Genomic DNA, 144179 nt, shown 5'->3' on the forward strand with positions numbered 1-144179 from the left:
TTGTGGGGCAGATTGGAGCATAACCAATTGTTTTGGATTGGAATGGGGTTGGTTTTAGTAGACCGGATTAGCGTGGGTGAATTGGGGTGGAGTAGGGTTGATTGGATTGGGGTGTGGTGGATTGGATTGGAGTGGAGTAGGCTGGGCTGGATTGGGGTGGACTGGATTGATGTGGGTGGATTGGATTGGAGTGGGGGTATTGTGGCCAATTGCAGTGGGGTGAATTGGGATGGAGTGTGGTAGATTTGATTGGGGTTAGGTGGCTCTGAGTGGATTGGATCGGAGTTAGGCAGATTGGAGTGGCACAGACTGTTTTGGGTTGGAGTTGGGAGGATTCAAGTGGGGCAGATTCGACTGGGGCAGAACGTTTTTGATTACAGTGGGGGAGATTGTTTTGGATGGGAGCGGGAAGATTGGCTTGGACTGGACTTTCATATTGGAGTGGGTGGATTGCAGTGGGTATATTGGAGTGGGGCGGATTGCAGTGAGGTAGATTGTTTTTAATTGGAGTGAGGCAGATTGGAGTGGGGCAGCTTGTTTCAATTGGAGTAGAGCAGGTTGGAATTGGGTGGATTGGAGAGTGGCAGATTGTTTTACACTGCAGGGGAGCAGATTGGCATGGGGCATATTGGAGTGCAGCAGATTGTTTTGGATTGGAGTGGTGCAGATTGCTTTGGTTTGAAGTGGGATAGATTGCTTTGGATTGGAGTGGGTAGATTGTTTTGGATTGCAGTGGGGCCTATTGGAGTGGGGGTGGATTGGAGTAGGGCAGATTGGAGTGGGGCGGATTGGGGTGGATTTGAGTGGTACAGGTTGGAGTCGGGTAGATTGTTTTAAATCAGAGTGGGGCAGACTGTTTTTGACTGGAGTGGGACAGACTGGAGTAGGGCAGCCTGTTTTGGATGGAGTGGGGCAGATTATTTGAGTCAGAGTGGGGTGTATTGCTGTGAATTGGAGTGGGGTACATTGTTTTGGACTGGAGTGGGGAAGATTGGAGTGGGGCAGCTTGTTTCGATTGGAGTAGAGCAGGTTGGAATGGGGTGGATTGGAGAGTGCCAGATTGTTTTACACTGGAGGGGAGCAGATTGGCATGGGGCATATTGGAGTGTAGCAGATTGTTTTGGATTGGAGTGGAGCAGATTGTTTTGGATTGAAGTGGGATAGATTGCTTTGGATTGGAATGGGCAAATTGTTTTGGATTGGAGTGGGGCCTATTGGAGTGGGGTGGATTGGAGTAGGGCAAATTGGAGTGGGGCAGATTGGGGTGGATTTGAGTGGTACAGGTTGGAGTCGGGTAGATTGTTTTAAATCAGAGTGGGGAAGACTGTTTTTGACTGGAGTGGGACAGACTGGAGTAGGGCAGCCTGTTTTGGATGGAGTGGGCAGATTATTTGAGTTAGAGTGGGGTGTATTGCTGTGAATTGGAGTGGGGTACATTGTTTTGGACTGGAGTGGGGAAGATTGGACTGGTGCCGATTGTTGTGGGGCAGATTGGAGCATACCCAATTGTTTTGGATTGGAATGGGGTTGGTTGTGGTAGACCGGATTAGCGTGGGTGAATTGGGGTGGAGTAGGGTTGATTGGATTGGGGTGTGGTGAATTGGATTGGAGTGGAGTAGACTGGGCTGGGCTGGATTGGGGTGGACTGGATTGATGTGGGTGGATTGGATTGGAGTGGGGGTATTGTGGCCAATTGCAGTGGGGTGAATTGGGATGGAGTGTGGTAGATTTGATTGGGGTTAGGTGGCTCTGAGTGGATTGGATCGGAGTTAGGCAGATTGGAGTGGCACAGACTGTTTTGGGTTGGAGTTGGGAGGATTCAAGTGGGGCAGATTCGACTGGGGCAGAACGTTTTTGATTACAGTGGGGGAGATTGTTTTGGATGGGAGCGGGTAGATTGGCTTGGACTGGACTTTCATATTGGAGTGGGTGGATTGCAGTGGGTATATTGGAGTGGGGCGGATTGCAGTGAGGTAGATTGTTTTTAATTGGAGTGAGGCAGATTGGAGTGGGGCAGCTTGTTTCAATTGGAGTAGAGCAGGTTGGAATTGGGTGGATTGGAGAGTGGCAGATTGTTTTACACTGGAGGGGAGCAGATTGGCATGGGGCATATTGGAGTGCAGCAGATTGTTTTGGATTGGAGTGGAGCAGATTGCTTTGGTTTGAAGTGGGATAGATTGCTTTGGATTGGAGTGGGTAGATTGTTTTGGATTGCAGTGGGGCCTATTGGAGTGGGGGTGGATTGGAGTAGGGCAGATTGGAGTGGGGCGGATTGGGGTGGATTTGAGTGGTACAGGTTGGAGTCGGGTAGATTGTTTTAAATCAGAGTGGGGCAGACTGTTTTTGACTGGAGTGGGACAGACTGGAGTAGGGCAGCCTGTTTTGGATGGAGTGGGGCAGATTATTTGAGTTAGAGTGGGGTGTATTGCTGTGAATTGGAGTGGGGTACATTGTTTTGGACTGGAGTGGGGAAGATTGGAGTGGGGCAGCTTGTTTCGATTGGAGTAGAGCAGGTTGGAATGGGGTGGATTGGAGAGTGCCAGATTGTTTTACACTGGAGGGGAGCAGATTGGCATGGGGTATATTGGAGTGTAGCAGATTGTTTTGGATTGGAGTGGAGCAGATTGTTTTGGATTGAAGTGGGATAGATTGCTTTGGATTGGAATGGGCAGATTGTTTTGGATTGCAGTGGGGCCTATTGGAGTGGGGTGGACTGGAGTAGGGCAAATTGGAGTGGGGCAGATTGGGGTGGATTTGAGTGGTACAGGTTGGAGTCGGGTAGATTGTTTTAAATCAGAGTGGGGAAGACTGTTTTTGACTGGAGTGGGACAGACTGGAGTAGGGCAGCCTGTTTTGGATGGAGTGGGGCAGATTATTTTGAGTTAGAGTGGGGTGTATTGCTGTGAATTGGAGTGGGGTACATTGTTTTGGACTGGAGTGGGGAAGATTGGACTGGTACCGATTGTTGTGGGGCAGATTGGAGCATAACCAAATGTTTTGGATTGGAATGGGGTTGGTTGTGGTAGACCGGATTAGCGTGGGTGAATTGGGGTGGAGTAGGGTTGATTGGATTGGGGTGTGGTGGATTGGATTGGAGTGGAGTAGACTGGGCTGGGCTGGATTGGGGTGGACTGGATTGATGTGGGTGGATTGGATTGGATTGGAGTGGGGGTATTGTGGCCAATTGCAGTGGGGTGAATTGGGATGGATTTGAGTGGTACAGGTTGGAGTCGGGTAGATTGTTTTAAATCACAGTGGGGCAGACTGTTTTTGACTGGAGTGGGACAGACTGGAGTGGGTCAGACTGTTTTGGATGGAGTGGGGCAGATTATTTGAGTTAGAGTGTGGTGTATTGCTGTGAATTGGAGTGGGGTACATTGTTTTGGACTGGAGTGGGGAAGATTGGAGTGGGGCAGCTTGTTTCGATTGGAGTAGAGCAGGTTGGAATGGGGTGGATTGGAGAGTGGCAGATTGTTTTACACTGGAGGGGAGCAGATTGGCATGGGGCATATTGGAGTGTAGCAGATTGTTTTGGATTGGAGTGGAGCAGATTGTTTTGGATTGAAGTGGGATAGATTGCTTTGGATTGGAATGCGCAGATTGTTTTGGATTGGAGTGGGGCCTATTGGAGTGGGGTGGATTGGAGTAGGGCAAATTGGAGTGGGGCAGATTGGGGTGGATTTGAGTGGTACAGGTTGGAGTCGGGTAGATTGTTTTAAATCAGAGTGGGGAAGACTGTTTTTGACTGGAGTGGGACAGACTGGAGTAGGGCAGCCTGTTTTGGATGGAGTGGGGCAGATTATTTGAGTTAGAGTGGGGTGTATTGCTGTGAATTGGAGTGGGGTACATTGTTTTGGACTGGAGTGGGGAAGATTGGACTGGTGCCGATTGTTGTGGGGCAGATTGGAGCATACCCAATTGTTTTGGATTGGAATGGGGTTGGTTGTGGTAGACCGGATTAGCGTGGGTGAATTGGGGTGGAGTAGGGTTGATTGGATTGGGGTGTGGTGGATTGGATTGGAGTGGAGTAGACTGGGCTGGGCTGGATTGGGGTGGACTGGATTGATGTGGGTGGATTGGATTGGAGTGGGGGTATTGTGGCCAATTGCAGTGGGGTGAATTGGGATGGAGTGTGGTAGATTTGATTGGGGTTAGGTGGCTCTGAGTGGATTGGATCGGAGTTAGGCAGATTGGAGTGGCGCAGACTGTTTTGGGTTGGAGTTGGGAGGATTCAAGTGGGGCAGATTCGACTGGGGCAGAACGTTTTTGATTACAGTGGGGGAGATTGTTTTGGATGGGAGCGGGTAGATTGGCTTGGACTGGACTGTCATATTGGAGTGGGTGGATTGCAGTGGGTATATTGGAGTGGGGCAGATTGCAGTGAGGTAGATTGTTTTTAATTGGAGTGAGGCAGATTGGAGTGGGGCAGCTTGTTTCAATTGGAGAAGAGCAGGTTGGAATTGGGTGGATTGGAGAGTGGCAAATTGTTTTAAACTGGAGGGGAGCAGATTGGCATGGGGCAAATTGGAGTGTAGCAGATTGTTTTGGATTGGAGTGGAGCAGATTGTTTTGGTTTGAAGTGGGATAGATTGCTTTGGATTGGAGTGGGTAGATTTTTTTGGATTGCAGTGGGGCCTATTGGAGTGGGGGTGGATTGGAGTAGGGCAGATTGGAGTAGGGCGGATTGGGGTGGATTTGAGTGGTACAGGTTGGAGTCGGGTAGATTGTTTTAAATCAGAGTGGGGCAGACTGTTTTTGACTGGAGTGGGACAGACTGGAGTGGGGCAGACTGTTTTGGATGGAGTGGGGCAGATTTTTTGAGTTAGAGTGGGGTGTATTGCTGTGAATTGGAGTGGGGTACATTGTTTTGGACTGGAGTGGGGAAGATTGGACTGGTGCCGATTGTTGTGGGGCAGATTGGAGCATAACCAATTGTTTTGGATTGGAATGGGGTTGGCTTTAGTAGACCGGATTAGCGTGGGTGAATTGGGGTGGAGTAGGGTTGATTGGATTGGGGTGTGGTGGATTGGATTGGAGTGGAGTAGACTGGGCTGGGCTGGATTGGGGTGGACTGGATTGATGTGGGTGGATTGGATTGGAGTGGGGGTATTGTGGCCAATTGCAGTGGGGTGAATTGGGATGGAGTGTGGAAGATTTGATTGGGGTTAGGTGGCTCTGAGTGGATTGGATCGGAGTTAGGCAGATTGGAGTGGCACAGACTGTTTTGGGTTGGAGTTGGGAGGATTCAAGTGGGGCAGATTCGACTGGGGCAGAACGTTTTTGATTACAGTGGGGGAGATTGTTTTGGATGGGAGTGGGTAGATTGGCTTGCACTGGACTTTCATATTGGAGTGGGTGGATTGCAGTGGGTATATTGGAGTGGGGCGGATTGCAGTGAGGTAGATTGTTTTTAATTGGAGTGAGGCAGATTGGAGTGGGGCAGCTTGTTTCAATTGGAGTAGAGCAGGTTGGAATTGGGTGGATTGGAGAGTGGCAGATTGTTTTACACTGGAGGGGAGCAGATTGGCATGGGGCATATTGGAGTGTAGCAGATTGTTTTGGATTGGAGTGGAGCAGATTGCTTTGGTTTGAAGTGGGATAGATTGCTTTGGATTGGAGTGGGTAGATTGTTTTGGATTGCAGTGGGGCCTATTGGAGTAGGGGTGGATTGGAGTAGGGCAGATTGGAGTGGGGCGGATTGGGGTGGATTTGAGTGGTACAGGTTGGAGTCGGGTAGATTGTTTTAAATCAGAGTGGGGCAGACTGTTTTTGACTGGAGTGGGACAGACTGGAGTGGGGCAGACTGTTTTGGATGGAGTGGGGCAGATTATTTGAGTTAGAGTGGGGTGTATTGCTGTGAATTGGAGTGGGGTACATTGTTTTGGACTGGAGTGGGGAAGATTGGACTGGTGCGATTGTTGTGGGGCAGATTGGAGCATAACCAATTGTTTTGGATTGGAATGGGGTTGGTTGTGGTAGACCGGATTAGCGTGGGTGAATTGGGGTGGAGTAGGGTTGATTGGATTGGGGTGTGGTCGATTGGATTGGAGTGGAGTAGACTGGGCTGGATTGGGGTGGACTAGATTGATGTGGGTGGATTGGATTGGAGTGGGGGTATTGTGGCCAATTGCAGTGGGGTGAATTGGGATGGAGTGTGGTAGATTTGATTGGGGTTCGGTGGCTCTGAGTGGATTGGATCGGAGTTAGGAAGATTGGAGTGGCACAGACTGTTTTGGGTTGGAGTTGGGAGGATTCAAGTGGGGCAGATTCGACTGGGGCAGAACGTTTTTGATTACAGTGGGGGAGATTGTTTTGGATGGGAGCGGGTAGATTGGCTTGGACTGGACTGTCATATTGGAGTGGGTGGATTGCAGTGGGTATATTGGAGTGGGGCGGATTGCAGTGAGGTAGATTGTTTTTAATTGGAGTGAGGCAGATTGGAGTGGGGCAGCTTGTTTCAATTGGAGTAGAGCAGGTTGGAATTGGGTGGATTGGAGAGTGGCAGATTGTTTTACACTGGAGGGGAGCAGATTGGCATGGGGCATATTGGAGTGTAGCAGATTGTTTTGGATTGGAGTGGAGCAGATTGCTTTGGTTTGAAGTCGGATAGATTGCTTTGGATTGGAGTGGGTAGATTGTTTTGGATTGCAGTGGGGCCTATTGGAGTGGGGGTGGATTGGAGTAGGGCAGATTGGAGTGGGGCGGATTGGGGTGGATTTGAGTGGTACAGGTTGGAGTCGGGTAGATTGTTTTAAATCAGAGTGGGGCAGACTGTTTTTGACTGGAGTGGGACAGACTGGAGTGGGGCAGACTGTTTTGGATGGATTGGGGCAGATTATTTGAGTTATAGTGGGGTGTATTGCTGTGAATTGGAGTGGGGTACATTGTTTTGGACTGGAGTGGGGAAGATTGGACTGGTGCCCATTGTTGTGGGGCAGATTGGAGCATAACCAATTGTTTTGGCTTGGAATGGGGTTGGTTGTGGTAGACCGGATTAGCGTGGGTGAATTGGGGTGGAGTAGGGTTGATTGGATTGGGGTGTGGTGGATTGGATTGGAGTGGAGTAGACTGGGCTGGATTGGGGTGGACTAGATTGATGTGGGTGGATTGGATTGGAGTGGGGGTATTGTGGCCAATTGCAGTGGGGTGAATTGGGATGGAGTGTGGTAGATTTGATTGGGGTTAGGTGGCTCTGAGTGGATTGGATCGGAGTTAGGCAGATTGGAGTGGCACAGACTGTTTTGGGTTGGAGTTGGGAGGATTCAAGTGGGGCAGATTCGACTGGGGCAGAACGTTTTTGATTACAGTGGGGGAGATTGTTTTGGATGGGAGTGGGTAGATTGGCTTGGACTGGACTGTCATATTGGAGTGGATGGATTGCAGTGGGTATATTGGAGTGGGGTGGATTGCAGTGAGGTAGATTGTTTTTAATTGGAGTGAGGCAGATTGGAGTGGGGCAGCTTGTTTCAATTGGAGTAGAGCAAGTTGGAATTGGGTGGATTGGAGAGTGGCAGATTGTTTTACACTGAGGGGAGCAGATTGGCATGGGGCATATTGGAGTGTAGCAGATTGTTTTGGATTGGAGTGGAGCAGATTGCTTTGGTTTGAAGTGGGATAGATTGCTTTGGATTGGAGTGGGTAGATTGTTTTGGATTGCAGTGGGGCCTATTGGAGTGGGGGTGGATTGGAGTAGGGCAGATTGGAGTGGGGCGGATTGGGGTGGATTTGAGTGGTACAGGTTGGAGTCGGGTAGATTGTTTTAAATCAGAGTGGGGCAGACTGTTTTTGACTGGAGTGGGACAGACTGGAGTGGGGCAGACTGTTTTGGATGGAGTGGGGCAGATTATTTGAGTTATAGTGGGGTGTATTGCTGTGAATTGGAGTGGGGTACATTGTTTTGGACTGGAGTGGGGAAGATTGGACTGGTGCCGATTGTTGTGGGGCAGATTGGAGCATAACCAATTGTTTTGGATTGGAATGGGGTTGGTTGTGGTAGACCGGATTAGCGTGGGTGAATTGGGGTGGAGTAGGGTTGATTGGATTGGGGTGTGGTGGATTGGATTGGAGTGGAGTAGACTGGGCTGGATTGGGGTGGAATAGATTGATGTGGGTGAATTGGATTGGAGTGGGGGTATTGTGGCCAATTGCAGTGGGGTGAATTGGGATGGAGTGTGGTAGATTTGATTGGGGTTAGGTGGCTCTGAGTGGATTGGATCGGAGTTAGGAAGATTGGAGTGGCACAGACTGTTTTGGGTTGGAGTTGGGAGGATTCAAGTGGGGCAGATTCGACTGGGGCAGAACGTTTTTGATTACAGTGGGGGAGATTGTTTTGGATGGAAGCGGGTAGATTGGCTTGGACTGGACTGTCATATTGGAGTGGGTGGATTGCAGTGGGTATATTGGAGTGGGGCGGATTGCAGTGAGGTAGATTGTTTTTAATTGGAGTGAGGCAGATTGGAGTGGGGCAGCTTGTTTCAATTGGAGTAGAGCAGGTTGGAATTGGGTGGATTGGAGAGTGGCAGATTGTTTTACACTGGAGGGGAGCAGATTGGCATGGGGCATATTGGAGTGTAGCAGATTGTTTTGGATTGGAGTGGAGCAGATTGCTTTGGTTTGAAGTGGGATAGATTGCTTTGGATTGGAGTGGGTAGATTGTTTTGGATTGCAGTGGGGCCTATTGGAGTGGGGGTGGATTGGAGTAGGGCAGATTGGAGTGGGGCGGATTGGGGTGGATTTGAGTGGTACAGGTTGGAGTCGGGTAGATTGTTTTAAATCAGAGTGGGGCAGACTGTTTTTGACTGGAGTGGGACAGACTGGAGTGGGGCAGACTGTTTTGGATGGAGTGGGGCAGATTTTTTTAGTTAGAGTGGGGTGTATTGCTGTGAATTGGAGTGGGGTACATTGTTTTGGACTGGAGTGGGGAAGATTGGACTGGTGCCGATTGTTGTGGGGCAGATTGGAGCATAACCAATTGTTTTGGATTGGAATGGGGTTGGTTTTAGTAGACCGGATTAGCGTGGGTGAATTGGGGTGGAGTAGGGTTGATTGGATTGGGGTGTGGTGGATTGGATTGGAGTGGAGTAGACCGGGCTGGGCTGGATTGGGGTGGACTAGATTGATGTGGGTGCATTGGATTGGAGTGGGGGTATTGTGGCCAATTGCAGTGGGGTGAATTGGGATGGAGTGTGGTAGATTTGATTGGGGTTAGGTGGCTCTGAGTGGATTGGATCGGAGTTAGGCAGATTGGAGTGGCACAGACTGTTTTGGGTTGGAGTTGGGAGGATTCAAGTGGGGCAGATTCGACTGGGGCAGAACATTTTTGATTACAGTGGGGGAGATTGTTTTGGATGGGAGCGGGTAGATTGGCTTGGACTGGACTGTCATATTGGAGTGGGTGGATTGCAGTGGGTATATTGGAGTGGGGCGGATTGCAGTGAGGTAGATTGTTTTTAATTGGAGTGAGGCAGATTGGAGTGGGGCAGCTTGTTTCAATTGGAGTAGAGCAGGTTGGAATTGGGTGGATTGGAGAGTGGCAGATTGTTTTACACTGGAGGGGAGCAGATTGGCATGGGGCATATTGGAGTGTAGCAGATTGTTTTGGATTGGAGTGGAGCAGATTGCTTTGGTTTGAAGTGGGATAGATTGCTTTGGATTGGAGTGGGTAGATTGTTTTAGATTGCAGTGGGGCCTATTGGAGTGGGGGTGGATTGGAGTAGGGCAGATTGGAGTGGGGCGGATTGGGGTGGATTTGAGTGGTACAGGTTGGAGTCGGGTAGATTGTTTTAAATCAGAGTGGGGCAGACTGTTTTTGACTGGAGTGGGACAGACTGGAGTGGGGAAGACTGTTTTGGATGGAGTGGGGCAGATTATTTGAGTTAGAGTGGGGTGTATTGCTGTGAATTGGAGTGGGGTACATTGTTTTGGACTGGAGTGGGGAAGATTGGACTGGTGCTGATTGTTGTGGGGCAGATTGGAGCATAACCAATTGTTTTGGATTGGAATGGGGTTGGTTGTGGTAGACCGGATTAGCGTGGGTGAATTGGGGTGGAGTAGGGTTGATTGGATTGGGGTGTGGTGGATTGGATTGGAGTGGAGTAGACTGGGCTGGATTGGGGTGGACTAGATTGATGTGGGTGGATTGGATTGGAGTGGGGGTATTGTGGCCAATTGCAGTGGGGTGAATTGGGATGGAGTGTGGTAGATTTGATTGGGGTTAGGTGGCTCTGAGTGGATTGGATCGGAGTTAGGCAGATTGGAGTGGCACAGACTGTTTTGGGTTGCAGTTGGGAGGATTCAAGTGGGGCAGATTCGACTGGGGCAGAACGTTTTTGATTACAGTGGGGGAGATTGTTTTGGATGGGAGCGGGTAGATTGGCTTGGACTGGACTGTCATATTGGAGTGGGTGGATTGCAGTGGGTATATTGGAGTTTGGCGGATTGCAGTGAGGTAGATTGTTTTTAATTGGAGTGAGGCAGTTTGGAGTGGGGCAGCTTGTTTCGATTGGAGTAGAGCAGGTTGGAATGGGGTGGATTGGAGAGTGGCAGATTGTTTTACACTGGAGGGGAGCAGATTGACATGGGGCATATTGGAGTGTAGCAGATTGTTTTGGATTGGAGTGGAGCAGATTGTTTTAGTTTGAAGTGGGATAGATTGCTTTAGATTGGAGTGGGTAGATTGTTTTGGATTGGAGTGGGGCCTATTGGAGTGGGGTGGATTGTAGTAGGGCAGATTGGAGTGGGGCGGATCGGGGTGGATTTGAGTGGTACAGGTTGGAGTCGGATAGATTGTTTTAAATCAGAGTGGGGCAGACTGTTTTTGACTGGAGTGGGACAGACTAGAGTGGGGCAGACTGTTTGGGATGGAGTGGGGCAGATTATTTTGAGTTAGAGTGGGGTGTATTGCTGTGAATTGGAGTGGGGTACATTGTTTTGGACTGGAGTGGGGAAGATTGGACTGGTGCCGATTGTTGTGGGGCAGATTGGAGCATAACCAATTTTTGGGGATTGGAATGGGGTTGGTTGTGGTAGACCGGATTAGCGTGGTTGAATTGGGGTGGAGTAGAGTTGATTGGATTGGGGTGTGGTGGATTGGAGTGGAGTAGACTGGGCTGGGCTGGATTGGGGTGGACTGGATTGATATGGGTGGATTGGATTGGAGTGGGGGTATTGTGGCCAATTGCAGTGGGGTGAATTGGGATGGAGTGTGGTAGATTTGATTGGGATTAGGTGGATCTGAGTGGATTGGATCGGAGTTAGGCAGATTGGAGTGGTGCAGACTGTTTTGGGTTGGAGTTGGGAGGATTCAAGTGGGGCAGATTCGACTGGGGCAGAACTTTTTTGATTACAGTGGGGGAGATTGTTTTGGATGGGAGTGGGTAGATTGGCTTGGACTGGACTGTCATATTGGAGTGGGTGGATTGCAGTGGGTATATTGGAGTGGGGCGGATTGCAGTGAGGTAGATTGTTTTTAATTGGAGTGAGGCAGATTGGAGTGGAGCAGCTTGTTTTGATTGGAGTAGAGCAGGTTGGAATGGGGTGGATTGGAGAGTGGCAGATTGTTTTACACTGGAGGGGAGCAGATTGGCATGGGGCATATTGGAGTGTAGCAGATTGTTTTGGATTGGAGTGGAGCAGATTGTTTTGGTTTGAAGTGGGATAGATTGCTTTGGATTGGAGTGGGTAGATTGTTTTGGATTTGAGTGGGCCCTATTGGAGTGGGGTGGATTGGAGTAGGCCAGATTGGAGTGGGGCGGATTGGGGTGGATTTGAGTGGTACAGGTTGGAGTCAGGTAGATTGTTTTAAATCAGAGTGGGGCAGACTGTTTTTGACTGGAGTGGGACAGACTGGAGTGGGGCAGACTGTTTTGGATGGAGTGGGGCAGATTATTTTGTGTTAGAGTGGGGTGTATTGCTGTGAATTTGAGTGGGGTACATTGTTTTGGACTGGAGTGGGGAAGATTGGACTGGTGGTGATTGGTGTGGGGCAGATTGGAGCATTACCAATTGTTTTGGATTGGAATGGGATGGGTTGTGGTGGATTGAATAGGGGTGAGGTGGATTGGATTGGGGCAGGGTAGACTGGATTGGGCTGGATTGGGGTGGACTGGAGTGGGGAAGATTGGACTGGCACTGCTTGGTGTGGGACAGACTGTTTTGGATTGTAACGGGTGGGTTATGGTTGATTGGATTGGAGTGGGGTGAATTGGGGTAGAGTAGGATGGAATGTTTTGGGGTGCGGTTGATTGGATTGGAGCAGGGTAGACTGGACTGGGGTGGATTGGACTGGTGTGGATTGGATTGGAGTTGGGGATAATGGTGGATTGTAGTGAGGTGAATTGCGATAGAGTGGGGTAGATGAGATTGGGGTGAGGTGGATTGGATTGGAGTCAGGCAGATTGGAGTGGCGCATACTGTTTTGGATTGGAGTGGGGAGGACTGGAGTGGGGAAGATTGGAGTGGGCAGAAAGTGTCAGATATGGGTGGGGCTGTATGATGTAGGGCAGAGGTTTTTGATTGGAGTGGGACAGGTTTGCGTGGAGTGGAATGGAGAGGAGCAGATTGTTTCATACTAGAGAGGAGCATATTGGAGTGGGGCATATTGGAGTGCAGCAGATTATCTTCGATTGGAGTGCAGAAGATTATTTTAGATTGAAATAGAACTAATTGCTTTGTATTGAAGTTGGTAGATGGTGTTGGATTAGAGTTGGGCATATTGGAGTGGGGTGGAATGGAGTGGGTGTATTAGAGTGGGGCAGATTGGAGTAGGCAAGATTGGAGTGGGGCAGATTGGGGTGAATTGAAGTGATACAGGTTGAAGTGAGGCAGATTGGAGTGGGGCAGATTGTTTTTGACTAGAGTGGGACAGACTACAGTGGAAACACTGTTTTGGATTGGAGTGGGCAGATTGTTTTGGATTGGAATAGGGCAGTTTAATTTATATTGGAGTGGGGCAAATTGGTGTGGAGCAGATCATTTTGGATTGGAGTGGGGCAGATTGTTGTGGATTGGAGCGGAGGAGATTATTTTGGATTGGAGTGGTGCAGATCAGAGTGGTGTGGGTTGGAAGGATTGGAGTGTGGTGGATTGGATTGGTTTGAATGGTTTGGATGGTTTGGATTTGAGTGGGGTGGATTGGATTGATTGAGGTGGATTGGATTGAAAGGGTGGATTGGTGTGGGGTGTGATGAGGTGGATTGGAGTGGCGCGGATTGGATTGGAGCAGGGTGGATATGGGGGTTCTGCACTGTCATGTGTTAAAGCATAATTTTGTAAATTACACGTAAGAAAGAAACAATGTCACTTTGCAATATTTAGAACAAGATAATCATCATCTTTTGAGAACAGCGCCCCAAGCAAATACAAAAGAATACATGAGTGCAAACTGAGAAAAGGAAACTTGTCAAACTATAGAAAATAAAACTGTACAATTTTGTTTGTCCTGCTTGGCATGTTTTTGCCAGTCACCTGCCTTCTGTTTGCTGGGCACTAGAAGTTATTAAGAACAAAATAGTACCTCAGCACATTGGGAGCAGCGGACAGGCACTGATTAACTTGAATCAATCAGTGCTTTGCCCCTGCTCCACAGACAGGAATGGAAATTATGATATGCTTGCAGTGACCAATTACAAGGCTGTAAAGAAGAGTGCAACACAAGCCAACATATGGTAAGCAACAGGCGGGCTCCAAGCCCTTTATGTTTACAAGAGTGTCTCACAAGTGAAATGCACATGCTAGCACATGCTATCGTTGGCTCGACCCTAAAAAGGACTACCGCGTTTCACAGTCCCTGTAACATGTTATACCAAAAGTCCACACATATTATCGTAACCATTATATAAAAGTGTACGACTTATTGACTTTGACAACATTTCATGATTGATAAAACAAACATTTCAACACAAATGCATACCTTGACATTAGGCTTTCAAGCAAGCACTCAGGAGCCACCACAAACTGTTCAAAACTCAGATGGAAGCACACAAGTTCAGCCCTGGCAGTGACTCAATTTGAAGCCAAACACTTTGAGAGTGGCACTTTCCTCAATGTGTGAGATTTCTTATAGGGGCACTCAGTGGCTCAAGGTAGCTCCAAGAACACAAAAAGTAATGTGTGTGCTCCCTGCTTCCTGGAAGCACCAATACCATGCCAGCACATTCCATGAACTTACACTTGGGCTTAAGAAACACTCTAACACCCTGAGAAAAAACTGGTTCCCTGGATTTGATAGGGATGTGCCAACACAGGAAATATTTAATTTTAGAGCTTGCATGTTTTCTTTTCATGCAGGTGTCTCACACTCCCTGAGCTCCTCCTAATCTTTTGTGAGCACCCAACAACCTTTTACCTCACCTTCCACATTTACTGTCAGTCTGAGAGGAGGTGCAAGTAGTGGTAGTTGTCTCCTGCCTGTGGTGGCTGCTACATTACTGCCAAGGAAGTCCATGCTGTTTGAGCAAGATCTCCATTACAAGCCCTAAATGAAACAAGAGAGTGTCTCCACATCTCAATATGTTTCTGTGCCACAGCAGTAACTGGATTAGGTCTGAGATTGCTCTGTGGTCCTTGGGAATGATCCACCTACTCTTAAGTAAACAGAAAAGTGCACAATCATGCATAAACTATGCTTCTCTTTGATCCACTTTATAGGATCCTCATGGCAAGGCACATGATTGCACTATGGGTGTTGTGGTGCTAGTGAGTGCCCCCAAGCCCTAGTTTGACTGCTGCAGCTGAAAGATGTATTCTCAAGAGCATTAAGGTTAAAACCAAATATCTTCAGCTCCAGTGAGCCAATTCAATGGGGTTTGCTGCATGGTTTTCCTGGTTAGGGATGGGCAAAACACACAACAATATCACTCTGAAGAATTCTGTGGAGTTACCAAAAAACTCTGTAAGATTCTGCTGAGTTCCGTGAACAGGCACAGGGCACTGCCATGTAGCACCTGTAGTGCATTCTGCACTGACAAATCAGTGCAAATGACACCATGCGGTGCGTAAGCACACAGACATTTTGTTTCATCTCCTTCTGCTCAGCTTTCTCCTGCCTGCTCTTTCCCAACTTTTCAATCCTAAGTAACCCTCCCACATTTTATCTCCTACTTTCAAATCCCACTTTTTATTTGCTTATTTGTATTACTGTCTGTCTTTCTGCGTGAGTATTTATGTTTCTGTATGTGTTTTTGTTTTTCTTTCCTGACCTGTCCTCTTCCTGTGTTTATATCTCCTTCCAAAGTTTCCCATCCCAGTCTGACTCCCTCCTGTACCAACCACTCCAGTCCACTCCTCTCCACTTACCCAGTGGCATAAGCAGACAGTACCACTGCTACCTCTACCCCCTGTGGTCGATGCAGACGGGCAGGGGTGTAGCAACGTTGCGGGGCTCAGTAAATAAAAGTTTAATTTTCTAAAAATTATAATTATTTTTCAAGTAGCATGATCACACTCACACATAAGTTAGTTTACAAAATGATTAATATATATATATATATATATGTACATATGTTAATCGGGATGTTATAGTTAGGAAATAAAATTAAAAAACCTTAGAAATTCACTGAAAAAATATATGTACATATGTTAATCGGGATGTTATAGTTAGGAAATAAAATTTAAAAACCTTAGAAATTCACTGAAAAAAACAAAGATTCAGGGATGTTACAGTTAGGCTCACATTTCACACGTATAAAATCTTAGAAATTCAGCAGTTATAGCTCCCTGAGCTAACTATAACTTGCGCACTTATAATGCACTGCTTATGACCTCATATATTACATCACTCATGACATGATCAGTATCATCCACAGAACCACTCACACTCTTGTACATCCACACACACACCGCTACTTACATAACACAGACCCATAAAACTACTAACTACACAGACCTTTGTTTTTTGGTAGTAGGGGGGCCGCGTGGGAACGCAGTTTTGCACCAAAAAGTATACATTTTACAATGCCAGCCGGGCACCATATTAATAGAATGGTGCAAGCTAGCACTAAACTTGGGCTAGCATCTTAAAAAAAGACAATAGCCAGTTGGGGGAGGTGGTAGGGAAGGAGGGGGTTGTGCGTCAAAAAATTATGCTAGCCTGGTTAGAGGCAAAACAATGCCTCTAACCATGCTAGCGCCATTTCCTGGCACACAACCACCAAAAACATGACTCCTGTCTTAGGGAAAGCAGGAGTAATGTCCACCACCCGAATGGCCAGCACAGGGGACAAGTGTCTCCTGGGCATGGCTATGGCACCCTGTGCCATACAGGGGGCCCCAAGTTAGGGCCCCGATCAAAAAATAATAATTAAAAAATACTACCTGGACATACCGGGGATGGGTCCCCGATCCTCCGATGTCTCTCTGGTGGGGGTGGTGGTGTTCTTGGACCTTGGGGAGGGCTTGGTCTGACCTGGCGTTAAATAATGGTGCTAAGCAAACAACTTTGTCAAACAAAGTCTGAATTCTTTCTACTTTCCTGATTTTCTCCGTAGCTTTTTTGATTACCCAATCCGGGTAACCCCTTTGTTTGAACCTTATAACCATATCTTTCTGTTCTAGTTCAAAAACCTCATCTGTATTGCTGATTCTTTTAGCCCTTAATAGTTCTCCATATGGAATACTCCATTTAAGTCTATCAGGATGTCCACTGGTAACATGCAATAGACTATTCCCTGCTGTAGTTTTATGAAAAAGTTCAGTATTAATCATCTTATCCTTGATCTTAATTCTTGTATCCAGAAAATCAATAGACAATCGGCTAATATTGTATGTCAATCTGATATTACGATCGTTATCATTGAGTTTATCGATGAATCGTATAGCCACATCCTCAGATCCTTTCCAGATTATAAACAGATCATCGATATATCTAAGCCACAGAGTGGCCTGGTTTATTTCTGGATACTTATCTTCATCCTTGAAAATCTCTCCTTCCCAAAAACCCAAACATAAACAGGCAAAACTGGGAGCAAAACAAGTTCCCATTGCAGTCCCAAGGATTTGTTTATAAAGCAATCCATTAAATAGAAAAATATTGTTAGTCTAGCAATATTTTATCATCTCAATAATCATATCTGTATGTGCCAAATACCTCAAGGACCTAGTATGTAGAAAATGTCTGCATGCCTGTATGCCTTTCTCATGATCAATGATGGTGCACAAGGTATTGACATCTACAGATATTAGCAGGAAATCATCTTCCCAAATGATACCTTCCAATTTACCTAGAAAGTCTTTAGTATCCTGAACATAGGAGGGAAAGCTTATAACAAATTCCCTCAAAAAGAAATCCACATATTTTGACACATTTTCCAATACATTCCCGCATGAGGAAACTATTGGTCTCCCAGGAGGGTTATTTCTGTCTTTATGAACTTTAGGAAGAATATATAGTATAGGTAACTTGGGAAAATCCTTTTTCAGGAAACAATATTCTTTTTTTTTTTTTCTTTTTCTGTAGTTTTGTAATAATTGTATATGGAGAATGTGTTTTCCTGTAAAAGAATAATATTTGCATTATCTAGTAAATTAGGTGTTACATATAAATAATATATTTACTAGGTGAAGTCTATTAGTATAAATGGGAGGGAATGTAATTTTGATATTGGCTTTTTGAGTATTTAAAAAACTTTTTAGGCATATGTATATATAAGCCGTACTCTTATTCATTCATTTTTATAATTATATTTATATTTATGTTTCTATTTATATCAATATTGTCATTATATATTATTAACAATTTTGTAATTTATCAGAACAGTTTATGCAGTGAGATATATATAGATATATATATATATATATATATATATATATATAGATATAAATATATGTATTCCTATTTAATTAGACAATGTATTCTTTACCTATGTATACTTACCAGAGAAAGAGAAAAAATACTCCTGTTTCTATGTTTATGTTTGGAGGATATTTAAGCTATGTGTATTAGTTGAATTATACACGTGATCAAGGCTGCTTGACAGCCGAAACGCGTTGTGTGTGGTAATAAATACTACCAGCTTTTGATTTCCCGAGTGTGCGGTACTGTGAAAGTTTTGAATTTTAAACGGAACTTAACCGGAGTGCTCTGCCGGTTTCGACGCGCCACCCCTTGAGGGCCGCTGTGAGCCATTGTGTGAGCAGTTTCTGTTAATATATATATATATATATATATATATATATATATATATACACATATTTATATACATATATATTTTTATGTACATATATATATTTGTTCGTTTTGTACAGTGAAGATTCGTCAAACATAGTCAAATTTACCGCCAGTACGTGATTGATATATCTGACTTCCAAGAAAGGAGCAGTACTAAAAAATCAGTGCAAAATTGTTTGTTCTTCAGACTGAGACAAGCACATAAACACATTTTGGCTGCAAAAAGCCTTGGTCATGCCATCTTGCGAGTACCTAAATACCACCAAAATCAAAATGCATATAAACATGAAGAATATAATAGCAACGCAGCGTGCAATATACATATACCAAATTATTGTAGCACCATCACAATTTTAGCTTTAAGTGAACAAATAATAAAGATCATTTTGAAATAATACAGTCACTGTCTCTTTCCACAGTCTAAACAGACACTATATTCCAGATTACATAAACACAATAGTAATTTTTCATCTATCGCCCATTCCTCAACTCCCAAAGAAAGATGAACATGAGAAAAACTTACTCTTTTGGTTCATTGTTTTGTTAAATTACATCCAATGAGCTATTCTATTCGCATAAGGGCTGTGTACCCTATCTGGCATGAGAAAAATGACAACAATCATAAAACAATCAAAAACAAAATTATACAATACACATTGAAATTTGTCAGATAAATACTGCCCCAGTGGGATTAAGTTAAGATTAGGGCTCCTGGTTTTATGGTATTTAATTATTAAACATTGCCATCTGTATTTATCCATATTTATTTTTTGGTCATTTTATCTGTATTTATCCACATTTTCTTTTTTCCCAAGAAAAAAACCCGCTGCAGCTAGTACTTCTTCAAATTTCTTTAAATTGGCAATACATGCTTTTTTGTTATAGGTTTAGATAGATTTATGTAGATGTGTAAATGGGTTATTGCTTTTAACAAAGAGATCCTTTTGTTACTTGCGGTTAATACATTACAACCCTTCTAATATAGCATAGTGAGCTGTGAAGGACATTGTAACCCTCACTGTCTTATGTAACATATCCTACACATTGATTTACACACATATGATTTATTGACAGTATAACGTGTGATGTAAGCACTCTGACACCCTAAATTGGGATGAACAGTGCTATGGTGGTATTTAAATTGCTATTTGTGTAAAGACTGGAACAGACCAACACATCTAACATTCCTAGAGTGCATCCATATCTCTTGGATCCAGGGACTCTGTATCTGTATCTGTGAAGTGATAAGCTGTGTACATTTGTTTTGCCGTAATTGCTTTTAGTTGTGTGTCTCCCCCCACCCTCAGCATAGCTCCCAGCAAGGATACTTAAACAAAAGGAGGCCTGATGGCCCCTTAATATTGACCTTTGTTGGCTCAGCTGAAATCCAATAAGCTCTCTCCCTACCTGCACTCGGAAAGGCTCGTCTTCTCCTTGCAAACAGCAACAAAGTTGAACATATTTATTGGCATTTTTCTGCTTCTATTTATAAATACAGACAAAGCTAAATTATTTTTCTGTCTGTATTTATATGCAAAAATCAGTTTAAACAGAACACCGGAAGCCTTAGTTAAGATATATCAGCTCTTTCGGCTTCCTCATGCCAGAAGATTCACAGTCCAAATCAACATGTTCTGAAAAGTACACATACAAGGAAGAGAACCTAAAAAAACCAAATAAAAGTACAAATTAAAACACAATTTAGCTATCACAATAATAAAGCAAGACAGACATCATGGTAGGAAAAAATATATATAACCATATATTTTTTCATAACCCACATGGTCATCAAAATAATTAAGCGTTATATAATTACAAATGTATATCTAATTCTTCATCAAATTTCAAACTATTAGGTTATTTGCTCCTCTCATCTAGTACATATCTTAATTCAAGTCTCCTGAGTTCTTTCTCCCTATCACTTCCTTTCCTTTTCTTGGGAACTCCATCAATCACACTGTGAATTAATTTGGTTTGGTCTCCTTTATGTTTACTGTGAAAATGTCTAGCAACAGGGTACTTTGTGTCAAAAAATTTAATAGCGCTCAAATGTTGTAGGATATCTTATGAGCTGGTAACATAGTACACCACAGACATACTTCAGGACATGGACGTTTCAATATATGCACTATAAGATCGCTCTTATGATTAAAATAACCTCTAATCTCATTCCTTCCTCTTCCCGGAATACTAATCTCTTTTAGACTTTTGCCATTCTTATATGCTTTGCATTTACTACATCTCATGAAATCTTCCTTAGGTTTCAACCAAGAGAGTTTGTCTGTTCTCACATCACTTCCACCAATTCATTTCTACTTCTAAGTAAATGCCAGTGTTTCCTTAGGATACTTCTCACTTTATTCTTTTCAGTATGAAGCACAGTGATAAAATCATTTTGCTTGTCTGAGAGGTTTCTTGGTTTTAGATGTAAAAAGAACTTCCTCTATATTACACTTCATTCTTTTATTTTTTGCTACATCCAAAATGTCCTTGTGGTATCCTCTAGCTTCAAACTTCCTAATAATTTCTGTTTCAGTTTTCTTGTATTATTCATTTTTTTTTTTTTTTTTTTTCTTTTTTTTTGGTTTGAAAAATGGATTTAGGAGCAATCATCCCCCACAATGAGACCAGTGAACTAAGACGCAAGCCAGTTGTTACATGCACTCTTTGGGTGGCCTGGGTTCTTTTTTTTTTTTTTTTTTTTTTTTTTTTATTGGTGGAAGAAAACATATTACATAAACATCTTTAAATCATTATAAACTGAAAACTTACAGTAAGATAATCTATGGGGGTAAAGAGAAAAGATAAACGAAAAAGGGGGATAAAAGATAAGGTACAGAATAATAAAGAAAAAAAATAAATAAATAATAATAAATAAAAACAAAAAAGGGGGGAAAAACCATCACCAAATTAAATCATTCATATCAAATACAGAGCCTAACCACCCCACAAATACTAGCTTGGGAATGGTACCCCTTAATTCGAAGATGGGTGACCCCAGCCGGTATGGGCCTGTACCCAGGCCTGAAACAGACCCCATATTGTCTTCCCCTTCCTCCTGGCCTGTTTCCCCTTCCGTTCATACAATGATTTTTCCAAGTAGTAAGAGGAAAGCAACCTAGCCAACCATTGTTGCCAGGACGGGGGTCGTGGATCCAGCCATGCCGATGCTATACAAATTCGAGCCACCGCCATGGCTATGAATATAAATGCCCTACAAGGTCCAGCGATTTCGCCATCTGTCCCAAAGACCATAATTTCAGGTGTAAGGTCTATATCATAGCCCACTACTTCCTTCAAAACAGATTGGATCCCTTCCCTTAAAGCTTTTAATTCCCCACAGGTAGCCATCATATGGATAATATCTGTTCCGTACATCCCACATCTCGGACAGCTTGTTCCTGTTGTACATCCCCATTTGACAAGATGGGCTGGTGAATAATACAGATCAAATATAGTCTTATAATGCTGCGCTTGTAGGGAAGATGATAATAAAGTAGTGCATCCCAACTCCAATGAACTCAGGAAATTGCTACTACCCTCTGCCATTTTCTTACTCCACCTCTCCTTATGTTTTTCTAAATCGTCAGCTTGTTCTACTAAAAAGATAGGGTAGGTTGACCTAATGGCTAAGCTGGGTTTTGCCAACATGTCGTCCAGCAATTGGATACTTTTGAATCCCTGAGCCCCCCCTGTTTTTTTCCCTAAAAAATCCCTTATCTGTAAGTATTTGAAAAAATCCCTTTTCTGTAGTCCATACTGTTCCTGTAGGTCTCGAAATGTCTTGACCCCCGAGTTATCAAAAAAATTTCCTAACCGAGTTACACCTAATGTACACCACTTCGCCATATATTTATCGTGAAATATTTCTGGGAGTAATGGATTCTTCTTGATCATAGTATAATAATTATATCTACCTAGTCCTTTTTTTTTACACCAAAATCGCCACCACTTGTGAGCGGCTTCTAACACTTTATACCTAGTTTTTTTGTAATATCCAGGCTCATGGTATGTTACTAGACACCCATTGGCAGCTTCTCCTATCTGCAGCTCATATATGTTGGGGCTGTCAACAATTGTAGTACCTTCCATATCAAATCCGAATAGTGGGCGCATGTATTGAAAGGCTGCTGCCAATTGATACAATTTTATATTCGGTAAGGACCATCCACCCCTTTCCCGTGGAAGAGACATATATTTACTCGCTCTCCTGCACTTTCCATATGCCCATATAAACCTCATGATCATTCTGTCAATCTCTTTAAATTTTAGATTGGAGAAATACAATGGGATAGTACGAAATTAATACAACCGCTTCGGAAGGAAAATCATCTTTATCATATTGCATCGTCCTACAATAGTTAAATGTAGATTATCCCATCTACGTGCATCTTCTCTAAATTTAGCAAGTATAGGATCTATATTTAAATTTACTACTTTATCTATATTCGGTGTGATATTAATACCTAGGTATACTGCATGATCCACCCTCCGTGTATCTTTAATATTTGTATATTGATTAGCCAACAGTTGTGTCTTGGCTCCATTTAACGAATATCCAGAAAACCGACCAAATTTTTTCGCCACCACTTCTATTTCTTTTAGTGCTGAATCAGGGGATGGGGTTAGTATGGCTATATCATCTGCGTATGCTAGAACTTTGGTATCCCATCCCTGCCTGTGAATTGGTGGTATCTTATTATTCGCTTCCAATTGTCTCAGCAAAGGGTCTATATACAGAGCAAAGAGAAGAGGAGAGCAGGGGCACCCCTGCCTGGTTCCTCTCCTAATCAATATAGTCTCAGATTGTCCTCCCATTAGTTGTATTTTCGCCGCTGGGGATCTGTATAAGGCCCTAATTGCTGTAATGAATTGCCTCCCTAGCCCAAGCTGTTCCATTACAAACCACAAGTACTTCCACTTTACCCGATCAAAAGCTTTCTCTGCATCCAGAAAGATAGCCGCCATAGGCTCTTTAACAGCTTCCGTGGGTTCAAAGAGTGCTAAGACTCTCTGAATATGATTAGTCGTGTCTCTCCCTGGAATAAACCAGTGCTGCCATGGAGAAACCAGCTTTTTGATCACCAATGACAATCGGGCGGCCAAGATCTTTGAATATATCTTGGCATCACTATTTATTAATGTGATCGGGCGATATGAGGCAGGATTTAATGGGGATTTGCCCTTCTTCTGGAATATGACTATGTTAGCTAGGTCCCAAGACGGGGGGATTTTCCCTCCTTTTTGTACCTGAACATACAGCTCCAACATTACCGGAAGCAAAGGTGACTTAAAAACTTTATAAAATTCTAAGGGGATAGCATCAGGGCCAGTAGCCTTCCCTGTGAGCAGATTGTTGATTGCCATTTCTATTGCTGTAATGTCTATCTGTTCTCCAAGGAATAGCTGGTCGCTCTTATCTAGTTTTCCTGTCGTGATAGGATACAAAAACTCTAAGGCTTCTTCATCCGAATAAGCCACTGTATCATCATATAGTTCCTGATAATACCCATGAAACACCTTTCTTATTTTATCCACCTCTGATATTAGCTGTCCTTGTCGATCTATGATCTCCCTGATTACCCCAGCTGCTGTTTTCTGTACTGCCCGAGCCGCTAATAGCCGCCCGGCTTTTTCCCCAAACTCAAGCCTTTGTGCCCGCTGCGCTAAATATTTCTCCGCTATTTTTTGAGCTGTAGTCTCATTTGCTGCTGCTTTGATTATGGCAACCTCTTCCTGTACTTTCGTTATATCTGCTCCAGCTTCTATAGCCATGGCTAGCTGTCTCTCTGCACACTGCAACTTTAATTGAAACTCTATTATTCTCCCTTGAACCTCCTTTTGCCTATTAATACTAAAGCTTAATGTTTCTCCACGTATACCAGCTTTCAGAGTATCCCAAACCATTTCTACTGAAGCGGATCCCCTATTGAACCCCAAAAATTCGGTTATCCATTTGGTCATATGTTCACGGTATTCTGGATTTTTTAAAAGACCCCTTTCAAAGGTCCATCTACTACTCTTTAATTCTAGCCCCTCCAACTCCAAATCTAGCACTATAGGGTTATGATCTGAAACCATCCGGGGATATAATTCGATCCTAGCCTGCTTTAAGAAAACCGGGGAGATTAAAAAATAGTCAAGACGTGCTAATTTCTTATGCGGAGCCGAGTAATAGGTATAACCGGGATCAGGTTTGCGCAGCTTCACCCAAGCATCCACTAGCCCTAATTCTTGTTGCAGAGCACCCATGGCCTTATACACCCGAGGTTTGCGCCCTTGATACTTTTTAGTTGCGAGTGCTAACACATCCTGTAATCCCTCCCACGAGCCATTAAAGTTAAAATCACCACATATGATATAGGGAGGTACCCATCCTGTGAGCTCAATGGCTAAGGTATCAATTACTATCGGATCGTCCGTGACCGCCCCATATATGGAACATAAAGTGAAGCTGCTATGGCCATATCTACATTCTAAGATTGCCCATCTTCCACCAGCATCAGCCTTTTGCCGAGTAAATTGTAATTTGTTGGTCCGGTCTAAAATCGCCACTCCTTTAGTTTTAGCTTCTTGTTTGGACCAAACAATTGCCTTTAGGCCCAGTGAGCCGAAAATCCCGGAGTTTTTATATTCTATGTGCGTTTCTTGCAGGCAGTAAATATCTGCCTTGAAGGTTTTCAATTCTTCAGCAACTCTCCTTCTTTTATGAGGATCGTTCAGACCACATATATTAATTGATGCAATTCTGAATCTAGCCATACCCCCTTTTTTTTTTTATACTTTCGGATCTCTTTTTTTTGGGGTCACTCAAATTTCCATATCTAGCTACACCATCCCTTAGGTTTCCTTTCCTTCCTTTTCCATTTCTTTCCCCGATATCTCTCGTCTCCATTAACTGTTCCCTTTCCACATTTTTCCCCAGTTTTACCATTATGGATCCTCCCTCCACCCTTCTTACTTTCCCTTTCCCCATCCCCTTCCCTTTCCCCTCTCCTTTGCCCTCCCCCCAGGCCAGTCGCCCCCTACCCCACCCCTGCCACCCCCCCCCACTGACACTGGCCCCCCATTCTGTAGAGCAATCAGACCCCTAATGGCCTGAATGTTGATGTCGTGCGTATGTCAGCCTGTCCCAGCCCACCGGTACCCCAAGCGCCTATGTCTTCCCTATTTCCCTCCCCCTTTATACTCTATACACTTACCCCCGTCAGATATTCTTTTGCTTTGATTTCTGACGTAAAAACTCTTATTTTCCCATTCATTATGGTTTTTAGCCTAGCGGGGGCCAGCAGATAGGCCTCACCTCCTTTCTCAAAAAATGGCTTGATAAGCTGCCGCAGCCGCCATCTCCGCTCAACTGTAGCATGGCAGAAGTCTGGGTGGGTAAAAAATGTAACCCCATTATAAGTACGCGGATTTCTGGGAGAGGTTTTATCAGCAATTTCTTGACGTACCAGATAGCTCCCTAGATATACCAGGACCGCTCTTGGGTATTTAACGTCTGCCCGTTGACTACCCTCCCGTGTATTTAGCGGGAACCTGTGAGCCCTCTGTACCTCATTGTCCCAGTCCCGATTCCCTAATTCTGGAAAAGACCCGCGCAGAAGAGTAACCATGTATGTCTGCATATTGTCCCCTTCCAGTCCTTCTGGTATACCCAGAAAGCGAAGATTGTTCCTTCTTTGTCTGTTTTCCAAATCTTCTAGCTTCCACATCACATCCGTTAGCTGTCCATCTCGGGTGGCATTCTGTTCTTTAAGAGTGTCCATATCATCCTCGACTGCCACTATCCGATCTTCCATGGAGCATAGCTTCGCTTCGATTTCCTTGCAAGATTTAGCTACCTTGCGGACTGATCCTTGCAGTCTCTTTGTGGCAACCCTTGCCCGATGGCTATCGATCCGCGTCTCCGTTTGAAGCTCTTTGATTGAGCTATAAATTGACTGCAGGATCCCCACATCGGTGCCAATTTCATAGTTTCTACCAGTGGCACCTATCTCTCCGGCTGCAGGTCCCGGATCGCTTCCATTTTTATCTTTAGCGGAGCTTTGGTTGCCACCTGTAGAAGTGTCAGCCAAGTTAATCCCTGTATAGTCCCACCTTAAGGACCTACCATTCCTAGATGCCATACTTTCAGAGCCCTCTTGTAAACCAGAGCGTGATTTAACAGATTTCCTTTGGCGAGCCTTACGTACTGTGCACTCCCCACTTGCAGATTTGTTGCCTGTTTCAGATATCTCGCTCTCGTCAGTTTCACTAAAACTACAATCAGCGCTACCAAGGTCGGACTCCTCTGTCAAGGAATAAAACTTATCACTACTTTCTCTGCCCCAATCGTTTAGTTGGAGATTTTTCCCCCCCCCCCATAATTTGGTCCCTTATTTTAGGACTGCCGGGAGGATTGGCAGGTTCATTCTCCTCTGCTGTGTGTCCTAATAGGCCGCCAGGTTTCCCCTTATTTTGGAGGTCCACCTGTTCACATTGCTCCACCTGTTGGGTTTGTGACTGCCCATTTTCGCAAAGACTGAGCACTTTTATAGTTGCTTCCCGACTGATATCTTGATTTTCTGACATGTTTGCTGTAGGATTATCACCGTAGGCTGGGTTTCTAGTACTTGAGTCTAATGAAGAGGATCCTTTTACTAAACAGTCAGTTTCAGAGAAAGAGGTTGCCATAACAACAGAGGTTCTTTGCATCCCTCCAGCCAGAAAGGCAGTTATAGTAGATTGATTTTTACCTTTCACTTTGTCCTCCAGCAGGGGAGTAGTACTATCACTTGCCTTAGTACTCATCTTTGCGTCTATCATCTGTCCTAGGATAGAGGCATTCTCCCCAGCCGCTTTTCCGGTTGTAGACGCTAGACGTTTATTAGAGCCCAGTGGTTCTCCTTTTCCTCTGCCAGAGCGCACAGTCTTGACACCTTCGTTTTTATCTCCCAGATGCCGATTAGCTTTAGGTGCCATATTTATTATAATGGCCTGAGATAATGATCTAATGGCTCTCGTTATGCCCACTGCTGCCACAAATACCTCTATTATTGTTTGCTTAATCACGCTCCTTAATGACCGTGCAGGAGTAGGCATATGCCATAGTGCATTTCTGTATGTGGCTACGAGCATTTGACGCTTCCTAGGATACTACACCTTCCTTCCTAGGAAGCTAGAATCTTTTTCTACCCCCTGTTCCAAATTGTTTCTCCTCTCTCTTCCTACCGCACCTTCTATTTTTATGTTAACAAAAATGACAGCCCAAACTCATGTAAGATGCGCGGAGAATTATCAGGAAATATTGATATCCTAAGGGGAATCCTCTTTATGATTACATCCGTTTTGCGCAGTTATTACTGCGGAACATAGTGTGTAAAGCGTCAATCCATGCGGCTGTAGCTAGCTAGCTTTATAGTTACTGCGGCTTAACGCGGACTTCTAAGGTATCCAGACGCAGTACAAAAGTCATGTATAGACACACTGCAAAAAACGGTCTGTGCTTTCCCCCATTAGCAGTAAGCAAGTCATATCATGTTGCTACTTCACTTTAGTCATTATTGGTCCTGGCCGGCTATAGAGTTCAACGATACTCGCCCTTCATCTGGATTAAACCACTTCAAATAATGCGGCCACCATCTGCTAAACGCCTCTGCTGCTACTGCCAATCTTGCCTTTTCAAAAAGCCATTAAGACCCTCTTTTCATTTCGAGGGGTTTTAATCTGGATATGATGCCTGCATTTTAGCCCCAGGTCCCTCAACTTCTTAATTCCCGGATAAGAAGTCAGAGTAAATCTTATTTCGTTGCTTCCTATACAGCCACAAGGGCTACAATTCGCTAAATCAGGATAGCGTCCTTGTGCCAAGCAAACAAAGTTTTTATTTTCCTTTGCAGTTATTAATAGTTGATTATGAAGCCTCCTCCTCCCCCTTACCCCAAAGTTACCACTCTTTTGCTGCGAGGGGGAGGGGGTCCTTGTTGTGGTTGGGCCGCTGTCCTCCAGCCGCGGTGGCTGCCGTGCCTCGCGATCCCGCAAAATCCGCTTCTGAATCCCAAAGCCTAGTGAGGCAGCTGCCGGCCGTGCGGGAAAGGGCGGTAGCGGCTCAATACGAGCGCGGCCAAGAGCGGCCGGTGCAACGGCCGGTGCTGTGACCGTGCGGCGTCTCCGCGGTCAATTTCCTCTTCGCGCTGACTGCCGTCGCCGTGGCGCTTGGTTTCCGGTGGGTGTGGCTAATGGGCCTCACTACGCCGACACCATATTGCCCTGTATTATTCATTTTTACTGCATATTCCTTTGGCTCTTAGGAGTTCTCCACAGGAAATACTGTATTTTAGTGCTGATGGATGAAAACTCATTTCATGCAATGTGCTATTTCCTGCATTAGGTTTCCTATACACAGTGGTTACAAGCTTGTTGCCCTGCACTGTCACATTTACATCCCAGAATTCTACTTCTCTTTCATTTATGTAGCTAATAAACCTTAAAATCAAATAATTTATGTTTTTTTCTGATACAAATTTGTCTGTCGTGTTGGTGCTCCCCCTCCAGATCACAAAAATATAATCAACGAACCGAACCCACAACACAATATGTTTGGTCCATTTCTCCAAAGTATGTCCATTGAGTACCTGCTCCTCCCTCCAACCCATATACAAATCAGCATAGCTGGGGGCAAAGCAGGTACCTGTCACCATTCCTTGTAGTTGCTCGAATACTCCACAACTGAACAAAAAAATATTTATTTGTCAGACACCATTCTGTCATTTTTAAAAGCATACAAGTATGCTTGTACAACTTGATGGGTCTAGCCCTCAAGAAATGTTTGCCAGTGTTCACGCCATTGTAATAACTGCTCATATAGAATGAAGCAACATTGAGGGTCATCAACAGTAAATCATTTCCCCAGCCAATATCAAAGATTCTTTTCAAGAAATCAGTGGTATCTTTTACATATGAGGGTAAACTCTGAACTATAGATCGTAAAAAACAATCTATAAATCTAGACATATTTTCAAATAGACTTTCTTGGGCAGCAACAATATTTATATGACCTACTGGCAGTCACCAGTAGGTAGTTATCGTTAGGACCTAGTTTCCATAGAAAGAGTGTTTTTTTGGTTTGCTAATAACTTTGCTGCCTTTCAATAAATCTTCATAAAAATTTCAAAACCTGTTTGCCATTCACTTCAGCTGTGCTAGCGCAGATGTTTTAATAAGAGTTATTAATGAATGTTTATGTATTTCGAATAATTAGTTTTTGTAGAAAATAAAATAACGTACACATTTGAAAATGTGACCTCGAAGAATGGCCAACAATGTTAACGAAGTGTACTAATTAATGATCAATACATTTGAAATGTAGAAAAAGGATTAGACTAATGCAGTAATATGTCATATTTAGAGTTATGAAGTATGTTTTAGCTTTATTAATTGTAGGCCTTAACTTAGCGAGTGTCTTGGCCTATTTTGCCAGGCCTCATGTAGAAGCTGTATTTCTTAGTGTTTAATAAAAATGCTGACCAAGTGAATTAAACTATGAAATGTCTATTTCAACAGAAGCTTTTCATGAGAACCGACTAATAGGAGATTATGTTCTATCTAATGCAACATTTTATGTGTAATGTGTTTGAGACTGACTTTCCCAGGACAAGAACAATGAAGATACTGACTAGAGTGGAAGCTGCAACAATATTGTTACCTGACAAGTTGGAGGATAAGAACCTCATAAGGCAAACCAATCAACAGTATGTGAATGGAGAAACATTAGAATTCATTGATTTGGTATAGAAATATTATTGGACAAAGTATGAACATACGATTAACTGACCAATAGGGAATTAGGGGGTAGTTTAAGTGACTTTGATATAACAACGCCACAGAGGGAAAAGAGGACAGACTTTAGGAGAGGGAGAGATTTTGAGAAGGAAGACGGTTATTCCAACATCCTGAGATATTTTGCCCTACTAAGTCCTGATGCCTTGCCGTTCGACTGATGTCCTGAGGACGAAGACTGATTCTCCTTGCTGACCCTTACCAAGGATAGGTATAAATTTAAATGTTATTATTATGCATATTTGCTTTCTCTTTCTAGGTACCAACTATGCTGTTTTGATAGAGTCCATAGTTAGATGTTTTTCCAAATTTGTGTTACTAAAATTGTTTTACATGAAGCCCAACATGCTGATGCTAATCTGATGTTAGTTAAGGATCCTCACAAATGACTGAGATCACAGGGACTAATGTTTGACAAATTTCTCTGCTGAATTCCATGTATGTTATAACTTTGTCGCAGTTGACTTTGTTATTAATTTGCACCATAACTTTAGAACGTGTTGTAGTACAAGCTCTGATTAGATTGCGTTTCTTCCGCCACTTTGGACACCCAGTGCTGTTTATGTATGTGTTTCATTTGATATTGAGATTAATCTACATGACCATAGCAATGTTAATATAGGGAAATAAACATTCTAAACTTTTACTAAAGGTGTGGTTATTTATGACTGAAAGGTCATGGTGTGTGATAAATTACTGACTCCATTGATTATTGATTTTATTGATTACTAATGATTGTTGATTATTGTGTATTGATTATTGATTATTTCTGAAGCTATGGCAAGAACTTCTTAATTGCGAGTCAAAATGTTCATTGACCCTGTCACGTCCCCTTGTAAGTATACTTATTAAGGTCTGACGTGCTAACAGCTGCTGTCTGGAACTTATTGGGGTGATCTGTCGAGCAGGGGCAGAGAAAAAAGGGAGGCTCCCATAACTCATTTTCCCCATGCAATTTCCCATAGGAAGTTTAGACACAACTACAGCCTGAACCTCTGAACGAATTACATCAAATTTGACAGAAAGTCAGATCTTGGTCCAGAAAGAGTACTTTTTGTAATTTAGTGTAAATCTGATCAGCAGTTTTGGAGTTATCAAAGTAAAAAGATTTATGTATATCTAGAGATGCAGAGGGTACGCAGCTCTGACAGATCTCAAAATAAGATTTGATTGGCTGTCACCACCTCAACCAGGAATGTGGCAGCCACTTGGTCCTGAGTCCTAAAAAAAAAACTTTAAAAAAAAAAAGAAACAAGGGTAGGAATAACCTGACCCCTAGGCCTGGTAGTGGGGTCCTGCCTGGGACCAAAACTATTTTTTTCTTAAATTGTGCTGTGAATTGGCAGAGGATCCCCAGCTTGTTTTTTTAAGCCAAGGTCCCGGGGTTAACAAATATTTATTCATATATTGGGGGGGGGGCACATGCCCCCCCCTTTCCAGGCGTGTTTTCAGCTCCGGGGACCACAACCCCAGGGCCCAGCCATATTGTAAAGGGAGAGTAGGACCGCAGCCCCCCTCACCAGGCCAGTTTCAGCCACAGGGTTCCCATCCCCTGGGCCTAGTCATTTAAAAAAAAAAAGGGAGGGGGACACACAGCCCCCCTCCCAGGCTAATTCAAGCCCCACGGACCACATCCCCTGGGGCCCAGCGGAATGATCAAATGGGGAGGGGGGCTGAAAGGCCCTCTCTCCAGGCCGATTTCAGCCCCAGTGACCCCAGGGCCCAATCTCATGTGCGAGGTTCCTTCATGATACTCTACGTCTGTTTCAATATTAATGCCATACTGCAGACATTATTTCTCTGTATCAAACCCCTCATAGACACTGAGGCCCATATTTATACTTTTTGACACACAACTGCGCCAACACAGTTGTGCGTCAAAAGTTTTACCGCCGGCTAACGCCATTCCAAAGCACCATGCGGGCGCCTTATTTATTGAATGACGTTAGCCGGCGCTGCGGACTGGTGTGCGTAAAAAAAAATGACTCACACCAGGCAGCGTCGGCGTAGGGGAAAATGGAGGTTGGGCGTCAAAAAATGGGGCAAGTCAGGTCTGAGGCAAAATTCAGGCCTCAACCCGATTTGCGCCATTCTTTTTGATGCCCAACCCCCATTGAAATTACTCCTGTCTTAGCAAAGACAGGAGTCATGCGCCCTTGCCCAATGGACTTATGTCCCCTGGGCATGGTCATTGGGCATAGTGGCATGTAGGGGGGCCCAAATCTCGCCCCCCTATGCCACAAAAAAAAATACGAAAAAAAATACTTACCCCAACTTACCTCTACTTCCCTGGGATGGGTCCCTGCATCCTTGGGGGTCCTCCTGGGGTGGGCAAGGGTGGCAGGGGGTGTCCCTGGGGGCATGGGAGGGCACCTCTGGGCTCCTTCCGAGCCCACAGGTCCCTTAACGCCTGCCCTGACCCAGGCGTTAAAAAACACAGGCCTTAAAGTCATTTTTTGGAAGGGAACGCCTACCTTGCATATAATTAACGCAAGGCTGGTTCCCCCTTCCAAAAAATGACGCACATGGTGGAACTTTGTCGCCCGCGGGGTCGGCCGTCAAAGTATAAATATGGGGCAGGGTTTGCGCCGATTGTGCGTCAAAAATGTTGCCGCACATTCGGCGCAAACAGAGTATAAATATGCCCCTGAATCTACATTGGGAAACAATGTTAAAATGAGTAGAAAAGTGGGTAATGTAAACAGAGTTCAATCTATGGACAGAGTTTAGTCTGTAACACCCTGTTTGCAGACAGTGACATTCTCATGAGAAACACTACAGAGTTTTAAAACGTATCTACTAAGAAGAGTGTACGCTCTAAGCAACACTTGACAAAAAAGACGCTATTCACCTAAAGTAGCCAAGGTCTGAAGGTGCTAAAGATCATACTACCTGCAGCCTTCACACTGTTGTTGAAAACTTTACAGCTAGACCATTTTCTGAAGCAAAAGAAGCACATGTGCATAGGTTAATGTAGTGCGCAGTTTTCTGTGTTACATAAAAATTGTCATGCTGAGACGATTCTATCTAATACCTCAATGCTGCTTACAATGCTTAGTATATAGCATGTACAATCTTTGCACTGTTGCAAACTTTTTCGGCTAAGTCAAAAATGTGTGTGGAGTATGCTGTACACAAATCATCAACTGTCACCTGCACATAGGGTTACTCTTCAAAGCAGAGATTCATAACATGATTAACACCTCTACACAGCTATGATGTATTAGGAGCACATGCTTTTTGTAAACACTTACATTCATTAGCAGGACACAAGCTATACAAAACTAGGTAGAAAATTAATATTGTAGTTACCAAACACTATGTGCACTATAAAACAAACTCATTGGATGATGTAATCAGTGATGTCATCCGTGATGTCATCAATGATGTCATTTGAGATTTTATCAATGATGTCATTTGAGATTTCATCAGTAGTGTCATAAATGATGTCACAGAACATGTCAGGAGTGATGTAATATGTGAGGTCATAAGCGGTGCATGGCCGGGACATAATAGTTAGCTCTGCTAACTATAACTGTTGAATTTCTGTGTTTCTTTAGTCCAAAACGTTAATGTTGTAATTCACATATTCACCTATAACATTACCTTAACCTTAGTTTTTTCTGTGAATTTCTAAGTTTTTTTTAAATAAAAACAAGAATAGATCTTTTTATCACACCTAACTATAACACTACTATAAACCTTTAGTTTTTTCAGTGACGTTCTATGTTTTTTTTAACCATAATTAATATTTTATTACTTAACGTAAAGCCAACCCCCTGCAACACACAGCCTTTGGCCATGCACAGGAGAGGGTTGGCCACAGCTCCGTTTTTTTGTAAGAGGAAGTGAGAAAAGTGCCCCCCTCCCCAAGCCTTATTAGGACCTGGGCACTTCATCTACCTGGGCCTTTATTTTTAAGGGGGGGCACATGGTGCCCCCTCCCTGAGCCTTAGTAGGTTCTGGTGAACGCATCTCCCAGGGTCTTTTTCTTTAAAATTAAAGGGGAGGAGGGCTGCGTGGACCCCTTCCACAAGCCTAGTTAGGCCCCAGAAATCCCATCACCCAACATCCTTACTAAAAATAAAGGATTGGGGTGCACCCAATCACCCAGGGCTGTTTTTTTTAAATTAAAGGGGAGGGAGGTTGCGTGCCCCCCCCCACCCCCCTCCGAGACATGTAAGGCCCTGGTAACCCTCATCCCCCAAGCCCTTTTTTAGGTTTTGCCTGTACGGGGTGTGCTCGCACGCTGTGCTTGGAAAAACTTTTGTGTTAAAAAAATACTTAAAAGGGTTAGAACCTGCCCAAGACTTACCTGAATTTACCACTGGCCCAATCCATTGTCACTCAATTTTACTTTCTCCTCATTGGCCAGCACGTCATGCATGTCGTCATCTGCATTCACTTCCTGCTCTTTCAGCTTTTTCCAGCTCTGCTGTTGCAGACGAGTGGAGCTTTGAGGAAGTACTCCTTCCTGTCACTGACATTGGCTGCTAAGAGTGTCCTTCCAGTAACTACTCACTTGTCAAGTACTATTTTTTGACAATTCCTAACAGCCACTACACCACCCACAGTGCCCAACCAGTGCGGCGACCTAGTGAGCTGTATCGTCATGTTTACTGTGTGCAACGTTCTTCACCGCCTTGTCGCTTCCCAATCCTTGTGTTGGAGACCGAAACTGCAATTTTTCACCGCGTCTGCCATGGCAGCAAAAAACATAATCCATCTGAGAGTATACAGAGGCTATTCTAGATAGAAGCGTGCGTGTTCTAACATCGAAAGCCCCCTTTCTTGGTTTTAAATGAGGCTGCGTTGCTTGACAAGCCAAGGTACCCGTTGCTGCGCAAAATGAGGCTTCTCGAGAAGTGGGTGCTTTATGCATATGAGCGTGCAGTGGAGCCTGTAGGCGGCAGTCTATCCTTCCCCTCCACATGTGCACACGTAATCTGGCTGGCTTCTTTCTCACCCTTTCAAAAAGCATTCGGTAAGGCATGCATTTAGCCTACAACTGCCTTCGGTTCCATACATTAAATATCACAGTTTGAGCACTCTTATATTTATCTGTTCTAACATATGCACTCTATGGAGATCTGCTGTTCTTAGAAACGGATTACTACATCTAGACATTATTAAAGACGAGGACCAGGGCATACAGATGTGGACATGGCCCAGTAATGTATATCAGAGGATCTCTGTGCATGTAGGTTGCGAAGACTGAAATCATGCTAAATGTAGCATTTGTTCTAAACAATGCCTGAGGGAAACATGAATTCTAACAATTAATTTGAAATGGCCCTTGCTTTTCCAGAAGCACCTGATGCAGAACCTCGTGAGTGGAACACTTGTGACATCACAAACCCTGTAATGTAATGTCACCAGGTATCAGGTGTGTGCAGAGAGGAGGACTCCACTGCAGCAAAGAGGAAATAGATCACTATTACGGAAATATATATATTGTAACGCTGGTTCTTCTTTTAAGGGCCATGGCTTTAACATTTTAGTGACATACTAGCAGGATCTTGTTAAAAATTAGATCGTAGTCATACTAGACCTGCTCCTCTATTAACCTGAACCAAATGGTATCGCCGGCAAAGCAGTGATGTATGATGACACGTATCCATTGTGACGTGATCTCGGTATAAAAGTCTGGTAACCAGGGACCTGCAATATTGAACACCAGGGCACCGTACGGGTAGGATCACCGCTGGTGACTGCGTGGACTGAGTAGACTCTTGGTGAGAAGGGGACAGGGGTGGTAGCAAGGCAACGAAGGTGAGTGAATAAACCAAACAGAAACTAAACTGAAAACCAAACAGAACCGAAAAGCTACCCGAAAACTAAACTCGAAAACAGACTTGAAACTGGCTTGAAATTCCCATTAACCATAATCCTTAATTACTTCACCCTACATTCTTCCACTCCCATTCTTCCAATACAGTTTCTCCTCCCTTTCCAACCGTATCCTTCACTTTTCTTTGAGGCCATTCCCTTTTTTGTCTCCTCTCCTCTCCATTCCTATTTCCTCTTTCCTACCTTTTTACACACCTACGAATTCCCCTGCCATCCCACCTCACCTCTATCAGTTTATCGTCCCCTCTTACATTTGTGTCATTTTCCTTTCTGTTTTCCGATCACTTTGCACGCACTCTCACTTAATTTGCAATCTTATCATTTAAACTTCTCAATTTCACTCCTACCCTCCCCAGCCTTTCTCTGTCACGTTATCTCTTCTACACTATCCACTTCGCCCCTTTCCATCACCACCCCATCCTTTTCTTCCATGCTCTCCCAATCCTTTCTCTACCAATTCACTTCATTTTATTCTACTCCCATTTCCTCATCCCCTACCAGACCCTGATTCCTTTCCCGTCTCGTCCAAGCCAAACCCCTTTCAGTTCCCTATATTTCAATACCCATTCATTTGTTCCATTTCCTCCCTCTGGGCCCCTCTTTACCTTACCTACTACAGGCACTATTCCCCTCCACCTTCCCCTTTCCTCCGTCATCCTTTCAAGTCTCTTTACTACCCTTCTCTCCCCTTACAGTGCCATGCTTTTCTGCCCTATACTTCCTTCTACCCTCCATCTCCCCCTCTCCTCCATATATCACTCCCACCCCTTCTCCGTAAGCTTTTATTCCATTCACTTCACACTTCTCTCCATCCCATACCCTTTCCTATACCTCTTATTCCTTTTCTTCCAAATACACCCCTTCTATTACATGAACATTGACCCCTCCCCTTCCCGTCTTTCCTACCTTCTTTTCTCATCCCTTTAAATCCATTCCCTTTCCTTCTCCCTTCCCTTACCTTCAAATTAGTTTCATTTCCTTCCTCAATTCCCCTTCACTTCTGTTCCCCTTTTCTGTTTCCTTTCTTTTCCCCATTCCCTTCCTCATCACTTCCCCTACCCAATTATCCTCCTTCCCCCTTTTGCTTCCCAGTCCTAATTTGTTTTCTCCTTACCAGCTCTATTTCCCCTTCCTCTTCCCTCTCCCCACACCATTCATATTGTCCCTTCTCCTCCACTTCACCTTCCTTCCCTCCCCTTTACCTCTTTTTCCCTGCCCCTTACCCATTCCCCTCCTTCACAACCTTCCCCGTTCCATTTCCCAATCCTCTTCTCTTTCACCTTCCCCTTCCTGTTCCCCTACTCTTCCTCCTCCCCCTTTGCTTTCTCCTACCACCCCCATCCCCTACCTCCTTCTCCATATCTATCCATCCCTTTCCCTCCTCTTCTCCACGTCTTTCCTTACCAACACCGTTCCATTAGTACAAAAGTCTACCCCTCCTTTCTGTTCTTTTCCTTTCTTATTCTCTCCTGTTTCTCTTCTCCCACTCTGCCACTCGTCCATTCACAACTCCCTCCCCTTCAATTGAATTTCTTTCCCTTTGCTTGTCGACCATTCCCGTACCATTCCTGTCCCTTCCTCAATTCTCTTCTACCTTTTTGTCTCCTCTCATGGCCACTTCCCTTACCCACCCTTCCCTTCCACTGCCTTATCCATTCCAAGCCATCCTTTTTGCACAGTGTCCTTCCTTTGTCCATCTCATTCTTGTCCATTCCCTTCCACAATTATACTTACCTCATTGTGTTTCCTGTCCTCTCCATCCCTTCCCTTCTCATCTGTTCCCTTCCCAACACCCTCCCTTCATTATACTTCACTTCTCTTTCTTTCCTTTCCCTTATCCAGTCTCCTCTACTCTCCCTTTCCCTCTCATTTACTGCCCTTCCATCTCTTCCCCTCCGCTTCCCTTCATGTCCGTTTCTATCCCTTTCCTTCCCTTCCATTCCCCTCCAATACCATTCCCTTCACATACTTCAATTCACTTTTCTCCTTCTCTCCTCTCCTCTCCTCCTCTATACTACCCTGCCCTAATTTCCCCTACCCTACCCTACCCTCCCATTTCTTCCTAACACTTCCATTGAATTCCTTCCCTTTCCCCAGTCTGCCCATCCTGTCTTTTCCATGCCAGTTCCCAATTATCTTCTCTTTGTATATACTCATGTTATTTCTTCTCCCTATAGTCACTTCTCTGCCTTTCATTCATGTCTTCTATTCCCATCCCCTTCCCTTCTAACCCATCCTGTCCCATTTTCATCGCTTCCCTTGTTCATTCACCTCTCTTCCCTTCCCCAATTCTACTATAATACTCTTTGGTTTCCTGTCTCCCCTTCCTTTCCCCGTCTACTTCCCCTTACCTTTTCACTTCCCCTTTCCACTTTCCTTTTCACTTCCCCTTCCCTTTTACTGTCCTCTCTCTTCCATTCCATTCCCCCCTGCTTTTTCTTCCCAAACACCTTCCCTTCCTTTCCCTATTCCAATTCTCTTTTCATTTCCTGTTTTAATCCCTTCTATTGTCTTCCATTCCCAATCCCCTGCCCATGGACAAAACCTACTGGGTTTGCCAATGCTTGTTTAAAATATATGGGACAGGTGTCCCGTCCTACATGCCAGTTTACTTTAGTTAAAAGCAGGGCTATTACTAAAAATAATGGGAAGGGGGCAGCAGCGCCCTTCCTGAGCCTTGTTAGGCACTGGGGACCCCATCTCCAGAGCCATATATTTTAATTAAAGGGGAGGGGACTGAATCTTGTTAAGTCCTTGGGACCCCAACCCCATGGCCTCTTTTTATTAAAAGGGGAGGGGGACATGCAGTCCCCACTCTCAAGCCTTGTTAGTCCCTGGGCATCACATCCCACTTGGCCCTTTTTCAAAATTAAAGGGGGGGGCTGAGTGGCATCCTCCTCTAACCTTTTTAGCCCATGGGAACCCAGCCACAGGGCTGAAATTCTTTAAAATGGTGAGGGGATCACGTGCCCCCCCCGAGCCTCCAAAGGACCCCGGGAGCCCCCCTCAGGGCAGATTATTTTAAGGGGGGCATTAATGGCTCTAGGGACCCTATCCCCAAGCTCACATGCTATGCCCTAGTACCCCACCCCCAGGTCATAGCAGTTTCTCTGCTCACACAAGTGCAGGCAGAGGAACCTGTGTTTGCTCCTGCATTTCAGGAGCATTATTTACTCTTTCACCAAGCAGGAGCAAACACAAACCCTGCTGCCAGAGAGAGGGGCAGGGCATTCCCCTTCTCCATTTACAATGTTTTCGGCCCACGGGTTTTGTTCCCCAGGGCCTCTAATTGCTAAGGGGAGGGAGACCACATGTTCCCCTCCCCATATTAATTGTGTTTGGCCCCAGATGTGGGCTCGTAGGGCCCCTGATGGCTCAAGGAGTAGGGGAAGCATGCCTCCTCCCCATATATACTAATTTCAGCACCTGGGGTAGACGTCTATGGAAAATGCATGGGCATTTTACACTTTGGGACCCCTCTTTTCTTTCTCTGCACCTGCTTGATGGATCACACTGAAACTTTCCATGAACAAATGAGTGAAAAAGTAGCACATTTTTGGAAAGTTTCATTGAGATTTGTCAACTATGGCAAAAGTTATTAGCAACACGGGGAACAGCTGACCTAACTATAACTCCATAGGTAAGATAGATAGATAGATAGATAGATAGATAGATAGATAGATAGATAGATAGATAGATAGATAGATAGATAGATAGATAGATAGATAGATAGATAGATAGATAGATAGATCTTTGCAACAATTATCGTGGGCACATGTGCCCCCTGGTGCAAAAGGGTCATTTTATGTATGAGCATTGGTACTATTCTCAAGCAATTTTTTTTAAATGTTATTGTTTCCCACTCAAACAAATAAATGCACTTTTACCATCAGAGAGTGCTTGCAGTTATGTCCACTGTCTGTCTATCCCAAGGATAGTAGTATCTTAAGGGTATTACAGTTATTCTCTGTGCCTCCCTCAGACGCAGTATGCAAAGGGAGACTGACTTGACCCATCAAAGGGGGGCAGAGAAACAAAGATCATTTGTTGCAATACAAGAGTGTTTAAAATGTAATTTTAGATTAAGAAACTAGAAATATGCTATCTGATTTAGAAAGTACAATGTTGTGCCTATAAAAATGTTTTTGTAGAGAGTACCATGAATATATTTTTTTAAATCTTTATTTCTTTCAAAAACACCCAAGGGCAAGAGGGCATCTGAGGGCCAAGTAACTGCCACCGCCACCACCAGCGCCACAGTGGGTGGGACTGCCACCACCACCAGTGCAGCGCCCGTGGCTCATGGTTTTTCTAGCCTCAGTAAGTCAAGTTTATTATTAAATATTTTACCTCTGCACACTTTAACAATATGAAATACTTCTGAATCGTTTTGGTTAGAGTACTAAACGTATATTACATATCATCATAGTATTGACATTCAAATATTTATGATAATACACTCAATATCCTCCTAACGTGTATATTCCAATGTATATAGTCCTTAATTCAACATTAATTAAAGTTCATTTGGGATTTTCCTCCAAAGTCCAAAAAATCTTATCCACAAATCCAATGTGTATTTCCTACGTGATTGATCCCAAAGATTCACAATTCTCGCCCATGAAGTCGGAATAGAGAGACTACTTCAACAAGATTTGGATGTGATTTAGGAATACACACAAACTGGCTGGATATATCAGACACTAGGATATTTTAGGACATACCAATGTGTTTATCTGCCAAATAATGATATACTTGAGGAGGTCCTGAAGAAGTCCGAGGGGTACTCCCCGGATGAAACAAGTGTTGACAATGACGATGGACTGAATTGTGAATCTTTGGGATCAATCACGTAGGAAATACACATTGGATTTGTGGATAAGATTTTTTGGACTTTGGAGGAAAATCCGAAATTAACTTTAATTAATGTTGAATTAAGGACTATATACATTGGAATATACACGTTAGGAGGATATTGAGTCTATTATCATAAATATTTGAATGTCAATACTATGATGATCTGTAATATACGTTTAGTACTCTAACCAAAACGATTCAGAAGTATTTCATATTGTTCAAGTGTGCAGAGGTAAAATATTTAGCATAGATAACATTCTGTTATCGTCTTTGGGGGATATAGAGGGTGTAACCCCAGTCCTTTGCACCTTGTTTTAGACTTGTGCCCATTATTACTTTTTTAGAGTAGGAGCTCCTGACACTCACCAGTCACCCCCCAATCAGTGTCAAGTTTATTATTATTTCTTATTTTTACCTCTTTCCACTAGTAAAATTATGGCCTTGTATATTTTATAATATCTACTTTTTTCTCAACCCCCATTTAATGTTTGTTACCCCTGCATTACCCTGTGTTTTCTATATTTCCTGTTTCTGCAGCTGACTTTCACTTGTTTATGGCTTTCTTCGGCTCTCTTATTGAGGAAGCTTAACCTTGCCCCTCTTTTACATGTCTTGTGTGGTACTGTTAAGAGACGAGATTTTTGGTTTAATGAAGTTTATCACTAGCCCAAGCAAACTATTCAACAACCATGTTGGCTGAGAAGGCTTTCTTGATGAAACAGTCAGAAAGTACAATGACAGAGAAATAGAGTGGCCATGGTCATGGACCCCCAAGGTTGTCTATTTATTTACACAGCATACTAGCAGTTTCCATGACAGTGCAGCGTGGCAGGAAAAGAATGCAATCCCATTACCAAACAATACCACATGTCCTTTATTGACCATTCCCTTCCACCCCCTCATTGCATTTCACTCTCATCCTTTTGTAGCCTTATCCCTCCATTAACATCAAGAGGGAAACTTTTTTTTGTTTTACTTGACTAGCTGGCTTTTTTAACATGTTGTCAACCAACAAACCTCCCAAAGTAATAGTTTTGATATAAGATACTGTTAACCAAACTTTAGTGAGGTATTGCTGTTGTCCTTTGTGCAAAATAATTACTTTGGTGGCTACTCTGGTATCTGTGTACAATATGTTTTTGTCCTAGGAGCACAGACCACCATTTTGGAAGCCACTGCCAGAAGCCAGCTAGATATGGAGGAGACCCAGGCGATCAGGAGAGGAGAAGTTTAAGGGGAGGCAGGGACAAGTGATAAGTCACTTTGCTTTTTTTATTTGCAATACTGTATTTGTTAAGCAACACAGATATCCCAGCCATCACTTCTCTGCCCACAGAATTTCATGACCTAAAACAGAAGCATGTTTTAATTTGCTGCTGCAGTGTAGGCAGCAAAATGTGCATCTGCTTCAGTTAACAACATGGAATTACGAAGTTTGTAATGCATACAAACCCTAAATAAAGTGTGCTTCCAAGTGCCCACTTAGTCACCTACTACAAGTACTTCACTTCATCATTCTTTCCTTCTGTCTCAGACTACTAAAACAATGTAAATTCTATGTCAGAAGGGGACACATTTTTCAGCACAAAATGACTCATATTTCTGGCTTCCATAATGGATTTCATTTGTCAATGAATGAGACTAAGTAAAACCGTAGCACATGATCAGCACAAACTTACAAAATACAGTTGTATTTTGTAAGTTTGCACCACTTTTGCATCAAAAAGCGGCACAAATACAGTGCTAAAAAAGTATAAATATGGGCCTAAGTTTGGCAGATGAGATACTCTATGACAAATATGCCAAATAAAATATATCCCTTTCACTATACTACAGTGCATCATTTATAATTTGGGCAATGTCTTTCTAAAATTGGACAGGATATATGTTATGCTTTACATGTATTACAGAGTATTCAATCTGCTACTAAGTGTAGAGTTGAATTGAAGAGGCACTCAGAGAAGTGCAGGGCCATTGGAATTATGTCAAATAAGTTAATAATTTGGCCATTACAGCTGCCACAACACATGCTGCAGAGTAGAAAACACTCCAGCATGCCTCCATTAATATTGCATATGTACTATAGCCAAGTATACTATTAATTGTGCAGCACATTCTCCTTACTCATTAATGAGAGATAATTCATTACACAGAAAGGCCCTCATTATGTACTTGGCGGTAAAAAACGCCTACCGCCGTGGCGACGGCCGCCAAAAGACTGTCGCCGCTGCTACCAGCCGTCTGCCGTATTATGACCACAGCCGGATGTCCACCAGAAGGATGGCGGAAATCCGGCTGTGGCCATGCTGGTGGATGGCGGTAAGGTAGCACTGCTGCCACCAGCAGCTCCACGCCAGTAGACCGCCACCAGCTGTATTATGACCCATAATACAGCCTGGCGATGTTTTGGCGGTGGACGCTGCTGGTGGCAGCAGCGCCCGTCTGTCTCCTGCCAGAGGATCCCCTAAACACAGGTAAGTGGGTGCTCCGACAGGGGAGGGGGTGTTGTGTGTGGGGGTGGGTGTGAATGTTTGTGCGTGCGTGTATGCGGGTGTGTGTTCCGTGTTGAATGTGTGTGCATGTATGGAGGTGTGAGTGTGTGTATGTTGTGTTCTGTGAATGCGTGTCTGTGTGTATGTATGGAAGTGTGTGCAGATGTGTGTGTGAATGGATGTATGCATGCGGGAATGGGTGTGTGTATGCATGTGTGCGTGTGTGAAGGGGGGTGAATATAGGAAGGGTTTGGAGAGGAAGAGGGGTTGGAGGGAATCTGGGGAGGGGGTTGGGGCTGGGGAAGACCTCTATCAGTGACAGGGAAGAGAGTCCCTATCACTGATAGTGCCTACCACCATGGTTTTCATGGCGGTAAGGGAGCCACGGAAACCATGGTGGTAGACAGGGTCATTATGCCGCAGGCGGTACAGTGACAGCAGCCGGGCTGGGGATTGATATCTCCAGCCCGGCGGCCATTACTGCCATGGCGGTCGATGTGGTACATTGGCGGTTTGGCTTCAGCCAAACCGCCAATGTCATAATATGGTGGAAAATACCGCCAGCCTGTTGGCAGTACTTTCCATCATATTACCGCTGACCGCCAGAGTCATAATGAGGGCCAAAGTCCCCCTTACCGCCAGCCTTTCCATGGCGGTGTTTAACACCATGGCCAGGGTAGCGGTCAGGGACTCATAATCCCCAGTATAGTATAGTATAGTAGAGGGGCTGGCGGTATGGCCGTGGCTATTGCGCCACGGTCATAATAGCTGGCGGAATACCACCAGCCTGTTGGCGGTGTAACCGCCAGCTTATCGGCGGCCGCCAGGGTCATAATGAGGCCCTTAGTTCCTTGCAGTCAATACTCTTGCATTATGTGATGCATTTGTTGAAAGAACTTGGCTCTGAGACAAATCATATCGAAAATTCCAAAGGTCCTAGGGGACCAGCAATTTTCTACTACTGTGCCACTATAGTATAAACAAGTGTTTAGACTGAGCATTAAAAATTGTGTTTTTCTTTCTTGATATAGCTACTGCTCCTTCTGGAGGTCACCCATACCAGCAGGAGATAGCTGCATGGTTGTGGTGTTGAAGGCTAGAGGCTGGAGGCTGTTGCAGCCAAATAACACCAGCTGGTGGCCTCGGATGAGGAGGAGGAGTCACAGGCCTCCAGTTCCTTCGACCTCCAGCCTGTTTTGCCTCCATTTCGGCCACACCAATACCTCCTACAGCTGGGGTTTACTGCTGCTCAGTGAACACCACCACCCACCCATGCCTCATCATCATCAACAGACTTCCACCTCCACAGCACACTACATGAGATGGAGCATCCCCTGTGTGGATAGAAAAACCTGGCCTAGAGTCCAAAATGGATGTCCTCAAAGCCATTGTTAGTGAACCTTTTCAGGTGGGAGGCACTGTGTTGTTGCTGGTGGAAAGGTGGGAAACTGGGAAGGGAGTTTGCTGAAAGGGTCGCTCTCAGGACATTTGGGTGTTTTTGCTTTGGAAGTGGGGTGGGCTTGCTGTATGTGTAGAGGGTGGTGTGAGAAAGTACCTCTTTTGATATGGTTAGGCCCTCCACTTTTTGGCTGGTATTTACAACTGAAAAGGTACCACATAAAGTTCAGGGGGGGTCCAAAAACCCAGGGTCAAACTTGGGTAGAGTGTATGGACTATTCAGTAAAAATGCTGGGTGGTTGGTTAGCTTTTAACAAGGTACAAGATTATGGTGGGCTGTATAACCTATTCCTGAAAGAACATCTGCTAAGTAATTCTTACAGTGAGAAGCTGCATCAATACCTGGTAAACCCAGGTTCACTTTCTCCTCTAGATTTGGGGAAGAAGGCAGATCATTGGGTCAAGACAAGGGTGACTAAAACTACTACTGGTGGGGGACATCAAAAGAAAGAGACCAAAAATCTCCCCAAGGGAAAGATGGGAGCCAAAATAAAAATAAAGAGTCTTCTCAAGGCCCCCAGCCAATACATGAATGAGGGTGGGCCCAGAGACTCCTCACAATCTAGGGGTGGTTACAAAGGAAAGAACTATAATGCCAACAAGGCTTGGTGCTCTGATTGCAAGAACAGAGGGCTAGAGACTCTAGAGGTAAAAACAATACAAATACCTCCAATCAACCTGCAGTAAATGCAGTTGCTAATCTCCAAATAGGATCACAGTTGTGGCCTGACTATGTCAGTAAACCCACAGAGAGAGGCAACACTAGTCACAGAGGGTGGGATAGAATTATCCTGTGCTTCCTGGCCTAGTAATATGCAAAAATACAGGCAGCATCCTTTGATAAATGGAGGAAAATATGAAGCCCTGAGAGACACCAGTGCTAGTGTGACCATGGTGACCCAGCACTTGGTCCTCTCAAATCAGTTCCTCGTAGGGAAGTCTTATCCTGTTACCATTGCTGACAATGAGACAAAGTTCCATTCATTGGCTATGGTATCATTTGACTTGGGAGGAGTACCTCGACAGTAAGAAGTGGTTGTGTCCACAATGATCCCAGTACATTGTTGGGAAATTACCTGGAGCATTCCCCCCTGGGCTGAAGTAGAACTGAAGACCCATGTAGCCATGCTTGGAATCCCAGAATGGGCCTATGTTAAGACTAGGGCAAAGATTCAACTTCAGGGAGAAAAATAAGTATTGGATTCTGAAATAGTAGACCAACCTCCCCAGAGAAAAGGCAAGAAGACTGGGAAGCCAACTTCTATACAGATCACAGATCAGAACCCCTCTTCCCAGGAAAATGACTTTTTATTCCCAGAGGGAACTGAGCCTGCAGAGCTTGAGCCTTACCACTGTAGGGAGGTAGCCTCTTTCTAGCCTTGTTACCCCCACTTTTGGCCTGTTTGTGACTATATATCAGGGTGTTTTTACTGTCTCACTGGGATCCTGCTAGCCAGAGCCCCAGTACTCATAGTGGAAACCCTATTTGTCAGTGTGTTTGATATGTGTCACTGGGATCCTGCTAGCCAGGACCCCAGTGCTCATAGTTTGTGGACTATGGGGGTCATTCTGACCTCGGCGGTAAAAGGGCCTTACCGCCGGTCAGAAGACCGCCATCATACCGGCGCGGCAAACCGCCACGGTCATTCTGACCTCCAACTGCCAAACCGCCGAAAACCCGACATCCACGGAAGGCCGCCTCATCAGCGGGCAGCGAAAAACTGGAGATGACCAAACCTCCACCGCCACGCCAACACAAACACGCCCATGCCATTACGACCCACGAATCGCGGTCAAAATACACACACCTTTACAAAACACAGCCACATTGGACAATTTGAAATATACACACACACCTGATACACATACAAACAACACTCCCACACATCCAAGCAACTATAAAACACACACCCACATCACCCACAAACCCCCACTACTAGAAAATCGGAGAGAAGGCGAGAGATAGAGAGAGAGCACAGCTATCGAAAACCCCAACACACACAGGAACACAACATCATCAACCACACCACATCTACGCACACATCACCACACACCACCACTCACATCACCACAAACACCACCCCACACCTCATCCACACCACCCATGGCACCCCAAAGACACCCCAGGTTTTCGGAATAAGAACTCAGGGTCATGGTGGAGGAAATAATAAGGGTAGAGCCCCAGCTCTTCGGCACACAGGTGCAACACACCACAATAGCCAGGAAGGCGGAGCTATGGCAAAGGATCGTCGACAGGGTCAACGCTGTGGGACAGCATCCCAGAAACCGGGAGGACATCCGAAAGCGCTGGAACGACCTACGGGGGAAGGTACGGTCGATGGTGTCAAGACACAACATCGCTGTGCAGAAGACTGGCGGCGGACCCCCACCCACTCCACCCGAATTCACTGCATGGGAGCAAGAGGTCTTGAACATCCTGCATCCTGCGGGCCTCGCTGGAGTAGGCGGAGGAATGGACTCTGGTAAGTCGAATCTCAACTACTCCCCCCCCCAACCACCAGCATGCCAACCCACACCCCCACCCTCACCCCCAACCCCCCAGCACACATCCTCCCTGCCAATGTCTCACCAGCACAACCCACCCAACCCAAAACCAAACCCTGATTGCCAACACAAACCATGGACACCCATCACCTATGCATGACCACTGCACATACCCATCCCCCCCCACAAACCACCCTCACAACTCCTCCCACAAGGGAATGCCAGCACTGGGGGACAAGGGCACCCACAAATCGAACGCCATGGAACACACAGAAGCAATAACCATACTCTTTTACCCCTGCAGGGCCCGAACGCCAACACACCGGCCAGGAGGGTCCAGATTTGTCCATCCCACCCCCAGAACAGGCCCCCAGTGAGGACAGCAGCTCTGTTGACCTAGAACCTGATGACCAGCCCGGACCATCGGGGACCTCTGGACAGTCGGTTCCCCATACACAGACACAGGCCACAGCAGAACCAACCCCCTCTGGGAATACCAGCACAGCTCCCACCCAGCGGGCCCATGCCTCTGTCTCCAGGACAGGTCAATCAGCGGTGTGTCCGCCACTACAGGGCACCCAGGCTGACCCAACACCCCAACAACAACAGGGACCTGGGGCAGTGGTAGTGGGCACACCGTCCAGGGGACAGAGGCCCGGGGAAACAGGGCAACTGGGAGGGCTGCAGTGTGACAGGGGGGGGAGGACAGGCCCAGGGAACCCACTCTCCAAGAGGCCCTCACCACCATCATGGGAGCATACCACCGCTCCCAGGAGACGATGGCGACAGTACTGGCCAGGTTCCAGGAGATCCAGGCACAGCAGGAGGAACGGTACATGGGGTACAGAGAGGAGCTCAGGAACATCGTCCTGGCCCTCAACCTAATAGTCACCACATTGCGGGACCATGTGGCACCCCAAAGGGCCTCTGCCACTAGCCTGGACCAGGAACAGCCTACCACCTCCACCGGCGCTAGTGGACAGGAGGCCCCCACACAACGACAGGCCACCAGAACCCCACCTCCTGCTGAAGATTAACCACCCGCAAGAGGAACCTGAGATCACAAAGGAAGACAGAGTAGGATGCCAAGACCCCCGCCAGCATAAGATACCCCCTGATGTCATTCCACTGTCCCACATTGTCACCCTGTCCAACCTTGAACTGCCCCTGCTCCATCCTTCCACAGGCATATGGACAATGCACCTGTGAGACTGAGAACTGGACTCTGCCATGGACATTACTCCACCCCCACCCATCACCATTTTACTATCATGGACCTATATGTAGCACTAAAAATAAATCACTAATTGCACTTAAAACACTCAGGAGTCTGCTTGCATTCTTAACAAATGTATTACACATAACGGTTCAATAATGTTCAGTTACATTGTGATGACAACATACCAATGTCAATGTGCTTTACTCCATGGGCAAACAAAGCAGAAGTCACGCAGTGGGTCATACAGCTCTGAAAAGGCAAGGGAAAGTCACAATTCAGTTGAAAGGAACTGGGGGGAAACACAGAAAGTAGAGATGCAGGAGGCCTGAAGTAAATGTAAAATGGCGTGGGTGATTCTTACCTGTGTGCTACTGAAAATACTGTTGTATGACTGTGTCCCTGTTGTCCGTGTCGTCCCCGTCGTCTTCCTCCTCTTCACTCTCCACAGGCTCCACAGCTGCTACAACATCACCATCTGGACCATCCTCCTGCAGGAAAGGCACCTGGCGTCGCAATGCCAGATTGTGAAGCATACAGCAGGCCACGATGATCTGGCACACCTTCTTTGGTGAGTACATTAGGGATCCCCCTGTCATATGCAGGCACCTAAACCTGGCCTTCAGGAGGCCGACGGTTCTTTCTATAACCCTCCTTGTTCGCCCATGGGCCTCATTGTACCGTTCCTCTGCCCTGGTCCGGGGATTCCTCACTGGGGTCAGTAGCCACGGCAGGTTGGGGTAACCAGAGTCACCTATTAGCCACACACGTTGTCTCTGTAGCTGTTCCATCACATAGGGGATGCTGCTATTTCGCATAACATACGCGTCATGCACTGACCCAGGGAACTTGGCATTTACATGGGAGATGTACTGGTCAGCCAAACAGACCACCTGCACATTCATAAAATGGTAATTTTTCCTGTTTCTGTACACCTGCTCATCTTCTTTTGGGGGTACTAAGGCCACATGGGTCCCATCAATGGCACCAATGATGTTGGGGATATGTCCAAGGGCATAGAAGTCACCCTTCACAGTGGCCAAATCACCCTCCTCAGGGAAAACAATGTAGCTCCGCATGTATTTCGTCAGGGCAGACAACACTCTGGACAAAATCTTACAAAACATAGGCTGAGACATCCCTGATGACATGGCCACTGTTGTCTGAAAAGACCCACTTGCCAAAAAATGGAGTACTGAGGGAACCTGCACCAGAGGGGGAATTCCTGTGGGTTGGCGGATGGGGGACATCAGTGCTGGCTCCAGCTGGGCACACAGTTCATGTATAGTGGCTCGGTCAAGTCGTTATCGAAGTATAATATGACGTTCCTCCATTGTCGACAGGTCCACCAGCGGTCGGTACACGAGAGGATTCCTCCTTCTCCTCGCAAGTCCCAGCGGACGGTGCCTAGGAAGGACAACATGGAGCACAGAGTCAAGCAACCCACAGGTACGTTCACCCAGCTTGCACAGTACACTAATCGCTATGCATGGAATGGCTTGTATGAGTGGCAATGCAAGGCCTAGGCCTGTGTGACGCAGTAGAAATTAAGCCATGTGGGCCCTTGAAATGGCGGCTGCCTGACCTGAGAAGTGTGACAGTGGGATGTGAGGTCAATGCGCTGGCGTGGCACACCGTGGCGGGAAGCGGTCGAAGACCGCAGCGGCAAGCCGCATTGGTTAACATTGAAGCCTATGGGTTTCAGGAACCAATGACGAGGTGCGCCGGCGGTCGCGGTACGCACCGCCGCGGTACGCACCGCCACGGGCGTGACCGCCATTTCCTATCTGATTAATCACTCGAGACCTGATCATCCACAGGAGAGGACCTATACTGCAAGTGCTGCTGTGAACTCGGTCTGGAAGAGACAATGGCTGCTGCGACTGGGGAAAGGGCCCCTGCCTTCACTACAGAAGAGTTGGAGAAACTTGTGGATGGGGTCCTGCCCCAGTATGCGCTACTCTACGGTCCTCCAGACCAACAGGTAAGTACACTGTGTGCACGTTGAATGGGCTATGCCTGTGTTGAGTGGGGTGCAGATTAGATGGTGGGGTGGGGAGAGAATGAGTAGTGCAAGGCACGACAGATGAGAGCATGTGCCACATGGCAAGGTTGGGGAGGGGGGGGGCAATCACATCTCTCATGCGGAAAATTGATGATGTTTCCTATTCCACCTTGTACATGTCAAATAGGTCAGCGCCCATCAGAAGATCGACATTTGGCATGCCATCGCCAAGGAAGTCCGGACCCTGGGAGTCCACAACAGACGGGGCACCCACTGCCGCAAGAGGTGGGAGGACATCCGCCGCGGGACCAGGAAGACCGCTGAGTCACTGCTGGGGATGGCCTCCCAACCTAGGAGGGGTGCCAGTCGTACCCTGACCCCCCTGATGTCCCGGATCCTGGCGGTGGCCTACCCCGATTTGGATGGGCGCGTGAGGACATCACAGCAGACACAAGGGGGTGAGTACCAGCACATTCAGCTATGTTTAAGCGCAGTGGAGGTGTCTGGGTGGGGGAGGAGGGCTGTGGGTGACATTAGGCCAGGGCGCTTTCTGTAGTGTAGTCCCCTCCTTTAGCCATGTCCATGTGCCCCCGCCCCCCACCTCTGTAGGGTGTCAAGTACAGCTATCCATGGTCCTGCATCACCCATGTGCGCGTTTGTTGTCCCTAGACCTGTTGGCCTAGTCACAAGTACTGAGTAGTGTACCCCGATTGCGCGGCTTAGTGCATGAGGCTCCTGTGTCTGTCCTCTCCGCCAACGGTGTTGGCAATGCATGCACTAAACCTGTCTTTATTTCTCCCCCCACCCTTTTTCTTTATCTTCTTGTGCATGTGTGCATTCGCATCATCAGGCGGAGGAGATTTGGCACCGGAGCACGAGGGAGCTGCAACTCACAAGGCCCCGTGGGCCATGGCACAGACACCGAGGCCACCAGTGATACGGAGGGCGAGGGGAGCTTCACAACGGGGACCCGTGGTGACACCAGCGACACCGACACGTCCTCGGATGGGAGCTCCCTAGCGGTGGCGGCAACATCCGTGCCCCCCGCCTCTACAGGTACAGCCGCCACCCAGCGCACCAGCTCCGCCTTCCCAGCAGCCCCTCAGCCTTCGCTCCGTGCCCGCTCGCCAAAGAAGGCGGGCATCTCCTTCGCCCCAGGCACCTCAGCCCCTGCCCCTGTTACCCCTGCTGCCCTCAGTGAGGAGGTCATTGACCTCCTGAGGACGCTCATTGTTGGGCAGTCTACCCTTTTGAATGCCATCCAGGGGGTAGAGAGGGAGGTGCATCATAGCAATGCATACCTGGAGGGCATTCATTCGGGTCAGGCTGCCCATCAACGATCGTTCAATTCTCTGGCCTCAGCACTGACGGCAGCCATTGTCCCTGTCTCCAGCCTCCCTCTTCTAACTGCCCCCACCCTGTCTCTGTCTCCTGTTCCTCAGCCTATCCCATCCACACCATCAGACCAGCCTGCACACACCTCAACACCCAAGGCCAGCTCATCCAGACATCAGCACCACAGATCACACAAACATTCACCCAAACAACACCCAGATGCAGACATGCCAACAGCCACTACCACCTCTGTGTCCCCCTCCTCCTCGTCTCCCTCCTCCCTCCCTGTGACGTCTCCACTCACACCTGCATGCACACCACCAACAGCCAGTACTTCCATCACCAGCACACCCTCCAGTACAGTCCGCACACGTGCAGTCACCACCCCCACTGCCATTTACACATCCCCTGTGTCCTCTCCCACTGTGTCTGTCACCCCCTCTTCCAAGACACACAAACGCAGCCACCCACCCACCCAACAGCCAACCACCTCACGACAGCCTCCAGCCCATGCACCTTCACCCAAGGACAGCACACCTGACTCTCCTACAACCACCTCCTCTTCCTCCACTCCCATAACCACTACACCTACCCTTTACCTTGGTCCTAAAAAAGTTTACCTCTCCACTCTTGACCTCCTTCCCTCACCTGACCCACCCCCTCCATCTGCTAAGAGTCCCAAGAGCGCCTCAGCCACCACCAGCCCGGCTTCAAGGGTCACCGTTGTGCAGGGATTTTGGAGTCCCCCCTTTGCCAGCAGTGATACATCGGTCAGCAGCAAGGGGACAGCCAGCCCCCCCCCTGGAAAGAGGACCCGTAAAGTAAGGGGCCGCCGCGAGAAGACTGACACGGCTGCCCCCAAGGACCAAAGTTATGCCACTTCACCTGCCACAACATCCAGGGGAGGCAAGGCCCAGAGAGCCATATCGAAGGAGGGCAAGGGCAGCAGGGCGGAGAAGTCAGCCAGCAGGAGCACGGACCAGGAGGGCCCCACAAGCCCCATCCCGGGTGTGAGGGAGGACACCCAAGGGCCCAGGACACCGTCCCCGAAGGGTCCAGCAACTGCACGGTCGGAGGGCGACTGAGCAGGGAGTCCTGGCCAGGTCTGGCTCCCTTGACTTACCGAACAAGCACCGCTGAACAGGGCCCCGCCGTGCAGGAAGGCACCGCTGAACAGGGCCCCGCCGTCCAGAAAGGCACCGCTGAACAGGGCCCCGCCGTGCAGGAAGGCACCGCTGAACAGGGCCCCGCCGTCCAGAAAGGCACCGCTGAACAGGGCCCCGCCGTGCAGGAAGGCACCGCTGAACAGGGCCCGCCGTCCAGAAAGGCACTGCTGAACAGGGCCTGCCGTCCAGAAAGGCACCGCTGAACAGGGCCCCGCCGTGCAGAAAGGCACCGCTGAACAAGGCCCCGCCGTGCAGGAAGGCACCGCTGAACAGGGCCCCGCCGTGCAGGAAGGCACCGCTGAACAGGGCCCCGCCGTGCAGGAAGGCACTGCTGAACAGGGCCCCGCCGTCCAGAAAGGCACGCTGAACAGGGCCCGCCGTGCAGGAAGGCACCGCTGAACAGGGCCCCGCCGTCCAGAAAGGCACCGCTGAACAGGGCCCCGCCGTGCAGGAAGGCACCGCTGAACAGGGCCCCGCCGTCCAGAAAGGCACCGCTGAACAGGGCCCCGCTGTCCAGGAAGGCACCGCTGAACAGGGCCCCGCCGTGCAGGAAGGCACCGCTGAACAGGGCCCCGCCGTCCAGAAAGGCACCGCTGAACAGGGCCCCGCCGTGCAGGAAGGCACCGCTGAACAGGGCCCCGCCGTCCAGAAAGGCACCGCTGAACAGGGCCCCGCCGTGCAGGAAGGCACCGCTGAACAGGGCCCCGCCGTCCAAAAAGGCACCGCTGAACAGGGCCCGCCGTCTCAAGCACCGCTCCGCTGGGCCCTTCATCTCAAGCACCGCTCCGCTGGGCCCTTCCTGTCAAGCACCGCTCCGCTGGGCCCTTCCTGTCAAGCACCGCTCTGCTGGGCCCTTCCTGTCAAGCACCGCTCCGCTGGGCCCCGCCGTCTCAAGCACCGCTCCGCTGGGCCCTTCCTGTCAAGCACTGCTCTGCTGGGCCCCGCCATCTCAAGCACCGGTCCGCTGGGCCCTTCATCTCAAGCACCGCTCCGCTGGGCCCTTCCTGTCAAGCACCGCTCCGCTGGGCCCCGCCGTCTCAAGCACCGCTCCGCTGGGCCCTTCCTGTCAAGCACCGCTCCGCTGGGCCCCGCCGTCTCAAGCACCACTCCGCTGGGCCCTTCCTGTCAAGCACCGCTCCGCTGGGCCCTTCATCTCAAGCACCGCTCCGCTGGGCCCTTCCTGTCAAGCACCGCTCCGCTGGGCCCCGCCGTCTCAAGCACCACTCCGCTGGGCCCTTCATCTCAAGCACCGCTCCGCTGGGCTCTTCCTGTCAAGCACCACTCCGCTGGGTCCCGCCGTCTCAAGCACCGCTGGCCCAATGACAGTGCCGGTTCTGTGTCGAGCTACTGTTCACGCTGCACTCGGCCCACCCTGCCTCCTCCATTGCCTGTGGAGACTGTTATCCACTTGAGAGACTGTGGCTTTGCACTCCCCAGGATTGAAGAGTGGGCAAGCCACCCACTGTATGGACTTGAGAGACTGTGGCTTTGCACTCCCCAGGATGTAACAGTGGTCAACCCACCCACTGTAGAGACTTGAGAGACTGTGGCTTTGCACTCCCCAGGATGGTACAGTGGGCAAACCACCCACTGTATGGACTTGAGAGACTGTGGCTTTGCACTCCCAGGATTGAACAGTGGGCAACCCACCCACTGTAGTGACTTGAGAGACTGTGGCTTTGCACTCCCCAGGATGGTACAGTGGGCAAACCACCCACTGTATGGACTTGAGAGACTGTGGCTTTGCACTCCCCAGGATTGAACAGTGGGCAACCCACCCACTGTAGTGACTTGAGAGACTGTGGCTTTGCACTCCCCAGGATTGAACAGCGGGCATGGTGGCCCCTTCGTGGATCTGGCGTCGTGGACTCATGTGGCTGAGGTGCCCCCTCTTCCCTTCCCCCTGAGGTGCCTGTAGTTTTATCATCTGATGCTCCTGCAGTGTTCTCTCCAACAGACTCAGGTCTCCTGTGTGGGCTTTGCCCATGTGTTGATACACTTTGGCCCACGGACTGTTGCAATTTCAGTGACTGTGCTGGACTTATTGCCTCTATTTATCGGTTACGGAATGTTTAAACTTAAATTTTTATTTTCATTTTCCTATTTTACCATGACTTTAATGAACCTATTTTAAACATAAATTTGGTTTCTCACTTTAATTATATCTTTGCATTATTCCGGGGGGTTTGGGTGGTGTCACTTTGACTTGGTGCTCTGCATTGGTGTGTAGATAGTTGGGGGGTGGGTGTATTGCGTATGTGTGTGCCCGTAACCTTTCCTCCTCCCCCCTCCCCTGTGTCGTAGGTGCGGTACTCACCGTTGTCGTCTGCGCCGGAGTTCGTACTCGTGGTAGATGAGCAGGTAGACGAGAGCAGGTAGGATGTTCAATTCGGGCTCCATGCTGTCCTCCGTCCTTGTGGAGTGCGTAGAGGTGAGCGTTTTCCCGTTCGTAGTCTGTTTCCGCCGTGTTTTTATCGGCAGAGCTCCCGCCCCGGAAAAGGTGGCGGATTGGTGAGTTGTGATAGGGTGGGCGGTACGTTGTCTGCCGCCTGCCTGTTGGCGGTGACCGCCGCGCTGTTTGTTTGTCCCGCCGTGGCGGTCGGAGTGTTAAAGTGGCGGGCTGTGTTGGCGGTTCCCGCCAGGGTCAGAATTCATTTTTTTTTACCGCCTGCCTGTTGGCGGGTTGGCCGCCGCTTTATCACCGACCGCCAGGGTTGGAATGACCCCCTATATGTGTTCCCTGTGTGGTGCCTAACTGTCTCACTGAGGCTCTGCTAACCAGAACCTCAGTGTTTATGCTCTCTCTGCTTTTAAAATTGTCACTGCAGGCTAGTGACTACTTTCACCAATTCTGATTGGCACACTGGAACACCCTTATAAATCCCTAGTATATGGTACCTAGGTACCCAGGCTATAGGGGTTCCAGGAGATCCCTATGGGCTGCAGCATTTCTTTTGCCACCCATAGGGAGCTCAGACAATTCTTACACAGGACTGCCACAGTAGCCTGAGTGAAATAACGTCCACGTTATTTCACAGCCATTTTTCACTGCACTTAAGTAACTAATAAGTCACCTATATGTCTAACCCTCACTTAGTGAAAGTTAGGTGCAAAGTTACTAAGTGTGAGGGCACCCTGGCACTAGCCAAGGTGCCCCAACATTGTTCTGGGTGATTTCCCCGGACTTTGTGAGTGCAGGGACACCATTAGACGTGTGAACTACATATAGGTCAATACCTATGTTTAGCTTCACAATGGTAATTCTAAGATCATGGAATTGTCCCCTCAAGCCAAAACTGGTATTGGGGTGCCAATCCCATGCATCCCCGGGGCTCCAGCATGGACCCTGGGTACTGCCAAACTAGCTCTCTGGGGTTTTCTCTGCAGCTACCGCTGCTGCTAACCCTTGGACAGGTTTCTGTCCCCCTGGGGCCTGGGCAGCCCAGTCCCAGGAAGGCAGCACAAAGGATTTCCTCTGAGAGAGGGTGGTACACCCTTTCCCTTTGGAAATAGGTGTTAAGGGCCTGAGAGGAGTAGCCTCTCCTGGCCTCTGGAAATGCTTTGAAGGGCACAGATGATGCCCTCCTTGCATAAACCAGTCTACACCAGTTCAGGGATCCCCCAGCCCCTGCTCTGGTGCGAAACTGGACAAAGGAAAGGGGAGTGACCACTTTCACTGTCCATCACCACCCCAGGGGTGGTGCCCAGAGCTCCTCCAGTGTGTCCCACACCTCTGACATCTTGAATGCAGAGGTTTGAGGGCACAATGGAGACCTCTGAGTGGCCAGTGCCAGCAGGTGACGTCAGAGACCCCTCCTGACAGGTTCTTACCTGGTTAGGTAGCCAATCGTCCTCTGAGGGCTATTTAGGGTCTCTCCTGTGGGTTTCTCTTCAGATAACGAATGCAGGAGCTTACCAGAGTTCCTCTGCACTTCTCTCTTCAACTTCTGCCAAGGATCGACCGCTGACTGCTCCAGGACACCTGCAAAACCGCAACAAAGTAGCAAGAAGACTACCAGCAACATTGTAGTGCCTAATCCTGCTGGCTTTCTTTACTGTTTTCTGGTGGTGCATGCTCTGAGGGCTGTCTGCCTTCATCCTGCACTGGAAGCCAAGAAGAAATCTCCAGTGGGTTGACCGAATCCTCCCCCAGCTAACGCAGGCACCAAACATCTGCATCACTGGTCCTCTGGGTCCCCTCTCATCTTGGCGAGTGTGGTCCCTGGAAGACAGGAGCTGGATCCAAGTGACCCCGACAGTGCAGTGGTCCTTCTGTCCAAATATGGTGGAGGTAAGTCCTTGTCTCCCCACGCCAGACAGTAATCCTGTAAACTGCATGATCTGCAGCTGCTAGGGCATCTGTGCACTGTTGCAAGATTTCCTTTGTGCACAGCACAGCCCAGGTCCCCAGCACTCCGTCCCGCATTGCCCAACTCGCTGAGTTGACCTCCAGCATCGTGGGACTCTCTTTTGTTGTGTTGAGATGACTGCGGTGCTCAGATTTCCTGAATACCTGTTCAGGTGCTTCTGAGGTGCTGCCTTCTTCTGCATGGGCTCTTTCTATTGCTGAGCGCCTCCTCTCTCTCCTCCTTCAAGAGGCTTCCTTCTGGTCCTTTCTGGGCCCTAGCAGCACGAAAATCTTCAATTGTGACTCTTGCAGCTAGCAAGGCTTGTTTGCAGTCTTTCTGTGTGAAAACAACTCTGCATCCTCTGGCACACCGTGGGACATCTTCTGACCAAAGGAAAAGTTTCTGGCACCTTCCGTTGTTGCAGAATCTTTGGCTTCTTCTACCCAGAGGCAGCCTTTTTGCACCTTCATCCGGGGTTTAGTGGGCTCCTGCCCCCCTGGACACTTGCGTGACTCTTGGACTTCGTCCGCTTCCTTTGCAGGTCCTCAGGTCCAGGGATCCGTCTTCAGTGCTTTGCAGTCAGTTGTTGTCTTTACAGAATCCCCTATCTCGACTTTACTGTCTTTCTGGGGTATTAGGGTAACTTTACTCCTACTTTTCAGGGTCTTGGGGTGGGGTATCTTGGACACCCTTAGTGTTTTCTTACACTCCCAGTGACCCTCTACACACTACACTAGGCCTGGGGTCCATTCGTAGTTCGCATTCCACTTTTAGAGTATATGGTTTGTGTTGCCCCTAGACCTATTGTCTCCTATTGCATTCTATTATGTTCTACAGTGTTTGCACTACTTTTCTAAGTGTTTTACTTACCTGATTTTGGTTTGTGTGTAAATTTTGTGTATTTTACTTACCTCCTAAGGGAGTCTATCCTCTGAGATACTTTTGGCATATTGGGGGTCATTCTGACCCTGGCGGTAATTACCGCCAGGGCGGAGGTTGGCGGTAGCACGGCCAACAGGCTGGCGGTGCTCCGCCGGGCATTCTGACCGCGGCGGTACAGCCGCGGCCAGAAGCGGAAAGCCGGCGGTGTACCGCCGACTTCCCGCTGCCCATGGGAATCCGCCATGGCGGCGCAGCTTGCTGCGCCGCCATGGGGATTCTGACACCCCATACCGCCATGAGGATGGCGGTATGGGGTGTCGAGGGGCCCCTGGGGGCCCCTGCAGTGCCCATGCCAATGGCATGGGCACTGCAGGGGCCCCCGTAAGAGGGCCCCACAAAGATTTTCACTGTCTGCTTTGCAGACAGTGAAAATCGCGACGGGTGCCACTGCACCCGTCGCACCCCTTCAACTCCGCCGGCTCAATTCTGAGCCGGCTTCCTTGTTGACGGGGCTTTCCCGCTGGGCCGGCCGGCGGTCTTCTGGCGGTCGCCCGCCGGCCCCGCGGGAAAGCCAGAATGACCGCCGCGGTCTTTTGACTGCGAAGCGGTCTTTCGGCGGGAACCGCTTGGCGGGCGCCGACCGCCGCGGTCAGAATCACCCCCATTGTCACTAAAATAAAGTACCTTTATTTTTAGTAACTCTGAGTATTGTGTTTCTTGTGATATAGTGCTATATGATATAAGTGGTATAGTAGGAGCTTTGCATGTCTCCTAGTTCAGCCTAAGCTGCTCTGCTATAGCTACCTCTATCAGCCTAAGCTGCTAGAACACTACTAATCTACTAATAAGGGATAACTGGACCTGCACAAGGTGTAAGTACCATCAGGTACCCACTGTAGGCCAGGCCAGCCTCCTACAACCACCCAGTATCCTTAGGCCCAGGGGGACCCTACAGGAAGGTTCTGTGCCAGGGACACAGAACCTGTCCCACTCTTGAGGCCTGGGGCAGCAAGCTGCATAGGAAGAAAAGGGTAGTGTCTGTGGTACCCACATGGTTTATTGGTAGGATGGATTCCTGTTCACTGAGGCCAGGGACCCCAAGCCTGGTGCAACGAGGAGGGTGGTAGTGCCTCAACAGTACAGAGAGTTTCTCCTCACTCTAGTCCACCACATTCCCCTAGAGGGGTATTTGGGCAAAAATACAACTGGGAGCAGGCTTGTGAATCATTTTTACTGTCCTGGAATGTCCCAGACGATGAAGGACTTTTACCAATCATGTGTCACCTGCCAAGCCAGTGGCAAAGCAGGTGGCCACCTAAAGGCCCCCGTAATTCCAATACCTTTGGTTGGCGTGCCCTTTGAAAGGGTAGGGCCTGATATTGTTGGCCCCCTTGATCCTCAGACAGCATCAGGAAATAGATAAGTCCTAGTGGTCGTGGATTGTGCCACTAGATAACCTGAGGCTATACCCCTTAGGACAATCACTGCTCTTGCAACAGCAAAAGCTATTATGGGTATTTTTACCAGAGTCAGGTTCCATAAGGAAGTAGTATCAGACAGAGTTTCCAACTGCGTGTCTGCATACCTAAAATGCAAGTGTAAGGAATGTGGTGCAACTTATAAGTTCACTACCCTATACTACACACAAACAAATTAGTTGTTTGAAAGATTTAACCAGACTCTAAAAGGCATGATTGGAGGACTCCCTGAAAAACTCAGAAGGAGATGGGATGTCTTACTTCCATGTCTGTTTTTTGCCTACAGGGTTTTTTGCCACAAAAGGGAGTAGGATTCTCTTCATTTAAACGTTTGTTTGGGCATCCTGTTAGGGGACCACTGAGTCTTGTAAGGGAAGGCTGGGGGAAGCCTCTCATAGACTATGTACTTGGCCTACATTCAAGGATGGCAGGGTACATGGAAAAAGCAAGCCAAAAGCTTCAGGCCAGCAAGAAGCTGCAAAAGCACTGGTATGACCAAAATGCTGCTATTGTAGAATTCCAACAAGGGAAGAAAGCTTGTGTGTAGGAGCCTGTGGCTCTTAGGGCTCTCCAAGACAAGTGGTCTGGGCCCTATCCCGTACTTGAAAAGAAAGAGAATAATTCATGTCAAATACCTAAAACCCTACTATAACAGAGCTTATGTGACCGTGCTCATGGTTATAGATGAGGGACAGGAAGAAGAAACTAAACCCTCCCTGATCTCCTCTCCAGCAACCCATAAGATGGTTCTGGGAATGGAGTGGTCTTATCAGACACCCTCACAGAGCAACAGCAGGCTGATTGCAGGCAAGTCCTCAAGAATTATGCTCAGTTATTCTCACTGACTTCTGGTAAGACTGATTGGTGTACCAGTGATGTGAACACTGATGACAGCTTGTCTGTCAAAAACAAAATTTACAAACAGTCAAACCATGTCATGAAGAGCATCCAGCCAGAAGTCAAGAAAATGCTGGATATGGGTGACATTGAATCCTCAGAAAGCCCCCAGGCTAGCCCAGTAGTTTTAGTCCCCAAACCTCACTCCAAAGGAGAGAAAAAAGAAATTATGTTCTGTGTGGATTACCGGGTCCTCACCTCAGTAACTAAAACAGATGCACTCCCAATTCCAAGAGCTGATGAGCTCATAGATAGACTAGGGGCATCCAAATATCTGAGTACTTTTGATTTGACATCTGGGTACTGGCAGATTGGCCTGACCCCAGGAGCAAAAGAGGGTTCTGCATTCTCCATTCCAAGTGAGCATTATCAGTTTACTCTTTTGCCTTTTGAATTAAAGCTTGCCCCTGCCACCTTCCACATTGGTAAACCAAGTCCTTGCTGGTCCAGAATTCTTTAGTGCAGCTTATTTGGATGATATAGCTGTGTATAGCTCCACTTGGCAAGATCACCTGATCACCTAGGAAAGGTCCTTGAGGTCCAACACAAGGCAGGCCTCACTATCAAGGCCAGCAAGTGCCAGATAGAGCAGAGTAATGTTATTTACTTGTGCCACCTGGTAGATGGAGACCAAGTCCAAATCCTCCAACCCAAGATTGAGATAATTCTGGCCTGGGAAGCTCCCACAACCCAGGCTCAGGTCAGGGCATTCCTTGGCTTCACTGGGCATTATAGGAGATTTGTAAAGGACTATCACACCATAGTGGCCCCGCACACAGAATTGACCTCCAAGAAAATGCCCCAAAAGATTAACTGGACAGTGAGCTGTCAAAGGGCCTTTGACACTCTGAAGAATGCTATGTGCTCTGCTCCAGCCCTTCAAGCTCCAGACAACTCCAGGCAGTTTTTGTCCAAACAGATGTGTCAGAACTGGGGGTAGGAGCAGTCCTAGCCCAGAAAATGTTATGATAAGGGACATGACCAACCTTTTGCTTTTATAAGCAGAAGACTACTTCCTAGGGAACAGAAATAGAGTGCCATAGAGGAGAGGGAAGGCTTTTCAGTGGTCTGGGCCTTGAAGAAACTGAGGCCATACCTGATTGGCTCTCACTTCACAGTTCAAACAGACCACAGGCCTCTCAGATGGTTGCAACAAATGAAAGGTGAAAATCCCAAACTGCTTAGGTGGTCTTATTTCCTACAGGAAATGGTCTTTCACAAGGAACATAGACTTGGACTGCCCATGCCACTGCAGATGGCCTTTCCAGCTTCTTCCACTTAGATGATGAATATTCACTAGGGAAAGGGTAGTCTCATCCTCTTTTGTTTGGGGCGGGTGGTAGTGTGAGAAAGTGCCTCTTTTGACATGGTTAGGCTCCCACTTTTTGCCTGGTATTTGATGTGGTATCAAAGTTGTTAGTGCCCAGGGCCCCTGCTAACCTGGTTCTCCGGGCCAGATCTTTTTCCCAAAACTGTTGTGATGCATTGGCACAATTGGCAACACCTTAAACTGCCACTATAAGTCCCTAGTAAATAGCACTTAGGAACCCAGGGCATGGGGTACTAAGGGTAGGCCCCTGAGGGCAGCAGCACAGATTGTGCCACCCTCAGGGACCTTGCCACCAAGCACACCTTTCACTGTTATTACAGGCTGAGGGTCCTGGTGCAATCCCAAAATGGAAAACTGACATGGCACACAGCCTGTGTTCCCTGTCCACTACCCACTGCATGCACTATAGGTAATCCACCCCTCTGGAAGACCTTCTAGCCCTAAGGCAGGGTGCACCATAATGCATGTATGGGCATAGATGCATGATCAATATGCCCCTACTGTATCCTTGCCAAACCTGGGACATAGTAAGTGAACAGAGCAGACATTTTAAATTCATGTGCTGGACACTGGTCAGTGCAAGTTTCACAGCTACATGATGGCCACTCTGAACCCTGGGTTGTTTGGTATCAAACAACTCAGAACAATAACTCCAAACTGGTGCCAGTATTGGATTTATTGCAGAATGTGCCCGGGCCTCCTTAGAAATGACCCCTGCAAAAGCTAACTAATTCTGGCATGGTTGCTGGCCAGTCACAACCAGCCAGCCACAACCAGACAAGATTCTGGAACCCTGGAGTGAGAGCCTGTGCTCTGGGTTCAGAAAACAAAGCCCTTCCTGGGCAGAGTTGTTACACCTCCTCTCCCAGAAATGTGTACTGCCCTGCCAGCAAACTTCAAAGGGCTTACCACCTTTGAAACTCGACCCCCAGCCCGGCTGCTAGAAGCAGATGGCTTCCCCCATTGCAAACCTCTCCCTTTTTGGCAGGAGCAACGGCTGGAAAATGCACAGCACAAAGGACAGGAGAAGTGGCCACCCCTAGCTTGCATCACCCATTAAGGTGTTGCATGCGAGGTGACCTCTCCATTTCATTTGCCTCCATCTTGTATAGTCGGAAAAAAAGCCTATCAGGGAAACAGAAGTGACCTCTGCCCACAGGAAGTAGTCACGTGATGGGTGTAGCCACCCTAAGGTAAATGACCCATTGGTCACTACTAGGAACTCCTTTAAACGCCCAACGAAAACAGTATTTAGTGGGCACCCCTAGACCTGCAGATCAGATTCCAAAGACACAAGAAGGGCAGCAACAAAGAAGACCAAAGGCTTGAGAACTGCATTCCTGCTGCACAAAGAAAAATGCACCAAACTCTGCCTGCTGCACTCAGGACTTGACAATCGCTGCTATTGGGTTGCCTGGACATAAGACAGACTCTACAAAACCCCAGAGAACCTCCACCCTTCTGAAAATTGCCAAAGATCTTCCTCCAGAGTGAAGGCATCACTCCCTGCAACAAGGAAGCAAAAGAGCAGTAAAGTCCAGTTCACTGACCAGCCACGGACCAGCGAACTGGACAAAGCAGCCAGACCAAATTCCACCTAAAGGACCCAGTGGACAAATCCTGCAGGCGTGCCAGGTTTGGTGGCAATGCAATCTCCAGTGGCTGACCCATGCAAAAGCCTGGGGTACTAGGCACCCAATGTTGGACACCAAGAAGAAAAGTCCTCTCTGGACTCTCAAAGAACCAGGAGCAAGCCACAGTCAAGAGACTTAAGCACACATAAGAACCACCCCCTAGAGTGGCCCTGCTGCCCTGCAATCCACCCTCAAAGCAGCCTGCCTCCTGCATCTAAGGACACCTTTGCACACATCTCCTGGCTCACCTATCTGCTCTGCATCTGGCCTCCCTGAACCCTCTACCGGAGAACCCACTGTGCTCTAAGGTCCCTCACCCCTTGAGACCTCTACAATCCAAGGGCACCCACCGAACTCACTTTGAATCCACCTGCGAATTTCTTTTACAAGTAGTCCTCCACAGTGGTCCTGCGTCAGCTCCAAGGACTTTTCAGCAGCTGCTCTCGCCAAAACCGGGAGCCGCCCAAACTTCCTCAGGTGGACCACAGGGCATCTCGACGACCTCAACCTATACACGAAAGGAGACTTTGGTAAACACATTGCTTGATTTTATGTGCATTTTAAAAGTTTTCTCCCATTGATTCCTATGGTGTGTAATTACTCAAAAAATACTATTTTTGTTAAACTTTGAAAAATCATAACTTAAGAAATACCCAATTTTGATGATCTTGGTCTTAAATATTTTATAAAATCTTGAGTATTTTTGTAAATTTGTCTTGAGTTATTCTTTTGAGTGTGTGTCCACATTTATTGATACTGTGAGTACTGCAAATGCTTAGCACTTCTCCAAGATTGGCCTAACTGCTCAACCAAGCTACCATAAAAATTAGAGCATTAGGTGGTCTCATTTTTACCTCTGCTAATCAGGTTGGAGTTGCTTGGACTCTCTGCACATCATTTTTGTATACTATGTAGAGAGCCAGACTCCTATGGGGGTTTCCTTCTGTAAAAAAATTAACTATGTTTTTTCCAATACATATCACTCACTATTTGTTTTTTGACTTTGGGGGTCATTACAACATTGGCGGTATAAGGCGCTTACCGCCGTGCAGAAGACCACCAATACACCGCCGCGGCGGCGGTAGACCGCCACAGCTATTATGACACACATCACGGAATCCGCCGAAATTCAGACACCCACACAACACCACCACAGCAAAGGTCAGCGATAAACATGCGGAAACAAATCCTCCACCTCCACCCCAACAGAAACACGCCTATGCTATTACGACCCACGAATCCACGCGGCGGTCTTTCAACCGCGGTATTCCATTGGCGGTACACACCGCCGCGCTCAAAATGCACACACAACTCCAAAACACCGCCACATTGGACAATTCCAAATACACACACCTGATACACATACAAACAACACTCCCACACACCCAACACAATATAAAACACACACCCACATCACCCACAAACCCCTACAACCAGTAATTCTGAGAGAAGGCCAGAGACAGAGCACAGCTATTGACAACCCCATCACTCAGAGGCACACAACACCATCACCCACACAACATCCACGCACAAAACACCACATACCACTACACTCACCACACTCATCAACACACACACCACCCCACACCTCACACACATCACCCCATGTCACGCCAAAGACACCCCGCTTCTCCAAGGAGGAGCTCAGGGTCATGGTGGAGGAAATCGTATGGGTAGAGCCACAGCTATTTGGTTCACAGGTACAGCACACATCAATAGCCAGGAAGATGGAGTTATGGCGCAGAATAGTGGACATAGTCAACGCCGTGGGACAGCACCCAAGAAATAGGGAGGACATCAGGAAGAGGTGGAACGACCTACGGGGGAAGGTGCGTTCCACGGTATCCAGGCACAACATCGCGGTGCAGCGGACTGGCGGCGGACCCCCACCACCTCCCCCACAACTAACAACATGGGAGGAGCAAGTCTTGACCATCTTGCATCCTGAGGGCCTCGGAGGAGTCGGTGGAGGATGGGACACTGGTAAGTCAAATCTTAACTATCACACCCTCCACCCTACCTGCATGCTATCACACACCCCCACCCTCACACCATCCCCTATCACCCCAAATCCTCAGTAATGTACCCATAACACAAACCACCCATCCCAACACCAAGCCCTGCATGACACAACTAAGCATGGGCACCCCTCACTAAAGCATGCTCACTGCACATACCCAGAACACCCCCCCAACCATCATCACACAAGCCTCCACACAGGAATGCTTGCACTGGGGTACACAAACACCCACCCATTGCACACCATGAAACACACACATGCAATAATCATGTTCTCATACCCCTGCAGGAACCCGAAGGACCGTCACCAAACCAGAGGGTCCAGATAACACCACTCCACCCCCAGAAGAGGCCCACAGTGACGACAGCAGCTCTGCCCCACTGGATCTTGATGACCAGCCCGGACCATCGTGGGCCTCCGGACAGTCGGTTCCCCTTGCCCAGCCACAGCCCAACACCGAGCTGCCACCCTCTGGTAACACCAGCACAGCACCCACCCAGCGGGCCCAAACCTCCCTACCCAGGACAGATCAATCAGCGGTGTGTCCACCACTACAGGGCACCCAGGCTAACCCACCACCCCAACAACAACAGGGACCTGGGGGCAGTGGTAGTGGGCACACGGTCCAGGGGACGGAGGCACAGGAACACAGGGGAACTGGGAGGGCTGCTGTGCGTCAGAGGGAGGACAGGCCAAGGGAACCAACTCTCCACGAGGCCCTCTCCTCCATAATGGGAGCATACCACCACTCCCAGGAGCGATGGTGACGGTCCTGGACAAGTTGCAGGAGACCCTGCGCCTGCAGGAGGAGCAGTATTTGGGGTTCAGGGAGGAGCTCAGGACCATCGGCTCTGCCCTGGGCACCATCGTAGGGGTGCTGACGGACATTCAAAAGACCTTGAGGGACACCGTGGAACTCCAAGGGGCCCCTGACACTAGCATGGACGATGAACTGCCCACCACCTCCGCCGGCGCTAGTGGACAGGAAGCCCCGCCACAGGACCACCACACCAGCACCCCACCCCCTGCAGATGGACAACCACCACGCAAGCGGTCCCTGAGATCCAGGAACAGGACAGAGCAAGATGGCAAGACCCCCGACAGGAAATAAGACCACCCTGATTGTCCTCCCACTGTCCCACTTTGTTACCCTGTCCATATTCGAACTGCCCCAGCTCCACTTCCTATGCCAAGATGGGCAGTACACCTGTGAGACTAATAGACTGGACTCTGCCATGGACATTCCTCCACCATCAGCCATCACCATTTTACAACCCCCCTTCATTTTTTGAGCACTTAAATAAACACCCTTGAAACACCAAAAAATCTGGAGTCAGTCTATGATTTGGTACTTTGTATTATCAATCAAAGTGTCATAATGGGTTACCCATTGTAAGGCTAACATACCTATGTCACACATCACAAGCCCTTGAAGGATGCAAGCAGTTGACACGTAGGTTACCACACTTGTGAAACTGAAATGGAAGGGTACAACTCAATTAACAAATAGTGAGTGAAATGTAGGTACAGGATAGAGGTAGACGTGTGAAAGTTAATATAATGTTAAACCAGAAAATGTTCTCACCTGTGTGTCACTGGAAATATTGCTGTATGACTGAATCCCTGTTGTCATTTTCTTCTTCCTCAGCTTCATCCTCATCACTGTCCACAGGCTCCACAGGCTCCACAGCTGCTACAACACCGTCATCTGGATCATCCTCCTGCAGAAATGGCACCTGGCATCGCAATGCCAAATTATGGAGCTTGGAGCAGGCGACGATGATGTCGCACACCTTCGTAGGTGAGTAGAATAGGGATCCACCTGTCATATGGAGGCACCTGAACCTGGCCTTAAGGAGGCCGAAGGTGCGTTCGATAACCCTCCTAGTCCGCCCATGGGCATCATTGTACCGTTCCTCTGCCCTGGTCCTGGGATTCCTCACTGGGGTCAATAGCCAGGAAAGGTTGGGGTAACGAGAGTCCCCCAATAACCATACACGGTGCCTCTAGAGTTGACCCATAATATCAGGGATGCTGCTATTGCGCAGGATGTAGGCGTCATGCACTGAGCCAGGGAACATAGCATTTACCTGTGAGATGTACTGGTCTGCCAAACAGACCATCTGGACATTCATAGAATGATAACTCTTCCTGTTCCTGTACACCTGTTCACTCCTGTGGGGGGGGACGAGAGCTACATGGGTCCCATCAATGTCTCCTATGACGTTGGGAATGTGTCCAAGGGCATAGAAGTCACCTTTCACTGTAGGTAAATCCTCCACCTGAGGGAATATGATGTATCTCCTTACGTGTTTCAGCAGGGCAGACAACACTCTGGACAAGACGTTGGAAAACATAGGCTGGGACATCCCTGATGCCATGGCCACTGTTGTCTGAAATGACCCACTTGCAAGGAAATGGAGCACTGACAGCACCTGCATGTCAGGGGGGATTCCAGTCGGATGGCGGATCGGTGACATCAGGTCTGGCTCCAACTGGGGACATAGTTCCTGGATAGTGGCACGGTCAAACCTGTAGGTGATGATGACATGCCTTTCTTCCATTGTCAACAGGTCCACCAGCGGTCGGTACACCAGAGGATTCCGCCATCTTCTCACATGTCCCAGCTGACGGTGCCTACGAAGGACAACAGCGAAGAAACAGTCATTAATCCTCCAGGTATGTACCCACTGTTACACACAAGACTACACCAGACACAAAACCCTTCCTGTATGTGTGTTGAGTGTAGGCCTAGCTATGTGTGACGCAGTAGTAAATGAAGCCATGTGGGCCCCTGAAATGGCGGCTGCCTGACCTCTAATCTGGGACAATGGGATTGTGGGGTAACTGCGCTGGCGTTGCACACCGTCGCGGTAGGCGGTCGTAGACCGCGGCGCAATGCTGCATTGGTTAACATTGGACCCTATGGGTCCCAGGAGCCAATGAACAGGTGCGCTGGCGGTGATGATGCGCACCGCCGCGGACGTCACCGCCGCGAACGTCACTGCCATTTTCTATCTGTTCACTCACTAGATACCTGACCTTCGACAGGAGAGGACCTACACTGCTAGTGCTGCTGTGACCTCGGTCTGGAAGCGACGATGGCTGCTGCATCTGGGGAAAGGGCCCCTGCCTTCACTGCACAGGAGTTGGAGAAACTTGTGGATGGGGTCCTCCCCCAGTACACGCTACTCTACGGTCCTCCAGACCAACAGGTTAGTACAGAGGGAGCAGGTTGTATGAGCTAGGCCTGGGTGGAGAGGACTGGGTGGAAGAGGGAAGGGGGCAGAGTACATAGAACAGTTATGCATGGGAATGAATGGGCCACATGGCCAGAGTATGGAGGGGGCCACTCACAATGACGGTGCAGTTGGTAATGACTGTACCTCTTCCCTTGTGCATGTCATGTAGGTCAGCGTCCACCAGAAGAGGGACATTTGGCGTGCCATCGCAAGGAGGTCCGGACCCTGGGTGCCCACCAGAGACGCGGCACCCACTGCCGTAAGAGATGGGAGGACATTCGCCGCTGCAGCAAGAAGACGGCGGAGGCTCCGCTGGGGATGGCCTCCCAACGTGGGTGGGGTGCCCGTCGCACCATGACCCCCCTGATGTTCCGGATCCTGGCGGTGGCCTACCCAGAGTTGGATGGGCGCTTGAGGACATCACAGCAGACACAAGGGGGTGAGTACAACCTCATTCTGTGGACTTTGCGTGCAGTGAAAGGGGTCTGGGTGGGGGAGGTGGGCTGTGGGTGTCCCTAGGCTAGGGCGAATTCAGTAGGCAAGGCCCCTCCGTAATGTAGGCCATGTGGCACTCTACCCCACCTCACCAGAGTGCCAAGTTGAGGTATAGTTGCCCCTGTGGCATCCATGTGCGCAGATGTCCACCATTGCCATGTAGGCCATATCCCAGAAATTGCATGTGAAGAGGGCAGGAGCACGGCGTAATGCAGGGGGCTGCTGCGTCTGTCTTGTCCGCCAACGGTAGCGGAATGCCATGCACTAAAACTCTCTTTCTTCTGTCTCCCCCCCCTTTTCCAGCTCTCCCTGTCCTTTTGTACATCAGCATCATCAGGCGGAGGTACAGTGGCACCGGAGCACGAGGGAGCTGCATCCCACATGGCCATGGAGGGCCACACCACAGACTCTGAATGCACTAGTGTGACGGAGGGTGAAGGGAGCTTCACGTCGGCCACCGGATCACCAACCAGCGACACGGACTCGTTCGCCGATGGGAGCTCCCCTGTGGTGGCGGCACCATCTGTGCGCCCCACTTCTACAGGTACAGCCGCCACCTCCCCTACCAGCACCGCCCTCCTAGCAGCCCCTCAGCGTTCGCCCCGTGCCTGCTCACCCAGGAGGGTGGGCATCACCTTCGCCCCAGGCACCTCAGGCCCTGCCCCAGTCACCCCTGCTGCCCTCAGTGAGGAGGCCATTGACCTCCTCAGGGCACTCACTGTTGGGCAGTCTACCATTGTGAATGCCATCCAGGGTGTAGAACGAGAGTTGCAACACGGTAATGCATTCCTGGAGGGCATTCATTCTGGTCAGGCTGTCCTTCAGCGTACCCTGCAATCTCTGGCCTCACTACTGATGGCAGCCATTGTCCCTCTGTCCAGCCTCCCCCCTCCAACTTCCTCCACCCAGACCCAATCTCCTGTACCCCAGCCCATCCCAAGCACACCTACAGACCAGCATGCACACAAGTCAACACACACAAGTAGCTTAAGCAAACATAGGCACCACACACACCACAGGCACTCACGCAAGCCTCACCCACATACAGACACAGCAACATCCACTGTCTCCACTGTGTCCCCCTCCTCCTCTTCTCCCTCCTCCCTCCCAGTCTCGTCTACACACACACCTGTATGCACCACATCTACAGGCACTAGGACTCGCACCAGGACACCCAGCACCACAAGCCGCTCACCTGCACTCACCACCTCCACTGCCATTTACACGTCCCCTGTGTCCTCTCCCAGTGTGTCTGTGACGCCCCCTCCCAAAGTACACAAACGCCGGCAATCACTCACCCAGTATCCATCCACCTCACGACAGCCTCCAGTACCTGCACCCAAAACACCTAGGGCCATATTTATGCTTTTTGACGCACAACTGCGCCAACGCAGTTGTGCGTCAAAAATGTTAACGCCATTCCAAAGCGCCATGCGTGCGCCTTATTTATGGAATGACGTTAGCCGGCGCAGCTGACTGGTGTGCGTAAAAAAAAATGACCCACACCAGGCAGCGCCGGCGTAGGGGAAAATGGAGCTTGGGCGTCAAAAAATGGGGCAAATCAGGTCTGAGGCAAAATATTAGCCTCAACCTGATTTGCGCCATTTTTTTTTACTCCCAACCCCCATTGAAATGACTCCTGTCTTTGCACAGACAGGAGTCATGCCCAATGGCCATGCCCAGGGGACTTATGTCCCCTGGGCATGGTCATTGGGCATAGTGGCATGTAGGGGGGCACAAATCAGGCCCCCCTATGCCACAAAAAAAAAAAAAAATACTTACCTAAACTTACCTTAAGTTCCCTGGTATGGGTCCCTCCATCCTTGGGCGTCCTCCTGGGGTGGGCAAGGGTGGCAGGGGGTGTCCCTGGGGGCATGGGAGGGCACCTCTGGGCTCCTTCCGAGCCCACAGGTCCCTTAACGCCTGCCCTGACCAGGCGTTAAAAAATTACGCAAAAGCGGCTGGACGTCATTTTTTTTGACCCGCCCACTCCCGTGCGTCATTTTTGCACGGGAGTTTAAATAAGGCGCACATGCCTTGGAGTCATTTTTTAGACGGATACGCCTACCTTGCATATCATTAACGCAAGGTAGGTGTCCACGCAAAAAAATGACGCAAACTCCAAGATCTTTGGCGCTAGACGGGTCTAACGCCAAAGTATAAATATTGAGTTAGCTTTGCGTCGGATTTGCGTAAAAAAAAACGACGCAATTCCGGCGCAAACAGAGTATAAATATGCCCCCTAAAGTGACACCTCCTACAACCACCTCCTCTTCCTCCACTCCCAGACCCCCTCCAGCTACCCATCCCAGTGTTCGTCAGAAACTGTCCCTATGTCAAATTGACCTTTTTGCCCCCACCCCCCCCCTCCAATTCATCAGTCCTGTCGTAGCGCCTCAGCCAAAAAGCCTCCAATACCAGTGGTGCCTGTTCAAGGTTTGTGGAGTGTACCGGCCACCAGGGCAGGCAGTAGGACCCGGAGCCAAGGCACTGGCAGCCCACCCCCTGTAAAGGCTCTAAAATTGGAGAGTGGACGACGAGACCGTGTTAAGACTCCTGGTGGGACAACAAGTGACATGGGTTCGAAGGGGATTGGTGAGTCATCTGTAACTCCAACAAAGGTGGGGAAGGTCCAGAGGAAGTCTGCCCAGCCTGTTGTGAGTGTCACGGTGGAGAAGTGCGCCATCATTTCCGGCGGTCCAGACACAACCGCCAGCACCGTCGTCACTGGTCCAGAGACCACCGCCACCGCTGGAGTCACAGCCCAGGAGGTCCCAAGTATCGTCACTGGTCCAGAGACCACCGCTAGAGTCACAGCCCAGGAGGGCCCAAGTATCGTCACTGGTCCAGAGACCACCGCCAGAGTCACAGCCCAGGAGGGCCCAAGTATCGTCACTGGTCAGGAGGCCACCGCCACCGCCGGAGTCACAGCCCAGGAGGGCCCAAGTATCGTCACTGGTCAGGAGACCACCGCCAGAGTAACAGCCCAGGAGGGCCCAAGTATCGTCACTGGTCAGGAGACCACCGCCACAGCCGGAGTCACAGCCCAGGAGGGCCCAAGTATTGTCACTGGTCCAGAGACCACCGCCAGAGTCACAGCCCAGGAGGGCCCAAGTATCGTCACTGGTCCAGAGACCACCGCCAGAGTCACAGCCCAGGAGGGCCCAAGTATCGTCACTGGTCAGGAGACCACCGCTACCGCCGGAGTCACAGCCCAGGAGGGCCCAAGTATTGTCACTGGTCCAGAGACCACCGCCAGAGTCACAGCCCAGGAGGGCCCAAGTATCGTCACTGGTCCAGAAACCACTGCCGGAGTCACAGCCCAGGAGGAGCCCGGATACCACAGCCCCGCTGGGCAATGATGGAACGTCATGCCACCCACCAATGCTCATTGTAGAGAACGTCATGCCACCCACCAATGCCCATTGGAGAGAACGTCATGCCACACACCAATGCCCAGTGTAGAGATCGTCATGCCACACACCAACGTCCGTATCAGAACCGCCATGGCAAAGCACCGCTGAACAGTCCATAGACCGCCATGGCAAAGCACTGCTGAACAGGGCAAAGACCGCCATGGCAAAGCACCGCTGAACAGTCCAGAACTGCCATGGCAAAGCACCGCTGAGCAGTCCATAGGACGCCATGGCAAACCACCGCTGAACAGTCCAGAACCGCCATGGCAAAACACCGCTGAACAGTCCATAGACCGCCATGGCAAAGCACCGCTGAACAGTCCATAGACCACCATGGCAAAGCACCGCTGAACAGTCCATAGACCGCCATGGCAAAGCACCGCTGAACAGGGCAAAGACCGCCATGGCAAAGCACCGCTGAACAGTCCAGAACCGCCATGGCAAAGCACCACTGAACAGGGCAAAGACCGCCATGGCAAAGCACCGCTGAACAGTCCAGAACCGCCATGGCAAAGCAATGCTGAACAGAGCAAAGACCGCCATGGCAAAGCACCGCTGAACAGTCCATAGACCGCCATGGCAAAGCACCGCTGAACAGGTCAAAGACCGCCATGGCAAGGCACCGCTGAACAGTCCAGAACCGCCATGGCAAAGCACCGCTGAACAGGGCAAAGACCGCCATGGCAAAGCACCGCTGAACAGGGCAAAGACCGCCATGGCAAAGCACCGCTGAACAGTCCAGAACCGCCATGGCAAAGCACCGCTGAACAGGGCAAAGACCGCCATGGCAAAACACCGCTGAACAGGGCAAAGACCGCCATGGCAAAGCACCGCTGAACAGGGCATGCACCGTGTAGGAATGAAAAGGCCGCCACATCAGGCATCCTTCTCCCATGTGCAGCTGGGACAGTGACCGGACATGAACTTTCATGGGGAGACTCATCCAGTCTGGGCACCAGTCCCCCCTAGTACCAGTAGAGAACTGCATCTACTTGAGAGACTGTGGCTTTGCACTCCCCAGGATGGCACAGTGGGCAAGCCACCCACTGTAGAGACATGAGAGACTGTGGCCTTGCACACCCCAGGATGGCACAGTGGGCAACCCACCCACTGTAGAGACTTGAGAGACTGTGGCTTTGCACTCCCCAGGATGGCACAGTGAGCAAACCACCCACTGTAGTGACTTGAGAGACTGTGGCTTTGCACTCCCCAGGAGGGCACAGTGGGCAACCCACCCACTGTATATACTTGAGAGACTGTGGCTTTGCACGCCCCAGGATACATCAATGGGCATGGAGCCCCGTCTTGGATCTGGCTTCGCATTCATCTGGCTGAGGTGCCCCCCATTCCCTTCCCCCTGAGGTGCCTGTAGTGTTTCTATCTGATGCCCCAGCAGTGTTCTCTCCGATTTTGGTCAGGTATAGTTTGTGGGCCTCGCCCATGCATTTTTGGACTGTTGGTGCACGGACATTGTTGTGTACATATCTGCACTACTTCTCGGATTGTATGTGTACGTAAGAGTGATTTTGAGATATATATATCTGTATATTTTTGTATGACATGTATATTGGCACATTACAATGTTTGACCGAATTTTGCATTGCCTTTTTATTCTTCCGGGGGGATTGTGGGTTGTTACTGTGATTTTTGTGAATTCATTGGTGTGTATGTTGTAATATGCGAGGGTGGGGGTGTTTGGTGGGTGTCCCCCTAACTTTGGCCCCCCGTGTCGTAGATGCAGTACTCACCGGTGTCTTCGGCGCCTACGTAGCTGTTGGTCGCAGAGGAGCAGAAAGACAAGGGCAGGTAGGATTTGTAATTCGGCCTCCATGGTGTCCTCGTTCCTCGTGGAGTATGTTGAGGTGAGCGTTTTCCCATAGCAAAAGCTGTTTCCGCCGTGTTTTTATCCACGGTGAATCCGCCCCGGAAAAGGTGGCGGATTGGCGGGTACCGCGGTGGCGGGCGGTGTGTTAAAGTGGCTGTCTTTGTTGGCGGTTACCACCAGGGTCATAATTCCCTTTTTTTGTCCGCCACCCTGTTTGCTGTATTTCCGCAGCTTTAACACCGTCCGCCAGGGTTGTAATGACCACCTTAATATTGCTAGTTAGTGTAGCATTGTGGTTTATTCATTGTCAAAAGCGAGACGAAAAGATGTACTCTGAAATCGTCACATATTGTACTGTACATCAACTTTTCTCCCTAGAATTTCCCAACTTAAAGTCCCTTGCCATGTATTTATTCTTCAGTGAGTTACTTTACTTACCTCTCTTGCAGTCCAGTATACCCAGCTACCAGAGTAGGAGCAGACTATTTCTGTTTGACTTATTGCTTGATGAGATTTTGCAGCACCCAGCCACCTATCAAAGTGAATGCTAGTTTGTTAATGCTCTTGTCCTACCCTCTGTAACTATGGATGATGAGGGGGGTATGGCAACAACATAAACAAAAATCTTAGTCTTACTTATGTATCTCTGCTTCCATAGAACACTTCAGTAATAAGTTCTTAACTAGTTCACTTCTTAGTTCTTACCTTAATACATTAAGCAATAGCTATTGCAGTGTTTCCCAAAAGGCCTTCTTAATGCTGGTGGTGGTAGTGGGCCAGCGCTAATAAGGAAAACATTCACAAAGCGAGGTCCCACTCTCACCCACACTGAATGTTGCTTGCGAGGTGAACTCCAACTGTAGGAATGTTCAGATCGATTATTCATCACAGGCAATAAGACTGAAAGATAAAACAGAGCAAGTGGGTAATCCAAAACTGAGAGACCACAATGACAAAAATGTCATGCAAACAACAATTAGCATTGTACTTCAAAGCAATCTAGGGAGCTAGTAACTATTTATATAAAAACAATCAAACTAAACATAGAAAAACCTTGAGTCAAGATTCAAAAGTCAGGATTAAGAAGAAGGTTACTGCATGCTGCATAAACTTTGAAAGCAACACAAGGCCTGATTCACAAAGGTAAAGTTAGTTACACTTTAGGTGTTACTGTACTCCTGCATTGTAAATTTAGGCCTAGTAACTTTTCCATCAGTAACTTAAGTTTACGAGTACTACCTTTGTGAGTAATAAGTAACGCATATCATTTTAAAAGGAGTTACTGTTACTCCTAGTAATTACTACTCATAAAGTTAATGGCTGATAATACAGCTACACAGCAAGATTAAACATACATCAAAGTGTAACTTTACTTTACCTTTGTGAATCAGGCCGTAGTGTATAATAGTGCTACATGGGACAGATATTGTTCTAAGTAAGACTGCGCTGTGATGATGATGATGATGTCCCTTTCATGCCTTGGTGGGAGTACTAGGGCTGGCATCAGCTATTGTTTAGAAGGTCCTGTAGCAGTGAGTAGACATCACAGTCACCACACTGCCCCACCAAGTGTGTGATCCATTTATGGCGTAAATCATTAAGTCACACCTCAACAGATCACACAACCTGGGGGAAGATGGTTAGGAATTTATTGAAAGAAAGGGAAGGAGGCGTTGGGGACAGGTGACATAAAGGCAAACACAACATTCATCAAGTTGATGAGTGCCACATCATCACATCTGTTGTGGAAGGAATGACATAGTTCAGTTACCAAATGCATTGCAACAGTCCTTCAGCACCAGAGTCCCCAGTTTTCTTTTGTCTTTTTACTTGCCTATGTCTTTGGTGCTGCTTGATGAATCTTCACAAAAAAATTACCAGTCACGACAGCTGCTGCCTGGAAAGTTTTGGGGTGATCCGTCCAGGGGGGGCAGAGAAAAAGAGGGGTCCCCAAACATATTTTCCCTATTCATTTTTCCATAGGGATTTTGAACGGTGATAGCAAAGTCCCTACTGGACAGAATTACACCAAATTTGGCAGAAAGGTAGGCCCTGGACCAGAAGGAAATCCTTTTTTGTTTTAGTGTAATTCTGTTTAGTTGTTTAGTTATCTAGTGACGTGAAGGAGTCACAACCCTCCCAATCTCGTGCTGAGATCTGATTGGCTGACAACACTACAACAAGGAAGGTGTTGAAGTGTTGTCAGCCATGTTGGGACTCAGCTTCAGAAGAACCCACCACACACAAGCATACCTCCCACAATCACACACCCACGACATCCACCCCTACACGTCAGACAACTATTCCACCAACCTCCAAATCCCAACCCCCTTCTGTTGACCACCCCGTGTGTCCAAAAACCTTTTTGTGTTTGAACTTAACCTTTACCCTGTTACCATCCATCCCAGACCCAGAAGGACCCCACCCAGCTCCCTTGCTGTTCCTTCCACCTCCAAGGCCTTCCCTGCCCCCTACAAGTACCCATACCTCTCACCGCTTGAAGAAGAAGCCCACCCCTCCCAAGAAGAAGGCCACCCCTCCCAAGCCCAAACATTCCCCTCCAAAACCTGATCCCCCACCCACAGATAATCCCTGAGGTGCATGTCTGCCAACTTGATGTCCCTTCCTGTGGAGGTTCCTTGGCAGTTAGGAGTCAAGTTGTGGCACAATACTGTGCTATGATGCAGCATTGCATGGTCTGGCCAGTGGCTTTCATTCAGAATCTTTTTTCATAATAAAACCCAAACAGTTGTTGGTTTATTGGGTACACCTTTGTCCTTCAATTCCTTTTCTAGCTTGATGTTATTCCTGAATGACTTTGTTGTGTGCCTCCAGCTGTGTGTGTTTGGGCCTGCTTGCTCCTCTATGTGCTTTTGTTAGCAGTATGTGAGTTTGTGTGCAGTGCTGTTGTCTCCCAAGGGAATTGTATATGTTGTGTGTATGGTTATGTGTGTGTAAATGCAATGGTGGAGTTATGGCATTGTGTGCTGTTTTGTATGGTATTTCTTTTTGTGTTGTCCGGTGTGTGCAGGTATGGTGTTAGACTTGTCTCCCATATGGCTTATGGCACATGTGATGTGTGTCATCTTGAGTTTTGTTTGTGCAGACATGGATTGTTTTAAATTGTGCTAGCTGTGTTTGCATTTGCCTGTGCATGTGTCCATTTCGGTGTGTGTTCCTTGCAGCTAGTTCCTATAGAAGTATATATCATGCAGTTGGAGTTGTATGTGCTTTGTTGACTTGCCCTTCCCCATTGTGCAGATGTGACTATTGGTTTTAGTAATTTTTGTCCCTAAAGCCCATGTAGGGGCAGTTTCTGTGAACATGATGTTTGGGGGCCTGTTCAAAATGTTATATGCCATTGTGCTTCCATTGTGCTGTGATGTGTGTGATGTGTCTGTCCATTGCGGGGTTGTTTACTGGTGGCGTTGTTTTTGTTCCATGCCACATTGTTTCATATGTTGTATATGAGGACAGTCCCTGGCTGTAGGAGGTTGCCTGGCTTATAGTGGGTACCTGATGGTACTTACACCTTGTGCCAGGTCCAGTTATCCTTTATTAGTAGATTAGTAGTGTTCTAGCAGCTTAGGCTGATAGAGGTAGCTATAGCAGAGCAGCTTAGGCTGAACTAGGAGACATACAAAGCTCCTACTATACCACTTATATCATATAGCACTATATCTTAAGAATCACAATACTCAGAGTTACTAAAAATAAAGGTACTTTATTTTAGTGACAATGTGCCAAAAATATCTCAGAGAGTATACTCCCTTAGGAGGTGAGTAAAATACACAAAATATACACACAAACCAAAATCAGGTAAGTAAACAGTTAGAAAAGTAGTGCAAACACTGTAGAATACAATAGGATGCAATAGGCCTAGGGGCAACACAAACCATATACTAAGAAAGTGGAATGCGAACCACTTAGGGACCCCGGGCCTAGTGTAGTGTGTAGAGGGTCGCTGAGAGTGTAAGAAACCACTAAGTGTGTCCCAAGACCCTGAAAAGTAGGAGTAAAGTTACCCTACTTCCCCAGAAACACACTACAGTCATGATAGGAGATTCTGCAAGGACAACAACAGACTGCAAAGCACTGAAGACGGATTCCTGGACCTGAGAACCTGTAAAGGAAGGGGACAAAGTCCAAGAGTCACGAAAGTGTCCAGGGGGGGCAGGAGCCCACTAAACCCCAGATGAGGGTGCAAAACGGCTGCCTCCGGGTGGAAGAAGTTGAAGATGCTGCAACAACGGAAGATGCCAGGAACTTCTCCTTTGCACAGAAGATTTCCCGGCTTGCCGTAGGATGCAGAGTTGTTTTCACGCAAAAAGACCGCAAACATGCCTTGCTAGCTGCAAAGGTCACGGTTGAAGAAAATGGGTGCTGCCCGGGCCCAGGAAGGACCAGGAGGTTGCCCCTTGGAGGAGGAGACAGAGGGGACAGAGGGGGCGCTCAGCAGCATAGAGAGCCCACGCAGAAGCAGGCAGCACCCACAGAAGCACTTGAACAGGCATTCAAGAAATCTGAGCACAGTGGTTGTCTCAACACTACAAAGGGGGGTCCCACAAAGCCGGTGGTCAACTCAGCGAGTTGAGCAATGCAGGAAGGAGTGCTGGGGACCTGGGCTATGCTGTGCATGAAGGATTCCTTGCAAAAGTGCACAGAAGCCCCAGCAGCTGCAGATCACTCAGTACACAGGACTACTGTCTGGCGTGGGGAGGCAAGGACTTACCTCCGCCAAATTTGGACAGAAGGACCACTGGGCCGTCGGGGTCACTCGGATCAGCTCCTGTGTTCCAGGGACAATGCTCGTCAATGTGAGAGGGGACCCAGAGGACCTGTGATGCAGAAATTTGGTGCCTGCGATAGCAGGGGGAAGATTCTGTCGACCCTCTGGAGATTTCTTCTTGACTTCCAGTGCAGGGTGAAGGCAGTCAGCCCTCAGAGCATGCACCACCAGGAAACAGTCAAGAAAGCCGGAAGGATTAGGCGCTACAATGTTGCTGGTAGTCATCTTGTGAGAAACCCACAGGAGAGACCCTAAATAGCCCTCAGAGGAGGATTGGCCACCTAACCAGGTAAGCACCTATCAGGAGGGGTCTCTGACGTCACCTGCTGGCACTGGCCACTCAGAGGCCTCCACTGTGCCCTCACACCTCTGCATTCAAGATGGCAGAGGTCTGGGACACACTGGAGGAGCTCTGGGCACCACCCCTGGGGTGGTGATGGACAGTGGAGTGGTCACTCCCCTTTCCTTTGTCCAGTTTCGCACCAGAGCAGGGGCTGGAGGATCCCTGAACCAGTGTAGACTGGCTTATGCAAGGAGGGCACCATCTCTGCCCTTCAAAGCCTTTCCAGTGGCTGGGGGAGGCTACTCCTCCCCAGCCCTTAACACCTATTTCCAAAGGGAGAGGGTGTAACACCCTCTCTCAGAGGAAATCTTTTGTTCTGCCTTCCTGGGACTGGGCTGCTCAAACTCCAGGAGGGCAGAAGCCTGTCTGTGGGCTGGCAGCAGCGGTAGCTGCAGAGAAAACCCCAGAGAGCTAGTTTGGCAGTACCCGGGGTCCATGCTGGAGCCCCGTGGATGCATGGTATTGGCACCCCAATACCAAATTTGGCATGGGGGGACAATTCCATAATCTTAGACATGTTACCTGGCCATATTCAGAGTTACCATAGTGAAGCTTCATATAGTTATTGACCTACATGTAGTGCACGTGTGTAAGGGTGTCCCCGCACTCACAAAGTCCGGGGAAATTGCTCTGAACTATGTGGGGGCACCTTGGCTAGTGCCATGGTGCCCTCACACTTAGTAACTTTGCACCTAAACTTCACCAAGTGAGGGTTAGACATATAAGTGACTTTTAAGTTACTTAAGTGCAGTGTAAAATGGCTGTGAAATAACGTGGACGTTATTTCACTCAGGCTGCAGCGGCAGTCCTGTGTAAGAATTGTCTGAGCTCCCTATGGGTGGCAAAAGAAATGCTGCAGCCCATAAGGATCTCCTGGAACCCCAATACCCTGGGTACCTAGGTACCATATACTGAGGATTTATAAGGGTGTTCCACTGTGCCAATCAGAATTGGTAAAATTGGTCACTAGCCTGCAGTGACAATTTTAAAGACAGAGAGAGCATAAGGTTCTGGTTAGCAGAGCCTCAGTGACACAGTTAGGCACCACACAGGGAACACATTTAGGCCACAAACTATGAGCACTGGGGTCCTAGCTAGCAGGATCTCAGTGAGACAGGCAAAAACAAACTGACACACAAGTAAAAAAATGGGGGTAACATGCCAGGCAAGATGGTACTTTCCTACACTGTTCACCGGTGAATGTGAGTGTTTGAGTTGTATTTGTATACATGCTGTATGTATGTTGTTTTTGATGTGTATGACAATGTTGTGTAGCCGTAATTCTCCCTGTGCCTGAGCTGTGTGACCGTTTGTGTTTGTGTAGTGTTGCACTGTGATTTTGCTAGCCAAAGTGCGTGTATTGTGACTGTGTACATATCCGTGTTGATGTATGATAGTGAGTGTGTCCTGTTTGCAACATATACCTGTTGCCTGTGACGTGCCCCCCTATGATGTGTTGCCTGGCTCAACAAGCTGTTTTTACAGTTGGTGATGCAGGTAGGTGTGTGTTCTTACATTGTTGGTGTCCACAGCGACATTGGTTTTCTTTTTTTCGATGATCAGCAGCAGCGGCATGACGTTTGTGAATGGCTCCATTGTGGCACCAGATGTGTACGACTGCCTGCAGGTGAGTGTATCCCTTTATAACGTCCATTTCCGCCTTCTGATACATGGGTTTGGACTGCCGTGGTCACATTGGCAGTGTGCAACCTCATAATCAATCCGGTGGAAACACTGTCTGTAACGGCCTGTTTGTGCTTCCTCCACACCGTGGCGGTCTGGGCTGCCTAGTGGTGCCGGCGGACTGCTGGCGGTCTTCTATTGGTACGACCTTGTAATACAGCTGTCACATCTGCCGAACAATGATGGTCAGACTGCCACTGCCAACATGGCGGTCCCGGGACCGCTATACTCGTAATGAGCCCTAAAGTCAGCAGCATACTGCCACCTGCAGAAGAATCTTCACTCATTTCAGTCAGTCTTTTAAAGCTTGGAAGCAGTTGAGAATCATTCGGCATGCTAATAAAGAATCAGTTAAAGCCCTAATACAGGAGATGCCAAAACATGTTGTAACATCTGTTCGAGCCGTATAGACTAATTACCGAGTAAGGGCCTGATTTATGAAAAGTTAGCGCTGCCTTTGTGTCATTTTTTTACGCAAAAGCGACACAAACTTACAAAATATAATTATATTTTGTAAGTTTGCAATGTTTTTGCATCAAAAAATGACGCAAAAGCGGCGCTAACATTTCATAAATCTGGCCCCAAGTCCTTCAAAGATGAGTGTGTGCAACTGGGAAAAGCATGATCGTGGAGGTGGACAAATGGGGACTAGTCAAATACCTGACACAAATGCACCTCCCTTTTGAGGATTTCACATAGGAAGTCAGCAAGAAGAACAGTACAATGAGACAAGCAATCCCGTTGTTGCATCTGCAACAGAACTAGTTGAAAAAGGTGTTGCAAAAGCTTGCCGTTGTGAACAAAGAAGAATATAAATTGGTTCAGAGCTAAATCCTTTACTGACTGTTAAAACAAGGCTGCAAAGAGAGATGGTGTCCTCCAAAGAGTACATCTGTGCCAAAATACTTGATCCAAGGTACAAAAAAATAGTTGTCAATTTCATTCCTATTTCAGAAGGGGATGTCTCATCGTACATAAATTGGATTGTTGACCAAGCGAGAGACATGGAAGAAGAATGAGTGGAAGTTAGAAGCCCAGGCAGAAGTTCTGGCATGCAGCCTTCAACCTCCAGAGAGTGCTGTGCTGTTGTCTCAGAGCCATCACCATTGACACCAGCAACAGCAGCAACACAACAAACAGAAGGATCTGACCCAACCTCTGCAATGGCTTGGTTTCGTGTGGCAGGGCTTAAGTCAAGTTCAGAGGTGAAGGCAACAGAGCTTGAGCAAGTGGCAGCACTGATGACCATTAAGAGGATGGTCCAAGACTATCAGGATAACCCAAAAGATGTCCACCAGATCTAAACACATTGGTTAATTAGTATGGGAAGAGACAACAATGGTCAGAGCTCAGCAGACTGGCAATAAAGTATCTGGCTTGTCTGGTAGCCATTGTGTGTTCTGATGGCGTGTTCTGTGCAGCCAGTGCAGTTGTTGCAGTCAGATGGACCAGACTCTTGCCTCAAAACATTGTGAGATTGACAATGACAAAAATGAATCAACACTTCATACCACATTATTACACTGTTCCTGAAACAGCACAGGAGGAGAATGAGGGTGATCGGTCAGACTCAGATTTGTTACCTGTTGAACTTCTGGGTGAACCCCCTGAATTTGAGGACAAACTCTACTTACTTGACTAAGCAGGCCACAACACAATTTTCATATATCATCGTCGAACTACGCCCAAAAAAGAGGGCTATTGAAGAACATTTATATTTGGTGTCAGACTTAAGCAGCCCCATCTATTCACATGCATGGATTGGACCAGTGAGCATAGAAGAAGCCTCCCCCTATTTGCTTATAGGATATGAAGACAATGCCTCCCATATCTATCCTTTTTTCATTCCCTAGCTGGTATGCCTGCCACCAGTAAAGCTCATTAATAATACAAGAGTGCAATTTTGTGTCACTTCCATGTGAAAAGAGAAGATACAATAGACAAATGTGCATTGCACAACTACATGCTCCAATTTAATTGCTCTTCTGTTTGATTAAAACTACAGGTCTGTCTCATTCTGGTCAGGAGGGGACATTGAGTCAAGATGGTCATGGGACTACCCCAATAGCCAAAAGAAGGTAGTTATGAAAAATGCTTATGGGAAACACAAGCAACGTGACTCAAAGAGGCTTAGTCCCATAGACTGGAGAGAAGAGGAGAGTGGAGCTTTGGTTTGGAGAATGCTGAGTAGTGTGCTGGCTCAAATGTCAATCAAACTCTAAGTGGTTGTGGTCTGGAAGGACTGTCACTGAACACATCACACGAGGGACACACACAATTGACATTTGTGCAATTGATCAGGCAGATACATGCAGCTACTTATCTGGGATTGGTGGTAAAAGATTATTCTCACTTCTGAGTTAATTGCACATGGCTACCCCTTCCAATATTCTGCCCTTCCTTCCCTTATCCAGCATGAAGCTTACCTTCTCCTTGACTCTACAATATTGACATGTGCATTTTTCCATTCCACAGGCCTTCTATTTATTTTTCTGCACAAAAGTTACATAACTCATAACTCATGCTTACCAGACTGGCTTAGCTCTGTACCCAAGGCTGACATTCTGAAAAGAAGAATGCAGATGCACCTTCCATTTTGGTAAATATCTATCTGTATATATATATATATATATATATATATATATATATACACACACACTTGCAAGACCAAAGGTTACAGGGACATTATAGTTAGGCTCACCTTTTAAAAATATGCACCCATGGAAATTCACCAGTTATGGTTAGAGTTACCTCAAGTAACTATAACTCATGCAGTAAGGTAACTATAACTCGTGCCCTCACTATGCACAGTTTTTTTGTCAAACATTTCACTGCAAATATTACATTGATATCATCAATGATGTTATCAAAGATGTCATGAGTGCCATAATTTGTGGGGTCATGAGCAGTGCATGGCGAGGGCGCGAGTTACAGTTACCTTACGGCATGAGTTATAGTTACTTGAGGTGACTCTTACCATAACTGGTGAATTTCTATGTTTTCGTACATTTAAAATGTGAGCCTAACTATAAAGTTCCTCTACCCTTTGTTTTTTTAAGTGAATTTCTATGTTTTTTTAAATTCTATTTCCTAACTATAGTGTCCCTGTAGAGGGTTTTTTGCCAGGGAATTTCTATGTTTTTTTGGACGTACAGTAATTTTCATTACTATACGTTAATCCAAGCACAGCTGGCAACGGGCTTAGGCCATGTGCGGCAGTGGTAGGCCGCAGGGCCAAACCCCTATAAGCACCCAACGTTGCACTGTGCCTGACCTTCACCCGTGCGCAGGGGAGGCTGTCCACAAGACCTGGCCTGCAGCCAAACCCTGTGGCCAACCCTCCTAATCACCCAACCTCATGCTGTGCATGGCTCGTTGGCCTTGCGCAGCGGGAGTTGTCTGTGGCCTCTCTGGGTGTGGGAATATATGCAAGAGAGTGTGTCTGGGGGTGAGAGTGGCTGTCAGATTGCCTGTCTGGGTATAAGAGTGCATTCACCAGTGTTTTAGTGGGTGCATCAGTGTGTGCATGGGTCTGTGAATGGGTGCATGAGGGTGTCAGTGGGTTTGTAAGTGGGTATATGGGTCTGTGAGTTGGGTGCATAACTGTCTGAGTGGGTCTGTGAGTGGGTGTGTGAGGGCCTGACTGGGGCTGTGAGTGGGTGCCAGAGGGTCTGTTGGGTGGGTAAGTGAGGGCATTTATGTGTCTTGGGCTTGGGGGGGGTGGAGGTACTGGGAGATGCCATCGTGGGTGGGTGTTTGTTGGGGTAGTGACTGCAGGTAAGGTGGATGAGGTGGATGTCTGTGTGTCTGTAGTTGTGGTATGTGTGGGTGTGGTGCTTGTGGTGGATGTCGGCGGGCCTGCTGGGGTGGTGTCTCTGGGTAGGATGGGTGTGCTGGCTGTGTCAGTGACTGTTGTGGTTGTGTCTGTAGGTATGCCTGATGTGTGTGTGATGCTGGGGGTGGTGGGGGTGTCAGGGTAAATTGTGAGTGTTGCTGTGTCTGTGGGTAGATGTTGTGTGTGTGCCATCGTGTCTTGTGTTGCTTGTATTTGTGTGCACTCCATTTGTCTGTTGAGGTGGATGTCTGTGGATCTGTTTGTGTGCTTTGGGTAGGTAGGGGAATGGTGGATTTAGACTGAGAAGAGGGAGGTGGAGTGGGGTGCGGAAGGTGGAGGGTGACTGGCTGCCGTCATTGTGGAGGCCAGACCCTGAAAAGATCTCTGTAGGCCAGCCATTGCACCATGAATGCCTTCCAAGAATGCATTAGTCTGTTGTAGCTGATTTACCAATCTATGGATGGCATTCACAATGGCTGTCTGACCCACAGAGATACTGCTCATGAGGTCAGTAGCCTTCTCACTGAGGACAGCAGGGATATTAGGGGCTAGGGTGGAGGTCAAGTGGGTGGGGAGCAACAGGGGGCTGGTGATAGAACGGGGGTGGCAGACAATGATGGTACAGGAGATGCCCCAATGGGTCTGCCACCACTAGGGAGTGTCCACTGGATGAAAAATCTGAGGATGATGACTATGTTCCATTCTCCCCCATGGCACTTCTGTCACCCTCCGGACCACTGGGTCCCTCTGTGTGGGTGGTGTCTTCACCTGAGGTCCCGGAGCCACATGCTTCCCCACTTGGCTCGGCCCCATCTCCTTTACTTGCCTATGTTGATGCTGCAAAAAAAAAGAGAAATAGGCTCATAACGTCCATTATAACAATTCAATAACTCTGATTGACCTACAATAACAACATGCCGAGTAGGCCTCATCAAAAACATAGACGTAAGTGTCACATAGATGTGTCAAAACAGGTGCATGCATGCCATCTGGATTTACTAAAGTTGCCCACAGGAAAAACAGGATCTCAGACAACTACAATTGCATGGCTAAAGTCTTGCAACCAAAAGGACCATACAACAACTAGGAGACCTCTCCATCTTCAGAGCTGTGCCACATGCAGCAGACCTATGTTAACTTTTGGCAAATAATGGTATCCCACATTTCACACATAAGGTCTTGAACACATCTATTTGGCACATACATAGCGTACCAACAATTAGAAATGATGCCATGAAATCCTGCTATGTTAATTACAAAAGTGCAATATCCTGGAGTAGGTGACATGAGACAACCCATGTCACACTGAAAACATTTCAACAATGTACACTTCAACAAGTGACACCTGTCCCAATAGAGTCAAGGAGGTAGTATCCATGTTACTCTGATAGGCCTCACATGCGATTGAAAGGAAAACCTTCGGCGTCAGGTTCATTATGACAGGGAGAGATGTCGCCACAATACACAGAACAATGAACCAGTAAGCCCCAAGATAGTCACCACCAATGTCTGACACCCATTACAATGACATCTGAGTGTTTCTGTAGTAACCATCTGTCCTTTGCATGTTGGAGAGACATAGAACTTCAAGTGACTTATACAGTAGAAGGATCTCAACTTGTTGTCCAATGAGAAGCAACATCACTATCCACATCTTGGACATGCCAACCCTGGTGTCTGTCTGTGAATAAATGCCTATACCCAGACACATGTGATGTCAACATCACTGCAAGTCACTCCATGATGCATGCTAATAGTCAGGCCACAATCCTCAATCATTGCACATGCTCAGTGCGCTATTACACATGAATCCACAACAAGGGCATAGAAAAACACAGCGTGGTGCCGCAATCTGGGCCTAACTGTCATGTCCCCCATTGCTACTGCAGTTCTACATACCAAATGAGATATTCTGATGCATAAAGGTATCTGTCAGAAAATAAACAATGGCGACACACTCCTGCCTGTGGTACAACATGAAATGTAGCATCATTGTAACTGTACTATTCCACAAACACTTTTCCATGCACATATATGTGAGGAAATATAGACATCATCCCATCAACAAGCATGAAATTGCGGATTAAGAATGTTTCCTAATGAGAAAGGGACACATGCAGACATGGAGGCAAAAGGAATGTTGGCAACAGTCATGGGACATAATTCATGTCAATGGACATTCCCCGCTTACAAAGGGGAAGAAGTTTGCGACATCTGCAAACAATTAGCCATGTAAGCTATATCACATGTATGATGGACACCTACACTGCAGTGAGGCCACAGCACCCATCATATACCGAAGATAACTAGCTTCTGTGTGGCAGATGTCTATATATACCCAGACACATGGCATAGGACAGTGATCCATAACCTACTTACCTTTGGCCTGTAACATTTAGGGGTAGTGATCGGTACGTTAGAAATTGCACCCACTACAACAACAAACAGTATGTGAATGATCACTGTACACAGCCATTTGTGCTCCCTGCAGAGCAAGTGGTTTTAGGATTCCACTAGGTGCCAGGTCTAAAAGGCAAGGCATACCAGTTTGATACACATGACATGTCAACACAAACAATGTCCCATCTACTGTGTGACACATTGCCCATCCCTAATTGCCTGGGGGAGCAGTCAGTACCTCACTCAATCACCTGGCAATGGGACGGACAGGAATTTGCTGTGTACTCACCCCCTTGTAGCTGCTCTGCTTCCCTTCACCCCTTCAAGCTCCGGGTAGGCCACCGCCAGAATGTGGACTATTAGGGGAGTCATTGTCTGACAGGCACCCTGCCCACGTTGGGAGGACAGCCCCAGCTGGGCCTCCGCGATCTTCTGGGCCCAGTGTCTCAGATCCTCCCACCTCTTGCGACAGTGGGCGCTCTGCCGGCGGTAGACCCCCAGGGTCCGCACCTTCTTGGCGACGGCTCTCCAAATCCCTTTCTTCTGATGGACAATGACCTCCATGGGTGCAAAAGACAAGAGAAGAAATTATGTCCACAGGTCCCCTCCTAAATGGCTGAGTCATACACATGTCAATACAAAAAGCTAGGAACATTCTTCTGTGCCCAAACTGCCCAAGTGTGGCACATACTAGCCATTGAGTACAGGGACATGACTACAAACACTTCCCAATCTGCTAACCAACCAACCAACCCACCACCCTGCTCAGGCCCCTCCACTGACTAGTTAGGTCAACTGACATCTAGTGGGACATGCTCTAGCAATCTAACTGATATACGAGGAACTATGGGACACAGCACGCCTCTGTGCCTCCTGAAAGATAGACTCCTTAGGCATGAATGCATTAAAACACTCACACTCTGTGATATCGATTCTCTGCATACAGTTCCTACAGGCTACTGCCAGAGTACAAACTCAAACATTACACATGGGTAACAATGAGGGGACTGGCATGGTGGGTACAAAAAGTGTCTACCCTGTCCATGTCTGGACATGTGGTCTTACAAATGCATACTCATGCTACCTCAGGGGGTGGGGTTCTGTGTCATGTACTCTTGCCACAGAACATGCTTTTAGACATATGTGTCCATACTACAGAGATGGCATACAGAAACAAAGGCATGCATTGTCTATTTACTGACATGTGACTAAGCTACTAAATCACATATCGTTGTTTCCCAGGAATCAACACATTGTTTGCACTGTGGGACAATCAATCAATCAGATGTTAGTAGAGCACGGCTTATCACCTGGGGGGTCTCAATGGGCTGGTGAGGTGATGCAGATCAGTCTTCCCCCTCCTGAACTGAGCCAGTGAGGGGGACTGCTGAGGTGAAGCTGCTGTCAGGACCCAACAACTCTGCCTAATTTGTCAACATCCTCAGGGGTGTTGTTTTAATCATGTACATGTAGCACCACTGGGTTGCTTGTAACATCATTGTACTGTCTGCATTTCAAGATAGATATTGCCAATATTTGATATGTACTTGATGTTACCAATGCTTGTTGCACTATATAGTTGTTTCCACCAATGCTTGTTGAGCACATGTGACTGTGTCAAGTCCTTGTGCTTCTAAATGTGTCAGGGTCACTTGTTTATTGGTTGCCAGGCAACCACCATGCCCATAATATCACCAGGGAGCAGCTGCCTTGTGTTTTCAAAAGCAGGAGTCATGCTGGCTATAAATACTCTTGCTGTGCACATGACTCTACTTGGCTTTCTTCCTGTATGGCCAGGAAAGCCCTCTGCACTCCTGAATTCCCTCCAGGCCCCACCCGCTGTCCTCTTGACTCAGCTGGCACCAAAGAACGTCAGCAGAGATCTTCTGGAAAGAACACACTTCCGTCAGCTAAGTGGAGCATGCTGTCTGGAAGATGTTTGTGTAGAATTGTATTATGGTTGCTTTGTTTTTTTTATGAAAGCTGAAAACTGAGACTGATTGCACTCTAGCCTTCTTGAGACTTTTAAAGGCATCTTCTAAGGACACACACATGATTTATGAGTGGAGGCCTTGAGGAGGGTTGAATAACAGATTTAGCTCTGGGGCCTTGACAACCTTTGTATTGTAACTGAGAACTGTTACAGAACTTCACTGTCCTCCACTTGTTTATTTTTTATACTAATAGTGATTACACAATTCAGTGCTCGGATTACTTTATGTGTACGTTTATTTGCTTTTGGTATTGCAATTAATTTTATGTTAATAGTGATTATGTAATTCAGTGCTAGGAATACTCTATATGTGAATTTTCTTGCTTTTGCTATTGCAACTCGTTTTATGTTGTAGTTTTACCATAGAAAATCTAATGTGAAAGTGCAGATTCATGAAAGCGACTTCCTAATTTGTTTAGAGACATTCAAATTTTGTCACCTTTTGTATATATTAATCCGTGAGAAGAGAGAGAGGGCCAAGTTGCTGATATTACCAGGTGAATGTGCTGTGAAAACCAAATTAGACAAAATTAATGGGATCAGTGCATGCCTTTTTTAATGCTTTTTAATGAGACCAGAGCATGCTTTATTCAATGTTGAATAATGTTGTGAACAGTCTCTTAGTAGAACAGAGCTCCACAATACTGTAGTTCATCACAGAAAGGAAGCTTCCAGGGGCTCTACTGACAGTCCTTCACAACCCGAAGAACCACACCTGGCTGGACCTGGTGAAAAGGAGTGTAGTGTTTCTTTCTCTCTTTTTCCAAATCTCCTTTCCTTTTGAGGCACCTGACGCTGATCCTGCGGTAATCAGAAGCACTGAGAGGTGCCTCAGGAGGTCAGGAGAACAGTCATCGCCCCTGCAGACAGCCTGGTTTTCAGGTGAGTGGCTGCACCACAACAGCTGCAGCGTGTTTGAGTTCGATGCAGCAAGGTACAAGGATTTTCCTCCAGCCGTGTTCTTCTGGATCCTAGGGCTGGTGGCAAGGGCCAGCTGAGTAGAGCAGAGTCCCCTGGGGGATGAGTAGAAGAAGAGGCCGTGGATGAGGTGGGCAGGTCCGATGCTGTTTAGGACCTTGTAAGCATGTGTCAGGAATTTGAAAGTGATGTATTTGTTGACAGGGAGCTCAAGTGGGCGGAAATGTGGCTGGCGCTGAGGATGTCCAAGATGAGTCTTGCTGCAGTGTTCTGTGTTCCCTGGAGACTTGTTTGGAGTTTCTTGTTAATGCCGGCATAGAGTACACTGCCGTAGTCTGGTTTGCTGCTGACGAGTGCATCGCATCAGAGGGGATCCACTTGAAAATCTTCCAGAGCAGGCAGAGTCTGAGGAAGCACGAGGATGAGACGAGTTGACTTGCAGGCCATAGACAGTGAGGAGACGAGAATGATGCCAAGGTTGCCTGCATAGTCGGTGGAAGATGGGGCAGTTCCGAAGGCAGTGGGTCACCAGGAGTTGTCCCAGGCAGTAGGGGTGGGGTCCAGGATGAGGATCTGTGTCTTATACAAGTTGAGCTTGAGGCAGCTGTCTTTTATCCAGTCGGCAATTGCCTTCATTCTGTTGTGAAAGTTGCTTTTGGCTGTTGATGGTTCGTCGGTGAGAGAAACAATTAGCTGTGTGTCTTCGGCGTATGAGACGATGTTGAGCCCGTGGTGTTTGATGATCTCGGTGAGCAAGGCCATGTAGACATTGAAGAGGGTGGGGCTCAGAGAGGAGCCCTGGCAGACTCTGCAGCAGGTTTCTATTGGATTCGAGGTGAAAGGTGGGAGCCTAACTCTCTGGGTTTGGCTGGTGAGGAAGGAGTGGATCCACTCCAAGGCTTTGCCGTGGATGACATTGTTGTGTAGTCTGGTGCATGAGATGGTGTGGGAGATGGTGTCAAATGCAGCAGAGCGGTCAAGGAGGATGAGTGCAGATGTTTTGCCATGGTCCAATTGTATGTGGTTGTCATCCGTGGCTGCTAGGACTATGGTTTCGGTGCTGTGGTTGAATCCAGATTGGGAGGGATCTAGGATGTGGTTTGTCTCAATAAACTCAGTGAGCTGTGTGTTCATCGCTTTTTTGATTACCTTGGCTGGGAAAGGGAGCAGTGAGATTGGTCTGCAGTTTTTCAGCTCTGATGGGTCTGCGGAGGGCTTCTTCAGTACGGGGTTTATAATCGTGTCTTTCCAGTCATCTGGGAAGGTGACAGTCTTTATAGAACAGTTGATGGTATGGCATAGTTTGGGGTGATGGTGGCACCGGCTCAGTTGAAGACGTGGTAGGGGTATTAGTCCAAGGGTGCCCCAGAGTGGATAGAACTCATGAGCTTCAGGATGTCCTCCGGGGTGACGAGGGTCTAGTGGTTCAGGGTTGGTGGGGGAGTGGAGTCCGTGGTGGTGCTGGTGTGCTGGGGGGCTGGTCTTGGCTTGTGAATCCTTCATATATGTCCTGAAGTTTTCAGTGAAAGAAAGTGTCTAGGTTGTCACCGAGGTCTTGGGGTGGGGCGATGTTTATGGTGTCCATGCCAAGTTTCACAAATTCTTGGACTATGGTAAAGAGTTCCTTGCTGTTGTGTGCATTGGCCTTGATGTGCTCCTGAATGACTGATGTTCTAGCTGAGCCGATGTTGCGATGTGAATTGTCTTTGAAGGCTTTGTAGTCTGTTGTGTTCTTGCTGCTTCTACACTTTTGTCTAGAGTCGTCTGCAGATGCGCTTTGATTCTTGGAGATTGGGGGAGAATCAGCTGGGTTTCATGTGGTGTTGGTTGCCAGCAGGTTTCCTTAGGAGGGTAGGGTGTTGGCACAGTCGGAGATCCATTGGTAGAGGTTGTGGGCTGAGGCGATGGTGTCTGTGGTGTCTGGCGGTGAGGAGTGGCAGAGTGCGGCAGTGAACTGGGCTATAGTGACCTTGCTCTATTTTCTGCAGGGGCCGGTGGGCGTGATGATGTTCAATGGTCTTGGCAAAGGAAAAATGGATGCTGTGGAGTTCGGAGGTGTGTAAGAAGGAGATATTGTTTCCGTTGGGGAAGACAGGGTCAAGGGTGTGTCCTGCTGTGTGTGTGAAGAGGTTGACCAGTTGTTTGAGCCCAAGGGTGGTGAGGTTTTCCATGAGGGATGAGGTGTTTGGGTCTCTGCAGTTGTCAAGGTGAAAGTTGAGGTTGCCGAGGAAGGTGTAGTCCATTTTGGTGAGGGCATGGGGAGCAATGAGGTCAGCCAGTGCTTCGCTGAAAGGGGGGCAGGGTCCGGGGGCTCTTTAGATGGGGGTACCACAGAGGGTGGTGTTTGGATTGGTCTGAATCTGAAAGTGTAGGTGTTCAGCGACGGGGGTTTGGACGCTGGTCGTGAGGCGGAGTGTGTTTTTTTGGATGATGGCAATGCCTCCTCCTGGTCAGTTTGCATTATATTTATGGATGAACTTGTAGCCGTCAAGGATGGCAGTGGCGATGTCTGGGGTTGAGGTGGTGGTGATCCAGGTTTCTGTGAAGAAGGTGACGTGGGGGGGCAATGGAGTCGAGTAGATCCCATACTTCTACTGCATGTGTAGGAAGCTGGCCTGGTGACTGTTGGTGGGTACCTAAGGTACTTACACCTTATACCAGGTCCAGGTATCCCCTATTGGTGTAGTGTAGGTAGTGTCTAGAAGCCAGGCTCTCTATAGATAGCTGTGGATGAGCAGCCAAGGGTTATCTAGGAAACATTTAACGCTCATGCAATACCACTGTAGTCACACAGCACTTAACACTTGAAAGAAAATACTCAGTGTTACGAAATAAAAGGGTCTTTCTTACAGTAACACATTACCACAACACTAAATAGGCAACCCTTCAATAGGAGATAAATAAACAAACTAAAAAGGTACACTAAATTTCAGCAATAGGCATAGAAAGTTCTAGAAAACAAATCAAATGAAAATACACAATAGTGATCCTAGAGGGAGCCTAAATCATATACTTAAAAAAATAGAATGCAAACACAGGACCCCCACCTAGGTAAGTGGAATGTGTAGAGGGGAGCTGGGGTACTAGAAAACCCTAAAGGTAAGTACCACAGTGCTCCCTAGTACCCACAAGGAAATGAGTAAACTACTAGATTTTCCCCAAACCACCCAAAATGAAGGTAAAAAAGAAAATGCAACACCCTGTTTTGCTTTCCTTATCTTTTCTTATGACCGAGCTGACAAAACTTCTCTGGAATGCACTTCTTAGTTTAAAGAAGACATTTATTATTATTATTACTTCACCACGAGGTTCCTGAAAGACGAGATTAGTAGGTTGGAAGCACACGTTTAAAAGTAGTCACAGCAATGAAAGCAAAATATATCAAAGTACTTCTCAATTGCAATGTACACAGCAAATACGTGTGATTATATTATAGTATAACTTCAAAGCAAAGCATAGAAGTCAAAATTGCATCACCATCGGGCCTATCACTGCTTGTCATCTTTCTCATGTCTTCAAGTTGATGACTCCTGTTCAACTGCGAGAAAGAGACTTTCCACCTAAATGGGAGGCCAGGCAGCTGACGTCCACTCCTGACTGAAGTCCTGGAAAATCTCCCCTTGCTGCTGCCCAGGGACACCCTTAAGAGCAAAAATGCTGGCTCAATGTGGGAACCAAACAAGTTTGGAGAGGGGCCAAGTATCCAAACTTCACTCGTTCCCAGGCTGGATTGAGAGGTAAACACAAAATATACACTCTCTTATCACATTAAACACAGCTTGGTCTATCATGTGGAAAAACACAGCTCATCTGCAATGTCTCAACTGCAATGTCGAACTCCACGTTAAAGCCAATAGGCAGCTAAACTGAATACAAAATGTAATTTCTAATGCCTTGTTAAAGCCAATAGGCAGCTAAACTGAATACCAATGTAATGTCTAATGCCACGTTAAAGCCAATAGGCAGCTAATCTAAATACCAAATGTAATGTCTAATGCCATGTTAAAGCCAATAGGCAGCTAAACTGAATACAGAATGTAATGTGCTCCTGATGAACATTGAACAACTAATTTGCGCAGTGGTGAAACACAAAGTCATTGGTCAAACACAATTAATGGCATAACACACCCAGACAAGACTGCAAGAAACCAGTGGTGGATTCCTGAAGAGGAAGACCTGGGGAAGAAGGGGACCAAGTCCAGAAGTCACAGAAGAGTTCAGGAGAAGTAGGAGCTACTACCCACCCAGCTGTGGATGCAGGAGTTGGTCGACAGAGAGACGAAGACAGTCAGAAATGCAGGCCTGGAGGAGGTGAAGAGTTCCTGGAGGATGCAGTTGGTGTCCCACACCGGATAGAAGACTGCAGTCAGTCAGTGCAGTGGAAAAGCCACCAACAAGCCTTGGCAGAGGCAGCAGTTGTGGTGAAGCAAAAGTGGAGCTGCCGGGGACCAGCAAGGTCCAGGAGGACTCAACCCAGAGGGAGAGTCCAAGGGGGACCCTCAGCAAGGCAGAGAGTCCACAGAAGAAGAGGCAGCCCCCACAGGAGACCCACTGGAGGAGTAACCAGGCGTGATAGAGGAATCCATGCAGCACTACTGGAGAAGGGTCCAATCGCGCAGGAGAAGCAAGCCGAGGGCTGTGCATCACAGGAAGGAGTGGTGGGGGCTGGGGCTACAAGGAGAATGGAAATTCCTTGGAGGAGATGCAAACAAGCCTTGTCAGCTGCAAGGGATGTGGTGCAGGGGGGCACTATCCTGCATGAGAAGGCAAGGGCTTACCTCCACCACAGTTGGACAGCTGGCAGAGAGGACCAAGAGGACTACTCTGGACCACCACCCACGATGCAGGATCCACACAGCTCGGGATGAGAGGAGATGCAAGCAGCCAGTCGTCATTGTAGTTGGTGTCTGCGGATGCAGAGGAGTGACTCCTTCACTTCAATGGAGATTCCCTCTTCCTTCTCATGCAGGCTGATGACTTGCCACCCTCAGACGATGCACAGCTGGGAAAATGTTGCAGAAGCTGGAAGGAGCCGTCTAAACAATGTTGCAAGCAGAGGCTTCATCGTGGATGCAGATTGTCAGTTCCTGGAGGGTCCAGTCATGGTTCCAGTGGCCAGAAGTTGAAGTTGAGGTTGCAGAGGAGTCCAGCTGGAATCTTGCAAGCCGAATCTGAGGACCCACCCAAAAGAGAAACCCTAAATAGCCCTGAAAGGGGGATTGGCCACCTAGCCAGGTGAGCACCTATCAGGAGGAGGCTCTGACATTACCTGCCTGACCTGGAAACTCGGATGCTCCCAGAGGTCCCTGCCAACCTTGGATTCAAGATGGCAGAACCCAGGGACCCTCTGGAGGAGCTCTAGGCACCACCCCTGAGGTGGTGATGGACAGGGGAGTGGTCACTCCCCTTTCTCTCATCCAGTTTCACACAAGAGCAGGGGCTGGGGGTCCCTCAACCGGTGTAGACTGGTTTATGCATGGAGGGCACCAAATGTGCCCTTCAAAGCATACCAGTGGCTTTGGGAGGCTACCCCTCCCAAGCCATGTAACACCTATTTCCAAAGGGAGAGGGTGTTACTCCCCTCTCCCAAAGGAAATCCTTTGTTCTGCCTTCCTGGGCTTGAGCTGTTCAAGCAGCAGGAGGGCAGAAATCTGTCTGAGGGGTGGCGGCAGCTTGGGCTGCCCAGGATACCCCATAATGCTGGTAGGAGCAATGTTAGGGGTCCTCTAAGGAGCCCCCAGAGTGCATGGAATCATACTTCCAATACTGGCAACAGTATTGGGGTATGACTCCAACATGTTTGATACCAAACATGCCTAGGTTCGGCATTACCATTATGTAGCTGGACATAGGTAGTGACCTATTTCCAGTACACACATAAAATGGGGGCCCCACACTCACTAAGTCCAAGAAATTGGAACTGGAGTTTGTGGGGGCACTTCTGCTAGTGCAGGGGTGGCCTCATACACAGGTACTTACACCTTGCCCTCTGGGCTAGGAGGGCTTGCCTTAGGGGTGACTTACAGTGAATTGGTGCAGTGACCTGTAGTGAAAAAGGGTGCATGCGCCCTTTCACGCAGGCTGCAATGGCAGGCCTGCAGACCACTTTGCCTGGGCTCCCCATGGGTAGCATAATACATGCTGCAGCACATGGGGATCCCCTGGTACCCCAATGCCCTGGGTACCTGGGTACCATATACTAGGGACTTACCAGTATGCCAAATGTAGGGTGAAAATGGTACAAGTTACCAAGTTAGAAGGGAGAGAGCATAATCACTGGGGTCCTGGTTAGCAGGATCCCAATGAACACAGTCAAACACACTGACAACAGGCAGAAAATGGGAGCAACCATGCCAAGAAAGAGGGCACTTTCCTTCAGCGTGTTTGACGAAGGAGCGAGTGTTGAGTAGTATGCATCTGAGGTGTCAGGATGGGCTAGCGTAGGGGGAGTTTGGTGTGTGGGGGCAGGTGAAAGTGCAGTTGCGGCAGGAGAACTGGCCTTGGGTGTCCTTAGACAAAGCATGGTGGCGTGTGGGGGAACCTCCGGTGTTGAGGGCATACAGGGTGCTGGCATCATATCGTAGGATGGTGAAGGAGCCATGGTCCGTGGTGGTTGGTGAGGTTCAGGCACAGATGGATGCAGGTGGGCTTGCCTTTGGCACACCAGTGGCACAGCTGCACAGCAGCTGCCATTAAGAAGGGGAGGAAGGTAGGAGGGGTCGGTCAGCTAAGAGGCGGGACTTGGGAAACACAGCACTGAGAGGGATGGGGCCACAGGGGCAAGCAGTGGCAGGAAAGTGAGGGAAAGCAGCAAAAGGAGACAAAGAGGGAAAAGCGAGTGAAAAGAAGTGACAAAGGAGAGAAAAGTGGCAAAAAGATACAGGCAGACAAAAAGTTATGAAAGGCAGAAAAGTGGAAGAAAGAGAGACAGAATGGCCCCCACTAGGCCACCAGGGATGAGGCACAGGCAGGACCCTGCAGGTGGAAAAGGGCCTCGAACACAGAGCCGCGTAGGCTCAGAATGCAGAAAGGGTAGCAGCAGCAATAGGTGGTGCTGTGCAGGGGAGCGAAACACACCTTGACCAAATGATAATTTATAAAATAAGCCTACACAGGATTGTTTTGACCTGTGTGAAGGTTACAACAGGGATGTGCGAATAAGGAGCTCGTCAGGGGATGGATACACACATTGACATTGATGACACAATGTCACAGTTCATCAACTCTCCCCTAAAAACATTTTCATACTCATCGGGGAAAGGCCCTCAATAAGCTGCAAATTAGCAGAAAGCCTAGATTTGGCCACATAACAGAATCAACTGGGTTACAGAAAGTGTGCACGGTGCCACAGTTGCATTCCAAAAGTGACAACACCAACCTAAACTTGGACCCATACTGGGAGAAAGATTTGACAGTCCCAGATCTCTGGAGGCTGAGCAGACAGAACCTACATGAAACTCCATTCCCATCACTTTCATGCAAGATAGTACATCATGTAGTCAACAGCAAGTTAGCATGTATTGTGTATGTGGCAAGCTGAAGGACAGAGTGAGTCAGGATATGCCTCCAAGACAACTTTTTAGCAAGACCAGATGTGGTTTGAAATATCAGTGGCAACATACACATAGCTCACTTTACACACAGCTCACACATACAGCATGCATACACAGCTCATGCTGTCATGTAAATACATGCGGTCTCACATTGACAACATCAATGTGTTAAGAGATGTATGGGGATGATTGTGATGTCACCTCACCCACATTTGGGCATGCAGCATAAGGTAGATCAGAGTACACTCAAAACACACACAGCAATGTTTTAGGACTCAACATTTGGCACTGAACCCCGAGGCATGCACATTGACTCTCCCCTTGATGCCACACCTACTGCAGCTCCATGACCTTGACTTTACATTCTACCCACACACGGGCAGGTCTAGCCTGTGATGAGGGAATATATGGTGAAGTACCGAAAAATAAATGTGGACATGAGGCACTTACTTGCTCCTCTGGTGCACCATGAAGGAGCTGTCCATACAGGGGTAGGACCTCTGTGACCAGCCTCTCCAGCTCACTGGGGAAGAAGGCATGGGCCCTATCGCCTGCTGGATGTGGCATGATTGCTCTGAGAGGTGGTACACAGCAGCTCAGGTAGTGGAGGTCTTGCTGGCAGTAGTGTCAGGACTCAAGGGAGGTATTTTGCAGAACATGGCGGTCACGTCAGCCACATATGCAGCCATCACTGCGGTCGACACAGCCATTGGCCCATAACCACCACTGGCAACATTGTTAGCCTCTGGCTGTGTCCGCCGCAGTTGCAGTTGCCTACCACCATGATGACTTTTGCCGGCAGTCACAGGTGGTTCCTAATGGCAAGTGGAGTAGGTCAGGCAGCCGCCGTTTTAGAGGCCTAAATGTGCTATATGCCTCCAAAAAAAAGTGTCACAACTCATAAAAAGCTGTTCTTTCAATGATAAGTGCCTGTCTTGTCCTGTCGTCTAGCTCCAACTACTCAGGCACCATTTTTGTACATTTTTAGGCACCTATGGCAATTTGCTTTGGGACACAGTCCCCACCCTAACAAAGCTCATTTAAAATGTTTTGACATGAAGTCACAGTCTGAGCGGCAAGATTCATGCACATATTGTTGATGACCAGATAGATGATGTGTACACATGTGTTGCAAAGCTAGAGGGTAACATGTTTCTTCTGTGTGATTTACAGTTGTGATGTGCACTGTGTATCATGTCCTCAACTTATGTCATGCCTTGTCATAGTTTGTCATTAACATGCATCATGTATTTTGCGAAGGACAACATCTTTTCTTGTCATATATAGGTACCCAGGAAGGGGAAGGATCAGACAACCTATGATCTTTTGTACAATGCCAGACCTTCATACCATGGAAGAACACCACATCATCCAGATCTACTGTCTGAATCGGCAAACAATCATGGATCTAAGTTGTCAGTTGAAGTCAGATCTGATACCTGCTATTCATCATCCAAATAGCATACCACCCATTGCACAAAACATGGCAGTGTTGCCCTTCCTGGCCACAGGCGCTTTCCAAAATACAGTGGCCCTATCTGCTGGGATGTCCCAGCCTATGTTCAGTTTTGCTTTGAAGGATGTACTTTCAGCAATGTTGAAACACCTACACAGCTACATCCCGTTTCATCAATGTGAGGATTTCGCCCATGTGAAGGCTGAGTTTTATGGTTTGGCACACATTCCACATGTGGTGGGAGCCATTGATGGTAAACATGTTACTTTGGGTCCACCACATGGCAATGAACAAGTGTATTGCAGAAGGAAGCGCTTCCATTCCATTAATGTCCAAGTTGTTTGTTTGGTGGACCTCTACATTTCAAAGGTCTGTGCCGTTATCCGAGTTCAGTCCACGATGCCTTCATTATGCAGAACAGAACGATCCCCAAGCTGATGTCATGACTATATACAGAGAGGGCCTGGCTGGTTGGTAAGTCAAATATGTCCTGTTTGTTTACGTGCAATGTCTGCTGCAAAAATTGCGATGAGAGGGACTCAGAGTTGTGCATATGCCCCATTCCATTAAAGGGAACTCTGCATACCTAAACCGACCATGGTTGTTGATGCCAGTGAGGAACCCAACTATGCCATGGGAAGTCCACTTCATCGATGCCAATGGAAGAATGCAGCATGTCGTGCAGCGGGCTTTTGGGCTCCTGAAGGCCAGATTTAGATCTCTGGACAAGACAGGTGGAGCCTGCATCTACTCACCAGAAAAAAGTTTGTTAGATCATTGTGGCACAACATTACCCTGCTCAGGGATATCCCATACATTCCAGAAGAAGGGGAACTAGCAGTGTTACTGGGTGAGAATCCTGAAATGCCAAGTGAGGATAACAGTGATGAAGAGGAAGGTGAGGACTTGCGAGCAGATCTGATCATTCACTAATTAAGTGTAAATACGTAATGTTATGTGATTACTTTGACTGTATGAGGAACTGTGGTTGTCAGGGTGTGTTGAGTAGGGTTTTTAGCCAAGCGATAGGGGATCTTATGCTTTGCAGTATACAGCCAAGGTTTGATTGCTAAGTCAGACTTGAACATTTCACTACCTTGATTATCTGCTTTGCTTGTGTCATTCTCAATGCAATGTAAGTGGAACTACTGATGTTTGATATGAGGTTTTGGTCATAGGGAAAATGCATGTTTGAGGGGTAAGCTCCCCTTGGGATTAATAAGATTCGTTTGCAGTTATGATTGTATGGAAACGGCTGTAGCATGTCCAGTGTTAATGAGTTTCTCACAGAGAAACAGGTCTTTTCTATAAGAATATCCGCTAATGGAGTGATCGTAACTAATTACAAACAACACAGGATAAAGTGCATGTATGAGGGGTCAGTTCCCCTTATGATAACTAAGATTTGTTCCGATGCGGCTATATATTGGTGGAAGTAATCGCAGTTTGTTCCTTTGATATAATTTCGTGGTGGCCATTATTATTGACTTGAGTACGTACAAGGAATGTATTTTGTACATTTGATAATGGAGAGAGCACAACTACAGTGGTGTCCATTATAATTTTTGCTTATGCTGGGTCATTATATAATAATTTTACTTAATGTTCATCAAAAACTGTGTTTTTCTTATGGGGTAGACATAGGGAGTGAGAAGTTAATCATGTATATAACGAAATGGAGCAAGCATTGAGTTCATGGTGAGTTTTTCGATTTTCTAAGGTAGGTCCTTCCCCTGACAGGGCCTCCCTCCCAGTGGCTGTCACAGATGTTGATGGGACTGGTGTTGCTTGGTTAAAGGAAGGGTTGTGGTATTGCTCACAGTCCCTGATCAGGGTACTGCTGATCTCCCTGAACACCCCTGATAGGGAGGCCAGGATGGTGTTGGTGGCCTCCCACTTTTCCAGAGACTCGTGTTGCAAGTCCCTCTACAGCTGCTTGATCTACCTGAGTTCGGCAAGTACCTGGCCCATCACGCCTTGGGATTCTTGATAGGCTCCCAAGACTTGACTGATGGTGTCCTGGCCAGGACCATCCCCAGTAGCCTCATGCCACCAGCCTACGACATCCCTCCCTTTGCACAGCTTACTCCCTACCACTGGTTGTCGGAAGTGTGCTGCTGTGACTCAGGATCCTGGACTGGAGGCACAAGATGGTTGTCACAGTCCTCGGGACATAGGTTGGGGCCAAATGGCTGCTGCAATGTCAATGCAACCAGGCTGGGAGGAGTCGATGTCGTTATGGTTGGGCTCACTAGTGTCATCTGACCAGGTTGCCCTTATAGGCCACAATCATCCTCAATGCTCAGACATTTAGGAGTGTTGTCCTCACTGAGGGCTTCATCCATGAGGGTAGTGGCAGTCTCTTGAGTGGGCTCGGTATTCCCAGTGGCAGCTTGTCCTGTCAAGAGATACAATGTTCAGATTGCATTGTGACATCTACCTTCAACAGTTTACGGTGATGTTTAACAAAGGCCATGTACACATTGGATTTGCAGGTTTACCTTATGTGACAGGTACACATGCTATCAATGATATTGACCTGGAATTTGAATACCATAACAATTCATTTTCAGTCAACCAGCTGCAGAATGTATGAGTTCATAATCACTTGGGAGGATGGGAATGGACATATATTTTGCCAGAAGTGTAGGCAAAACAGTGGCTGGGCAGACTGTGGTTTAAATCATTTTTTGGCCTAGTTGACTATAATGGGGGAAGACCCAGGAGTTTGTTGTGTTTGTGATTGTTTCCATCATCTGGTCAGTGCATTGTGGATGTGTCTTCTGCAAATACTATTCAGGTGATGCATCTTGAGGCCTTTTACGTTTGTCATTATTTTGTTGCACACCGATTAAGCTGTCCTTTCTTGTCCACAATATTTTCATCTTGGCTAGCTGCTCAAGATGGATCTAGGTGGTTAGCCACATCATAGAGTGTAGCATGATCTGTATCTTGGTCCCTCCCAGGTGGGTAAACTTAAATTGTGAGTTCATACACTGTTGCACAATGTCATATGGACATTTGTCTGATTATTGGACCTACAGGAAGTGACTGTCCTGGGATCAAACAGTTATGTTACTCCAAGTACTACACACAGTATACATAGGTCATCCTCTCAGGTGAATACACTTTCATTGCAAGTCAACAAACAAGGATTTTTTGACAGATGCACACTGGACCTGTGTTTGGATTTGGGGATACAAAGCCTCCTGGCTTTAGCAGTCATGTCACTCCCTGTACTTTATGCACTTGTAATATGTCATCACCCCAGGGGTGTGCACTTCATGTATGATGTGCCAAATACGGGTATATTAACAAGTGTACACTGAACTGGTGTATGGAGTGAGAGTAAAGGAGCCTCCTGTGAGTTGCAGTAAACGTAGATCCCTGTATTACACACACTATACTGGTGGTTTCCTCCCAGGTGAGTACACTGCAATTATGTTTGGTACACAGGTGTATTTTGAGGGTGGACACAGTTCTGTTGTATTTAGTTAGGGGAGCATTGCCTGCTGTGACTTGCAGTTCTGTCATTTCCAGTGCTTCACAATACTTGACAGATGCCAACTCCCTCAGTGAGTAGATATTAGAGATTTTAAATACTGTTGTCTTCTTGAAGGGGATACTGTTCTGGTGTTTGTAGTGACAGTACCAGTGCCTCTTGGCCTTATCAGTCCTGTCAGTGCCTGTACTACATACACTATGCAAATGTCTTGCTTCCAGGTGAGTATACATTAATGGTGAGCTCAGGGACAAGGGTCATTGGAGCAGAGGACACTGTGTTGGCTGAGTGGAGTGACAGTAGCAGTGCCCCCTGGCCTTCTCAGTTCTGTCAGGGCCTGTACTACACACACATACTGTACAGCTGTCATCCTTCCAGGTCAGTACCCTTCATTGGGGAGTTCAGGGACAAGGGTCATTAGAGCATAGGACACTAGGTTGGCTGAGTGGAGTGAGAGTAGCAGTGCCTCCTCGCCTTCTCAGTCCTGTCAGTGCCTGTACTACACAGACTGTATAGCTGTCAACCTTCCAGGTGAGTACCCTTCATTGGGGATTTTTAGGGACAAGGGCAATTGGAGCAGAGGACACTGGGTTGGCTGAGTGGAGTGACAGCAACAGTGCTTCCTTACCTTTTCAGTCCTGGCAGTGCCTTTAGTACACACGTACTATACAGATGTGATCCTCTCAGGTGGGTACACTCCAATGGGAAGTTGACAAAGAAGGTCATTTTGAGTAGGATACACTGTTCTGGTTTTTGTAATTATAGAACAGTGCCTGATGGTAATTGTAGTGCAGTCAATCCCTGTACTACACACACTATACAGAGATGTTGTCCCCCCAGGCGAGTCTAATTCACACCTGGGATGCCAGACCAGGAGCTATAGGCAAGTGGACACTGGGCTGGTGAGTGGGGTGACAGTGATATTTTTGTGTTGTGACTTACCAGACTGCACTCCCCCTTGTATTCTTGTAAAGCCCTCAGGATGCAGGATGGCCAAGACCTTCTCCTTCCAGGATGTGAGTTGTAAGGGAGGAGGTGGGGACCATCGCTAGTCTTCTGGACATGCAGCTGGTGCCTGATTGCCAGGGAACAGACCTTGCCCCTCAGGTCGTTCCACCTTTTTCTGATGTTGATCCTTGTGCGTGGGGTGGGCCTACAGAATTCAGTCTGTCGACCATCCTTTGCTACATTTCCATTCTCCTGGCAATAGTAGTGTGCTGGACTTGTGGTCCAAATATATGTGGCTCTGCTCTTATGATTTCATCCACCATGACTCTTAACTCATCTTCAGTGAAACGAGGATTTTTCTGTGGTGACATGGTAGGGAGTAAAAAATAAGTGGTGGGAAATGGACAGGTCATGGTGAGTTAATGGGGTTGGTAAGTGCAAATGGATGCAATTGGAAATAGGAGTGTGTTGAGGGTGTGGGATATGTGCTTAGGGCAAGTTGTAGGGGTGCCTAATCTATGGTTTGGTGATTTGTTTATGTGCTCTGGCTTCTGTGTTTGCATTGTAGATACAAAGGATTGTGGTTAGTGAAGAGGTGTGTTTTATGTTTTACTTTGCAGGTGTGACAATGTGTGTCAGCTGTGTTGTTTTCAAATCCATCCAATTTGGTGTTGTGCATTATTTTGTTGATCGTGAACCACCGTGGTTTGGAACGCAATTGGAGGACCACCATGGGTGTCCGCCACTGTGACTTTTGACTTGTAATACGGTTGTCAGTACTGATTGTCGGACAGCCTATTTACCCGCCCTCAACGGTACTGGCTCTGTGGGTTTTTTTACTTGCTTTTGCCGGTCCTGCCTGTGTAACTCATAATATGGCAGTCTAGAATACCGCCAACATGGTGGTCTTTTGGCGGCCGCCACTATGCCAGTCTGGCAGTCTGACCGCGAAACTCGTAATCAGGCCCTAAGTCTTCTTTTTTTGAGAAAGTTCTGCACAATAAGGTTGATGAAATTTGCCAAACACAGGGCCCTGAAACACACACTATCTGCCATGGCCTTGATCATACTACTGCCATTGTGCATGGCAACATATTCATTTCTGAGACCTCTGGGTCAAAGCCATCCAAACACCTTGCTGTTAAAGTTTTCGAATATGGTTGCAGCTATATGGGATTACTCTGTAGTGAACATTGCTACTGCTGCTGAACGCCCTCAAATCTTTCTTCAGTACTGAGACCTACAGATAGCTCTTGGCTAACCCCCACAAAAGAGATCCAGTGTGCAGTGGTACACATCTAATCAGTTGCTTGATAAATGTTCCATATGACTATTGTCAGGTGGACACTGTGAACAGCACTCTACTGCATGCGTGGCCAACCCATTGCAGCACGTCATGATGGAGCACTGGAACAGCAACTCTGACAAAATAGGTCTGGCTGGGAACCTTCCATTTTGGGCAGGTGGCAACCACAAATTTTTTAAATCCCACTCCCACATTAAAGAAAAAGGGACAAGGTCTAGCGCTAACATTTTAGCCAGCTTCCCATTGTATAAACGTGCCATTGGGTGGTTGTGTTCACAGGGCACCCTCCTGCCTAAACATGCCCATAATAGTAGCTTGGATTTTTTTCTGTTATGGTACCAGTGATACTAGCGACTTCCAGAGAGAACCAGGATTAGTAGATTCAGTGAGTGTCTTGGGGGAATCACTGTTTGAAGAGCTGTCTGCATCTAAGTCTTGTGCGATTTGGAGGTTTCTGATGCTGATGCAGGTGATACTGGCTGTTTTGTGTAATGCCCTCATCGCCTTCTTCCTAACGACCACCTTCTTCTTGTATCACTGGGCATTCGGCTTCTTCTCTTTCCTCATCACCAGCAGCAGCAGCTACCTTTTTAAGGTGCTTCTCTCACCGGATTGTGTGACTTTTTCAGATGGGATGCTTGGCCTTGAAGACTGTAGTGTGAACCTTGCTTACCTCAACGAAAACTCAAGTGGCAAATGGAGCATATTCCAATGTTATCCAGCCAGGCTCCATTCATACCACAGGAACATTGTCTAGCTCCTGCACACAAGCAGGGAACAGGGAGTGCCACTTGCGTCTCAGCCAGCACTAATGCCTCATACTCTATACCTGCACACAATGTCTGCACTCCATATACACAACTTTAGCCCAGCGAGAACCATTGTTTTTTTTTTTTTTTAAATAGGTAAATAGCCCAAAGGAGTTGCTTAGAAGGTTTTGTAATTTAAGAGTTTTGCTAAGGGAGGACAGTTCTGTTTTCTGCTGTGAGCTCACATAATTCTTTCAAGGACTAGGACGAAAGAACTAGGACAACTGAGGGGTGAGGAAGTAATGACATCTTGATAGGTCTATCATTTGAAGCATTCATTCTGATGACAGTGGTGCAACATTCTTTAAAAGGCATCAGACGTGAAGAAATAGAAGTGCTTTTTAAATATATTCCATCGTAACTTCCACAAGAATTGATTTCAATGAAGTCAAGCACTACATTAGGCCTGTGTTACTTTTTCTGTTTGTTTTCTAGGTTTTTCCCTGTGTACTGCTACAAGTAAGCAAGTACTTATTTGCTACAAAGTGCACATACAAACTGGATGGATGTGATGAGGATAAAGTAACTTCCTATGTAGATTTTGCAATAACTTTCCTCTCTCCTCATGCCTCCATCATCAAGCTCTCCTCCCATTACCCCCTGTATATTGGATAATTGATAATTTGGGTTTTATTTCCATAATTGCTAAAAAGACTCTAATGTGTTCCCTTATAATACGCTGGAATGTCTCTATTTTTACCTTAAATATTATCCATTTAAAGTGTTCAAAATTGACCTCTTTCTCAGTTGTTCACTCCTTTACCACAACCTACATCCAACTTTGAGCAAAACATCACTTGTATCACTGCATTTTAAGCTCTCTGCTTAGCTGTTTAAGTGTAGCCTGAATCCTCATTCCAAGGGTCTCTAGGTTGAGGGAGGAGGAAAGGTGTGAGAGATGAGACAAGAGACCACCCTGCATTTCCAACTGAACTGTTTCTGTTGGTTCAAGCCAAGATTGATTTGCATATATTGTGTCCCCATCTGTACTGGTACAGTGAGCAAAAAGCAATAGACTGAAATGCTGCTGAACAAATCAGGCATTGTACCCATTATGTTTTACATTTTTCAGTATTATGTCCTAAATTCTATGGTTGTACCCAAAACGTGTCTCTTGCTCACCGTGCTTTAGGACTTAAGCTATATCCAACACGTCTGCCAGGGGTTTCTTATGTTCCTTTGAAGAGAGAATTTGGCTAATTATTTTAACTGGACCTCCCACATGGGTGCTATCCAGGACTTATATTCATATTGTTGGTACATGCCTGTAGAGGCTCAGCATGCAAAAAACAGTGACGTGGCATGTGGTGCCTGTAGCTGACAATAAATCACCAATTCCATTGCTGAAAATAATTCATGCATTGAATCCACCCCTTTTATATGTTTCCCACAGGGATGTCCTAAGTGAGGATGTGGGCCATGTGCTCACTGTGAAATAGGACTCACTTTAAGCCTCACTGATGAGGCCCAAGAAGGACAAAACTTCTCCTGTATTGCTTGAATTCCTTTCCAGGTGATCCATTCCTGAGAAGACTGAATGGAACTGTCAAGCATTCTGTCCAAAATGTTCTTGTTTTTTCACAGTGAAAAACCCCAAGTGCAGGAGGTATGCGAGGAGCTAGATCCCTTCTTCATAGGGTCATGGTGCTCAGTTGAAGCTCACTGATGAGGTTCAATAAAGCTTAAGAATAAAGATAGTGGCTGGTATTCCCTTGCAAAGAGGATGTGGCATAGCAGTCCATTATGACCAGAGACAAGACTGATTTTTATGTGGTTGATCCCTGTCTGTAATGGTACAGTGACTAATAAAGTGATGGGCGAGAATGTGGCCAATAGTACCCTACTATTGCCTGAGACTTATTCAAGCTTTTGGTGTATTTTGTTTTTCTTCAGTAATATGTCCTATGAGTGGCGTATGGTTCTCATGGTCTCTTCGCCATAGAATTGAAGCTGTACCTCACTTACTAGGTCTACCAATGACAAAACCTGTCAAAGTTTGCTTATTATTAGAAAGTGTCATATTGAAATTGCCTGTAGAAAAGATTATTTCTAGCTATTCAGTATCAACTGTTTGCTGTGCATGCCTCTTCTTGTTTTAAATATATATATTTAATGTTTTTCAATATATTCCTGTTAGAAATGGGGTATCTGGTTGGCTAAGGTATGCACTTCAGTCAGGCAGAACCCACTATTCTAGTCAGGGTCACCAAAGGTAACCTGTGCTCCCCCCAGATAGCGTGGCACAGAGCAGTCAGGCTTATCCCAAGAGGTCATGTGTAAAGTGTTTGTGCAACACCCTCACATCAGTCACACATTAAATACACCACAAAAAGAGACTCTATGCACGGTTATATAATATACATATATTACATTGTATATGACATAAATCAAAATGACAGCATTTATAAGTACTGTGCGCACAATGCAAATCCTGAGTCAGTACTCATGATCTTGGTAGGTGAGAACCACAACATCAGAGCATGTGGCACAGTGGGTAGGTCATTATAATAATCTCATGAGCACCATGAACCATTAGATATCATAAGACACAAACCACATAAATGAGAAAAATTATGCACATTCTGATTACTGAATTAGTATTGAGTAACCTGATAAATGACTCAGGAAATACCAACCTCACACATTATAGCATCAGGGTATGAGATACAGCAAATTTAGTGAGGCACTTGATTTACCACGAGGGCAGTACAGTAATTTTGGCATGAGGCACAGTAAAACATAGGTTGCAGTTCCCCAGGGCCGCTAATAGGCATTATGTGGTAGCTCCAGAGCCTCGGTGGAATAAGGGACGTTAGCTACATGTAAGTATGTAGGCCTGCGCATCTACTACATGGAATAGGGTAGGTTGCTGCGAATCTGAAATACAACTGAGAAGGTGCCTCCATCAAGGACATGGCCCACAACAGTACCCTCCCCAGGCTACCCAGGGTAAAGGAGGTGGAGGGAAGCCCACTTGGCAACTCCCTGCGCATGAGGTGTCCCCATGAGCAGCCTGCGAGCGTGCAGGGTAACTGCTGAAATAAGGGGGCTGCCAGGATGGCGGTCTAATGTGGACAGCCAGGGGACCTCCTGTGGTCCCTTCCCAGCTACCGTGCTCCTGGGTAGGTGCGGCTTGACAGCTCCATTATTTCCAGATGGGGCAGCCTCATCTGCAGGGCCCGGGGGATGGGACACAGCTCCAAAGTGCAGGTGGGGCTGAAGCACAGTGCTGTTCCCAGTTTTCATGGTGAGGAGTGGGCACATCAATGAGTGGGCCAGCTTCGAGGTCACGTTCATCTCTCAGGAGTGTCTCCCTGGGAAGTGGTGCAATGAGATGGCACTACCTTGACTTGAAACACGCTGATTTCGTCAGTTTGTCCCAGCACACTTCTTTCAGTAACCAGGACAAAAGTGCCTCTCAAGCACTGAGGGGAAAATTAGGTACTCCTCCTGTGCTAAAGAGGAATAACACGCTCATACGAGCCAGTCTCACAGGGACAAGGAGTCAGTCACAGCACTCCCCATGCACTAAATTTCTGCCCAAGTATAGTCACCAGATACAGCACTCTCTAAGTGCTACAGTTGCAGGATCAGGGGCAGCCAATGAACAGGAGTGATCCTACACCAGCCCCTAGGAGAACACTGAAGGGAAGGCACGGCAGGCAGCAGTGGGTAAAGAGGCCAACACAATAAGGCACTTAGTGGGGGTTCCTCCTTGCACTCCAGCAAAGCCTAAGTAATCCAGAATCAGGGAGCAGCTGGCAGAAGGGCAACAAGCAGTAAAGCCATCCAATGAGTCCTTTATGCCACCCAGCAGCAGGTAGCAGGGCAACAACAGACAAGCAGTCCATATTAGCACTCTGTGTTGTCTAGCAGTCTTTCTGACAGAGGTTAAGGCCTAGTTCCAAAATTCTTCATAAAATACATGATGCAAGAGTCCCTGTACTTATTCTCCAAACATGCCAATAGAACCCTTTCAAGTGAAGCACAACACCCTTTCATCCCAGCCCTGTCTCCAGACATCAGTAGTGGGGTAATCAGTCCATTGTGCAAGAGCAGGACACGGCCTATTCACATGTGAGGTGTGAACGGCTCTTCCTCTCCCCAGCCCAGAAAGACTATCAGTATGCAGATGCCTTTTCTGTCACACTCAGCCCCTCCTGTGTGATGAATGTCTGGAAAGTGTGCACCAAGTGGAGCTGTCACTTTGCCCCATACATATATTGGAGCAAGGCTGAAAAACACTGGAGTTATAAGCACGTTGAAATGTCCACTTTCAAAAAGTGGCATTTCTAAAATAATGATGTAAAATCCACCTACACCAGTAAGCAGGATTTTTCACTACAACTCCAAACATACCAACCATGCCCACGCTACTCTTTACAGTTCAGAAATTACCACTTAGACATATTTAAGGGAATTTCCCATGCAATTATATGAGAGGAGCAGCACTCAATGTAATGAAAAACAAAATAGGCTGTTTGTCATGCTAGAACATGTAGCATATAAAAATATATGCCCTACCTTTTACATACACAGCACCCTGCCCATAGGGCTATCTAGGGCAGGGGTGGCTTGGTTGTGGTAAAAAGGGAGTTTGGGGAACTAGTTTGACTTGCCAAGTTAATGTGGGAGTAACTGTGCAAGCAGGCGCTGCAGTGGCAGGCCAGTTGAAAGTTTGAAAGGCTGCTTCTGTTGGTGGTGCCATCTGCGCTCAAAACCCACTAGCAAACAAACACAAATGATGGACGCAATGCAGAACCAATCAAACATTCACCCCCAGTCACAGGTCTAGGTTTAATCTATCAATTCTTTTGCTCACCATGCCAACCCAGTGTGGACCCAGTCATATGCAAATCAGTCTTGTCCCTGTTCCCCATGGCCACAGTCCAGCCCGAACTGCCAGGCCAGGTCCTCCCTGGACCAGAAACAAGCATCCTGGGACTGGTTTCAGGGTATCACCCTTCATCAGCCAGGCGAGCTTGAATCCAGTGGCATAGTGAGCCCAGGACCCACATCTGGGCATACCTGACACACTTCTGGTGTCAAAAGCAAACAAACACAAATGATGGACGGAATGCAGAACCAATCAAACATTCACCCCCGTCACAGATCTGGGTTTAATCCAATAATTATTTTGCTCACCATGCCACCCACTAGTAGCATTTAATTTGCAGGCCCTGGGTATATGGGATACCACTTTTCAAGGGACTTACAGGTAAATGAAATAAGCCAAACGGATGTAAGGCAATTATAAAAAGGGGAGGGAACACATGTACTTTAGCATTGATTAGGTGAGGGAAAGTGCCTAGAGTCCTAAAGCCAACAAAAAGAGGGTCAGAAAAATAGGAGGAGAAAGGCAAATAATTTGTGGATAACCCTGCAATAAGTGCCATTTCCAACAATTCCAACATAGCATTAGGCAATAGGAGAAGCACACAGTTGAGGGTTTCTGCAAGGCTAAGCATGATAAGATACATTATCTGTGTACAATGCAAATTGTATACCTGCAACATTATTTTGGGTTGCCAGTGCTGACGTGCACTTGCCGAGGTCTTCTTCCTGCCTCGGGTTCAGAAACCACGAGCGCGCAGGTGAGACATCCTCAGTATTCACACCATTTGAGGTTGACTAGATCTTTGGACTTGGCGAAAAGGGTAGTCGTTAGAATCATTCAATCACAAATCAATACCATAAAACCATAAACAATTCTAAATACCGTGAGCAATTTAACACTAAATCAAACTCCAAAATGAATAAAGTTTCAAGGCTTTATTACAATCCCAAAATCAATATCGCATATATGGTGCACACAACTAAATTAGAAACATACATTAAAACCATTGGCTGACCAAAACATCTAAAAAGATTTAGCCTACTAAACATTAATGCTGTTCAACACTCCAAAAGAATGACATACATCAGCAAAATTACAATATACACATTAGTTTCAGATTTCAAAGCAGAGGACGGTGACATCAATAAATCATCAAAATACAGTTTTAACAGTAAATTTGCAGAGCTGGGCTATCCTTATCTCTAACACTAATTGGAACTTGCATGTGGGGGATCGGACTAACACATGCGAGCAAAATAAAAGAAAGACAAAAATTATTTTGTAAAATCATCTAACTAGGGTAACTTAGTATAAAAATATACTTGTCAAAAGTATCTAAACTGAATGTGAAACAAGAATCACATTTAATCATACCTCTCCTCGTGGGACAGCAGACAGGAGCACTTTACCAGCAAGAACGGTCACCTTCTCCCTGCATCAGCTGTAAGCAGCATCAGGACAGTGCAGAACACGGGCTACACATACGGCAAATCAGCAGTTCAGAATTAGTTGGACATATTAGTACTGAACAGCATAAACAAATGAGGCAATTAAGACTAAGGGGAAAATCATTAGAAGACTCAGAGGGGACAGGAGGTGACAGCAGCAGACTCAAGGCAAGAGAGGACGGACTATGGCAATTTCTGAACAGGGTGAAGTCAGGGGATAGGCTTACCAAAGACTGACTTCAAGTTTCAAAGTTCCTCACTAAATAGAAATATCAAGGGTCCTCTTGACTGGTCTTCAGGTGCTCTCACTTTAAGCGTCAGATCCAGTGGCCAATGGTTGTCAGTGGCACCATCAAGTATCCAACTATTCTGGATTTTTACAGTTCCGCCAAAGTATTACCAGCCAGCATTGCCATATGATCTGAAAAAGGCCAGCACTACTGCTCGAGCTCTAGGAAAACCTCCCCTCTACAAATCTGCAAGTGGCCATCTGCACACACTTCTGTAGTCTTCTGTTTGTAGAGCCTCCCCTTCAGCTGTCGCCCAGTTTTTCACCTCAGCACAGCCCCTACTGTACACATAAAGAACGGATTTAATACAATATTTAGCTGAGGAACTCAGGCCCTCCTGTACAAAGAATCAATTTTGCAAAAGTGGTCACAAATAGTGCACCAACTTTTACTAAATAATTTTTGATTTTGTGAACTAAACTTGGTTAGTCAGAATCGTAATGTGCTGCAATTTACCTTCCTCATCAATATTGATTAGATAGATCAAAAAATTGTGAACCACTACAACTGGCAACAATCACAGGGGTAGTGACCTGCTGGGCCAGACCACCTTATCTGTGATTGCTCCTTAATAAGGCATTTTTAAAAACAAATATGCAGCCCATTTTCCTTAAAGGAAAAGGAAAGGACCACTGCCTACTCCTAAACAAGCATTTACAATGCCAAAAAGTCTGACGTTAGAGGAATGTTATATGGTAATGTGACGCATTACAAGTAGATAGCATGGGGATGGATATGTATTTGTGTGAAAGCAACAAACTGTAGAATAATAATGGTGTAGGCTAAAAGAGCAGGTGACACTTGCACTGTCAAGCCAGACCTAAAACTCCATGTATGTTAATGACTGCCCTCATCCCACCTAAGCTGCTCCCACAGAAAACACCATAAATTAAGTAGATAAGACAATTTAGTAGCATCATAATGTCATATGTGTGCCCCTGAAAGTTCAAGCTCACACAGCTGGATAAACCAACAAAGTGATCACAAATGTGTAGAATACCAGCATGTTTTTGTGGAAACACAACTTCTGCCCAACTAAAACGTTTACTTCTGGCTTCCAACATGTGGAGGGACCCAAAGCCCCTTTCCCGGAGATTCTCACATATTCACCTGATGACAGCTGGGATGTCATGCCAGACCATAAAAACGTTTTTTGTCAAAATTCACAAAGGGGATAGGGCTCCCAGGGGACACCTTTCTACTAACTCCTTTGAGTTAGTGGTAGAATGTTAATGGTTTGCAACCAGATTTTGGTTGCAAAACATTAATGAATACCATAATGAATGGGTATTTGGAAAGTATGCCCTTAAACATGCCCCTTTTAAATACCGAATTTAGACTGTCTCCTAAACCCATTTAAAGATTCTGAGAACCTATGTACTTCACAATTATCAGTAGCACAGGGCCTAGGCCAGCGTTATCCTCAGAAAGGTTCTTTCAGCTTGCCCTCCTGGCTTCCACTGCGCCCCTGAAGCAGTTTAGTTACATCAACGAGGCTCTTCAGGCCGATTCGCTCGGTTTACGTAATTTTGGGACTTAGAAGCTGCTGAGAGGTTAGCTTTTTATTATTGACAGCTTGTTGCCATGACAATGTTATTTTCCCTGTCACGAGCTAACAATATGATCAAGGTCATGGGCTAGGAGAGGTCGAGGCACAATAAAGCTCTACTATGCTAAAGATCATTGTATAATTTCATTAGGTATCAAGGTTACATTATTCTAGCTAATTACCTAAAGGTCCAATGCTGTTGACTCATTTTCCCGACCCGGAACCCAAATGCCACCTCCAATAGAGTCTCTCGCTTCCCCTGCCTGCGAAGGCGCCGATTTTCAGGCTTTCATTTCTGTGCCTGTAACAGTTGGTGTGTTGAAGCACATTCGTTTTATTTGCATAAAGAGGAAGGCAAACGACTGCACTTGATATGATCCTCTGTAATGTATTCCCGCTTCCTTCTTCCCTTGGTAATCAGTGTTTACTCGCCTTCAAAGGAGGGCGAATCCTTTGCAGCTACTTTCATAAATAGAAAGCACTTGTCCTCCTCACACAAGGGAGGCGCATCCCAGATTTCCACATTAAAGGACCCCTTGTCGCTGATTAACAGCTGACTCAAGACATATGTGTCCCTGTGACAGAGATCCTCCTTCATCCGAGTGCTGCATGTAAATATGCCACTACATTTTCTTCAGCAAGACTCGCTGACTAATTTAACGGGGCGGCATGGCAACAAAACAGCCGGCTGCCTATGACAGACTCGTCATCAGTGCCAAGAGCACCAAGGGCTGCTTGGAGAGTCCTGCTGCGGTTTGTCTTTCATTCCAACCCACTTACTGCTGATATCCTTACTTCACAGCAATGAGGCCCATTGGTGACAGTGGGCCCCGTGCAGTGCTTAATTTGTAAATAAAAACGTGCCGGTGCCCAAAGCCTTCCTCATAAACACGCGGCTACTGCAATTAAATGCGGGAACATGGAATACTGAGGCGGTGTAATCCTAAAACCATCTCGGGCTTCTTCAATCCATATAAAGCCACTCCCTGCTTTTTCAGCTCACTCTAGCAGCTTTCTCCCTTTGAGGCGCTTTTTCGTTTTTCTCTTCCTCCGTCTTTCCCATATGTGACTTTTGCTCGCAGCATATGCTTGAGGCAGAAGAATAAGCCCCAGCCCTCAAAAATAAGTGCCGGTGTTCCGCACCGGAAACAATGAGCACATATTAAGCACTGGCTCTGTATCATAGAGGTTATTTACATACGGGGACTTTTAGCCAACAATACCTGTAGTTGTATGACTCCCATTATGAGTATGGAACGACAAGTCCCAGAATGTAGAATAATTCCGCATAAGAACTGATGGACGGAAGCCCTCAAGACATGCAGGTACATTTGTGGGCCGAGACTCACTTCAATAAACACGCATCCATGTCTATCAGGCGTGTACTTTGTTGCTTCTAACAGTTACCTTTTCTTCATGATCTAATATTGTGTTATGGACAACACAGTACTTCATCTGATACATCACACTATCGGACTTCAGTATGGCAAAGTCTCATGTTCGGTAAATGTTGGTAATTATCATTCATCTGCTGAATTTTCCTTCATATTTAGGTTCAATGAAACCCCTAATATATATTTCATATTTCACTCTATTCGAGTCGAAAAGCGCTGGTTAAATATTCACACAGCACTGTACTCTAGTAGCTGTTCAAATAAAATCAGAGGTCTCAAGGTTCCTAGCTCAATGCATGAGCAACTCTTCCAGTCCAAGGGTTTTGTTTTTTTGCTTTCTGTCTCAGTCAAATAGTAGCGATTTGTGTAATACAAGTGAAAATTATAAGCCATTTGACATTTCATTTTCTGTTTCCTTTACATCTGCTATGACTTTTCAGACTTAAAAAAAAATGTGTTAGAAAATGCACTGTTTTGTATTTTTTCTGACTTTTCTTGGGGATGGTGAACCTCTAAAGCCCCTCGGGAGGATCAGGCTTGCTTGGAACACCATGAAAATACTGTAATGTTTCATGAGTGCCCTTTCAGAAGTTATGTTTTTTTACACATTTATGCTAAAATTGTGCTAGAAAATACATCATCTGACCAAGTTATTCCAAAAGAACTCCCCACAAACGCTTACTACTTGATGAAGCAGTGATCTCTCACCTCTATCACATATCTGAAATTTGGGTTGGCTATTTAAGCCTCTACATTTTCAAATGCCACCAGCCAGCACTTCTGTTTGGCTCTGCATCTCGCCCAACAATTCTTCATACTATGGTAGAGCAGAACACATCTCCCTTGCTAGCTTCAACTACTCCTCCAAAATTGCTTCTGTTCCAGTACTGCAAACACCACACAACTCTGCCACTACAACACAATCCTGAACGGCAGCCACCTTGCTTTTCTAGTACTAACATGCCTAAAGAGTTCTGTCAACACACCTGAAAACTACACTGCAGCACTCCCAGATTTCCACATTAAACAAAAAAGGAGCATCAATTGCAATTTATACCACCATTTCTGATCATGTCCTGCAACACTCTACTATTCAATAAGTGAAACTCACATAGAGTTAAACAAATGCATGCAAATCCTAGCCTGAATTCTGCAACTATGCTATTCCAGGAAACACTTTTGCTAATGCACTAGTAACATTGACAAGTAGCAAACCCTGAGGCCAAAATCCTAGGACCTCTACAAAGTTCTACTAAGGCACCTCAATCCTGGCATGCATTACTAATAAGAAGTACAGTGATAGCATCCTTTGCTAGTGCCCTCCCCTCTTCACCCAGAATTCTCTCCGCTCTTCCTATACTCATAGCGACATATACCTCTGCCAATGTACCTTAATCCTGACCAGTGGTACACAATTTTAAAAGTATACATCCTACGGTCTTAGTATTCTTACCTATTGAGCCACTTGCCTAACATATGGTGCCCTTGGGATGTTCTGTGACTGTAGATCTTAAAAAATCATTGCTGCTCGACCACAGTCTACTGTGGCCCTTATTAGGAGTGTCCCATTAACTCTGTGGGGGCATACCTAAAATTAAGGCCCTCATTATGAACACAGTGGTAAACACCGTCGACCGCTGTGGCGACGGCGAACATAAGACCACCATTGGCGGTCAACAGAAACACGCCATATGATGAATCAAAAATCTGAATCCGACAAAAATCACCCTTCCACCAGTCACTGCCAGGACCTTGTCGGCGGAAATGCTGGACCTCCCACCCCGCCACTGCTGAGCACACCAACACTCCCTCCAAATAATGATGCACAAATCACAGCGGCGGTCAGTGGAAGCCGAACAACCATTGGTGGTGCAGACCTCCACGGCGGCAAGTGGACCCAACAGTAAGAAGTGCACACATTGGATGTTAGAAACCCACACACCTGACACACATCCACAACACTATAAAACACTCACAGACACACCCCACAGTCCTTTGCAACGAAAGTAGGCTAACTCAGACAGAGAACACCAGAAGCAGGCACCGAACGCCACAATCCACAATACTTACACCCAACCACACAAGAACACCCCCACCTAGATCCACAAAAGACACCATCCACAACACTCACCATGGCACCCCCCAAACACCCACGCTTCACAGAAAGGGAGCTAAGGACCATGATGGACGAGATCCTGAAGGTCAAGCCACAACTATTCGGGGCACAGCTGCAGCACACACCCATCACCAGGAAGATGGAGTTATGGCAGACAATAGTCAACAGGGTCAATGCAGTGGGACATCATCCATGCACCAAGGACGACACCCGCAAGAGATGGAATGACCTGCGGGGAAAGGTCAGGGCCATGGCATCTAGGCACCACATTGCGGTCCAGAAGACTGGATGAGGATCTCCACCAACACCACCCAACTACACTGACCGGGAGGAAAAGGTACTGGCCGTCCTGCACCCTGAGGGCCTCACTGGACTCACTGGAGGAATGGACTCGGGTAAGTTGTCTACAATTACCCCATATCCATCACACCTTTAATGCATGCACCACCCCACCCCTCCAACACCCACCAGGACCACTACCCCACCCAGCCCACAGGCACTTAATCCACTCCCCCTGCATGCCCACAAACCCACTAGCAGGCCCACCCCCCCGTGCACAGACACCCACCCCTGCAAGGAAGCACAATGGCCAATAACACCCACAATGCACCTCCACATCCTAAGCTAAAAGCAATGCTAACCTCACCAAAGCATCCTGCATGGCCCCAAAGTGTGTAAGCTGTACAAACCCGCCCAGGCCTCTGCACCCCATCTGACCATGCTAATGTAACAGACATGTCCATTTCCCCCAACAGGCACCACCACCCATACCACCCTGATTGACAGGACAAGGAGTGACAATGCCCCACATGGAGACAGAGGCACCTCACAGGACACTGGGGATGGAACCCGGGACACTGACGATCAGCCTGGCACCTCACACAGTCCTGGACTGTCACCATCCAGCAGCCCCACCCAGGATACCACTGACACCCCTACCACCCAGCCAATAACATCAGGCCAGGGCAACTGTCCACACACCTGTGTATCCAGGCCACAGACTGGTGGAACACAAGAACAGAGGCCACAGTCACCCCCTACCAACAGGCATGAAGACAATGGCCCCAGTACAAGTGGTACTGCCAGACCTGGGCAGGGGACACAGGCACAGGGTGCTAGCCCCAGTGGGAGGGCATCAGTGGCCCAGGCGGGAGGCCACAGGATGGATGCTGCAGTCCAGGACAGGATTTCAGAGGTCCTGGGAGCCTACCACCATACCCAGGACAGATTGGCCCAGATAGTATCCACCCTGGAGCAGAGCCAGAGGATGCAGCAAGCACACCACCAAGAGGCCATAGTGCAGAGGAAACTGCAAATGCCACAATGGCCAGCATAGCAGGCGCGCTGCTGCAGCTTGTCCAAACACAGCCTGAGACCCACACAGAACAGGAAGCCCCCACTACAGCACAGGATACAGACCGGACAACAAGAGCATCAGCAGCAACTTCACATGTACTACTGAGGACACACAGGGGACATCCATCTCAACCCCTACAGGCCAACAACAGATGCCCAAATGGACCCTCAGGCCAAGATATGGCACAGGAACACCTGCCAAGAACAAAGCCTCCTCTAAGAAGTGACTCTGCACAAAACTGTCCTCCAAGTGTCCCACTTAATCAACCACCAAACAGTGCTACAAATAATACAAACTCATGTAAGCATGGATGGACCTACCAATACTGCCAACAATGCTGCCACCATGTTGCCATTTTGGATAACCACCATTAGCCCACTCCCATCACTATAATCTGCACGATTTTATCCCTGCACCAAATAAAACACATTTTCACCTGTTACAATGTCCCCTGTCATTTAGTTTGAACAAAGTGAAGTATGGATGCAACTGGCTGATAACTCCTTTATTTGTAAGTGAGTAGCATAAAAAACACCACACGCCTTACAAGTTGTTGTGCCTAAATATGTGTTGAAATAATAGACTAAATTGTAATCTGTCCTGTGCAGAACTGGTGGCAATTAGTATTGACCCAACACCCCCCTAGATGACAAGGCACACTGACAGTATGATGCACAGAGACCAATCTTATCCAATTGTCCCACATAGTTACTGGAAGTGGAGTTGTATCAGTTGGGTCCCGGAATTTACATCTTCCACTTCCTCATCATCACCATCACTCTCATCCCCTCTCTGAGGAAGCTGGTCTGGATATACAGCACCCTCCTTCTCCAAGATGGGGATAGAATTTCTCACAGCCACGTTGTGCAGAATGCAGCAGGCCACATCTATTCTACACACCTTTTCAGGCCCATATGCCAGGGAACCTCCAGAGATATGTAGACAACAAAATCTAGCCTTCAGGAGACCTATTGTGCGTTCTATCACCCTCCTAGTACGTCCATGGGCCTCATTGTAATTCCTCTCTGCATCTGTTCCAGGATTCCTCACTGGTGTCAGGAGCCAACACAAGTTGGGATAGCCAGAATCACCTAGAAAAAGGTGCACAACACAACTTTAAATGACAAGCCTCAGAGGCAGACAGCCTGGCTGTCTACTAGGTGGCAATAAGTGACAGAAACACCTACCTGTGATCCACCCTCTGTCCTCTTGTAGTTGTTCCATCTTGTGTGGCACACTACTGTTCCTCAGCACAAATGAATCATGGACTGAACCATGGAACATGGCTTTCACATGTGTGATGTACTGGTCTGCAGTACACACCAATTGGATGTTCATGGAATGAAAGTTCTTCCTGTTTCTGTACACCTGTTCACTGACTCTTGGGAGCATGATAGCTATGTGGGTGCCATCAATGGCACCTATCATACGGGGTATGTTGGCAAAGGCATATAAGTTTGACTTTATGGCAGAGAGGTCAGCACTTTGGGGAAATCTCACATATGATTGCAGGTGTTGTACAAATTCATTCAGGAATCTTGACAGTATAATGCTAAACAATGGCTGTGGAAAACCTGCACCCATGCCCACTGTCACTTGAAATGAGTCCGTGGCCAGGAAATGGAGTGCAGAGAGCACCAGCACTTCAGTAGGGATGCCATGCTGATTACGATTTGCCAGAGTCAGTGCAGGATTCAGTAATGCACACATTTCAAGAATAGTTGCATGAGTGAGTCTGTAATTGATAATGATGTGATGCTCCACCATGGTCTGCAAATCCACAAGTGGTCGGTACACCAATGGGGCCCTTCCTTGCCACAAGGGTCTGTACCTAGGAGGAGTTGAAAACATGTGTGAGAAACACACATACATCGGCACACGTTGCTAGTCATTCAGCACTGCTGGCATGATTGTCATCAACATAATGCATAGTGTGTGTGACATAATAGCAACTTGACCACAATGATACATCAGTGCTTGTCAGGTGAGGTAATGTTAATTGTCACATGCCTAGGGGTGTTTGGGGAACAATAGGGCCTGCATTGTGCAGATGGGAGTTTTACAAATGTGTAGTTTTTGCCACAATGTCTGCCCCATGTAATCCAGACCTGTCGTTGTGAAAGTGACCTCATACCACTAGCTGTTGACATAACATCGTAAGGCGGTGTTTACCACCGTGTGCAAATTCATTGGTTAACATGGATGTCAATAGGGAATCCTAGCGTATCATGATCGCCGCCGGCAGTGACGGTGCACACTACCGCGGTGCATACGCAAACTCGTCACCCCAACTTCACTTGACTCCCTGATTTCGTGCAAGCAGGTACTCCACTAAGTGTACTGTTGTGTCCTGCTTCTGCTCATGGAAGTGGCACGTGTTGCAGGGGAAAGGGCCCCGGCCTTCACCCAAGAAGAATTGGAGAGGCTCGTGGACGGGATCCTGCCCCTGTACGCCAAGCTCTACGGACGGCCAGAGGTACAGGTGAGTAGGAGGATTGGGGGCCATTGATGTGTGTAATGGTTGGTGTTGGCTGCATACATGTGTGCACCTCTGACACTGGATGGGCCAAGGTTCCTAACATGCTGCATGTCTATGTGCTGTTAGTCGGTTTGTAATGTCCATCCCATAGTGGACGTATAGCCAGCTGTATATGATTGGCCAGTGCCTGACCTCTGTGTTACATTTCTTTGTGTCCCTATTAGGTAAGCGCCCACCAGAAGAAGGAACTTTGGCATGCCATCGCCAAGGAGGTGCGGACCCTGGGGGTCTACAACCGGCGGAGCACCCACTGCAAGAAGAGGTGGGAGGACCTGCAGTGCTGGGTGCGAAAGATCTGCGAGGCCCAGCTGGGGAAGTCCTCCCAATGGGGAAGGGGTGCCCATCGGGCACTGACCCCCCTTACGCAATGCATCCTGGCGGTGGCGTCCCCGGACCTGGATGGGCGCTTGAAGGCTGCACAGCAGTCAAAAGGTGGTGAGTGCACATACCATATTTTGACCCTTCATGCATGTGTGTGCATTCAGATTTGTGGTGCCTAGTTACAGGGACTATGACTGATGTCCATCTACATTATGGCCCCCGTGGGGAGTAGGGGTGTTTTGGTCAGGTCTACTACACGTCAGGTCCTTAAGTTATTTGGAGAATGGCTGTAGAGCAGGGTTCTGGGCACTAGTCAGGGGCATAGCCATGAGTATAGCGGTAGGTGCTGCCTGTTGGAGGGTCTTCTGGGTGGGTGTATGTGTGAACCACTATTGTACCTCCATTCAGCTATTTACAAGTGTCTCTCCTGTTTTGTCTCCCCATCCCTGTTATCTTGTGTTGTCTGTGTACATCAGCATCCCCTGGCGAGAGAGCTGAGGCACAGGCAAGTGGGGATGCAGTGGCCCACAGATCCTCGGAGGTAGAGTCGTTCGACGCCAAGGGGACCAGTGGATTGGAGGGCAAGGGGAGTACCACGGGGGGAGGCAACTACTACTGGAGGTAGTGACTCCAATACCTCCTCTGATGGGAGCTCCCTGGCGGTGGCGGACCCTGGTGGGCCCACATCTACTGTGTCATCTTCCACCACCCCCTATAGCATTCACCGCCCTCCCATTTGCTCCCCACCGAGTTGCCCGTGCCCACTCACCCAGAAGGGTGGGCGTCTCCTTCACCCCAGGCGCCTCTTCCCCTGTTCCAGTCAGCCCTGCTGCCCTCACGGAGGAGGCTATTGACTTCCTGAGAACCATCTCTGTAGGGCAGACAACCATTGTCAATGCCATCCAGGGGCTAGCATCAGAGATGCAGCAGACCAATGCCTATTTGGATGGCCTTCACAGTGCCGTGTCTGGCCTACATAGATCTTTTTTCAGGCTCTGGCCTCCTCTTTGATGGCTGCCAGTGTCCCTGGTCATTCCATCCCACCTCCAACCTCCTCTACCCCTTCCAGCACCCTACTCCCTTCACCCATCCAAAGTACACATTCTGACATGCAGGCACACACCTCAACACACAAGAAGCACACTTCAAAACACAAGCACCACACCTCCCACCACAAGCATACACACAGCCAACATACACATGCACACACACCAACATCCACTTCCCCCAGTGAGCCCACCTCTTTCGCCTCTCTGTCTGTCCCCACTACATGCACACCCCCAGGCACTGCAGCTTCATTCACTGTTGCTGAGCCTATTCTTGAAGTCACCACAATAGCACACATCCATACATGCACCCCAGACACCACACCTTCACTCACCACAACTACTTTAGTTGACACATGCAGCACACTCACCAGACTTGCAGACACCCAGACAACATACATTCACATTGGCAGCCTGTCTTGTCCCACTGAGTCCAGCCCCCCTTCTCCCAAGACACTCAAACGCACCAAAACACCCACCCATCACACATCCACCACACCTCAGCATACTGTCCAGTCACCTGCACCCACATCACGCACACCTACACCACTTACGACCACTCCTTCTACCTCCACTCCCACGCCTTCCTCCAGGTCCAACCAAATTGCACCGAAGAAACCTTTCCTCTCCTGTGCTGACCTATTCCAACCCACTGGCCCACCCTGTCTCATCCCTAAATGTGCACACCTCCGTGCCCTGTCCACTCCTTCCACGTCCCAGCCCACCCATGTCTGCCCTTCACATTCCCGTGCCACTTCCCCAGAGCGGAAGAAGCCCTGTGCTGAGCCTGTTCAATCTGCCTCCACCCGGTCCAAGCACACTCCCCCACCTTCCAAGGCCAAACCCAAACCCCCTCCACCTTCCAAAAAAAAATTTAAGCCCCACCCCTGTTGTAAATCCCCACTCCCACCACCCCCTGCGCCTGTTCCCTGAGGTGCCTGGATGCCCCGTTGTTGCCCCTATGAAGTGGAGTACTGTAGCACTTGTGGGAGTCAGGTTGGGGCCATTGTGGCCCATCAGACTTGCCTTCAGACAGACTGGCCATTGGCCTTATATCCACTTCGGTTGCTCAGTGAGCATAATAAAGGTTCATGTGTGGCCTGTGTTGTTGGAGGCAAACTCTGGATCCCTGGTCTCTTGTTTGTTTGTGGGTGTGGGGCACATGTATGTACTTTGGACAGGTTGGATTTGCCATGTGTCGGGTAAGTACCGCTTGCTGTGGGGTGTATGGCTTGTGCTGCTGTGAAGGGTTGTGGGAGCGTTGCAGGGTGGGTGGAGTGGGTGGGTATGTAACTGTGCCCTTTCTTGTTTGTTTCGTAGGTTGCGGTACTTACCGTATTCGTCTTCATCGACGGTCCTGGTCGTGAAGGTATATGGCAAGGAGCAGGGCTGGCATGATCTGCAGCTCTCTATCCATGTCTGCTTTGGCGTGTTGTGTGAGCCTCCGGTGAGTGTTTCCTTATATTTAATTTGTTTCCGTGGGGCTTTGCGTGGCAGTGGTTCCCACCCCAGAACTGACGACGGTCTAGTGCTTCATTATTTGATGGGTGGGTAGGGCCTTTCTGTTGGCCTGTGAGCGGGCTCTGCCGTCGTTGTCGGCACTCCTCTGCTGGCAGTGAGTGGTTTTCAGGATGCCTTTCAGTTGGTTCATTATTTGGCCTGGACCGCACGTCAATTGGTGGTTTTTACCGCTGCCACCGGTGGTGCAGTGTTTACCGCCATGTTCATAATGAGGGCCTAAGTGTCACTCGGTATTTTCTGGTTAGTTAATAGAAATTATGAATTATTTTGCCTGGAAAAGGAAATAATCTATAGATCCAAGAACACCAGGTGCAACACCAGGTACAAAGCAACACATTTTTCCCTCTTTCGGGTGAAATAAAGGAGTCCAAATCAGCACAGATTTACCACCTGATTAGAGCAGGTAATAGCGCTTGGGAGAAATCTTTCTCAAAAGTGAGGAGGTCAACCAGGGAGTACCGTGAGGATACAGATATTTTAACTTCAGCGGTGGCTAAAATGTTCTGCTCCCTCCGTACTGCAGTGTGCTCTCTGTGCCTGCAATTATCAGGTCCTGTGTGTTCCCTAGAAATACCTGACCAACTTATAAATGGGGCCGTTGGATTAAGAAGAGAGTGTTGCATACTACCATAGTGCCCTTACCACCTACCTTACCAAGGAACAAACAAAATCCTGCAGCTCAGCAAACATTTAATCAACTGCTTTAGCATCCCAGTCTCACAGTCGTCAGAAACAACACCAGGTGTAATTACATCAGTCATTGAAATTTTAAAACATATGGAAAACATATGGAGTAGGCCTGTATATATTAAAGGGAACTTTATCCGAAACAATGCCATCTGGAATTGGTAATGCTGAAATGTTCACAAGGAACAAGTCTCTTCGGACCTTATGTGAGGAAAGATATGGAGTTAGAACTTCATCCACTGGCTCAACAGAAAAGCGTTCAGGAAGATAATGACCATTTATCAAGAGAAAGAAAACACTCACAAAACTAATCAATAATAGAAAGGCAAGCAATCTCAGAAATATCCACAGATAATACCATGGATAAACCAAATGGTTATTTTTAAGCCAAATGTACAGCTTACGTGTCTTTGAAACAGTTTCAGTTGTAGATGTAGATGAAGTTGAAGTTGAAGAAAAGTCATCAAGGTCGATGAAGTAACCAGAAGCAGTCTTTGCAAACACAGGAGCCGGTGCATTACTGGTGGCAGGTTCATAGTAGACAGTGTCATCTGTTTGCGTTGAGTTGGAGTAGAAGACAGCGACATCTTGGACAGTTCTTATCAGTGAAGTGGTAACAGGAATCGGAAGAAGCTCATTCTTCGTCCTCCCCATGCTTGTGAAGGCATTTGTAGCATTGTTGTACATGCTGGTGTAGCAGAAGAGTGGTTGTTTCTTCTTTGAAGAGGTATGTCCTGTTGGGTAGTGAGAGGGGACTGGGAACTACCCAAGGGTCCTATGGGTTTACTGTCAGGATCGGCCACATGGTGCAATTTCATATTGTCAATAGAGACAAATCTGTTCCCTTTGGAACCTGGCAGCGGTGGTAATATGGCAGTTCTGGTGCCTTGTATTCTCAGGATTGGGACTGGTGCTCTGTAGGACGGGCCAAATTCATTCTTCACTGCAATCTTCTCACTTACCAGGTCCCCAACTTTTAGGAATCCAGCCTGTAGAAGTTGTTGGCAAATCCCTTATTCCTAAGGTGGCAGCACTGGCGGATGAATTATCATCATGAAATTGCTGACGATCCAGTAAGCACCTTCATGGCAGATTATTCAGTGCTCTCTGGACCTCATATAGGTTATCAAGCCAACTACGGCCTGAACCTAGTACTCTAGCTGTTAAGGACTGCTTTAGATCTCTATTCCTCCTCTCCACAATCAAATTACCCTCAGGATAGTAGGGTGAGGAATAATGGAGTTCAATCCCCATCGTACTCATGGTGTGCCTGAATGCCTTGGAGACAAAGGCAAGGCCCTTGTCCGAATGGAATGCTGCAACCACATATGTACCGATAAATAACACCAAGGTGGTCATTACACCCTGGCGGTCGGTGTTAAAGCGGCAGTAAAAAATTTACAATTGTGACCGTGGCGGAAACCGCCAACAAAGACAGCCACTTTAACACTCCGACCGCCACAGCGGTACAAACAAACAGCTTGGTGGTCACCGCCAACAGACAGGCGGAAGACAAAGTACCGCCCACAGTATCACAACAGGCCAATCTGCCACCTTTTCCGGGGCGGATTCACCGTGGATAAAAACACAGCAGAAACAGGATTTCAAAGGGAAAATGCTCATCTCTACACACCCCATGAGGAACTAGGACACCATGGAGCCAGAACTCCAAATTCTCCCTGCAATAGTCTTCCTGCTCCTCTACCAGGAGCACGAACGCCGGCGGCGAAGACCACAGTGAGTACTGCACCTACGACACAGGGGAGGGGGGAGGGAAAAAACAGGGACACACACACGCAACACCCCCACCCTCACCCACTACAACACAAACACTAATACACATTAAAACATGATAGCCCAACCCCCAACCCCCCTCCCCCCCAGGAAGAATGCAAAGACAAAAGGAAATTAGTGAAACCATTGTAATATATTAAAATCAAGTAGGCAGAAATATACATATATACACCATAAACAAAATATACACCAAGCATAGTAGTCCAGGTAGTGCTCCAATTAAGTCCGTGGAACACTGGGCCCACACGGTATGGGTGAGGCCCACACAAGAGCCCCGACCATGACGGAGAGAACACTGCAGGGGCATCAGAGAGCAAGAAAGCAGGCACCTCAGGGGGAGAGAAAGGGGGGGCACCTCAGTCAGTTGAGTGCACAACGCCACATCCACGAGAGGGCCACATGCCCACTGTTCAATCCTGGGGAGTGCAAAGCCACAGTCTCTCAAGTCTCTACAGTGGGTGGGTCGCCCACTGTTCCATCCTGGGGAGTGCAAAGCCACAGCCTCTCAAGTCTCTACAGCGGGTGGGTTGCCCACTGTTCCATCCTGGGGAGTGCAAAGCCACAGTCTTTCAAGTGGATAACAGTCTCCACTGGTTCTGGAGGGGGCTTTGTGCCCAGAGTGCTTCATCTTGCTAAGGACAGAGGTAGTGGATGTATCTCTCCACTGGTTCTGGAGGGGGCTTTGTGCCCAGAGTGCTTCTTCCTGCTAAGGACAGAGGTAGTGGATGTATCTCTCCACTGGTTCTGGAGGTGGAGTGCTTCATCCTGCCCGTGACGGACTCAGTAGCATCAGTGCCCTTGGCGCTCATGGGCCAGCGGTGCTTGAGGCGACAGTGCCCTGTTTAGCGGTGCTTGAGGCGGCGGTGCCCTGTTCAGCGGTGCTTGAGGTGGCGGTGCCCTGTTCAGCAGTGCTTGAGGTGGCGGTGCCCTGTTCAGCGGTGCTTGGAGCGGCGGGCTCCTTTGCAGTGACTCAGCTGCTCCTGGGCAGCGGGGATGATGGTGGTGGCCTCCTGGGCAGCGGGGATGATGGTGGTGGCCTCCTGGGCAGCGGGGATGATGGCTGTGGCCTCCTGGCCAGCGGGGATGACGGCTGTGGCCTCCTGGGCAGGGGGAATGATGGCGGTCTCCTCCGCCGTGCTGCTCTTCCCAGACTTTCCTGGTTTCTTGTGTCCCTTCCCCACCTTGGAAGGTGTCGCAGCTGACTCCACACTCCCACCGGGACCCCTGGGAGCGGCTTTGGTGGCTGGAGTCTTCCCCCTCTCCCGCCGGGCACTGACCAACCTTTGATGCTTCACAGGTGGGGGACTGTCTGTGCTGTGGCTCCGTGCCACACTGGCTGCCCTGGCAGCCGGTGCACTCCATATTCCGATGACTACAGTCATCACTGGTCCCGGAGATGTTGTGGCTGAGATGCTAGTTCAGGACCTAGGAGACGGACGGGGTGGGGGAGGTGTGGGAAAGAGATCAAGGTTGGACAGGAAAAGTTTTTGGGAGACACTGGGACGGGTAGCTGGAGGGGGTTTGGAAGTGTAGGAAGAGGTTGTGGTTGTAGGAGGTGTTTGTTTGCTGACTTTAGTTGAAGGTGCATGCGCTGGAGGCTGTCGTGAGGTGTGTGCCTGCATTTGTGTATCTTGGGAGGGGGCGTCACAGACACACTGTGAGAGGACACAGGGGACGTGTGAATGGTAGTGGGGGTGGTGACAACACGTGAGCGGGGTGTGGTGGTGTGTGTGCTGGTGATGGCGGTAGTGGCTGTTGATGTAGTGCATGCAGGTGTGAGTGAAGACGAGGCTGGGAGGGAGGAGGGAGATGAGGAGGAGGGGGACACAGTGGAGGCAGTGGGTGTTGGTGTGTCTGCATTTGTGTGATGCTTGCCTTGCATGAGTGCCTGTGGGATGTGTGGTGCTTATGTCTGCCTGAGCTTCCCTTGTGTGTTGACGTGTGTGCATGCTGGTCTGAAGGTGTGCTTGGGATAGGCTGGGGTACAGGGGATTGGGTCTGGGTGTAGGAAGTTGGAGAGGGGAGGCTAGAGACAGGGACAATGGCTGCCATCAGTGCTGAGGCCAGAGCATGAAAAGCTCGCTGAAGGGCCACCTGACCAGAATGAATGCCCTCCAGAAATGCATTTGTTTGTTGCAACTGCCTTTCTACACTGGATGGTATTCAAAATGGTAGCCTGCCCAACATTGAGGGACCTGAGGAGGTCAATGGCCTCCTCACTGAGGGCAGCAGGTGGGACTGGGGCAGGGCCTGAGGTGTCTGGGACGAAGGTGATGCCCAACCTCCTAGGTGAGCGGGCATGGGGCAAAGGCTGAGGGGCTGCTGGGAGGGCGGTGCTAGTAGGGGGGGTGGCGGCTGTACCTGTTGATGCGGGGGGCACAGATGTTGCCGCCACCACAAGGGAGCTCCCATCAGAGGATAAGTCCGTGTCACTGGTGTCAGCTGCTGTCCCCGCTGTGGAGCTCCCCTCGCCCTCCGTCCCACTGGTGAACTCTGAGTCCGCAGTTTCACCCTCCAGGGCCATGTGGGATGCAGCTCCCTCATGCTCCATTGCCACTGCTCCTCCGCCTGATGATGCTAATGCACACAAGAACAGGGAGACCACAAAAAGGGGGGGACGACAGAAGAAAGACATGTTGAGTGCATGCACTACCGCTACCATTGGCAGACACGACAGACATAGAAGCCCCCTGCACTATGCCACGCTCTTGGGCTTCACTGTTCAATTACAGGGAAATGGCCTACTAGGCTATGGACGACATCTGCACACATGGATGACACAGGGTCATGACTAGGTGTACTTGGCACTCTACAGAGGTGGGGTGCCACATGGCCTGCCTTACGGAGGGACCTTGCCTACTAAACTCGCCCTGGCCTAGGGAAACCCACAGCCCACCTCCCGCACCCACACACCTCCACTGCATGCTAAATCAGCAGGATGAGAGTGTACTCACCCCCTTGTGGCTGTTGTGATGCCCTCAAGCACCCATTCAACTTCGAACGCCTACAGCGACGGTGTACAACGCCAGCGCAGTTACCTCACAGCCTATTGTCCCACTTTACAGGTCAGGCAGCCGCCATTTCAGGGGCCCACATGGCTTCATTTTTAACTGCGTCACACATACCTAGGCCTAGACTCAACATCTATACAGGCCACTTTTTGGATTATGATTCATGTTCTGTGTAAGCTGTGGGTACGTACCTCTGAGTTGTTTGACTATGTGCTCGCTGTTGTCCTTCATAGGCACCGTCCTCTGGGACATGTGAGGAGATGGCAGCATCCTCCGGTGTACCGACCGTTGGTGGACCTGTCGACAATGTAGGAAAGACATGTGATCATCACCTACAGGCTTGACCGTGCCACAATCCAGGAACTGTGTACCCAGCTGGAGCCAGACCTGATGTCAGCTATCCGCCATCCCACAGGAATCCCTCCTCAAGTGCAGGTGCTGTCAGTGCTCCATTTCCTTGCAAGTGGGTCATTTCAAACAACAGTGGCCATTGCATCAGGAATGTCCCAGCCTACGTTTTCCAACGTGTTGTCCAGAGTGTTGTCTGACCTGCTGAAACACATGCGAAGCTACATCGTTTTCCCTCAGGTGGAGGATTTGCCTACAGTGACATTCGATGTATGTACAGATGGTATGTTTGGCAGACCAGTACATCTCCCATGTGAATGCCAAGTTCCCTGGCTCAGTGCATGACGCCTACATCCTGCGGAATAGCAGCATCCCTTATGTGATGGGTCAACTCCAGAGGCACCGTGTGTGGCTATTAGGTGAGCACCTGGAAGCAAGACAGTGGGAATGGTTGTCTGGGTCTGGGGATATCCCTACAGGTTAGTGTGTGTCTATCAGTTGTCCCACGCCATTTGCAGGTGACTCTGATTACCCCAACCTGTCACGGCTACTGACCCCAGTGAGGAATCCCAGGACAAGGGCAGAGGAACGCTACAATGAGGCCCATGGGCGAACTAGGAGGGTGATGGAACGGACCTTTGGCCTCCTGAAGGCCAGGTTCAGGTGCCTCCATATGACAGGTGGATCCCTATTCTACTCACCAAAGAAGCTGTGCCAGATCATCGTGGCCTGCTGTATGCTTCACAACTTGGCTTTGCGACGACAGGTGCCTTTTCTGCAGGAGGATGGTCCAGATGGTGGTGTTGTTGCAGCTGTGGAGCCTGTGGACAGTGAAGACGAGGAAGCAGAAGAAGAAGACATGGACAACAGGGACTCAGTGATCCAGCAATATTTCCAGTGAGACTCAGGTAAGAATACAAACCTGCCTACTACATGTACTTAAATACTACTACCTCTCTACTGTCTGCCGTTTCCACCCAGTGTATGGTCATTGAGTTGTCACTTTTCCTTGCGATTTCACAGATGTGGGTCCCAATGTGTGACATCTGCTTTGATTCCTCATGGACTAGAGATGTGTGACATAGGTATGTTGACATTACAAATGAAAGAGCTTTTTGGCACAGTAATTGCGAATACACTATTTTGAAATCACAGCCTGACTCCAGATTGTTTTGTGCTTTAAGGGTGTTTATTTTAGTGCTCAATATTGGAGGGGGTAGCAAAATGGTGAGGGGTAATGGCGGAGGAATGTCCATGGCAGAGTCCAGTCTATTAGTCTCACAGGTGCATTGCCCAAATGGGCATAGGAAGTGGAGCTGGGGTAGTTTAAGGATGGACAGGGTGACAAAGTGGGACAGAAGGATGACATTCAGGGTGGTCTCATTTCTTGGCGGAGGTCTTGGCATTGTTCTCTGTCTTTGTCCTGGATCTCAGGGGCCGTTTGCGAGGTGGTTCTCCCTCTGCAGGGGGTGGGGTGCTGGTGTGGTGGTCCTGTGGCGGTGCCTCCTGTCCACTAGCGCCAACGGAGGTGGTGGGCAGTTCACCGTCCAGGCTAGTGTCAGGGGCCCCTTGTAGTGCCACAGTGTCCCTCCTGGTGTTGAGTACTTCCTTCAGCACCCCTATGATGGGGCCAAGGGTGGAATTGATGGCTCTGAGTTCCTCCCTGAAGCCCAAATACTATTCCTCCTGCAGGCGCTGGGTCTCCTGAAACTTGGCCAGTACCGTTGCTATCGTCTCCTGGGAGTGGTGGTAGGCTCCCATGATGTTGGAGAGGGCCTTGTGGAGAGTGGGTTCCCTTGGCCTGTCCTCCCCCTGTCGCACAGCAGCCCTCCCAGTTCCCCTGTGTTCCTGGGCCTCCGCCCCCTGGACCGTGTGCCCACTACCACTGCCCCCAGGTCCCTGTTGTTGTCAGGGGTGGTGGGTTATCCTGGGTTTCCTGTAGTGGTGGACACACTGCTGATTGACGTGTCCTGGGGACGGAGGTATGGGCCCGCTGGGTGGGTGCTGTGCTGGTGTTTCCAGAGGGGGGAAGCTCTGTGGTGGCCTGTGCCAGTGTGAGGGGAACCGACTGTCCCGAGGTCCCCGATGGGCCGGGCTGGTCATCTAGATCCAGTTGGACAGAGGTGCTGTCATCACTGTGGGCCTCTTCTGTTGGTGGTGTGGACATGTGTGGACCCTCCTGTCCGGTAACATTGGGTAGGGGTCCTGCAGGGGTATAAAAGGATGTTTATTACATCTGTGTGTGCCATGGTGTGCAATGGGTGGGTGACCGTGTACCCCAGTGCTTGCATTCTTATGTGGGACCTTGTGTGATGATGGTTTAGGGGGGTGTATGGGTATGTGCAGTGGCCATGCTTTAGTGAAGGGTGCCCATGCTTTGTTGTTGCATGCAGGGCTTGGTGTTAGGATGTGTGGTTTGTGATGTTGGGACATTTGTGAGGAGTTAGAGTGATGGGGGTGAGGGTGAGGGTGAGGGTGGGGGTATGTGCTGGCATGCAGGTAGGGTGGGGGATGTAATAGTTAAGATTTTACTTATCAGGGTCCATTCCTCCACCTACTCCAGCGAGTCCCTCAGGATGCAAAATCGCCAAGACCTGCTCCTCCCATGTTGTTAGTTGTGGGGGAGGAGGTGGGGGTCCGCCGCCAGTCCGCTGAACCGCAGGTGGTGTCTTGAGACCACAGAACGCACCTTTCCCCGTAGGTCGTTCCACCTCTTCCTGATGTCCTCCCGATTTCTTGGGTGCTGTCCCGCTGCGTTGACCTTGTCCACTATTCTTCGCCATAGCTCCATCTTCCTTGCAATGGAGGTGTGCTGCACTTGTGCTCCGAATAGCTGTGGCTCTACCAGGACGATTTCCTCCACCATGACCCTGAGCTCCTCCTCCGAGAACCTGGGGTGTCTTTGCCGTGCCATGGGGTGGTGTAGGTGATGTGTGGGGTGGTGTGTGGGGTGATAAGTGTGCTGATATGTAGTGGTGTGTAGTGTGAGGTGCGTAGAAGTTATGTGGGTGATAGTGTTGTGTGCCTGTGGATGCTACTATTGTTGATGGTGGTGTCTCTCTCTGGCCTTCTCTCAGTAATTGTGGTCGTAGGGGTTTGTGGGTGATGTGGGTGTGTGCTTTATATTGTATTGGGTGTGTGGGAGTGGTGTGTGTATGTGTATCAGGTGTGTGTATTTCGATTTGTCCAATGTGGCTGTGTTTTGGAGATGTGTGTGTATTTTGAGCGCAGCGCTGTGTACCACCAATGGAATACCACGGTTGAAAGACCGCCGCGTGGATTCGTGGGTCGTGATGGTGTGGGCGTATTTCTGTTGGCGTGACAGTGGAGGTTTTGTTTTCACCAGTTTATCACTGACCTTTGGTGTGGCGGACTTGTGTGGGTGTCTGAATATTGGCGGATTCCGTGTTGTGGGTCATAATGGCTGTGGCGGATTTCCACGGCCGCGGCGGTGTGTTGGCGGTCTTCTGCACAGCGGTAAGTGGCTTTTACCGCCAATGTTGTAATGACCACCCAAGTCTTTAAAAACAGTTTGAGCGTCAGCCGACCGCTGTGGCCATACCCACAGGAATCTAGAACAAGAATCTACAGCGACTAAGATGTATTTGTATGCACCATCAGGTTGTAGGGGACCACAATGATTCAGGTACACACATCGTAGTGGCCTCTTTGACACCAAGAGGGATGTCTGCGGTGGGCGTTAGATGTTCGAGCCCTTTATCTGCTGACAAATGTCACAGCAAAGAACATGTTGCTTGGTCTGTTTTTATAGACCTGGCCACCAGAAACGTTTCTGTAAGAGGCAGTGGCTGGAATGGGAGAACTGGACACGTCAGCGCCAGGATCATCAACAAGTGAGTACCATGAAAAATAATTATATTAGGCCAATCTACCCCAAGGGTGGGTAGAAATGGCCTAAAAATAATTTGGCCCCCTGGGGAGCAGCCCTTGCCCAAGGGCCCTCTCCCCTCATGACAATTACAACAAAAAACATTCTCCCTGGTGTCTAGTGGGTATTTCTGCTGCCAGACCGCATCGCGATCGTGCAGCAGAAATACTTGCAGAGACATGAAAGGAAAGGCCTTTTCTTTCCTTTCATGCCTCTGTCGGCCCCCTCCTCCTGAGCGGAAGAGGAATGCTAAGCATTTCTCTTCCACATCGCGCTGGAAGCATGCTTCCAGTGAGATGGGAGGTGACCTGTTTATTCAATGTACTACTGTAAAGACATGCATATCTATTTTTATATATTAATATATAAAGTTTAAAAAATGTAAGAAAACAAAATACAAAACACAATATAATTTACCAAAATAAATAAGATTAAAAACACATCTATTATAAATCATATATATAACAATATTAATAAATCTAATAAAGTCTGGTAAAAATTGCATTATACTTCATAATGGTAAAAATTTGTATTGACACTCTAGTCTGTGCAACAGTGGGGAAAGCATTGGACTCCAGAGGGGTTAAATTTGCTATTTCCACTCCAGTCTGTGCAACAGTAGGGGAAGCGATGGTCTCCGGAGGAATAACATTTACTATTCCTACTCCAGTCTGTGCAACAGTAGGGGAAGCATTGGTCTCCGGAGGGGTAAAATTTACTATTCCGACTCCAGCCTGTGCAAAAGTAGGGAAAATATTGGACTCCGGAAGGGTAAAATTTACTATTCCCACTCCAGCTTGTGCAACAGTAAGGATAATGTCGGACTAAGGAGGGACAACATTTCTATTCCAACTCTAGTCTTTGCAACAGTAGAGAAAACACTGGACTAGGGAGGTGTAAAATTTACTATTCCCACTCCAGTCTGTGCAACAGTAAAGTAAAAAGTCCACTTAAATCACATAATATAATTTAATAACTCAGTTATTTCACCAAAAATATAAATATATATGTTAATATAAACATTATATATATATATACATTTAAAGACAATTAAACATTTTGCATAGTTAATAATTTTTGGTCATTAATATCAACTAAAACTAAATTAGTAATTGGTTATTTCATTATATTTCCGTACTATATTCCCACAAACGTAGCACCCCAGATTAAAATATAGTTAAAATAAAAAAACTAACACAATTAATATAAATGCAATAAAGATTTATTAATAAATGGATAATTAATTGATAATCATTTATTACTTTAATAAGTTCCTATTACCCTACAACACAACAACCAACAACTGATATATAACACTAAAATGTACCTGTTAAACAATTAAGATAATTATAATTCATTTAAATATTTTAATAAAAAAATAATGGCTAATTAATCGTTATTTTACTTCCCACTCTATACCCCTACAAACACAACAACCCACACGTAAAATATAAATTAAAAATGATAATAACACAATTTACATATGAAATTATCAATTAAATATTTAACAATTAATGATTAGTTAATAATCAATTATCATATAATTAACTTTCTACCCTAAACCCCTACAAACCCAACAAAATGCAAATAATATATAACATAAAAAATTAACAATATACATGATTAAAATGCAATTAAATCTTTTAATAAAAATTTATAATTATTTGATAATTAGTTATTACTTAATTAACTCCACCTTCTATACCATTACAAAGCCAATAACCTGCATCTAAAATGTAACTCAAAATATATAATTACACAATTTACATAAATAATTGTCAATTAAATAGTTCATAATACTTAAAATGCCATTATTAATTATTTATACCTAATTAACATACCACCCTTTTCCCCTTGCAATCCTCACAACCAGCTACTATAAATTACTATTAACAATTACATTAAAAATTATAAATATCTTCAAATTACAAACTATATTTATAAATATTAATAACAACAACTATACAAACAATATAAAACATATACAATTAAAATATGACTAAAACACATACAGATAATGAACCCGTTGTGTGCCCAGGACGTAATGGTTACGTCCTGAGGCACAGTGCTGCTGTGCCCAGGACGTAACCATTACATCCTGGTCACAGAGCCCAGAGGGAGCGCTAGGGTTCCCCCCCACCCCCCAAGTCAGGGATAGAAGGGGAAGCCCTTCCCCTTCCGCCCCGATCCCCCCAACCCCCTCTGTGACGTCAGCGCACGAGTGCACGCTGATTAGTCACAGGGTCTCCCCCATCGCGCTGGAAGATGCTCAGCATTTCTCTTTCAATCCCGTGGGGGAGGCCCGGAGAGGCTTCAAAGGGAAGGAAATGTATTTCCTTCCCTTTGAAACCCCACTAGACACCAGGGTTTTTTTTTTTTTTAAATGGACACAAGGGAGCGACCCCTTGGGCAAGTGTCGCTCCTAGGGGGGGCATTTTTTTGGGAGGGGATCAGAAACCTCTAGGCACCAGGGATCATTTCTTATTTTTTTTATTTTTGTTATGTTTTTTTTTTTTAGGTGGGGAGCGACCCCTTAGGCAAATTATATTTAGGCCATTTCTGCCCCCCTTGGGGGCAGATTGGCCTATTTTGATGAGGCCAATCTGCCACCAAGGGGGGCAGAAACCACTAGGCACCAGGGATTTTTAGTTTTTTTTGTTTTACAGATAGGGAGCGACCCCTTGGACAAGGGTCGCTCCCCTGGAGGGGCAAATTGTATTGAGACCATTTCTGCCCCCTTTGGGGGCAGATCGGCCGATTTTAGGTCAATCTGCCCCCAAGGGGGGCAGAAACCACTAAGCACCAGGGATCTTTTTTTTGAGCCGTCACGCAAGGGGAGAGACCTTGTAGGCAAGGGTCGCTCCCCAGGGGGGGTGGGGGGGGCAAATTTATTTTAGCCAATTTCTGCCCCCCAGGGTAATTTTTTTTTTTTTGTTTGTTTTTTTAGAGATGGGGAGCGACCCATTAGGCAAGGGTCGCTCCCCTGGGGGGCAAATTGTATTTAGACCATTTCTGCCCCCCTTTTTTTGACGCCAATGTCACGCAGGGGGAGTGACCCCGTAGGCAAGGGTCGCTCCCGGGGGGTTGGGGGGGCAAATTTATTTTAGGCCATTTCTGCCCCCCGGGGGCAGATCGGCCTATTGTTATTAGGCCGATCTGCCCCCGGGGGGGGGCAGAAACCTCTAGGCGCCAGGGCAAATAGTTTTTTTGTGTTTTTTATTTTGTTTTTGTTTTTTAGAGATGGGGAGCGACCCATTAGGCAAGGGTCGCTCCCCTGGGGGGCAAATTGTATTTAGACCATTTCTGCCCCCCTTGGGGGCAGATTGGCCGATTGTAGGTCAATCTGCCCCCAAGGGGTCAGAAACCACTAGGCACCGGGGATTTTTTTTGCCGCCAATGTCACGCAGGGGGAGCGATCCCGTAGGCAAGGGTCGCTCCCGGGGGGTTGGGGGGCAAATTTATTTTAGGCCATTTCTGCCCCCCCTGGGGCCGGCTGAGCAAGAGGCCAAAATCCACAGGTAGGCACTGTTTTCTAAGAAAAAATGTGATGTGTCCACGTTGTGTTTTGGGCCATTTCCCGTCGCGGGCGCTAGGCCTACCCACACAAGTGAGGTATCATTTTTATCGGGAGACTTGGGGGTACGCTGGGTCGAAAGACATTTGTGGCTCCTCTCAGATTCCAGAACTTTCTGTTTCCGAAATGTGAGGAAAACTTGTTTTCTTAGCCAAATTTTGAGGTTTGCAAAGGATTCTGGGTAACAGAACCTGGTCAGAGCCCCACAAGTCAGCCCATCTTGGATTCCCCTGGGTTTCTAGTTTTCAAAAATGTGCTGGTTTGCTAGGTTTCCCCAGGTGCCGGCTGAGCTAGAGGCCAAAATCTACAGGTAGGCACTTTGCAAAAAACACCTCTGTTTTCTAAGAAAAATGTGATGTGTCCACGTTGTGTTTTGGGGCATTTCCTGTCACTGGCGCTAGGCCTACCCACACAAGTGAGGTATAATTTTTATCGAGAGACTTGGGGGAACATAGATTAGCAAAACAAGTGTTATTGCCCCTTGTCTTTCTCTACATTTTGTTCTTTCAAATATAAGAGAGTGTGTAAAAAAGACATCTATTGAGAAATGCCCTGTAATTCACATGCTAGTATAGTAATAACCACTACTCCTCAACACCTTATCTTGTGCTCTTTTTGGAAATACAAAGGTTTTCTTGATAGCTATTTTTCACTCTTTATATTTCAGCAAATGAATTGCTGTATACCCGGTATAGAATGAGCATGGAGCTCATTTATTGGCTCTAGGTACCTAGGGTTCTTGATGAACCTACAAACCCTATATATCCCCGCAACCAGAGGAGTCCAGCAGACGTAACGGTATATTGCTTTTGAAAATCTGACATTGCAGGAAAAAGTCACAGAGTAAAACGTAGAGAAAAATTGATGTTTTTTCCCCTCAATTTGAATATTTTTCTTTTTCAGTTTTCTGTAGGAAACCTTTGTAGGATCTACACAAATTACCCCTTGCTGAATTCAGAATTTTATCTACATTTCAGAAATGTTGCGGTCTCTGGGATCCAGCATTGGTTTCATGCCCATTTCTGTCACTGACTGGAAGGAGGCTGAAAGCACAAAAAATCATAAAAATGGGGTATGCCCCAGTAAAATGCCAAAATTGTGTTGCAAAATTGGGTTTTCTGATTCAAGTCTGCCTGTTCCTGAAAGCTGGGAAGCCGGTGATTTTAGCACCGCGAACCCTTTGTTGATGCCATTTTCAGGGAAAAAAACACAAGCCTTCTTCTACAGCCCCTTTTTCCAATTTTTCTTTTTAAAAAAACTAAATTTTCACTGTTATTTGGCTAATTTCTTGGCCTCCTTCTGGGGAACCCACAAAGTCTGGGTACCTCTAGAATCCCTAGGATGTTGGAAAAAAAGGACGCAAATTTGGCGTGGGTAGCTTATGTGAACAAAAAGTTATGGGGCCTAAGCGCGAACTGCCCCAAATAGCTAAACAAAAGGCTCGGCACAGGAGGTGGAAAAGGCGTGGCAGCGAAGGGGTTAAGATTAAGATTTTTTTACAAATATATTAAAAATAATATTAACAACAGATATTATTGAACACAATATTACTTACCTAAAAATAAATATTTATGCCAACAATATTTCTGCATCACAATATTTAAGTGTCACGTTATTTAAAACTTGATAATTCTGTGACTCAATATTTTAGATTTAATATTTTGCCCAGACACCTGGCCATAAGGGTGTGATTTTCTTATCCTTTATGCTTTGATGCTTGAAAACTTCTGTAAACTCTTTACTGTTGAAGGGTGGACCATTGTCAGACTTGGTTGGTATGCCCCAGGTTGTCAAGATGCCATCAAGTTTTTCGATTGCTTGCTCATGTGGCATGGATGAAAGATCTTCGACCAAAGGAAAACATGAATATTCATCTACAATCATCATTAAATGACGTCCATTATCAAGTGGACCAAAGAAATCAGTGGCTATCCTCTCCCAGGCATACTTACGGTGCTCAGACATATTCAGACTATGTTGAGTAACTTTGGTTGACAGGCAATTGTATATATGACAGGCCTAAATGCTCAACTTTTTCATCCAGGTTTGGAAATCAACCTCAGTCTCAGAGAGCTCTCATTGTAGCAATAATACCACAATGTCCTTCGTGAGCCAATTTTATCACCTTTTGTCATAGACTCTCTGGAGTCAGGACACTCAATCTTCACAATAAAACTCCTTTCTGAGTTAAGGACAATTCATTAACATTTTTTACTTTTGATATTCTACATCATTACTGAGAGGTCAAACATGTTTATTGCTTGACTGATGTGTAATTATGTCTTTTAACTTTAGCAGGTCACTATCATTGCTCGTAACAGTGACAATCTGGGCTAACAATACAGCAGCTGGTGTACTTGACTTGACAATGAAATTGATGTAGGCCTCAGCCATTTTGGATGGGGTGCCATGACAGGCACTCTTGAAAAGCAATCAGCAGAATTTTGATCCTTTACTGGTCCATGCACAATTGTATAATTGTACTCTTGCATTCGTAGTCCCTATTGTTCAAATCAAGGAAGCATCTATGTTTTCAGGTTGCTGTAGATGGTCAGCAAAGATTGAGGAACAGTCACCAGTGAAAAAGCTTTCTGTGCAGGAATACAAGGAAATGTTCACAAGCCCATACTACAGCCAAACTTTCTTTCTCAGGCTATGAGTAAGCATGTTCTGTTTGAGACAAACGTCTACTTTCATAGGCCACAATATGCCATTTTGCATCTAGGCATCCACTATGCTGTGCAAGTATAGCAGATTAATGCCAGATTGGGATATCTGTCGGTTGGACCTTGCTAAGCAGCGTCCACCTTGCTGCCAGGCTCTCTATCATATGTCTGCCAAACTAAGAGTTTCTTTCATTATTATTCATCTGATTGAATTGGTCAAGCATCCATTGATCACTTTAATCCTCATGGCTTCTTCATCGTAAAATTAATTGAACTTATAGTATTTGATGAGTGTGCTTAGTCTTTCTACTAATTCATCACTTGTTTCACTAAGTCTTTGATGTTCTTGACTGAAATCATATTGTTCATAGTCAAGATTTGGCACTGGATTAAACTTGAGATTCAACACATTCTAAATCTGATGGTATGTGACTTCTTCGTCAGTTCTTGGCATTTTCTTTATGTTCCTTTTACACTCTTGTTGCGTGGCTGTAATTAATTGCACCATTCTCTTTTCTGACTGAATTCTGCTTCAGATTTAAACAGCTTCCTGTTTTCTCAGCAAATTATCTTGTTTTTCAGTGCAGACAAAGGGCCTGATTACAACTTTGGCGGAGGGTGTTAATCCGTCCCAAATGTGAAAGATATACCGCCCGCTGTATTACGTGTCCATTATATCCTATGGAACTCGTAATACGGTGGGCGGAATATCTGTCACATTTGGGACGGATTAACACCCTCCGCCAAAGTTGTAATTAAGCCCAAAGGGTTTTTCCCTGCACCCTGACTCTTTAGAGGTGTGTTTTGTTCTGAAAAACAAAACGTTATTGTTTATTTTGTTGTGAAATCATTTTGAGCCTTTCCTCAGATAGACATGATGAGGAACAAAACATTTATGTTTGGTACTACACATGTCCTTTCTGGTTAGTAAGGCAGTGACAGCTGCAAGCACCTTTCTTACCAACTTATTATGATGGGGTAGCAATTTGTCTAGAGTATTTGTTGTACTGCATTTTGTTTTGGTGGTGATGTGCAGTTTTTTCTGCTGCCATGTTTGTGTTACATTTTTGCACTGTGCTATTGCTGTGCTGCACTGCAGTTGTTTTGCATTATGACTGTTTGCTTGTGTGTGGCTGTTAAAATTTGTTGTGCTGTTATTTATGTGGATACTGCCACATTATTTTGCTGTGTTCTGTTGTGCTCTCTAATAACTTTAGAGTTGGTAACAAATGATGTCACATTTCCAGACAAAAGCATCACATTCCTTTTAAGTTCTGGTCACAACAACCAGTTGCCTCTGTTTAAGGTGGTAAACTAGTCCTGTTCCAGCTCTTCACCAATTTAAGACACTAACCAGTAAAAACTGTGGCAGAGACGCTGTCTTAAATTAGCATTTGTAGCACTCTCTTTATAAGATACAGCTCCAGTCACTCTGAAGCTTTCACCCATGTTTACAAGCATTTACAATTACTAATCCCGTCATCCTAAAAGTTGCAGATTGGTCCATTATCTACAACTACAGAAATGATCACTTTTCCTAATTAAAAGATGTGTGTTGACTACCTTCATTGTTATGGAGGTAATTCTTCAAAAAACCTGTAGTTTCTGAAAAAGTGCTCTAGGGGCCATTTGATGTTAAGGCAGCATTTTGTGGGTATGCTAGAGAGCCTGGCAGCAAGGTGGACGCTGCTTAGCAAGGCCCAGCCGACTGATATCCCTATCTGGCATTAATCTGAAGACTATGGGCAGAATCCTGGTATCTTCCCTGTGGCAGAAATCGAAGAGGAGGAGCTAATGCTGCTCATACCACCCTTGTGGCCCTGGGATGGCTGAGGAGGTGAAAAAACCAGGAGGCTGAATCATGACCCATGCTACGGCCTAGGAAGCGGACTGCCACATGATCTCACGGTGGAGGCCCTTGCTGTGAAAGTGGGAGGACAGCGGCGCTGCTTATTCCTGGTGATGAGAGCGTTCCCCTGAAGTTAGGCGCCACAGACCCACGATGCTGAAATTCTCTGGTACATTACGAGGCGCAGCAGTCGGTCCTGCCTCTCGGTGAAAGGAGGAGATGTTGTGAGTGGGTCAGCCAGAGCCGTCAAAGGAACATTCGCCACTTGTTTGTTAAGGGGGGAGGAGGCCTCTATTATACTGGTAAATGGGGGATCAGCCCCGGACAGTGCCTTTAGACTGTGCCCACAGGGAGCAGAACTTTAGTCAGGTGCAGCCCACCAAGTAGCCTAACATCTACACCACTACTCTGAGTCACCACATCAGGCAGCTGACAAAACAAATTTGGCCCACCTCCACACAGATCGCTGGCCCTATACGGAATTGCACTGAGCATCACTATATGCCTGACCTGAAACATCCGTGGGTTGAACAACCAGCAGATAGCCAGGCTAGGCCAGGCTTACCTCAACAGGCACCACATGCTTTCTCCAAAAATTTCATGTGACCACAGTGACTGCCTCCCACTTATGTGCAGGATGGTGTTCTGTGACTCATGTGTCATTTTATTCTAATTACACTAGAGGGACTGCCATACTCCTACACAAGGTATTGCCTTGGCATCTAAAGTAAGCCATCTACAATATTAACTGTCCTTCTTGCTGGCATGCTCCATAACCACCCAGTCATCCTCGCCTTGACCTACAGCCCCAACACTGACAGCCCAGAGTTCTTCACCAAAATATGGCATCTGATCACTGGCATGGGCCCAGCAGCTGCCATGTGAGTGGGGATTTCAGTGTGGTCCTAGATCATGTGGCAGACTGCTCCAGAGCCTCCAGCTATCCTAGACTTCATGCAGCAGTGCAACTTCAACACACTCATGAATGATAATGACCTCATCAATGCTTGGCGACTGACACAGGTGTCCAGCACAGAGGGCACCTGTGTTACCATGTCACTTGTTGCATGGTCACGCATAGAAAATGGGTTTCTTACTCTGGAACCATACTTGGGCCGCCACCATGACACATCTGCCCCATACCATCTCAGATCATGCACATGTCTTGCTGAAATGTTTCCGGCAGCTGGCCGCCACACAGGCTTTCATCTGGTGCCTGGAAACCTGCAGGATGCGGTCTTTCGTGACAAGGTTTGAACTGCGATCATTGACTGTTTTGCTAACAACAAAGGATCATTCACCTCTCCATTGACACTGTGGGAGGCCTTTAAAGTTGTAATTTGTGGCATCTTCATTGGGAAGCAGTCAGGCATCCTTAATGCAATATGGGTGCAACTTGCTATACTTTAGCAGGACACATGGTCTCTCAAATTGAAATTCTTTGCCACAAAAAGCACCTCCACAATGGCAGCCATTCACATTAAATTCTCTGAATATGACAAAGAAGCACAGAGAGAGACTCTCTATTAGCATCAGTAGGAGACTGCATGCCACTACGGGAAGGGGAACACCTCAGGAAGATGCTAGCTAACCTGCTATGCAGGCCTTGGACTTCAGCCTATGTTGTGGAACTTCTTGAAGAAGACCTAGATCGGCAGACCATGCCCAACAATCCACTACAAACTATGACCTCCTTTTATTCTCAGCTCCACAGCACCTCAACAGGCCCAGACCAGGAGAAGCTTTTTGTCTATCTGGAATCTATCCAGCTGTTTTGGCTGGACTGAGCCCACCATCTCTACCTGGATTACCCCTTTATGAAGGATGAAATACTCCAGATCATCCAGAGCCTCCACCGTGACAAGGCACCTGCCCTGGACGAACTCACCATACCTTTTTACAAAAAGTATGTGGTCGTCCTGGCTCCATACCTCCAGGCAATGCACAAAAACTCCATGGAGTCTGGCTGCTCC

The sequence above is a fragment of the Pleurodeles waltl genome, chromosome 1_1 (assembly GCF_031143425.1).
Source record: "Pleurodeles waltl isolate 20211129_DDA chromosome 1_1, aPleWal1.hap1.20221129, whole genome shotgun sequence".
NCBI lineage: Eukaryota > Metazoa > Chordata > Amphibia > Caudata > Salamandridae > Pleurodeles > Pleurodeles waltl.